This window comes from Miscanthus floridulus, chromosome 9, assembly GCF_019320115.1.
Source record: "Miscanthus floridulus cultivar M001 chromosome 9, ASM1932011v1, whole genome shotgun sequence".
In the NCBI taxonomy this organism is placed as follows: Eukaryota; Viridiplantae; Streptophyta; class Magnoliopsida; order Poales; family Poaceae; genus Miscanthus; species Miscanthus floridulus.
Window position 1 is genome coordinate 107882641 of NC_089588.1, and position 144179 is coordinate 108026819.

At 46.3% G+C, this 144179-nt stretch overlaps 5 protein-coding genes, 1 long non-coding RNA gene and 2 pseudogenes across 9 annotated transcripts; 5 read left to right on the plus strand and 3 right to left on the minus strand.

Moving 5' to 3' along the window:
• Positions 1-24769: 24769 nt before the first annotated feature.
• Positions 24770-62415, minus strand: LOC136484079 (putative disease resistance RPP13-like protein 3). Its single transcript, XM_066481237.1, has 4 exons — positions 62207-62415; positions 40286-40719; positions 27747-27886; positions 24770-27621 (listed from the first exon to the last, which is right to left on the minus strand). Exons 2-4 carry the CDS (start codon positions 40628-40630, stop codon positions 24954-24956), a joined length of 3153 nt encoding a protein of 1050 aa, XP_066337334.1. The 5' UTR covers positions 40631-40719; positions 62207-62415; the 3' UTR covers positions 24770-24953.
• Positions 62416-67023: 4608 nt separating this feature from the next.
• On the plus strand, positions 67024-78869 carry LOC136480525 (receptor kinase-like protein Xa21; annotated as a pseudogene).
• On the plus strand, positions 67587-77199 carry LOC136484084 (uncharacterized). Of its 3 annotated transcripts, none has more exons than XM_066481248.1 (9): positions 67587-67725; positions 70591-70724; positions 74860-75260; positions 75352-75553; positions 75645-75842; positions 75927-76100; positions 76175-76537; positions 76625-76783; positions 77009-77199. In XM_066481248.1, exons 5-9 carry the CDS (start codon positions 75726-75728, stop codon positions 77132-77134), a joined length of 939 nt encoding a protein of 312 aa, XP_066337345.1. In that variant the 5' UTR covers positions 67587-67725; positions 70591-70724; positions 74860-75260; positions 75352-75553; positions 75645-75725; the 3' UTR covers positions 77135-77199. The 3 variants fall into 3 exon arrangements, with proteins under 3 accessions (XP_066337345.1, XP_066337342.1, XP_066337343.1); XM_066481245.1 differs by lacking the exon at positions 67587-67725 and adding an exon at positions 70159-70371; XM_066481246.1 differs by lacking the exons at positions 67587-67725; positions 70591-70724 and adding an exon at positions 74502-74759.
• Positions 78870-79945: 1076 nt separating the features above from the next.
• Positions 79946-101482, plus strand: LOC136484082 (probable LRR receptor-like serine/threonine-protein kinase At3g47570; annotated as a pseudogene).
• Positions 82866-90170, plus strand: LOC136484085 (uncharacterized). 2 transcript variants are annotated; one of them, XM_066481250.1, is made up of 9 exons: positions 82866-83327; positions 83547-83680; positions 87815-88215; positions 88307-88508; positions 88600-88797; positions 88882-89055; positions 89130-89492; positions 89580-89738; positions 89964-90170. In XM_066481250.1, exons 5-9 carry the CDS (start codon positions 88681-88683, stop codon positions 90087-90089), a joined length of 939 nt encoding a protein of 312 aa, XP_066337347.1. In that variant the 5' UTR covers positions 82866-83327; positions 83547-83680; positions 87815-88215; positions 88307-88508; positions 88600-88680; the 3' UTR covers positions 90090-90170. The 2 variants fall into 2 exon arrangements, with proteins under 2 accessions (XP_066337347.1, XP_066337346.1); XM_066481249.1 differs by lacking the exons at positions 82866-83327; positions 83547-83680 and adding an exon at positions 87006-87714.
• Positions 101483-102170: 688 nt separating the features above from the next.
• Positions 102171-103018, minus strand: LOC136480526 (uncharacterized mitochondrial protein AtMg00810-like). The gene is made up of 2 exons (XM_066478042.1): positions 102782-103018; positions 102171-102554 (listed from the first exon to the last, which is right to left on the minus strand). The coding sequence occupies exons 1-2, from the start codon at positions 103016-103018 to the stop codon at positions 102171-102173; spliced, it is 621 nt and encodes a 206-aa protein (XP_066334139.1).
• Positions 103019-107592: 4574 nt separating this feature from the next.
• Positions 107593-119535, plus strand: LOC136484091 (uncharacterized). The gene is made up of 3 exons (XR_010765762.1): positions 107593-107714; positions 119017-119145; positions 119399-119535. It is a non-coding gene; the product is annotated as an uncharacterized lncRNA (long non-coding RNA).
• An 11436-nt stretch (positions 119536-130971) lies between these two features.
• LOC136484087 (uncharacterized) lies at positions 130972-132736 on the minus strand. Its single transcript, XM_066481251.1, has 3 exons — positions 132580-132736; positions 131933-132369; positions 130972-131420 (listed from the first exon to the last, which is right to left on the minus strand). Exons 2-3 carry the CDS (start codon positions 132338-132340, stop codon positions 131193-131195), a joined length of 636 nt encoding a protein of 211 aa, XP_066337348.1. The 5' UTR covers positions 132341-132369; positions 132580-132736; the 3' UTR covers positions 130972-131192.
• Between the last annotated feature and the right edge of the window lie 11443 nt (positions 132737-144179).

The following is a 144179-nucleotide window of genomic DNA, read 5'->3' on the forward strand; positions in this document are numbered from 1 at the left end:
AGCCTGCTAAGAGCGCAACAACGCATAGCAGAAGGTTGGCTCCCTCCAGGCCGAGCTCGAAAGGGAGATGACCCAAAAGCTGGAGGTCGAGAGCATTTCTGCCTACCTCGCTGTGGATCTCGCCGAGGTGAGGAGAAATCTTTAGGTGGAGAGTGACAAGCTTGGTATTCTAAGCGATGCCCTTGGAGTGGTCTACGATGACCTTGTGGTGGTGTGGTTGGAGGGGACCAGCTCGCTCGCGGCTCATGTCATCAAGATCACAGCTCGGGTGCGCCAGCTCGAGAGGAATGCCCTTCGCGCCGGGGTCAATCAATCCTTCGTGATTGCTTGTTCTCATTATGGGGACAACATCGATCTAGAGGCGATGAGCCATGGCTACGCACCCGATTATGAAGTCCACGAGCTAGAATAGATGGAAATGGAGGTGGTTCCCCTTTTGTAGGACCTGGCGGACAGGATAGAAAGCATAGTTCTCCCCCAGAGGGGCTAGTTAGTTAAATAGGCTAGGCGGTCATTTTTGTAATAAGTGGACAAGTTCTAACCCTTGTGTTTCGTTTAAACAAGCTTGTTATTTTGTTTGAACAAATTTGTTCTTTCTCCCTTTTTATGTGTAAAAAGGGGTCAATGCGTTCCGACCCTTCCTGTTGTTAAGACCATAGAGCTCGAGGTGTGGGCAGAAAACTCTGGTCACGCTGGTAAGCAAGAGTGTTGTAGCCGCTGGGGCGTAGGTTTCTTGCAGTTCGAACAGTTTTTCTTGGCATTCGTTTCTGCAAAACCTTGCCTCTAGTTTTTTAACATGAGAAAGGGTCGGGCATGGTGACTATTTTAGAAAGGGTATATTTATACCCTTATCAGCCCCCGAGTGAGACCCGACCCCTTGCCATTGCCGGGGTCGGGTTTCACTAAAGATCAAGGAGACGATAACGAAACTAGTAGGAGAAAGTGTCTCTTGTTTTAGAGACATTATTCTTAGTTTTTGTACATATCCCCTCCCTAGGATCTGAGCCATCGTTCTATGACCACGCGTTTGGTCTCTTGCGAGTACAACTTTCCTCGAGCCCCCGCACATAGCGGGGGTCCGGTCGAGGGTCGGCTCATATTTGTGATCGTCACCCCATCCGCAGTTTTCTTAACCGGAGGGGTTGAGCTAATGTCACTTGTCTCAATGGCTCGAGTGACGTGCTCGATGAGCTCGCTAACGGGCATGTCTGAGTGGAATCTAGGTCCATCGTTCGTAACAGGGTCGGCATAGCCCTCATGTGGCATTCCACTACTCCTTAACCCGCTCCCGGCAGATGCCTGAGTCATTCTAGAGACCGATTTAGGCGGCCCGCTGGCTCGTTGGAGATTCTATGGGCATGGCTCGAGGTTAGGATCAAAACAAGAAGGTCGAGATGACCCTATCCACTTTTGAGCGGGTCGAGCGAAGGCCACCGGGGTTCATCTGCGTTTTCTCCTCTGGCTCTGTTCAACGCGAGGTGGACTCGAGCCCTTCACGGGCCGGCCTTTGAACCCCGGCCAGTCAGATTCCTGAGTCGGGGTCAGGAGGCTCGAGCCCCCGAGCCCCGTTGGGCTCGATAGGGGTTGGTCGAGTTTTATGCATCACCCCATCCTTGGTTTCCACAACTGGAGGGGTTGAGCTAATGACACTTGCCACAATGGCTCGAGTGTCACGCTCGGTGAGCTCGCTAACGGGCATATCCGAGTGGAATCCGGGTCCATCGTTCATGACGGGGTCGGCATAGCCCTCATGTGGCATTCCACTGCTCCTTAACCCGCCTCTCGGTAGATGCCCAAGTCGTTCCAAAGACTGACTCAGGTGGCCCATTGGCCTCCCCTCGATGGAGATTCTATGGGCATGGCTTAAGGTTAGGATCGAATGAGATGGTTGAGATGACCCTATTCGCTTCTGAGCGAGTCGGGCGAAGGCCGTTGGGGCTCAGCTGCATTTTCTCCCCTAGCTCTGCTTGACACGAGGTGGCCTCAAGCCCACTATGGGCTGGCCTTCGAACCTCGGTCGGTTGCCGCTCATATCGAATGAGACGACTACCGCTTTGTGATGCCATGCGAAGCATTGTGATGCAACAATTGCATATGCGATGCTTGGATGTATGAGAATGGATGAATGAATCCTCATGCACTGGGAAAGTAAAGTGGGGGTTGGTAAAGTTACCTCGATGGCTCGAGTGAGGGTTTGGGGAGCTCTTACCGGATATGTTCAAGTGGAATCTAGGTCCATTGTTCGTGATGGAGTCGGCCTAACCCGTATGGGGCATCCTGCTGCTCCTTACCCATCTCTCGGCAGCGGCCCGAGCCATTCGATCGACTTGGGTGACCTGCTGGCCTCTCCTCAATGGACATTCTGCCAGTAGGCTCCTCCAAACCCTTCCTGGGAAGGCGAAGGCCAAAGCTCAGGGTGCAAGCAACAAACTTTGAACACGCTGGTGAGCAAATACTCCATAGCCACTGGGGCATAGGTTTCTTGCGGTCCGACCTATTTTACTCAGCGTTTATTTCCGCAAACCTTGCCTTTATGTTTTTTTACCGTGATAAAGGGTCAGGCATAGAGAATGTCTAAAGAATAGACACACTATTACCAGCCCCCGAGTGAGACCTGACCCCTTGCGGTTGCTGGGGTCAGACGTCACTTAAAGATCGTGGAGTCAATAGCGAAACTAATAAGAGAAAAACATGCGTAAATTAAGGGTGATCCATTTCTCGGCAGCGACCCAAGCCATTCGATCAGCTTGGGTGACCTGCTGGCATAGGACGTACCTTGATGGCTCGAGTGATAGGTTCGGGAAGCTCTTACCAGATATGTCCGAGTGGAATCCGGGTCCGTTGTTCATGACAGAGTCGTCATAACCCACATGGGGCATCGTATTGCTCCTTACTCGTCTCTTGGCAGCGGCCCGAGCCCAATCGACTTGGGTGACCTACTAGCATAGCACTTTCCTGTGGAGATAGAGGATGAGATCATCCCCCCAAGAATTTAGTAAGGCAGATAAGCCAGGCGACGAACTCGTAACAAGTGAACAAGCTCTTAAATTTTATTATGGCCAAACATATTTTTAGCCCTTCTCCCCCTTTTGTATAAAAAGGTTAATGCATTTTGACCCTTTTCTGTTGTTAAGGCTATAAAGCTCGGGGTACGGGTGAACAAACTTTGATCACGCTGGTGAGCAAAAATGCCATAGCTGCTGGGGCGTAGGTTTCTTGCAATCTGACCAGGTTTACTCAGCGTTAGTTTCTGCAACTCTTGCTTCTAGGTCTTAACATGAGGGGGTCGGGCACGGAGAAAGTTTGTCAGGTGGATATACTCTTAAATGCATTCTGACTCTTTCTGTAGTTAAAGCTTAAGAAGCTCAGGGTGCAGGAAAAAACTTTGATCATGCTGGTGAGCAACAATGTCGTAACCACTAGGGCGTAGGTTTCCTGCAGTCCGACCAGTTTTACTCAGCATTTTTTCCCGTGACCCTCGCTCCTAGGTATTAACGTAAGAAGGGGTCGGGCATAGAGAATGTCCACCGGATAGATATGCTCTTATCAGTCCCGAGTGAGGCCCGACCCCTGCCGCTACTGGGGTCGGGTGTCACTAAAGATCGAGGAGTTGATAGCGAAACTAATAAGGGAAAGTGTGCGTAAATTAAGGGTAAAAGCGACATAGCTGTTCGATGTTCCAAGCGTTGACGAAGACTTCACCGTCGATGGTCCTGAGCTTGTAGGTGCCTGGTCAGAACACCTCCGTGATGATGTATGGTCCCTCTCATGGCAGAGAGAGCTTGTGGCGGTTCTTGTTGCTCTGGATAAGGTGGAGCACTAGGTCCCCGACGTTAAATGCCCGACCCCACACTCGACGGCTGTGCTACCGATGTAACATTTGCTGGTACTTGGCCGAGCAGAGGAGGGCAACGTCGTGCGCTTCATCTAGCTAGTCCATGGCATCCTTGAGGGATGCCTTGGCTCCTTGTTCATCGTATGCCCTGACCCTTGGCGCTCCATAGTTGAGGTCGGTCGGGAGGATAGCATCGAAACCATAGACCATGAAGAATGGCGTGTAGCCGGTGGCCCGGCTAGGGGTTGTCCTCAGACTCCAAAGCACCGCGGGAAGCTCCGCGACCCATCGTCCACCAAACTTGTCCAACCGGTTGAAAATCCTAGGCTTAAGGCCCGTTCACGTGCTCGACTTGCCCATTCTTGCCGGGGTGCACCACGGTGGCCCAATCGACGTGGATGTGGTATTCATCGCAGAATTGGAGGAACTTCTTTCCATTGAACTGAGCACCGTTGTCCGTGATAATGGAGTTTGAGACTCCAAAGCGATGGACGATGATAAGGAAGAACTACATGGCTTGCTCAGACTTGATCACGGAGATCGGTCTAGCCTCTATCCACTTTGTAAACTTGTCTACAGTGACAAGCAAGTGCGTAGAGCCCCTGGGTGCCCTCTTGAGAGGTCCAACCAGATCAAGCCCCTAGACCATGAATGGCCATGTGATGGGGATCGTTTGAAGTGCTTGGGCCGGTAGGTGGGTCTACCAAGCGTAGTATTGAAACCCTTCGTAGGTGCGCACAATCTGTTCAGCATCGGCTACTACGGTCGGCCAGTAGAAGCCTTGTCGGAACGCGTTTCTGACCAGGGTTCTAGGCATGGTATGGTGACCGTAGACCCCACCATGGATATCACTTAGCAATCACTTCTCTTGTTTGATGGGGATGCAGTGCTGTAGGATCCTGGTGTGGCTTCACCTGTAGAGCTCGCCCTTAATAAGGACAAAGGACTTGGCGTGACACGCAAGCCACTGAGCCTCCGTTTTGTCCATCGGTAGCGCCTCACGGAGGAGGTAGTCGAGGTAAGGCGTCCTCTAGTCAGCTAGAGGGTCGGGCTCTATCGCTGGATCCTCCTCAAGCTCCATGACTTTGGGGTTGATGGAGCCGACGGCTGGTTAGCTCCCGAGCCCAAGACAGGCGACCCATCACTAGCTTGTTCTGGCTCCTCGTAGCTGACAAAGGGCCTGTACAAATCGCTGGTGAAGAAGCCTATCGGCACCGGTTCTCGGCCGAATGCCGTTTTTGCCAGCGCATCGGTCACCTCGTTGAGATGCCTTAGAATGTTATTGAGCTCGAGACCGTCGAACTTGTCCACCAGCTGGCGGACTTCTCGGCAATACGCAGCCATCTTGGCATTGTGGTAGCTTGATTCCTTCATGACTTGGTTGATGACCAGCTGGGAGTCGCCCTGGACATTGAGCCATCGGATACCCAACTCGATGGCGATGCGTAGGTCATTGATGAGTGCCTCATACTCGGCCACATTGTCGGAGGAGGGGAAATGGATGCGAACCATGTACCTCATGCGTACCTCGAAGGGCGAAACAAAGACCAGCCCCACACTAGTGCCTTTCTTCATCAGCGATCCATCGAAGTACATCATCTAGTACTCTTCGTTGACGAGTGCCGATGGCATTTGGACCTCGGTCCACTTTGTAACGAAATCAGCCAGCACTTGGGACTTGATGGCCGTCCGAGGGGCATATGAAATGCCTTGACCCATCAGCTCGAGTGCCCACTTCATGATTCTTCCTATGGCATCCCGGTTTTGGATGACCTCGCCGAGAGGGAAGGACATCACGCCCCTCACTGAATGTGACTCGAAGGAGTGACGCAACTTCCTCTTAGCGATAAGGATGGCGTACAGGAGTTTCTAGATTTGGGGGTAGCGGGTCTTAGAATCGGACAAGACCTCGCTAATGAAGTACATGGGACACTATACTTTGAGGGCATGTCCCTCTTCTTCTCGCTCTACCACTAGGGCGGCGCTGACCACTTGTGTGGTGGCTGCGATGTAGAGCAGAAGTGGTTCCCCGTCGATCGGAGGGACTAGGATTGGTGCCTTCATTAGAAGCTGCTTGACCATGTCGAGTGCCTCCTAGGCCTCGGGCATCCATTCAAAATGGTCGGCCTTCTTTAGGAGCCGATAGAGGGGGAGACCTTGTTCATCGAGGCACAGGATAAAGCGGCTGAGCGCGGTGAGGCACCCTGAAACTAGCTGTACCCCCTCTATGTTCTGAATCGGGCCCATCCTCGTGGTGGCCGAGATCTTCTCTGGGTTGGCTTCGATGCCATGCTCAGAGACAATAAAACCCAGTAGCATACCCCTTGGGACTCCGAAAATGCACTTCTTGGGGTTGAGCTTGATGCCATTCGCTCCGAGTTTTGTGAAGGTTTGCTCTAGGTCGGCTATGACCTGGTCAGCCCATTTGGACTTGACCATGATGTCATCCATGTAGGCCTCAACGGTCCTTCCGATGAGATCCTCGAAACACTTGAGCATGCAACGTTGGTACGTCGCCCCATGTTCTTTGGACCAAATGGCATTATGACGTAGTAGTATGATTCGAATGGGGTGATGAAAGATGTCGTGGGCTGGTCGGACTCTTTCATCGTGATTTGATGGTACCCAGAGTACGCATCAAGGAAGCAAAGGGTTTCACACCCTGAGGTCGAGTCGACTACTTGGTCTATGTGTGGCAAAGGAAACGGATCCTTTGGACACGCTTTGTTGAGACCCATGTAGTCAACACACATTCTCTATTTCCCACTCTTCTTTCGTACAAGAACGGGATTGGCTAACCACTCAGGGTGCTATACTTTCTTGATGAACCCAACCACCAAAAGCTTTGCAATCTTTCGCTGATCGCCCTGCGTTTCTCCTCGTTGAAGCGACACAGGCGCTGCTTCACTGGCTTGGAGCCTGGCCTGATCTTCAAGGCATGCTCGGTGACTTCTCTTGGAATGCCTGGCATGTCCTAGGGTCTCCACGCAAGGAAGTCGACGAGCGCGCTTTCCTATTTGGAGGAAAGCGTGGTGCCAATGCGCACCACTTTGCCCTCAGGGTCGCTGGGGTCTATGAGGACCTCCTTGGCGCCCTCCATAGGCTCGAAAGACATGGCCGACCGCTTGTGGTCGGGTGCTCCTTCGACGATCTCCTCCCTGATGGCCACAAGCTCTTTGGAGGCGACAATTGCTGTGGTGTGTTCGCAGCACTCGACCTCAAAGGCGCGCTGGAAGGAGGTGCCGATGGTGATGACCCTGCATGGACTCATCATCTTCAACTTCAGATAGGTGTAGTTGGGGACGGCCATGAACTTCACGTACCATGGACGTCCCAGGATGGCATGGTAGGTTCTGTGGAACCCGGCCACCTCGAAGGTAAGGGTCTCCATCCTGTAATTGGTCGGATCCCTGAAGGTGATGGGCAAGTTGATCTGCCCATGTGGCATGGCCTACTTTCCTGGCATGATGCCGTGGAAAGGTGCCCCGATCGGCTAGATGCGCGCTTGATCGATGCCCATGGCGTCGAGCGTTTCAACATACATGATGTTGAGGCCGCTGCCCCATCCATCAGTACCTTAGTGAGCCGCTTTGTGCCGATGATCGGGTCGACTATGACCGGATATCTTCCCAGCTGTGGGACGCTTTTCCGAATGGTCAGTCCGATCAAAGGTTATGGCGGACTCTGACCATCAGAGGAAGGTAGGTGTGGCCGACTCGGCCATATAGACCTCACAGCGTGCAAGCTTCTGGCGGCGCTTGGAGTCGTAGGCCACCTACCCTTCGAAGATCATGAGGCAGCCATCTAGTGTCGAAAAGTTGCCGTCCTTCCCCTCGGTGTCGTCTGCGGTCGGCTTCGGGTCCCTCCTATGCTCCCCCTTGTTGGAGCCTCTAAACAAAAATCGCTTCATGAGGACATAGTCCTTGTATAGGTGCTTGATAGGGAAAGCATGGTTCGGACATAGTCCTTCGAGCAGCTTCTTGAAGTGGTCTGGGGTGCCCTCGGTGGGCTTTTGACCCCCCCTTACGGTCGGCGGCGACCACAAGCGAGCCCTTGCGTCGCTGCTTGTTTTTCTTCTTGTTGGGACGGTTGGAGGCGCCTTCGCTGGCGTCCTCGTCCCACTTTGCCTTGCCTTTGGGCGGTCAAAAATTGCCCCGATCGCCTCCTTGGCTGAGCCATGGCTGGTGGCGACGTCGAGGAGCTCATTGGTGGTTCACGGGCCCTTACGTCCCAGCTTGTGAACCAGGGGCTCGTAGGTGGCCCCTGACAGCAAAGCCCCTATGACGACGATGTTGGCGACGTTGGGCAGCTCGTTGCACTGCCGGGAGAAGCGCCAGATGTACCCATGAAGGGTTTCCCTAGACTTTTGTCGGCATTTTTTGAGATCCCATGGGTTCCCAGGACGCTCATATGTGCCCTGGAAGTTTTCCACGAAGATCTCTTTCAGGTCCGCCCAACTATGGATTCTGTTGGGTGGAAGGTGTTCCAACCACATTCGCGCCGAATCACCTGGGAACAATGGAAGGTTGTGGATAATGAAATCATCATTATCCGCTCCACCAGCTTGGTAAGCAAGCCGATAATGCTCGAGCCATAGTCCAGGGTTCGTTTCCCCAGAGTATTATGGGTTGTTGGTCGGCGGTCGGTACCGTGGTGGGAAGGCGGCATTGAGGATGTGTTGGCCAAAAACCTAAGGTCCCAGCAAGTCGGGGCTCAGGCTTCGGTCCTCACCGCTGTCGTAGCGTCCGCCATGATAAGGGTGGTAGCCGCGGCTATCCTCCTCCCTCACATCGCCGTGGGTATGCCTACGGGCGTCGAGGGTGTCGCGCGCATCATGGTGGAGGCCGAGAGGCTCATGCACCGGGACTACGTGCGCGGCCTGCTGCCTTGTTGTGCTTGGTGGATCGACATGTCCCTATTGGGTCACTCTGAGGGGGTGCACTGGCTGGCGTTGAGCTTACGTCATCAGGACAGCGAGCTCTCGGCCTGCTGCGCCGCCGCACGCTCGAGTAGCGTGCGAATCTCACGATGGGCCTGACAATCCTCAGGTGTCGTGGGCCCTAGAAGCCCTCGGAACAAGGCCACCACAGCAGCGATGTTCTGTCTTGCCCAGGTGAAGTGTGGGAGGGCTTCGTCATCCTCGATGATCCTCTAGTTCACGTCGTAGGCCACGACACGCGCATGCCACCATCTCCATGGCGCATGATCTCTCACTCGAGCTTCGCGTGTTTCCTGCTCGAGCTGGAGTCATGCTTCCTCGAGCTCTTGGTGCCAGGCCTTCAACTAATCTAACCCGCAGGCGAGGCGGGCCCCCTACATCCCCCTTGACCTCATCGTCGAAATCGTTCGTTGGGTAACCTCTCCCTTGTGGATGCTTTTGATATGTCCCTCGGGGGTACCTGCCATGAAACATTCATGAGAGGGGTGATGGCTCCCCCTGCTGGAGTCAGAGTTGGAGGGCGACTCTGATTCTCCTGCAAGGATCATCGACACATTCGGTGATCCCCACGAACTTGTCTTTCACAAGGGATAGGGCGTGTGTTGCACCACATGGTGGCCAACGGTCTCTGCAGCGTTGTGTAGATCGAATGGTAGCGCTGTCAAAGCGCTCCGGATGAGGTATTCCAGGGAGAGCAGCTCTCCTCCGACAAGCTGTGTCATGACATTGGTGAACGAGAAGGTGAGGCGGCCTAGGTCCTCCCGGGACGGTCGGGGTCCTAGGACAGCGCCGAGCTGGCGCTCTAGCCTCCCAAAATCAAAGCCAAGTAGCTAGTCGCTCTCGGGGGCGCGGGCCTCCGGTGCGTGCAGCTGTAGCTCCTCAAGCGCCTCAGTGATCGCGTCGAGGCCAGCAGAGTGGAGAGGTTGGACAGCGGCGGGAGCCTACGCCAACTCTCCCTCTGTCGTGACGATGAAGTCCAGGTTTCCAAAGCGCACGTGCGCGTTCGAGACCCAGCTTACGCCATGACTAGCCAACTGAGACCTGGTGTGGACGTCGAGACGCGCAAAAGGCCCCTACCTAGTGCGCCAATTGTCGATGTTTTTGGACCACCGACGAGTAAATTTGTATTTGCGTGTCTGGCTCACATGGTGTGCTCGGAGGACACAAGAGTTTATATTGGTTCGGGCAGAATGTCTCTACATCTAGTTTGCTGCTGCTCGTGTTACCGGCACTTGGTTTGCAGTAGAGGTTACAAACGGGTGAGAGAGGGAAAGGATTCCAAGTCTCTAATAGAAGGAGTGAGTGGGTGCTGAGAGCTCGATCGCTGCTCAGCTGTGTGTTCGTGTCGTGCTCTTGTATGGATCTAGATCGGATTTTGATGGGTCGATCCCCTTCATGGGGTGCCTCGCTTTGCCTTTTATAGGCCAAGGGAAAGCGCATGTTACAACGAAGGAAAAGGATAAGAACGAGAGAGACAAGAAGACTTCCAGGATCGCTGGGTCCTTCTCCTTTTTATGGGTCCCACACGATCCTGTAGACATCAACAGGGACGGCTCCATGTCACAGCCTTGTTCGTCACTGACGCCATGCACAGGAGTCGTCTGCAGGTCATGGCGTTCCATTCCGTCCCAGCGGACGTCGTGATGAACTGACACGCCTGTCAGCTTTCGTACGATGCTTAGGCAGAACAGCACCAGCATGCCCAACGTTGTTCTTGATGTGAACCCTCAGGTCTGGCCCATCATGGCCACGAGTTACATCAAGGCGTGCCAGTCCCTTCCCCGGTGTCAGAGTTTTTAACCAGACCCATACGCTTCGTTCTTTAGTGGTTGGCGGTGGTATGGGTCCTAGTCGGACAAGACGGAGCTTGCGGCCTTGGGGTCGGGCGAGACGGAGCACGAACCCAAGGGGTTGGGTGAGACGGAGCCCGCGACCTCGATGTCGGGCGAGATGGAGCCCGCGGCCTCGAGGTCGGGCGAGACAGAGCCCGCGTCCTTGGGGTTGGGGGAGACGGAGCCCGCACCCGAGGGGTCGGGCGAGACGGAGCCAACATCCTTGGGGTTGGGTGAGATGGAGCCCGCCCCCAAGGTGTCGGGTGAGGCGGAGGCCGCGGCCTTGTGATTGGGCGAGACGGAGCCCACACCCAAGAGATTGGGCGAGGCGGAGCCCGCCCCGAGAGGTCGGGTGAGGCGAAGCCCGCGCATCTGGGGGTCGGTTGGAGCTGTAGTCGCGCTCTAGACTGCTCGGATGAATCAATGTTGATGACTATTAGCTCATCCTCTTCGGGAACCCCAGTATTGGTCCCCGACACATACATTTTTGCATGCATGCCCATACCATCCCCATGCATATGTTAGCTTGTGGGTACCCATGCATGGGCATAAAGATGGCACCAGGTCAGATTTGGACAAAATCAGGGGCGGATCCAAAGGGGGGGCTAGGGGGCTCCAGCCCCCCTAATGGCTTGATTTCACCACTAATCACTGTAGTAAAAGCTTGATTTTACCATTAAATCTTCATGCAAATCAACATCTCCATTGTTTTAGCCTCCCTTATCCCGTATTGTGCATCAGCCACTGGACAAAATCAAAACTCGTTCCCGTTTGCAGGCCACGCCGACCCATGACTGGGAGTCCATCTGTGGTACTCCCTCCATTTGCATATCAGAGGCGTCTAATAAATTTTCACCAAGACCAAGGAATCTTAATTTACTCCTGTGCAAATCATGGATGGTGCATCCCAACCGTCCGCGACCCTCTGCATGCCAGGATTCCCGCGATGCACTGCGCGCGCTCCACCACTCCAGCGGCTGGAAAGAGAAGTAAATGACTTGCATGCGAGTAAACGGACTGCATGCACGCGTGAGCTAGGGCCCGTTTGGTACAGGTTCGCCTGCTCCGGTTCCACCTGACTACAATACTGTATCACTACTGTAGGAAACTGTTTACCGAATCCATTTTCCTCTCTCCCCCTTTCTCTCTCGCTGACACAAGCGGGGCAGTCAGAGCCAGTTTTCTCTGGCTTCTTGGGCTCCGGCTCTCGCGTGCTAAAGTACAGGTACAGTGCGTCTACAGTAGGCCGGATCCGGCGAGAGCCCGGCCAAATAGCCCCTTAATTCATCCGGAAAATTTGCATGCATGCTCATCCTTAGACGCCTGTGATACCAGAAAACTTTATTTTAAACCAATACGCCTCTGATATACGAACGAAGGGAGTAGTAAACAAAAGGGACAGAGGCGTGGGGGCGTGGGTGTCTTATGGCCTGTTTAGTTCCCAAAATTTTGCAAAATTTTTCAAGATTTTCTGTCACATCGAATCTTTGGACGCATGCATGAAGCATTAAATATAAATAAAAAATAAAATTAATTACACAGTTTAGACGAAATTCACGAGACGAATCTTTTAAGCCTAATTAGACTATGATTGGATACTAATTGCCAAATAACAACGAAAGTGCTACAGTACCATTTCCCAAAAAATTTCGCCAACTAAACACTACCTTACTCGGAAAGATGAAAAAGGATACAGAAGAAAAACGAAACGAGAGTTAGAAAAAGGGACGGCACGACTCACCTCGCCACGGCGGTGGCGCGTGTGCGTGGCACACTCTCATATTCTCTCAACTTCTCAATATTGTCACATATAGTCTACCCATATAAGTTGAGTTGACGTTCAGTCAAAATCTCGTATGGGACTAAAGCTATAATGCAAATAGCATTTAATAATTAATAGGGACTTAGGATTTATTCGATTTAATTGAATAAAATAGGCCAAGCCCATTATTAATTCCAACATAATGAGCCAAGACGAAATTAAAAGTAGTCCAAAATCAACTAGTTTTGATTTGAAAAACAGGTTCAATCGGAGCAATTTGAAATGTGTCGGCGAACCAGCTCAATGAGCTTTTTGTCAGTGCTCCACACTCGTTTTATCTTGCTCCATTTTGCAACCTCACTTGAACCATTAGCGCGTGTTTAGTTGGGCAAATTTTGGAATTTGGGTTACTGTAGCACTTTCGTTTTTATTTGGCAATTAGTGTTCAATCATGGACTAATTAGGCTCAAAACGTTCGTCTCGCAATTTCTAACCAAACTGTGCAATTAGTTTTTTTTCGTCTACATTTAATGCTCCATGCACGTATCGCAAGATTCGATGTGATGGGTGCTATAGCACTTTTTGGGAAAAGTTTTTGAACTAAACACGGGCTTAGCCGCTAGGGGCCACTAGTAGGAGCAACCTAACGAAGCAGAAAGGGCCGGGAGCGCTTGCCACACCCGATGTTTTTTTGAGATAGACCAGTGCATTTTGTGGGCTGGACCTAGTTCGTGTCGGGCTGAAAAACTGTCCGATTGTTTTGGGACGAAAATATCCCGTCCATGACCGTCCCATTAGGAAAGCCGGGCTTGATTTTTAGGCCGGACCTAAGCCTAGGCACCTGTCTGTGCAGTCTACAGTGAAAATAGCTAAAATAAATATTTCCACCCTGGCTCGGATTGAGAATTTTTTTCTAGGTTGCAGGATATGTGCCCAGACCCTGTCCACTGAGACTCATGGGTGCAGCTGTGGATCCAGCGGTGAGCCAGGAGGAGCTCGAGCCCCCCTACCAGTGCCGAGACAAGGGAGCCCCTTAAGCCCCCACTACTGGAATCTCGCATTTTTCTGTGTGTGCGAATATTTTTCTGACGGTGTATCCTCAGAAAAATACCCACAGAAATATAATGACAGAAAAATTCAATTGTTCTGTGTGTTCGTCGTCAGAAACAATTTTTTCTGTGGGTGTTACACGCACAGAAAAATTGCGTTAGCCCAGATTAAATTTAAATGTTGTGTGCGTTGATCCTCACAGAAAAAAAGAAAAGCCCGACAGAAAAATGATTTTTCTGTGGGTGTTACACGCATAGAAAAATTGCGTTAGCCCAGATTAAATTTAAATGTTGTGTCGGTCTCGGTTAACGCACAGAAAAATAACAGACTACCGACAGAAAAAACCCTTAACCATGCAGCAAATTGGATACAATAATTATATACAAACAGAACAGTAGCAACAACATATTAAATATGGACTATCTATACTGTAATTTCATCACAACATAATAGATAGCATACATATAAAGATCCAAATGTTTAGCACATTCATTAATGGCATCTGGGCTACATATAGATGATGTCCAAATGGTCCGGCATCAATACATTCAAAAGCATTACCATCTCATCTCAACAGTTCATGAATTTCACTACTGATAACTACTGCACTACATATGCAAGTGTAAATCCAATTGACTATATGTTGCCTCACTGTCAGCCTTCCTACTGTCCTCACTTGGCAATTGCTCCTGCTTAAAACCAAACATGTCCCAATGAGTGAAGGTATATATAGTAATAGCTGAGCAAATTTTAATGGTAACTATGGTAATAGCTGAGCAAGATCATTAGCCTATACTCTCAAGTTACATGATGTCATTTTTATCACAGGCTGAAAAGCAAAGATTTTCATCATTTTAATTCGGAGATAGATGTATGCATCATAATAAGAGCACTTAGTTGCAGCCCAAATTAGCATATCTAATTTTTCTCAAAGACACAGTAGCCGGGGCTCAGAAGCTAAAGATCTTATATGATATAGTGTAGGACAAGGTTAACTGACAGTAGCCGGGGCTCAAGTTGCATACATACTTATCCCATGGACAAGGTTAACTGACAGACCCAAGTCCCCGATACCCTACTGTATTGCAACAAATTCTAAAAATAAACTGTACAGTAGTATAGAACACCAAGCAAACACTAAAGTTGGTCATGCACACATGTATAGGTGGCGACAGTTAAATTGTCACACAAGAAAGAGGAGCCAAACCTGATCCAATCTGAACAAACATTCAAGTCCTAACTCTTAGCATCAATCGGAGCACAAAAACAAGCTCAGATATAGGTGTCAGCTTAGCTAATATATTGAATTAAAAAAGTCATGTTCTTCTACAAATAGCAATGCAAAAATCACAGAGCTCTATTGAACTGAGCTAATAGAAAAGAAACTATTGGTCATTCCAGATCCATTAGAGAGCAGTATGTCAAAAGCACAAGAACTACATATATTTCACCTGGAGCAAAAGAACAAGAGCAAAAGAACTCGAGAAATGACTCAGATTTATCCATTATCAGCATGACAACTGTAACTTAATTTCACCTGGAACTTAATTTAATTCTCTCTCTAATGGGAATTGAACTGGCCACAGAACTGGTTGCTTGTACTGGTATAAGCCATCCTAGTTAAGCAGCAAACAGAACAAAATATCCCAAGTACCAGCTCATAAGGTGCTAAAGTGCAGAAGTTCTCTAATGGAAACTTGATTCATCACAGCCACTCAAGAGTAGTACAAAACAAAAAAAGTCACAAGGCATAGTTAGGGAAGGGGAGAGCAGCGCGGCACGAGACTGGGGTTTCATATCATCTCAGCTCCGCAAATATCACATATCAAAATGATTGATCAGGTTGATATATGCAAGATATTCAACCTATTCTCTACAAAGTTAGGCAGTCCAATTCCAGCAAAGAATGAAATATGATGCTAATTCATAGCAGTCATTTGCATGAGAGAAAGGAAAAAAGAAAGCAGTGCAAGACCTCACATCATCGCAGATCAGAGTCATCTAAATAAAAAGCTGGACAACTTCTCAACAAGCCGACTGCACCTTTATCAAGTAGTTACTAGAAAATTTTTAGAGCTCTATCATTGCCCAAGACTACTTATAGATAATCCTAGATTAGTTAATTCTGTGTTCCATCTCTAGCAAGTTTAGTCATTTTTCACTTTAGGAGTTCAATAGACAAAAAATATCTGCACATACAGATAGCTAGCAGCTTGGCATACATCTGATTAAAAGTTAATATCAATCTGCATAATCTGGTTTACAAGAGCAAGTGATTGCAACAATTCTAGAACAAAAATATTTTGATTCATGGGTATTGGGCAGTGTATTTCTTACTTCTTACCTGAGCATCTCCAGTTCAAATATATTCTACAAAGCTTAGAGAATGCAAATAGATAGGACACCATCAGCTAAAGCAAGAGCAGCAAACAATATCCACAGTTCTAGTAAAGAAAATCAACAACTAGGAAATTGACAACCGTTCGTTCATTGGAGTCAAGAACAGCTTCCCAGGACAGCAGGAGCCAACATCCTGCGTGGCTCATCAATAACAGCCTGCAACCACGCAATAGAGAAATCAGTCTGATTCGGCTGGGTGAAGAAGGGGGAGGGGAGGGACGCCCGCCGAGGAAGAAGAAGGGGGCAGGGGAGGGGGGCCGGTGGGGGAGAAGAAGGGGGAGGGGAGGGCCGACGCCACCACCACGCCCCACCACTGGCCACCACCACCACCACCGCAGCCACCGGCCAGATCCGGGAGAGGGAGGGCCGGATCCGGCCAGGTGAAGAAGGGGAAGGGGAGGGGCGCCTGCCAGGGAAGAAGAAGGGGGAGGGGAGGGGCACCGGCGGGGGAGAAGAAGGGGGAGGGAAGGGCCGATGCCCCCACCATGCCCCGCCGCTGGCCACCAGCAACACCACAGCCACTGGCCGGATTCGGGAGAGGGAGGGCCGGATCCGGCCGGGTGAAGAAGGGGGAGGGGAGGGGCGCCCGCTGGGGAAGAAGAAGGGGGAGGGTAGGGGCGCCAGCGGGGGAGAAGAAGGGAGAGGGGAGGCCCGCCGCCACCACCACGCCCCGCCGCTGGCCACCACCACAGCCACCGACCGGATCCGGGAGAGGGAGGGACAGATCCGGCCGGGTGAAGATGGGGGAGGGGAGGGGCACCCACCGGGGAAGAAGAACGGAGACGGGAGGGGCGTCGGTGGGGGAGAAGAAGGGGGAGGGGAGGGCCACCGCCACCACCACGCCCTACCGCCGGCCACCACCACCACCACCACCGCAGCCACCAGTCGGATCTAGGAGAGGGAGGGTCGGATCCGGCTGGGTGAAGAAGGGGGAGGGGAGGAGCGGCCGCTCGTCGGGGAAGAAGAAGGGGGAGGGGCGGGGCGCCTACGGGGGAGGAGAGGCGCTGGGACCGGGGCGCTGTGACAGAATCACCCAATTTATACAAGATCAAGTATGGCTGTCCCCGCTAACACGTTGACACGCGCATACTTTCACTTATACAAACCTGGTAGTCCGCCGAGTATCACGAAGGACCTCGGTAAATCAACATCACAACCAAGATCGCGTGATTAAGCAAATACACCTCACATACACAGGGTTGCAGCGGAAATAATATTACAAATGGGTTCATAAATAAAAGTACCAGTTTGAGTTTCAAAACCGCTTAGTGAAAACAACATAGCTTTCAAATGATTACATTAATATAAGTTTCAAATATATTGCTAGCATAAGTGACATCATCCGACAAAAGCATATAGATGAGAAGTAAGTATAGAATCATCGAGCCCACCGGCAGTTAGCCACCATCATCAACAGGTCAAGAACATCACCTGCAACAAGGTGGGATAAACCCTGAGTACTCGAATGTACTCAGTCAGACTTACCCGTCTTAAACCAAAATAAAGCGACACCAAGGATTATGCATGGCTTTCTTTAGTGGGCTAGCTGACTTGTTTACGAAAAGCATAAGCTATCATGAATAAACCATTTTAAGTACTTTGCATCATCTTTATTAGGACCTATCCATCTAGGTAAGCACCTGTACTATAGCAATCACTTGATTAACCAATAACATTCAGTTACCAATTTAGATTTAGCATATCCCATACCATCCAGATAACCATCATTGTTCCATAATAATTACTACGATGTCGTAGCTCGAGTCAAGTGCTCACTATCCAGGAGCGATGGCGATTCGAATCGATTCCTAACCAGCTGGTGATTTATTCCTTACACAAACCTCACTCACCCGCTAAAGTGAGGTATCGGTCACCGAGTCAACTATCTAGGAAAAATCTCGAGTTTGCCAAGAACCACATGTACTCGAGGGCCGACCGACTGCCTTTCGGTCTTATCATCGCGCCCCCATGTCCTACCACACCTGCTCCGGTACTGTACGCTGCGGGCAATCTACTCGGCCCGAATAATCTCCCAGCTTCGCGGTCGAAAGGTACTTTATTCGGCTAGCTAAATGTAAGGCATACATTCAACATGACCCGAGGCCCAACAACGGTCGGTCCTTAATCGACACAGACGGAAACTAACAGCACCCCAGAACCCTGTCTGGTTGCCTCCAACTTTTTCCGTCCGGTCTCCAATTATCCATCACACATGGTTAATTCCAAGATATCATTCTTTCCATAGCTAAATTCTTCCAGTAACCCCCTATAAATGTAGGTGACCGGAAATCACCGATCGCTACCGGTCTAAGCAAGGCTAAGCAGCTATTCGATCCCGACCTAACAGGGTAAAAAGGTAATAAGGTAGGTAAGGATAGTAATAAATGCATCAACGGTTTCAATCAACTCCTACAACTTAATGCAATAATATATAACTCATATATAGAAAGAATTGCTTTTATAAAGTAGGAGACTTAGAATGCTCCGGGGCTTGCCTGGGATCCGACACAAGTCAGTTCAGTTAGCTTGCACCGTCTCCGGGTTCGGCTCCAACATCCCGTCCTTCACGTGGTTCATCTAGCGTACCTAAATGAGATGCAAGATGCATGTGTATGAATGTGATGAATTGTAACACAAGATGCATCACATAAGCATTCAAGACAAACACAAGATTATGCAAGACATAGACACCAATAGCTATTTAACTAACCTCACACCACTAACTATAGAGAGCAAGCACATCAAGCATGGCACAAGTTTAACAAGGTCACAAGTATCATAACTTGACCATCAACAGGGGCATAAGCCACACTTAGCAACACATGGAGTAAACAACCACAACTAGCATATGTCTATTTTTGGACTAGGAACAACAGCTTCATGTTTGGATCATAACTAGAGTTATACAAATCCAATAGCCATGCAACAAGACATTCTGGAAAGCTTATGAAATTTTCTACAATTCATCTTTAATAATCTTAGCATGATTCTCAAGTTAACTAAGTCAAATATACCCATTTACAAAAACTGGTCTAAACAAGACAGAGAGCAATCAATTCTGTAACCCAACTCTAAACAGCTGTAACTCTTAAACTACTTGGCCAAATAACACCAAATTTTAATAGAAGCTAGATATATGAATTATCTACAACTTTTGTATAAACAAGTTTCACAACAAAGCACATTATCATGAAGAACTTTGCTAAGTTCCCAGATCTGTCTATAAACCACATCGGCAAGAAAATAATTATTAACTTATGTTGCAAATACATAATTGGGCAAAACCAACTTTACCAACATTTCACACATGACTAAAGAACACCAGAAAACCTAGTGTCCATGACCAAATAAATTCTTTTAATGCATTTCTTAATTTATTTTAGATAACAAGGTGACTTAATGAACATATACCAAAAGTGCACAATAACTTCTACAAAAATTACAGTGGCTCACATATACTCTCAATAGTCTAATGTACAAATTTTACTCCATTTGAATATGTATAGCAACCTCTATGAAAAGGACAAGTTGATAAAGCAAGAAATCATGTGAGAGCAAGATAAACCAATAACTCACTCATAGCAGCAACCAATGACCATGAAATTTTTACCACACATCAAACATCACATGAGTAGCATGCCACAAAAATTTCACTTCATTTGGAGCCCTAGATCTGCAGTTATGGAAAATAACAAATTCAACTAGCATTACAACCTTACTGCACAAATCTATTTTTACCGCAAAATATTTAAACTAAAACATGCCATATTATAGATCTAATGCATAGACAATTTCACAAGGATTCCAAAAAGTCCTCATTTACTATTTTACGAATTTTCTACGATTTACTATGAATTTCTAAAGTTTCAGCCGATTTCCAGCAAATAGGTCCTTAATGGCACTATTCACCTGAGTCACGGCTTCGCAAAACGACCCCTGCTCTTCTTCGAATTGCTGTAGGAGGTCCTTGACGCGAACATGAACAGAGGAGGCACTGGAGCTTGTCGATGTCGGCCGGAGGAGGCTTGTCGGCGGCGGGGGAGTGATGGGGAAGCACCAGGGGGGTCCGTGCGCACCTAGAGGACAGCTCGGCTCGGCCCGAGGCTGCCCGAGTTCGCGCGGCCACGCGAGCAGCGGCCCGACAGCCGGCGGATTACAACGGCGACGGCTGCCGGTGGCTGCGCGACCGGAAAGGTGGCGTACAGGAGGCAGCGCGCGAGCGGGGAGGTCGAGGGTGAGGTCGGCTGGGATGGAGGAGGCTCAAAGGACGAGCGAGGACGGCGGCCGCGGAGCTTGACTTGCCGGCAATGGCGGCCGGCTCCGCGCTTGCGTGGCGGTCTGAGGTGACCGGCTGGGCTAGGTGCGGCCGGCTGCGGCAGCTTGGAGGCGCGGCGAGGAGCACAGAAGGGGAGCGAGGATGGCCGACGGTGGGAGCTTGCTCTGCTCGCGGCCATGGTGGCGCTCGGCATCCGCGCTCTGGCGCAAAGCGAAAGGGGCGAGAATGAGCAAGCAAGACAGACGAGAGGGTGCTCGGCTTCTCCAAATTGAGCGAGCTGGGCGAGGTGGCGAGTGAGGTGGTGCACATGCAGGCGAGCGTCTTCCACGCGGCGGTGAAGCGCTGCGGCCGGTCGGCCACATCGAGCTCAGGTGATTCAAAACGGTTAAGGAGCTGACAAATACTACCTCAAAAATACGCTTGAAACACTATTTTCGTCCCTTCATAACTCTCAAAACAATTCGTTATTTACTCAAACGATTGCACCGTTGCGTAGAGCTACAAGAGTACTCCAACTTTTATTAAAGGAGTTTGGTCCAAATCAAAACGGTTTGCAAACTAAAATTCACCAAATATAGCTTCATGAAAACTGAGAACCGAAAACTGTAGTTCCAACACTTAGCCGATTTTTGGAGCTTCAAAACAGCACTGAGTTCAATATTTGAGCCTCTGTTTGACTTACTTCCCAGCTGATTTAGCCCTTCGTCCAAAAACAAAGTTTGTTCTACTCTACTCAAACTTCAACTTTGATTTAAGGTGCAACTCCATGCAAGCACTATAAGTGATTGGTCAACGCAGGTCAAAGTAGCATCACGGTAAAGCTTAAATCCGAGTTTTAGACCGATGGAGGTATTTTCTTGTCCTCCGCTCAACACGAACCCTTCATGACTTTTGTTGTAGAGTTCATCTAGAGTCATTTGGGCATGGTTGCAAGATTTGGTTGACGATCGAGAATTCCATTCACTTTATAAAATAATTCAAGCAAGGACATAACTTGTCATTTCATGTGACTTCTGGATTCCAAACTTCACGAAACTTTTCCATGGATCAATATAGAGGGATATTGATGCGAGACACATGAAACAAGTACACCCAGCATTTCCCAAGCATACTTTTTAGAAAAGGGCAGCAGGGTAAGCAATGGTGAATGGTCCAAGTTTAAGTGGTGGCTCATTTTCATATGTTTGACCTAACATCTCCATCACCACTTAACATGCCATGTTTGAGCTTAAACCCATTGCTTAACTGGTGACAAACACCTGGGGTGTTACAGGCGCCAGCGGGGAAGAAGGGAGAGGAGGGGCGCTGGGGAAGAGAAGGGCGGAGTGCTCGGAGCGGCGCAGGGGGTGGCCGCTGCGAGACCTAGGAGCGACGGGAGTGCGGGCGTGGTCTCGGCCGGGTGCGGGCTGCGCGTTTGGGATAGGGATGGGCGGCCGCGTCTGGAGATAGGTTTAGTTTTTTTTTTGCGTGTATATAGTTTTTCTGTGCGTGTATATAGTTTTCTGTGAGTTTTGAAAAAACCGACAGAATAATGTCAATTTTTCTGTGTGTATTGACACGCACAAAAAAAATCACGCAATTTTTCTATGGGTTTTCGAATATTTCTGTCGGGATTTTTGAAACGCACAGAAAAATTACGTGTATAGAGAAAAACGCACAGAAAAATTTATCACCCAGAGAAGTATTCGAGTTTCCAGTAGTGCCCTCATAGAAATTTCTGCCATTGTTGTACAGGAAGGAGGTGCTACAGCTGCATTCAGAGGTAGAAGAAGGGGCTGACTAGGATTCAAAGACGAGACTTTTCGATTAGGGAAAATTGGTTCTATAGCATCGAAAGATCGCGACATCCGTAAAATACCATTGAAAGTTCGTCGTTACGTAAAATGCCATCGAAAGCATCAATCCGTTACGGAATCTAGCATTCTGTTAACTCGTTAACGGCGTCCACCTCACGCTCACTCCACTTCACTCAGAGAGGATGGTCCCACTCGTCATTGGCTATGGCGCATTGCTTTGTCTCGCCGCACTGTACGTCGAGCTCGTCGTGCTGGGGCCATCCATACGTCGAGCTGTGCCAAAAACCCACCAGGCACGGCTCCCGCTCCCTCGCTGCGGAGGGGAGGCGTGCTCACCTACAGCAGAGGGGACGCTACAAGCCATGGGCATGGGTAGCACGCACGCTAGCTTCTGCTCGGCGGCTCGCAACCCAGCCATTGTCGTCCTTGCACGTACTATGACTCTCGCACAGGCTCACTCGCAATTCGCAACATGGCCATGGGCGCCGTGGATAGCAGCTACTTACAGTGACACCGCATCGGCGTCATCCTTCTCCATCATCTGGTGCATGCACGATGGGACAGCCCACCATTGTCGGCCACGACGACGTGCTTGGTGATCCTAAGGCCTTCCACCATGGCCGGATGGGGAGCTGCAGTTGGGAATTCCAGGCAAGACAGCAAGGATGCAAGTGCGGCAACTCATCACCGTGTAGCTCTACCCCTCGTCCGTGAACGTGGTGACGGACAAGACCTGCAGCCACTGGTTCAATATGGTACCTGTGCGTGGTGAACGGAGGCGAGTACAAAACTGGCTGCAAGCTGCTGTCCAAAGCCCCAGGCCGAGTAGCCCTTGGCATCGCCGTTCAGCAGCAGCAGGTCACCGTTCACCAGGCCGAGCAAGTCACTGTTCAGCAGCACCAGGTCACCGTTCACCTCCGGCTTGGGGTTGTCGCTGACGTCACGGGAGGTTGAGCGAGAGGAACATGGCAGCCGCGTTTTTTTCTATCACAGCCTCACAGGTGGGCGGAGCCATGGAGGTCTCAGGTGGGTGGAGGTGGATAGAAGTTCACAGCGTTATCTCAAAACGTGATAGAGTGGTATTTAATTTCAAATAAAGGTTCATTCTTTCGGTGCTATTTCACGCACGGGCAAACTTTTGATGGTATTTTCTGGAAATCGCAATGTTTCGGTGCTATGGACCTAATTTTTCCTTTCGATTATGGGCCAACAGATGAGACAGAGCGGCCCATTAGTAGCCCAACTAGGCACCTGCCAACTCCTTCGATTGTCCGATTCTGAGTGACAAGTGAGTGCGGCGGCGGGCAGTGGGAGGCGGCGAGACACGACGCTGGGAAGTGCGGGCCCACGCCACGCCAAAGTGACTCGCGACCTGCGTGGCGTGGGCTCAGCAGTGACACTGGCGGCGGTTTGGCCTGCGACGGTGAGCCGGTGTGGCCTTGTTCCTGTGCGCGGGCGTTGCTGGGCGCGTCTGCGCTAGTGATGCCGTGTGCGGCTAGGCGAGCTGTGTCTCCGCGACTGATCGAGCAGCTAGGTAGAGGGTGCCTCGTTCTAACGTCCAAGCAAGCTTCAGACAAAGTAATATAGGTATCAAATATATTTTCATCATTTCCTGTAATTTGCTCTTGTGTTGATGGTGTGATGCCGTCTCAGATCAAGTATATAATGGAACTTTCACCTCTATTATTTTATTCTATATATAGTTCAGCCCGTCTTATCATTTTTTTTTTGGATTGCATGGGCTGGCCAAAATCCAGTAGGCTCGGGCCAGACGGGGCTTAATTTGCTCAGGTCTATTTGGAGAGATAGGGGTAGCTAGCCCAGTTTCTCGCTAGCTAGGCAGCAAGTCGATACCACGGTGGTTTGCAGCTTAGGTCTCCTATATACGATACGATTCCTACCTGGGAGGATCCTAGGTCCGACGAAAGGCACTACTACACAAATGCTTTTTACGTGTGTCTATTTTTCTTCATGGCCAGTTGAAACTGCTAACTGCCTCAAACATTGAATCACCTCGTGTGCACAGGCAACCCACTTAAGCCAATCATCTACATAAATGGATTTTTAAGGGTGGTTCACTAAACAAAGTCACCTCTAGAAATTCGGGGAAAAGGGGAAGTGTTTGCCCGGGCTGTTTTCGTAAAAAGAACCACCTGAAAACTAACCACCTTATATACCTTCCTCCTACTCGATCGGGGTTTTCATTCCCATCCCAAAATCCTCCATTTTGGAACTCACTTGGAGCGAAAAAATTGCAACAATAGAGGAGGAAGGATTTTGCCCTTGGAAGCCTTGATTGAGTAGGTTTTAAGAGCTAATTAATTAAGATTATGCCATCCCTAATGTATTTTGAAGTTTATCCATAGATTTGTAGCTTAATTAGGGCTCCTATCTAGAAAGAGGCATGGTGGTTGAAGGGACTGTGATGCTGAGGCAACTTAAAATCTACTTTTAAAACTATGGACTCTAATTTTTACTTAGTCAAAATATATTATCTATCTAGATGTGCAACTAAGGTTTTGCTAGGTGTGTTGCTGTCGAAAGTTTTTGGCTCCGGCAATGAAGATCAGCTTATCACGCACGGGGAATCAGAAGGGTAACACATATGACATGGGTTTATACTGGTTCAGGTACATCGTACCTATAACAGAACCACCCAATTTAACCTAATCCCAAGCGTACTTTATCGGCTATTGTTGACACTAAGTACCTGAGAGACCAAGTCAAATCCAGTAGTATGTTGGGCACGCCCAAAAGGGAGAACTCGAAACAATCCACTTCTGCACAGAGTCCATAAAACGAAGAGAATATTGGTATTACTTTTGAGTATTCTTGTCTAGACACCGAGTGTCAAATTTGGTTGTCAGCACCAGCCCACCACCGCTAAGAAAGGGAATGTAGTATCTCAGATTTACTGTCGAACAAAGAACAGGACACCACCATATACATCACGTGTCGATCAGTTATATTTGCTCATTTAATTTGTTGTGCTTGATGATCGAGAGCAGTGAGAATCAGGCCCTACTGATATTGTATTAGAACACTTAATTTAACTATTTAGATCTAGAACCTATAGAATTCTACCTCATCCTCAGAATCTTCTTCACAATTAACAATCAAATTACTTGTTCCTCCTCCATTGGTTCCTTCCACGCATTGATTGTTTTCTTGTGATTCCTCTTTCCCGCGGCCTACCTCATCTCCTTTTTCCTTCACAGTTACCTCATCATCCACCCATGTACCATCCCATGTGATCGACTCATCGTCGTTTACGTTATTTGACGAATGCATTCTCTGTGACAAGCTTGGTGGCCTTTCCATCACTTGCGGTCCGGCGGAAAGCTCGGACATACTTGAGGGCCTTTTCATCACTTTCGGCCCTGTCGAAACCCGATGCGATCGGTTGTCATATAACTTCATCTTGTCACACCCACAGTGGGTTAAGACGACAAGCTCTGGCACGGATCCAAGGTTTAGGTTTACCACCTCCAGCTTTGCCAAATTGTTGAGCGTCAACTTGGTGAGGCTCAGGAATCCACCTCTGTGGAACACCAGTTCCCTTTCATCGTAGGATCCATCAAGCAGCTCCATCTCGGCGAGGTTTGGCAGATCAGCAAGCATCTGAACAAAATCTTTTCCCAGACTAGCTGTACTTCCGGACAGCGTGAGCTTGCCTAGGTTGGGTAATACAAATGGGCCGCTCGGCGGCGGATCCAGCTTCCCGTGCAGTGCAAGCTCCTCGAGGTGTCGCGAGCTTGGATTGGTGAAGACGCCGGACGGCAGAAGCCGACCGGATAAGCTGAGGCTTACGAGGAACTCCATCTTCTTCAGCGCCAACGACAGCGCACGTACGACACTTGTGGAATCCGGGATGGCGCAAACTGTCAGTGACCGGAGACAGAGCATGCGGTTCAGTGGACAGCAGCCGTCCGGCGACCATGACGGGGCGGTGGGCGCCACGGCCACGGCGGTGAGTGTCTGCAGCTGCTTTAGGTTCCTGCTTGGACATTTGGGCAGTAGCAGGCCATCGGCGAGCACGTGACGGAGCTCAGCAATTTCCCAGAATCCATCGGTGACGCTCCTCACGTGCGTCTTCCTCACGTCCAAAGTCTGGAGGTTTTCGAGCTTGGCAATGGACGCCGGGAGTTCAGACAGTTTGCAGTTCCTGATGCCAAGGTACCTGAGATGGATGATGGCGCCGATCTCATCAGGCACTCTCGTTAGCAGGAGGCCGTAGAGGTCAATGACCCGAAGGAACCGCGAGCCCTTGATGATGCTGAGCTGATGCAGTTTCTTCGTGGCAGCAGCAGCAGCTGGGCCGTGCCCGCCGCCACCGCAAGCTCGCATGAGCCACTCAGCAGGATTGTGCCAGTGCCACGGCCACGGCCACAGCGGCTGCTCGGAGCCGCCGCCGCCGCCGCCGCCGTCTCCGTCGCCATTATTGTCTTGCTCCTCCTCGAGGAAGTCGCAGAAGAGAGACCGCAGCTTGGGGAACGCGTCGGGGATGTCCACGTACGAGTCGACGAAGTTGTGGACCGCAAGGCGGCGCACAGCGTGTGGGTTGAGGACATGGGCGTCGTGGTGGATCTCGAGGAAGCTCGACTCCTGAGCTTCGGCCTGCACGAAAGAATGGAGCAGGCCATGCGCGGTGACCCTCCTGATGCCTCCCCTCCCGTCTTCCTCTGCGAGCTCGAGCAAGCCCCTGCAGAGCAGCTCCCTGAGGTAACTCAGGCCGACCTCCTCCAGGGTTCGTCCCTTCCTCGGCGCCACGAACCCCTCGGCGATCCACAGGCGCACCATGCGAGCTGGGTCCAGGAGGACGTTCTCCGAGGCGGTCGCCAGGTAGAGGAAGCACGACTTGAGGTGGTTCGGGAGCTCCTCCAGGGCAAGCGACCAAAGGCACCTCATCGCCCTGGGCTCGCCCCTCGGCGTCTCCAGCTTGTCGGCAAACACCTCCTTCCACTCGCTCGGGTACGCCTTGGTCCGCAGGATGCCGCCGAGCACGATGACGGCGAGCGGCAGGCCCCTAGTGACGCCGCGGACTCTCTCGGCGGAAAACTCTTGCTTCCAGACGTCGTCCCCGTCACGGGCGGCGGCGGAGGCGGAGGCGTCAGCTCCGAACAACACTCGCTCACGGAGCAGCTCGGCGGTCTGGACGGTATCGAGACTGCCCAGCCTCGTACTGGGGTCGTCAGCGTGCTTGATGTGCTTCTCGCTGAGGTGCGTCGTGACGAGGACTCGGCTGTCCGGGTTCTCTCTTCGTGCAGGCAGCAGGTCAAGCAAGCAGTTCCAGCTGCTCATGTCCACCAGTCCGTCCAGCACTAGCAGGTACTTGCGGCCTTTCAGAAGCACCTTGAGCTTGACGTCAGCTTGTCGCGGCGACGACGATGCCGCAGTGGTGCCAGTGCTGTTGTCGTCGCCATGGCGCTCCTCCTGCTTAACCCGTAGGCGACGGCGGACCGTGTCGAGGATCATGTCAACGATCTGCTCGAACCGGACACGAGGAGGAAGACAAATCCAGGCGAGGACCTCGAACTTTTCCCGGATCTCCTTGCAGTTATACAACTTCCTTGCCAGCCTTGTCTTCCCCGTGCCACTTTCTCCATGGATTACGGAGATGTTAGCCAGACCCGGATGAACCGTCAATTTCTCCATGGCGCCGCTCAGGATTTGCTCCTTGAGTGCCTCGAATTCTCGCTGCCTCAACTCGGTACTGCCGCCATCAACATGCCTGCAGGAGGCACCCAATTATACAACATTATTATTAGCAGTAGTAGTTCTAGATTGCTCTAATTTCTTCAGATATATAGACAAATAAAATGATAAAAAAAGAATAGGATGGTGTTGGATGCATACCAGACGACATCGATGGACGGCAGACTCCAGTGCTTCGAGGGGGTGCTCTGAATATTGTAATATTTCTTTACCTTGTTTATTTCTTCGATCCTTTCGTTTATCTTTGCAATCTCTCTTGAAAGTCCATGCCTTACAAAAAGCTGCACATTTGTGACCCGAGACTTTTTAGGACAAAAGAAGGTGTCAACTACAAAGGTCTTGATCTCATTGAGCACTACAACTTTTGTATAGAGCATGTCTCCACTGGAGATTGTTTGAAAAATACGAAAATTTGGAATTAAAACAATGAAAACATAAAACCAATATTTCTGCCCCCCTAACAATTTCAAATGATTAAATTGTCAGCTACAAGGTTTTATATCTTGACGTTGACAAATAGGTATGAAGTATTTTTTATCCGACTCTATGAAAAAGTTATGAATTTTTTTTTGCGCACAATCAATTTTTAAAGGCCATACAAACCGTTCCTGAAAATTGATCTCTAGAAGTAATTTGTAAGGAGTCCATCTTCAAAAATATATTATCTATTGCCAGATGACAACACCAACCACCATTCGGAGTGCCCTATATGGATCATCTGGAGTGGTCCATAACTTGAGCCCATGTATTAAATTTTTAATGATAATATAGAATCACAACGTGTAGGGCTATCTACACGTGGAGGATGCATTTGAGCCCAGAAAAACAGCCCAGAAGCCCAAAGCTTGTGCACCGTTGATTTGGTGTTTAAATCAATGGTTGAGATTGCTTTTTGGGAAGGATAAAAAGCAAACCCCAGCCTCCATTGCTTCTTGAGTTGTTGTTTCTGCGGTGAGAGCGGGAGGTGAGAGCAGAACACACACACCACAACACAAGAAGAGAGGAAGAAGAAGAAGAAGGGGAAATATATCCAGATTGGTGGCTCTGAACTTGTCATTTTCAAGCCAGTGATTGGAAGCTCAAATGTGGTTGAATTGGCACCAAACTTGGTGAGCTCATTCCTCACTAAGAGTAATTTAATCTATCAAGTTGGTTTGAGGATTGGTTGAGTAGAGCACCAGATTTGAGAGTAGTTTTGTCAGTTCGGGTTACTACAATTTCAGGATAGAGCACTTAGATGATTTATTTAGGTAGTGAATCTATGTTGGATTGAGCTAAAATTTGGTTAGTGGTCAGGAGACTCGTGTATCTACATGCCTACCAAAATTCATGCACAGTAGAGCTTTAGTTTGTGAGATATGAACTGATTATGGAGAGAGACAGAATTTGTGACTTCTTTGTTTGGCTGTTGTCATTCTTTTTGTTAGAAGTTGTGCTTGTAATTGATGCTAAGTTTTTAACTTGATGAGTGTCTTTCTATTGGTGTATTCCTCTATATTCTCTAGAGTAGACTCCTTGTACCCTTTTTTTATTGTAGTGGAAGCTTGGAGTGGATCGGTTGGTCCCGGGGTTTACTCCTCACCTTGAGGAGGTTTTCCACATAAATCGTTGTTATTGTGCATGTTATTGTTAATTCTGCTACTGATTTGATTGTAGATGTTATCCTCATGGTTCATCATAATATGAGGGATTAAATGTGCATTGTTTTTGTCTTTTATCCCAACAGAGTGGTATCAAGACTCAAGAGCTTTTGGTTTAGATTGTGTTCAATTTGTATTCACCTTGATTACTTGCTGATTTGCCTTGTGTTGACGATAGAAACAAATACTATGTAACACCCTGTGTTTTGCATCATGATAAAATTCACTAAACATTTGAACTTTTTAAAACTTTACAACAAATTAAAACTTGAGTAGTTCATATTCTACAAACCCTTTTGAAAAACCTTTTTCAAAAGTCTTGCATCAAAACACATCATGTGCATCTATGTGTGAAATGATTGGAATGCTTGAAATGTTGTTTGAATGTTTGAGTGATATGTTTGCCCTAGAATTTTTATTGGCACCAAATACTCTTCCTTAACTTTCTCTCCAAAACTCCTTGATCATTTCCCTTGAATATCTCCATAAATTCAAACTTGAATCCAATTCAAATGTGCCTTAGTTTAATTCTGGGAAATAGAAAGGAATTTCCTAAAAGGAAAAATGGCTTCCGGGCTCATTCTCTCCTTCACCCTCTCCTGGCCCATGACCACAGCCCACTCCTTCTCCTCCTCCTCTCCTTCCGCGTCGGCCGCCATCTAGCCGAGCCCGCACGTGCGCGCCTGCCCCCTCCTCTCCTTCCCTTCGCTTGGGCCGGCCCAGCCACTCGGCCCAACCACCACGCGAGCCCGCACCGTTTCCCTCCCTCTCTTCACTGCTGACAAACGGGGCCCACTTGTCATCATCGTGATCTACCCGAAGACGACGACGCAAGTACCGCGTTGTCTACCTCCGTCGCCTCGAGCCCACTGCCACTGCCTCATCCCGGTCGAGTGGATAAGGATGAGGAGCATCGCCGCGGACCCCATGAACCTTCGCGACCCTGTCCTCTCCGCCACGCGGCAAAACCTAGCGAGCCGACCGTTGCCGCCGCCATAGCCATGCTCCGGCTCCGGCTCCCCCTCGGCCAGTTCGGATAAGCACGAGCTGCGCAGCCGCCGGCCAGCTCACTGCCAGACGAGCTCGAGCACGTGCTTGGCAGAGGAATCCAAGGCAAAATATCTTGCCGCCGTGGGAAAATATCTCCGCCGGCGCACCGACCTCGCCGGCCTATAAATAGGCCCGGCCGGCGAGCCCCCGCCTCAACGAGTAGCACGGCAAGCTCCACCTAGGTATAGGACACACCATCTCCCTCCTAGTTCCTTCTCTCCCCTCTACTTTCGAGCGCTAGCTCGACTTTCCCCAAATCGGGACGCCCTGTCCGCCATGGGAGCAAGCTCCAAGTTGTCCCTGTCTAGTCCATCATAGGTCAATTAGGTTAGCCAACGAGCTCCCTGGACCCCTCCTCTACCTCCTTTACCGTTTCTAGCCTTCTCTTTCACCTTGTGTTGCCCTGCCGCCGTGTGGCACCCGCCGCCAAGCAGCCATTGGCACTTCCCGCCGTCGGCAAGGCAAGGCCGAGCGGAGCCACACGCTCTCTACACACCACACACATCTCCGTACGCCCCAAACACCCCGCGCGGGGTAAGCACGTCACCGCACTGCCATCACTACTCTGGCAAGCCACCACCGCGGCCTCGAGCATCTACTGTCACCGCCGTCTACCCCAGGTGCTACAGAATGATCTCGGGAGCACCGACCACCGTGTAGTACCGAGGTCCGTCCAAGGACACCGCCGACGTAAGCAGGTCCGGCGAGCTGGTGCCCTTTCCCTGGATCCTGCCGCAGTGCTAATGCCGAGCTTCGTTGCCGTCCCTCACTCCCTCCTTGCCTCGTGGGCCCAAGCCGCAATGGCGTCCACGCCCATTAAGACGGAGATGTCCCACGTGTCAGCCACTCTATCTCTCTCCCCTTGGCCTCTGTGAGCTCGGTCCACATGAACCAGTTGGAGGGCGACTGGGTCCACGGCACAGTGAGGAACGTGGCGCACCGCACAGTGCCAGCAGTGAGCCCCACTGGCCCTGGACCGCACGCCAGTCTCTGGAGCGGAGGGAAAATGCTGGGTACACCGAAGCAGTGTACACAAAGAGGTGGAAAAGCCATTTTTCCAAGCATAGAAAAATTCCTAGAAAATTCCTAAATAAACTAGGTACACCCCAGAACCTACCCAAGCATTTCCACCCCATTTCCATCATCCTAATTTCCAGAAATATTCCCCAAAGTATGTTCCAATTATCTTTTCCCTATTAAACCTTTGAAAATCGATATCTCTTCCATCCTAGATCCAATTCCCTTGATTCTTCCACCAAAAATCTTCTAAAATCAAACCCTATCCATTCCTATCCCTTGCTATATTATTTGGTGCCCATTTAAATTCTAGTTTGTTTGTTTTTTCTTTCTTATATTTATTAACACTAACACGTAGTAGCACCCATCACTGTATATTCGCGTATGTGTGAACAACATGTCACATACATACTCGAATATACCCACACACTATCACATACAATAGTATGAATACATTTATGTACCCCGTGACACCTATACCCTGGGTATACGCCTATGTATGGCTAACCCCTACATCTCACTGTTCCATCTAAATTAATTCTAGGCATATACATTTGCATGTGCGTATATGCCACTAACCTTAACCTAACCCTATGCCTCTGCGTAGCCTACACCCTCCTGTATGTGTATATAAAAGTACCTAACTAACCAAGCCTCTGATGTATACCAATACATATACATGAACCCATCTAAATAACCTCGCTAAACCTCGGTGGACCTGTAGGAGGCAGACAAGTCGTTTATGATGACTTGGTTAGGCTTTCTCTTCAGGTTCACATAATAGTTAAACCTAATATTGTGGTCTGGTTTTCCATCAGGAGACCACACCCTTCCAACCTAACCTACAAAAGCCACATTTTGTTGGATGAGACCTCTTCATCCAACTCTTACTTCAAATTGACATAATAATGATAACTTAGATATAAAAACCTATCAACCAAATAAGGCCAACCCATCTAGGACCGACCCCCTTGAATGATTGTGACTGCTTTTATGTGCTACTTGAAATGCTCTTTGTTTGCCAACGTTAGACAACATAGATAGAGGACGATGGGATCCAGAAGTACAAGACCTAGGAGCAAGAAGTATGGGAATCAAAGTCTTGGAGTAAGGGTATACTCGCCAGCGAGCGGAGGCAAGTCCTAACACCCCCTATCCCATCCCCTCCACATAAATTACCATACCCACACACTTCTCCCTTCCACCTTTCCACCAATATCATATTCCACCACCTCCACCTTAAAACCAACCACCTCCCACTTTCCATTAAATATTTAATAAACACAATTCATGATATTCTTATGAGAATCAATACTGAGAGCATATGTGATATGTGATGAATAATTATGAAATGAGCATATATGATATATGACAATGAGTATTTGTGATATGATATGAACCTTACGATATGATGAGCAAAGAACATGAACCTTGTGGTTAATGGAAACTGGTAAACTAAAACCTATTTTTGACAGGAGCGAGTGAGGGGTAATTCACGTGGTGTGGATTACCTTGGCAGGATCGCCTAGTGAGGGTTCCTATTGGGGGATACTCGCTTCGGTCATATAAGACCGGTTCATTTGCCATCTCGCCTAGCTAGATATCTCGTACAGCCACATGTCTATATGGGTAGACTTGATCCCACACCCCATTAGATAGAAGTATAATTTCTACTAGGAGACCGGTGTTGGCAGTGGAATATCACGAGAAGACCCAGTTGCTGAGTGATCTTCCATGGTTCGGTTGGCATGGTTGCTAAGTGATCTTCCACGTTAAGCCCCTTGATTGGCCATGTTCGAGCCCCCTTTTATTGACCGGATGATGTGGTATCATCCGGGTTATTGAAATGGATGATGTGGTATCATCCAAATTATTGATATGGATGATGTGGTATCATCCGAAGTTTTTCCAACCCCTGAGAAGCCGTGGTAGAATTGTATGGACATCTAAGGTCGCGTACTTTTTTGTACGGGGTCTCGTTAGGCCTGTTGCACCACTGGCCCTGGTGTCGACTATGCCTATCATGTGGGGAATTTGTACAACCTCTGTAGAGTGTATTGAATCTATTCGAATAGCTACGTCCTTAGAATGGGCAATCGCTGGGATGAGGTCACAAATGATTAGATGTTTTATAAAAGTAAATTGTGATAATCTGGTAAGTTGGAACCTATCAACTTGGTAAATACAACAAACCCCGGGAACTGGTGAGAAGGGTTAATACTCTCCTAGGGCCCAAACTTCTAAATTTACTTATAACTCTACTCCTAACATATACCACTCCGCCACCATAAACCACCTCCACCACTATAAACCACCACCACATATAGCCTCTGCCATCCACTCCACCTTACCCCAAAGTTAGGGCTTGCTGAGTACTTTATGTACTCAATCCTCCCCATTCTATGTTTTTAGGAAGTAAGCTACGTGAGTATATATACGAGGATGGAACTATCCAAGCTACTCAAGGAATAGGACAATAGAAGTGCACCTGAAGACAGAGCCGTATGACTATGCCAAAGGAATTATGCTAGGATCAAGATATGGAAATAAGTCTAGGGTTACGTCCGCACTCCAAGTTGCCTGTAGGAATGGAGCCACGATGACTTAGGACCGCTATATATATATATATATATATATATATATATATATATATATATATATATATATATATATATATATATATATATATATATATATATATATATATATATATATAGGCCTATGGACCAGCTATGTAAATATGAACTTTGTAATGTGTTTTCCCCGCTAGCAATAAAAGTATGGTTTTTGATATCAATCTTGTTCGAATTGTGCGTATCAACTACTGATCCAGGGACTGATACATAATGCACAAAGGACCCTAAAATAGGGGCCCAACATACTAGCAGAATGATCTCATTGAATGACAAATTATCAAGCTTGGAAAGATTAGATTGAGGATTTACTTTATGTGAAAGTGTATTGAGAGCCAGTATTTGCTAAAGGAAAGCCAAATGACAAATCTGATGATGAATGATGTGTTCTTCATAGTCAAGCTTGTGGATTCATTTGACAATGGGTTGACGACAATGTTTTGAACCATATCAGTGAGGAAACACATGCACATTCATTATGGAAGAAGTTAGAGGAGTTGTATGCTCAAAAGGAATGTGCAAACTAGATGTTCTTGATCAAACTGTTGATGAATTTGAGGTACTAAGAGGCTGATCCTATGGTTGATCATGTGAATGCATTCCATGGCATTATTAATAAGCTTTTTTCCATGGGAATCCCATAAGACGAGGTTGGAGCCTTGCTTCTACTTGGCTCATTGCCGGACACCTAGGAGACTTTGAAAATCACTTTGTGCAATTCAACTCCTGAAGGTATTGTCACTTGGAACCTTGTCAAAACCATGGTGATAAATGAGGAAACTAGAAGGGTTGCTGAAAAGGATAGTTAATCCTCCTCTAAATTTGAGGTGTTGGTCATGGAGTCACAGGGGAGAAGCAAGAGCTAAGGCCCGAAGAAAAGTATAGCTAAAAGTAGAAGCAAGTCAAGAGGTAGAAATGTTGATATTGAGTGCTACCACTGCCATGATAAGGGACACAAGAAGTGGCAATACCGCAAGTGGAAAAAAAGAAAATGGTAAAAAGAAACAGCAAAGCACAGAAATCAGACAGTGATAGTGATAGTGATGTTAGCCGTATTACTTTAGCAGTTGAGGAGATTAGGATTGTCACTGCAGATAAAAGTGAAGGTAATAATGGTTGAGAATAACTATATTTTTTGATGATGCAACCATCAACCATGTGAATGGTGATGAGATGATTTGGATACTGGACACTAGTGCTACCATACTTGCTACATCTCACAGAGAGTACTTCACAAACTACACAATAGGTGATTTTGGTGTTGTGAAGATGGGCAATAATGATAGGGAAACAATCATTGAAAAGGGAGATGTGCATTTGGAGATTGCAAATGGTACCAAATTGGTCCTCAAGTTTGTGAGGCATGTTGAGGCTCTTTGGCTCAACATAATTTCAGTTGGTTTGCTTGATAAAGATGGGAACTTGAGAATAGATTTTGAGATGGGTAATACAATCTCACCAAGGGCAACATGGTAGTTGCAAAAGGTAACCAAGTTTCACTTTTGCACCATGTTGTTGCTAACCTCTCTAGTGTTTCTGTCAATGCATTAGAGAAAGGAGATTCTTGTGTTCTATGGCACAGAGACTTGGTCACATCAGTGAGAAGGGGATGGCAGTGCTAGTGAAAAAAATCTCCTAAAAGGGGTGAAAGGTGTGCATTTGAAAAGTATACAGATTAACTAGCAGGGAAGCACCATAAAGTTGTTTTCAAGGGTCTACCTCATCACAAGTTGCCAAAGCTACTAGATTTGGTGCATTATGATGTTTGTAAAATGTCAGTAAGATCAATTGTTGGTGCTAAGTACTTTGTCACTTTCATTGATGACATCTCTAGGAAAGTTTGGGCTTTTCTTTAAAGTCTAAAGATCAAGTGCTAAGTGTGTTCAAGCAATTCTAAGCCTCAGTTGAGAGAGAAGCTGAGAAGAATATCAAGTGCATTCACACTGACAAATGGCGAAGAATACATTGGGCTGTTTGATGCATACTGCAAAGAACAAGGAATTAGGCACCAATTCGCACCTCCAAAGGCACCACAGTTGAATGGTGTTGCTTAGAGGATGAACAGGACAATTGTGGAGAGATTGAGATGCTTGCTGTCACATACAAAGATACCTAAGAAATTTTAGGGTGTTTGATGACTGCAATTTTATCTTATTAATCTCTCACCATGTTATTCTTTGTAGGGAGATGTTCCTAATAGGATTTGGTATAACAAGGAAGTCTCTTATGATCACCTAAAAGTGTTTGTGTGCAAGGGCTTTGTTCATATTCTTCAAGATGAAAGGCTAAAGATTGATGCAAAGACACGACATCTTCCTTGGCTATGGATTAGATGAGTTCAGGTATAAGCTCTTTGATCCAATTGCGAAGAAGGTTGTGAAAATCCATGATGTTGTATTTGATGAAGATCAAACAATTGAGGATATTATGAAGACAAAGGTGCAGGTTCCTCAGCAAGAGCCATTAGATGGTTTAGACCCAGTTCCTGTAGCTCTAGCTCCACAATAAGCTAAAGGTGATGTTACAGATGATGCACATGATGATGTGCATGGTATAGGTGATGAGAATGCTCCCAACACATGAGTTTGATATTGAAATTGATGATCCGGATCTACAGCCACCAGTACCAGAAGATCCACCAACAATTCCACTCAGAAGATCTAGTAGGGATTGAGTTCCTTCCACCAGGTATCCCTTAGATCAGTATGTGGTGTTACTACTTGATGGTTTAAAACAAGAGTGTTTTGCAGATGCAATGGAAGATTAGTACAAGGAGTGGATGAAAGCTATGCAAGAAGAGACGGATTCCGTGCATAAGAATCAGACATATGAGTTGGTGAAGTTTCTCAAGGGCTAGAAAGCTTTGAAAAACAAGTGGGTCTATAGAATCAAGCAAGAAGAGTACACTCCACATCCAAGGTTCAAGGCCAGGCTTGTTGTGAAAGGATTTGGCCAGAGAAAAGATGTTGAATTTGATGAGATCTTTTCTTCGGTGGTAAAGATGACATCAATCCGAGTGATCTTTGGCTTGGCAACTAGTCTAAACTTCGAGATTGAACAAATGGATGTGAAGACCTTTGTCCATGGTGATTTGTAGGATGAGATCTACATGGAGCAGTCTCAGGGGTTTCTTGTGAAAAGCAAAGATGACTATTGTGTGTAGTTTGAAAACAAGTCTCTATGGCTTGAAATAAGCACCAAAACAATGGTATTTGAAGTTTGATTCAGTTATGGGGGAGCAAGAGGCTACAAAAGGAGTAGCTTAGACCATTGTGTGTTCATGAAGAGGTTCCTAGGTGATGATTTTATCATCTTGTTACTCTATGTTGACGATATGTTGATTCTTGGCAAGAATGTCTCTATAGTTGCAGAGCTAAAGAAAGAGTTGAGCAAGTCCTTTACTATGAGGGACTTGGGGCCTGTGAAGCAAATTCTTTAGATGAGAATTGAGAGTGGCAGAAGCTCCAACAAGTTGTACTTGTCTCAAGAGAAGTATACTGAGAAAGTACTTTGTAGATTCAGGATGGACAATGCAAACACTGTGAGCTGTCCACTTGTAGCTCATTTCAAGTTAAGCACCAAGCAATTCCCTTCTACTGATGAAATGAAGAAGGAAATGTAGCACGTTCCTATGCCTTAGCAGTTGGAATCCTAATGTATGCTATGGTGTGTACAAGGCCTGACATTGCTTATAAGGATAGTACTCTGATCAAATTTATGTCCAAACCAGGAGACCACATTGGGAAGCCGTGAAGTGGATTTTGAGGTACCTCTGGGGCAGTACTAATTTGAAACTTTGTTTTGGAAAATGTGATCCTATATTGGTTGCATACACAAATGCAGATACGGCTAGGGATGTGGATAGTAGGAAATCTATTTAGGGTATTGATCACCTATGCAGGGGGAGTTGTGTCATGGCAAAGGAAGTTAATGAAATGTGTTGCATTGTCCACAGCTGAAGCTAAATTCATTGCAGCGACAGAGGCAAGCAAAGATCTATTATGGCTGAAAAAGTTTGTTAGTGAACTTGGGTTGATCAAGACAAATATGTGTTGTTTTGTGACAACCAAAGTGCTATTCACTTAAAAATGCAAGTTTTCACTCAAGGTCAATACATATTGATGTTCATTATCATTGGATTTGGGATATGTTGAATTCTATGCAAATGCAGATTGAGAAAGTCCATACCAATGACCACAGTGCAGATACGTTGACTAAGGTGATTACAAGAGAAAAGCTTGAGATATGTTGCAGGCTCACTGGCATGACTGTCGAAAGGCAGTGAGACCCTCCATGATGTTGAGAGGGCGAGTTTGTTGGGCTATCCCTCCACATGGAGGAGGCATTTGAGCTTAGCGAAATAGCCGACAAGCCTAGTGTTCGTGCATCGTTGATTTGGTGTCTAAATCAACGGTTGATATTGCTTATTAAGAAGGATAGAAAGCAAACCCTAGCCTCCAATGCCTCTTGAGCTGCTGCTACTGTTGTGGAAGAGGGAGGTGAGAGCAGAGCACGCACACACAACGTGAGAAGAGAGGAAGAAGAAGGAGAAGGGGAAATCTGTGTAGATTGGCGTGGCTCTGAATTGGTCATCTTCAAGCCGGTGATTGGAGGCTAAACATGGTTTGATTGGCAACAAACTTGATGAGCTCGTTCCTCACTTAGAGTACTTTGATCTGTCAAGTTGGTTTGAGGATTGGTTAATAAGTAGATCACCATATTTGAGAGGGGTTTTGTCAGTTCGGGTTACTGTAATTTCAGGATAGAGCAGTTTTTGTAGATGGTTTACTTGGGTAGTGCAACTGATTGAGCTAAAATTTGCTTAGTAGTTAGGAGACTCTTGGATCTACATGCTTACCAAAATTCGTGCACAGCAGAGCTGTAGTTTGTAAGATATGAACTGATTACCTAGGGAGACATAATCTATAAATTCTCTGTTTGGCTTCTATCATCTTGTTAGAAGGTTGTTGTTGTAGTTGATGCTAAGTTTGTAACTTGATGAATGCGTTGCTGCGTGTGTAATCCTCTAGATGCTTTAGAGAAAACTCCTTAGTAGAAGCTTGGAGTGGACCGATTGGTCCCGTGGATTTTACTGCTAACCTTGAGGGGGTTTTCCATATAAATCACTGTGTCTATTGTGCATGTGACTGTGAATTCCATTGCTGATCTGATGGTATCACAAGATGAGGGATTAATTATGCACTCTTTTCGCCCTTCTATCCCAACACAACTATCTCTGGAAAATCTTGGGGACTACAAGAATCGTTTGTCTAGTACTGCCCTACTACTTAGCGGTCATTGCTAGAATTCTTTTGGAACCTTGGTTTTGAAATTTTAAGTTGTTGTTTGTTTGTTAGGACCATTGAAAAATTATTGCACAAATGAAAATAGTTTTGTCAAGATGAACATGAATGATGCATTCTATATACATGTTTACATTTGAACTCAAAGAAAGAAAAATGAGCTTGTATTTTACAGATACCCTGATGTAAACTTAAGAAATACTCCCTTCGTCCTGTAATATAGGCCCCAGAAAACCTTATATTTTGGTACAAACAAGAATAAGAAAACATAGATTGAACAGATAATGTAGCTGTTGTGTCTTATTAAATGGCACGGAGTAGCGACCTGCTTCCCTCTCTCGCTAGTTCTACGTTAAAAATAAAAAATAGTGTATTACTTGTGTTTCATAAAAAAATATATTAACACAAAATAGTAGTAGTTTAAATTGTATTTGGTGACCGTGCTTATGGCTAAGCCATCACTATACATACATATATGTGATGTGACTTGAGAGAGTACATGTATTCCGAGGCACAGATCTCAAAATACAAAATCCAAAACAATCAAGCACTACTCATGTATTAGTGCCGTAGAGCTCCGTCTAATTCTAATTCGCTATAGGAATTAATTCTCTTAGAGAAATGATTCTGTGACTGAAGATGATTCTCTTTGATTTTTTTAAGTATAAACTCTCAAAATTACGATGGAGAATAACTTTATAGAATCAGAAGAAGCTACTCTTTTTTCAGTTTCTAACCTCGTTCATTTCAGAGAATCACTTCATATAAAATTATTTCGCTTTGAAAAACTGTTTGGTAAAGCCCTGCTAGATTCAGCAGAGAATCAGCTCCTCCAAACAGGGCCAGCCAGGCTTATTCAGATGGACTATCTGTTCCTACCAAAATTAATTACAATTTATTAAATTTTAGCAATTATATTAAGAAGTAATTAAAATCCCCAATAACTAGATGCGCTCAATCGAATAAAAAAAAGAAAAAAAGTAACTAGTAGACAGAATAGTTAGTTTTACTAATTGAGAATGAGAAGAAAACGCTACCTGCATGGCGAGACCATGGAGCAGTTTGACTGCGGAGCCGTACCAGCAGGTGAGGCCTAAGGACTTTGCCCTGACCTGGAACGCCTCCACCTTGAGCTGGAACTCGTCGACGGCGTCCTCTACGTCGAAGGTCACCGCCCTGGCCTCCCGTGCCCACAGCAGCAGCAGCTCAGGAGCGAGGCCATGGCGCCGCTGGTCGGCGCCACGGATCTCCGCTTGCAGGTACACCAGGCCCCGCCGCAGGCCGCGGATCTGGTCGTCGACCTTGAGCAGCGCTGTCACCTCGGCAGACGCCACCTCCTGCAGCTTCGAGAGCACAACACTCACCCCTGCTGCATCCACCATGGCCAGCCGGACGGATGATGCTCTTCTTTTTCACACCGTACCTCTAGCTTCCTTCCTATCTCTGATGGTTATCTAGTACTACTTCTGTTCTGGAAGCAGGTGCAAGCAAGGCTTTGAGTATGTTTATAACCAGCTGGACTGGTATAACTGAATTTATTACGTAGCGCGATTAGGTACACGAAATGACGAAATATATAGAATTTGTGCAGCTTGCACGTCAGGATCCAGCATCATCGCTTGGCACGACACGGAAATTTTGTCGGCCCAGTTGGCCATAGATTATTACCGCGGCAGGTAGAGGCTTTAATTTTTGTAGTATTTTGTACTGTTGGTTGGGAAGAGAAGAATATTCGGAAGACAAACACCATGAAAACATTTAACAAAGTACCATCTCCATTAAAGAAACCTTGACATTATTGTAGTTTTATTTATCCTAATAAGTCAAACTAGAAAGAAACTAGGGAGGGTGGGATTGTTGCGAGTAGCTGATGGATTGTCCAAATAGCTGCGGAAAGAAACTGTCAGTTTCCACTTTTTTATTTTCTATATAATATTTGCGTTGTTGTTGGATTGTCCATATTGCTGCAGAAAGAAACTAGAGCGAGGGCTGGATTAATTGAAGGACTGAGAGTGTGTCCAAAGCTCCAGAGACCGTGTCACAACTCACAACTATTTATAGATGATAGTCTATTGTTTAGTTTTTCCTGCCAATACGCAACAAGCCTTCTGAACATAGTATGATAGTAGGGTAAAGGGTTTCATGGCAACGAAAGATCACAACATGCTGAAAATAATATCGAAAGACATACATCCCGTAAAGTACCATTGTAATAATTGGCTATTTTTTTTAGATAATGGAACACAGTTTCTGTCGGATGATTTAGCTCTGGTTCAGGCCGCGGTAGCACGTAAAACACTAGTACAGTTGGTGCTACTGCTCTTCTGTTCTGGAAGCAGGTGCAAGCAAGGCTTTGAGTATGTTTATAACCAGCTGGACTGGTATAACTGAATTTATTACGTAGCGCGATTAGGTACACGAAATGACGAAATATATAGAATCTGTGCAGCTTGCACGTCAGGATTCAGCATCATCGCTTGGCACGACACGGAAATTTTGTCGGCCCAATTGGCCATAGATTATTACCGCGGCAGGTAGAGGCTTTAATTTTTGTAGTATTTTGTACTGTTGGTTGGGAAGAGAAGAATATTCGGAAGACAAACACCATGAAAACATTTAACAAAGTACCATCTCCATTAAAGAAACCTTGACATTATTGTAGTTTTATTTATCCTAATAAGTCAAACTAGAAAGAAACTAGGGAGGATGGGATTGCTGCGAGCAGCTGATGGATTGTCCAAATAGCTGCGGAAATAAACTGTCAAGCTAAGGCGACCAGTTTCCCCTTTTTTATTTTCTATATAATATTTGCGTTGTTGTTGGATTGTCCATATTGCTGCAGAAAGAAACTAGAGCGAGGGCCGGATTATTGAAGGACTGAAAGTGTGTCCAAAGCTCCAGAGAGGTGTCACAACTCACAACTATTTATAGATGATAGTCTATTGTTTAGTTTTTCCTGCCAATACGAAACAAGCCTTCTGAACATAGTATGATAGTAGGGTAAAGGGTTTCATGGCAACGAAAGATCATGACATTCTGAAAATAATATCGAAAGACATACATCCCGTAACGTACCATTGTAATAATTGACTAATTTTTTAGATAATGGAACACAGTTTCTGTCGGATGATTTAGCTCCGGTAATACCTAACAACGTGATCACGTAAGAGGAATCAGATGGTAGCACACGAGACACATGGATTTATACTGGTTCAGACCGTAAAACCCTAGTACAGTTGGTGCTACTGCTCTTCTGTTCTGGAAGCAGGTGCAAGCAAGGCTTTGAGTATGTTTATAACCAGCTGGACTGGTATAACTGAATTTATTACGTAGCGCAATTAGGTACACGAAATGACGAAATATATAGAATTTGTGCAGCTTGCACGTCAGGATCCAGCATCATCGCTTGGCACGACACGGAAATTTTGTCGGCCCAATTGGCCATAGATTATTACCGCGGCAGGTAGAGGCTTTAATTTTTGTAGTATTTTGTACTGTTGGTTGGGAAGAGAAGAATATTCGGAAGACAAACACCATGAAAACATTTAACAAAGTACCATCTCCATTAAAGAAACCTTGACATTATTGTAGTTTTATTTATCCTAATAAGTCAAACTAGAAAGAAACTAGGGAGGGTGGGATTGTTGCGAGCAGCTGATGGATTGTCCAAATAGCTGCGGAAAGAAACTGTCAAGCTAAGGCGACCAGTTTCCCCTTTTTTATTTTCTATATAATATTTGCGTTGTTGTTGGATTGTCCATATTGCTGCAGAAAGAAACTAGAGCGAGAGCCGGATTGAAGGACTGAAAGTGTGTCCAAAGCTCCAGAGAGGTGTCACAACTCACAACTATTTATAGATGATAGTCTATTGTTTAGTTTTTCCTGCCAATACGCAACAAGCCTTCTGAACATAGTATGATAGTAGGGTAAAGGGTTTCATGGCAACGAAAGATCACGACATTCTGAAAATAATATCGAAAGACATACATCCCGTAAAGTACCATTGTAATAATTGAGTATTTTTTTAGATAATGGAACACAGTTTCTATCGGATGATTTAGCTCCGGCAATACCTAACAACGTGATCACGTAAGAGGAATCAGATGGTAGCACACGAGATACAAGGATTTATACTGGTTCAAGCCGCGGTAGCGCGTAAAACCCTAGTACAGTTGGTGCTACTACTCTGCTTGTATTCGTATGCTTGATTACAGGGGCTGTTGCTCCTAGATACCTAGATGAGGTGGGTTGGATGCTAATGATGATAATGATGGTGTTCTCCTGTCGATCGCGGGATCCCTACCCTCCTTTATATAGGCAGTGGAGTAGGGTTACAACGAGAGCGATTGGCCTATCAGATTGGATTCCTAGTTTGTTACAACAGACCGATTCTATCATTCCCGCGGTTAAGTTGGCGCCGGATATCTTCGATACGTCGTGATCCCCAAGCTGATGGTCTCGTCTAGTCTTCGTGGGCCTCATCCTTGAACGCCCTTTACTTGATCAGGCCAGATATATGGTCGGTGAGGGTACCCCAGGCCCATATATCCGACAGTAGCCCCCTTAGGATTTAATGACTAGCTCGTGGAGCCGTATTATCCTTCGGATACAGCTGATCCCTGTAATCTTCAGATACCGTAGGTCCCAATTAGCACTCCTTGGGTGCCGAGGCCCTTGAATACATCTTGCAGGTTCTCGAGTATCGAGATGAGATCGACCGTTGCGCTCGACGGCAGTTATGCCCTCTCGGGTTCCAAAAGTTACTCGGGTGGAGTCCCTTCAGTTTGAACGCACGAATAGTCACAGCGCGTCATTGAATCCTGTTGAAGATAAGGATCGTGGTGCCTGGGAGCCTGAACCACTCCTTTACTCACAGGACCGACTGCATCCGACTTTAATGTCAACCACCATCCTCCCCACTTCCATCCTCAGGGTGTTTATTTAAGCCAAGGGTAGGGAGGCCGCTGAGTCTCACCCCTCTCCTTTCTAGATCCCTTAGCTTTAGATTGAGTGAGAGAGCGATAGTTTCCTTCATCTGCCATGGTTCATGGCACATCTTGGCGGCTCTGCCGTCACTAGGAGAAGGCTTTCAAGACCGGATTCTGCATCGACTTGCTCATGGCTGTTCTTCTTGGGTGTTAGAGGAAGCTTCGCGAAGATGGGGAGGAACAATACCATCAGTGGCCCAGGACACCGTCGGCGTGGCGTCTGGGCTTGCACATGGTTGGCGCGCACGCGGTCCCTAGGTTAGAATATCTATAGGAAATCCTAGAGGACAAGAGGTGTCCCGCAGCTTCCAACCGCCGATTCATCTCCATGATCTCAACCCGGGATCCCTCGTGCATCGATTCGGCGGCTTCCAACCGCCGATTCGTCTCCGTGCATTCCTCCCCAACATTGAAGAAGGCGGCGCAGGCAGGGCTCCTTGCGGGGCTCCTATTTCTCAGATGTTAGAGGAAGCTTCACAAGGTGGTTCTTCTTGAGACTTCTTCTAGGCGTCGTCCCTACTCGTGGAGAAGATCCAGAGGCGAGGTGAAGGTTTAGATAAGCCTTTCACCAGCTTCTTCACTTCACGAGATGTCCATCCCTGAGTGTGGGGATGAAACCTGCACTCATAGGGTTTTTTGTTATCATAATAGTAGTAGCCATTGATAGATCCTTGTTATCGCGTACCTAGCGAATGCAAAGTGTAATAGGGTTAATCGAAAAGAATGTCTTTTGCTGATTTTGTACACTGTTACCTGCTTCCCAATATGTTCTGGTGATTTTGGAGTTTTTCGTTCAGCCGGACTGTCCTTGCATTTTTTGGGCCCCCACCCGACCTGATGGGTTAGTTTAACCTTGGGTTATGCAAGCACCCGTACTGAAATTATACTGACCAAGCGGTCATTGAGGCTCTTGGAACCAGTGACCCTAATGCCTAGGGATCACTTAGGAAAACAACGAACGCATGAACCTCTAGGGCATTAGCGTATGCTATTCTTCAAGTTAATACCGGGTAGAACTGGTGAGCGTCCGTGTCCTAATGAATAGGAGAGACACGACTAAGCCTGACCATCATGGGCACGTTATAAAACTCTTTTTCCAAATTCTGAAAGCTCGTACTTTGGTTACAACCTTTGGCCAACCAGTTTTCTGGTTTCCCACAAAGGGGCACACATCCACCAAAATAAGGTACTTTGAGCCCGTTCAAACATTCGGGAGATTTGCATAGCACTCGGATGCCAGAGATTTTAGGATCAGCTAGTGACCCTCCCGAATATCCCCCTCACTCTTCAATGGTAGGGTTGGTTTAATGGATCTGGTGTGGGATCCGCCGAGAGCGCCTTACCGGGTTGGTGGGCTACGCTAGGTTTTAGAGAGGTCCAAATGTTGGTCCACCTAGTTTCACCAGCAAGTTTTGTGCCACGGGCCAAGAGTCATCAGGGTTTTTTGGCCAGTTTAGCCGCCTTTATAGGTAGCCGAGGGTGGAGATGCTTCGTCCCTTTGCCACCGCCGACAAAAGCAGTTCTGCTCACTTCTCTGCTTAACTTGACCTAGTAGACGTTGTCACATCTAGATCTCGCCCTCGACAGTCACAGTGATGGCGTCGAGGAAGACCCTATCCAAGAAAACTAAAACCATCAGTTTAGCAAGTGAAGAAAGTATGAGCTTGAAAAGTAGTAAGGGCGAAAAAAATCTCGCCCCCAGTTTTCCGTGGGAGGTGTCGACGACGACGGAGGAGGACATCAAGAGCCTTGTTGTGGGAGGATTCCTGGCCCTGAAAGAGCTCTCGGGGTACTGGTGCACCTTGGGTCAGAACATTCCTGCCCCCGATTTTGGCGAGATCATGGTCTTCGCCGACTTCTTCCGCCGTGGATTCAATGTCACGATACACTAGTTCATTCGGGATCTCCTTTGCTATTATGACGCCCAGGTACATCATTTGACCCTGAACAAGATCGTGCTTCTGGCCATGTTCATCTCTTACTGTGAGGATTTCGCGAGGATCGAACCCCACTGGGCCCTGTTTTGCCGTTGCTTTGATGTTCTTCCCCAATCGGACTGAAAGGTCACTGGTAGCCTCTGGATTAAGGCGGCCGATGAATCTCCCTTTTTCCACATTAACCTCCCCTCCAACGTCCCAAACTGGGTGAAGAAGTGGTTTTATGTCTACGGTTACACTACCCTAGCATTCTCCCACAGACTCCCTCCCCTCTGCCATTAGTAGAGAAAGAGGATCTGTCTGAGCCCGAACTAGATGAGGCATACGGACTTGAGAGTGATCTACAAGACTACCATCGCAAAAGGGGCATCATCGGTCAGGCCTATCTAGCAGCTTTCTTTTAGAGGTGGATCCAACCTCTGAGGCAACATGAGGTTCTGATGTGTGATTCTCCTGATGTCATGAGTCCATCTAGGGACCCCATCGAGGAGATGACCACACTTTAGGTGATCATTGTTACCAACAAAGTGTTGGGCCTAAAATCCCAGCTTATAGGGAAAGATCGTCTAGTGGCACCCTTGAGCGTGAAGCTAGGAAGTAGTGATGACAAGGTGATGCTTTTGCTCTGTCGTTGGACGATGAGTGGTGTGCCCCGGTGATGAGATCACAACATAGGGATATGTCAAGTCCCAGGATAGAAGGTTCCCGATCGAAGGACTCCTTGACTGACACCTTGACTCTGCCCATCGAGAGGTGGACAGGATGACAAGGTATGCAGATGACCTATCGACTATGCTAAGAACCTTGGCTGATGCCATCAAATGCCAAAGGCACCTCGCATGGAGACTGATGAGGACATGACACCCATGCATATGACCATATTTGGCACATGGTATGGAGGGGTAGGAGGCCAGCAAGGGTGTCCAAGTCAAGAAGGAGGCCTGAGGCTAATTCGGTTCGAGTCCCCAAGGTGGAGGCCCAAAGCAACTCAAGTTCGAGTCTGCCTCGGCCTCCAGGACCAGTCTGCCTTAAACAGGTCACCCAGGACGCATCCGGACACCATTTTCGACGATCCACATATGGATGGAAAGCTAATTTGATAAGGAAGCCAATCCAAGTGGTCTCACATTAAAAGATCTTAGGAATCAACGGTAATCGTCGAAATAAGTCAGCATCCAGAATCTGCCAGGGTGCTGCGACACCGTCTTTTGGTCCGTTGGACCGTGTATCGTGTTTGGGCCCATTAGGGGGCGCGTCCAGGGTAGGCGATGACCCTAAGACCTTTATAATCATACGCCACCACCGTCATTAGGTTTTGGGGTTTTGCTTAGATTATTCTGTCAAGAACAGTTTCGGCGTTCATCGGTTTCTGAGACCCCAACTTTGAGAGATTAATCATTCATCTGCAATTTGGTTGTGTTCTTTCTTGTTCTTGCTTGTGTTCTTCATTGCGCAGGTAGGGATTAGCCTTCTTGGCGAGGTTAACCTGGTCCGAGACTCGGTTGATAACCAGAGGAGCTGTGGTGCTAAGATTGCAGGGTTCGATCTTTTGATCTGAAGCTGGACAACGAAGAACACAAGCAAGAACAAGAAAGAACACAACCAAATTGCAGATGAATGATTAATCTCTCAAAGTTGGGGTCTCAGAAACCGATGAACGCCGAAACTGTTCTTGACAGAATAATCTAAGCAAAACCCCAAAACCTAATGACGGCAGTGGCATATGATTATAAAGGTTTTAGGGTCGTCGCCTACCCTGGATGCGCCCCCTAATGGGCCCAAACACGATACACGGTCCAATGGACCAAAAGATGGTGTCGCAGCACCCTGGCAGATTCTGGACGCTGACTTGTTTCGACGATTCCTGTTGATTCCAAAGAGCTTTTGATGTGGGACCACTTGGATTGGCTTCCTTATCAAATTAGCTTTCCATCCATATGTGGATCGTTGAAAACAGAGTCCGGATGCATCAGACTGGTCCTAGAGGCCGAGGCAGACTCGAACTTGAGTTGCTTTGGGCCTCCACCTCGGGGACTCAAACTGAATTAGCCTCAGGCCTCCTTTTTGACTTGGACACCCTTGCTGGCCTCCTACCCCTCCATACCATGTGCCAAACATGGTCATATGCATGGGTGCCATGTCCTCATCAGAGACTCGCTTAGAGCCATCCTAGAGGTAGGACTCATGTCGGGTGTTTCAGCTTCTTGCCCTCGAGTGTCCGACTGGTGGTCGCACCGGGTGGAAGCAATCACAGAAAAATGCCCAGGGCCATATAGTGGACCCAATGGGTCTAGCCCCCAAGTCTTGGGTTGATTTGTTCTAAATGAAGCTAAGACTTATGCTGCCTTTCTCTTGTAGCATATCTAGAAAAGTTCTTCAACAAAATTCGAGTTCATACGGGAGAGGTTCCCTTGGCCGGATGCGGCGGCTAGAGCACAGATAGTCGAACTAGAGAGAGAAGTGGTGACCTTGAAGCGTCATCAGGATGAGACCCAACGTAGAGTTGTTGCTAGGACCTTTTCTCCCATGGTTATTGAGATTTGTTAAACCTCTAAATTATTCAGCTGCTGCTGAGGCGATCGTCGGGTTGTCCCAAGAAAAAGCTTCCCTTCATGCCTCTGGCGTCGCATATTTGGAGGGAGAGGCAGAGATGAGTGTTTGCCTAGGAGGAGATAAAGAAGCTACAGGAGCAGATCCAAGGTATTTCTTCTTTTGCACTTAGTGGATCATGTTACGATTATGCGTGAGTTTTCATCTGATGTGCTGGTTGACAGCGGAATCGGCTAAGGCAAGGCACCTTCAAGATGAGCTCTCTGAGTGCAGATCTGTGTACGCAAGCCTAGAGGCCACAGCTGCTGAAGCTGAATGCATGCATATGGAGGCTCATTTGGCCATGGAGGCGAAGTACATGTCCCAGGTGTCGTCTCTCGAGGACGAGCTTCGGGGTGTAGCCGTGGCGGGATGTGTTGATGGTCCTTAACTCCTATTTTTAACTACCAACTTTCCAATTATATCCACTCAAATGAACGCCAAACTTAGAATTAGGATTTATAACAAACAGATTCCACAAGTTTTGGTGATTCATCATTTATAGAAGGGCATTTGCGGAAACCATGGAAAATACATTCAAAAGACGCAAATGGACAAAGTGTAACATAGACTTATCAAGCACTAAAGGAAAGGCCCACCTACCTAGAGATTCTAGGCCTCAAGTGCAGCCTCGGCCCAGCATGGAACCCACCAGGCGAAGGCGTTGCAGGGAGGCAACGCCAGGGGGTGGCTGCACCCCAAGCTGCTTCAACTGCCTCCGGTCTAGGCATGGGCCCTCGTCTTCACTCCTAAACATTGGTTGTGGGTGATTGGCTGCAAAATAAATGCATAGGAGGGCGGTTTTCTCATTTTATGAGGGGATCAAGGGAATATTCCGAGGATCATCCCCTCCTCTCCATCTATAAAAGAAGGCCACCCCCTTTTCAATGTACAAACACCACAAGGAAGATCTCCACTCCAATTACAAGATGTAGTAGTAGTAGAATAGCTCTAGTTGGGAGTTAGGGAGAGATGCTCAAGTTCTAGAAGAGCCCTCGGAGGTCCGATATAATCTTGTACCGCTCCTTTGTAAGACTCAAGAGCTACTATATTTATCTTCTCTAAATTACTTGAATGTCTTTCATGGTTATCTAGTTCATGCCTTAGGCCCTGTTTGGTTGGGCTTTTGGCTTTGGCTTTTGGCCCCAAAAGCCAAAAGCCCAACCAAAGGGGCTGCTTTTGGAGGGTGCTTTTTCAGAAGCAGCTGCTTTTCCGTAGTTCATTTTTGAAAGCTGGTTTGACCCTGCTTTTGGCTTTTGGCTTTCTGCTTTTCGAAATTGGTGGAATAAAAAGCTTTTCTATAGTTGTTTCAAGAGAGATAAAGATAAAAGGTATATTTTATACTTGTTTAACCAAACAGCTTTCAGCTTTTCTACAGCTCACAGCCCACAGCAGCTTTTCCATAGCTCACAGCCCGCAACAGCTTTTTCCCACAGCCACAGCTCAACCAAACAGAGCCATAGTTGTTTAGCTAAGCTTGGTTAGTATAGTCGTATCACACCTTGGCATGGGATCTCCGCTCGACCGAGTGCTCTAGTTTTTACATGAGATTAGAGTAGTAATTGATAGTATAGACATGCTATCTAGACTATAGGTCACCTGAGTTTGCGCCCAATCCCATGGAATAGTTGTGGTAGCCCAGAGGTGACAGCTCTGTTAGGCCTTTATAATCCACCACATTCGGATTGGTGTTCATAGAGTTTTTGGCAGCCTTCCCCTGACCACATCTTCCCATCCCCCTCGAGGCTCGGAAAGGTACTGCTGCTCCAAAGTGCTATGTTGTGATCGCTATGTTTTACCCATTGCTTAGTTAATCCCTTTGGTTTGCTCTAGAAAAGAACCACAGCAATAGAGAAGTATAAAAGAACCTTGAACTCACCCATTGTCCTCCCAGCTTAGTTTGTCTACTCCTATATCTTACCATGGAGTTCTCCTATGTGTGTCATTTATACAAACTCCTATTTAATCACTTACCCCAACATTAGTCTAGTCGGTATACTAGTTAGTGGTTACATGATGGTTAACTATCAACCTCTTTAACCATTGCTTCCCTGTGGATAAATACGATACCCTGGAATACTCTTGGGTGAAAGCTATAACGATATCCGTGTGCTTGTGGATTTCTCTGTTTGCGTTAATAAATACCAACAGGATGCGTAGCCTGCCAGGCAGCCTTTGTTCAGCCAAAAGGCGATGCCTCTATGTCAGAGGTTTCCTCTCGATTGAGGGGTATTCCAAGGCGCCTGGAGGATATTGCCCAATTTGGTTTGTCCACTAGGGTGCACATGGCGCTGGTGACCGTTGGGACAATCTACACTGACCTAGACATTGGCACTATCAGGGGGAAGCCTGCCGATACTGACCCCCTTGTTATGCAGTAGGCTTCAACAACAGGCTATAGGGCCCTCAGAGGCCATAATCCGTCATGTGGATCCCTCGGTGATAGTGAAGGGCAGTATGCCCGATTTATCAGATAGTTTGGATGACGCTTGACGTCATTTGAAATGAACTTGCGTGTCACCTAACTTGGCGTATTCTATTTTTCACTGTCTTTAGTGTTTGGTGCTGGCTAAGTTTTGGACTTTAGCTACCTGGGGATTAATCGCCAGAACAAAAATGTTCTAATTGAGTCCACACAAGGTCTTGTCGAGTCCCTTATACCATATCATGGTCCATGAGACTTTGATTAAGCAATAGAAAATGTAGGCGAGCAGTGTGCATGGTTATCGTTGTAGCCCCCGAGCATGTTGATAAGTTAGTATAACATGTCAATGTGCTTTACAATGAACAGGAACAAACTTGAACTAAAAAATTTAGCCCCCGAGTGAACTCGGGAGGTTCTCCACAAGATACTCGCAGGACTACAATTGATTCATATAGCAATGAAGTGTTTTTGTAGAATGTAATGATAACCATAATAAAAGGGGGGAAAAACAAGACCGACATAACTGGGAGTTGTCGGTTGCCTCCTCAAGACCCGATGAGGCCTTTAGGTGTAGGAGCCGGCGGTGGAGTGGAGGTCGACGGGACGAGGATGACAAGAGACGGCTGCTTCGAGGCCATCAGCATGATCTTCTTCCCTTACGTCGAGCAAGGGTATCCTGGAGCCCCCGAGTAACTCCTTCTTCTTGGTCCTGCATCCAGGGCGTTGGCCTCCGCATACTCGACGGTGTCCCTCTCACACTGATAGGTGTTCTAGAAGTTCCCAGACACTGTAATCATGCCTCGAGGTCATGGCATCTTCAGCTTGAGGTAGGCCTAGTCTGGGACCACCATGAATTTAGCGTAACATGGCCTCCCGAATATGGTGCTATAGGGTCCCTGGAAATCAACAACTTCAAAGGAGAGTGTCTCCCTTCGGCAGTGTACCGCGTTGCCGAATGTCATAGAGAGATCTATCATGCCCAGGGGTATGAAGCACCGCCTGGGGATGATATCGTGGAAGGGAGACTACGACATGTGCAGCTTCCTTATGTCCACGTTGAGCTTGTCCAAGTCATCCTTGTAAAGGATGTTGATGCCACTACTCCCATCCATGTGGATCTTCGTCATCCTCACGATCTCAATGATGGTGCTAACCCTAGGGGGGATCGCCCGGCCTCGGCCACTCGATCTGGGTGATCGGTGCAATCAAAGGTGATTAGCTGCTCGGACCAACATAGGTATAGCGGGGCAGCCGGTGCGGCCGCGTAGACTTGCCTATGGCTCAGCTTCTAGAGTCTCCGATCTTGATAGGCTTGGGGGCCGCCAAATATGAGCATCGCACATCCTGCAGTTGTATTGCCTCCCTAATCATCATCGAGATCTCCCCAATACCTGTCTTGGTCCGTTCACATCTGGTCTTTCAGAGCGATGTGTTGCCTATAGGCAACACAATCTTTGGCGAGGTGGGTCATGGGAAAGCCATGATTCTGACAGGGGTTGTTCATGATCCGCTCAAACATCTCCTGATAGACTTGTTTCTTACATGCATCGAGGACAACCCTCGAAATGGTGTACTCAAGTTTTATCGGTGACTGAGCATGTTTCCCGAATGAGCGGTCCACTTACCACTGAGATTGTTCGAGCAGTGAGTGGGATTGCTAGTGTCACGTTCCTATTGCTATGCATTGATGACTGAGCGAGTGTCCGGTCCACCCCCCAACCAGCTGTGGATCGGGTTTGAATGGTGGTGGATGCCTGGGCCTCCTATCGCTCATCCCTTGGTCCCTAGGGGACGTTGCCACGGATCGTGTGACACGGGCGCGCGATGTGATTTGGGAGTCTCCCGATCTTGGATCGGCCTTGGAGTCATCAAGAGCCTTTTTTGTCTAACTTTGGTAGCCGACTATAGTAACTTAACCGTCCCATGGGGGTGATCGACCAAGTTTTGACCGCTAGTTGAGTGGGTGGCTGGCACCTGGATCTACTGTGTGTCAGGAGGCTGCTCGAGCTATTGACGAAGATGGTTATTCTCTGCCTCGAGCGTGTCGTTTTGACATAGCAGGCGTAAGCGAGCCTCGCTGCTGGTCTCATAAGATGCATCAGGAACAGTCGCGTCACCCGTCGAGGGAGTTGGACAATCGAGTGCAAGCTTCTTGAGTTCCTCCCAAGGTGGCTCGGGATCTTTCATGCTCACATAGCACTCGAGTTGCTTCAAGGATTCCGCGTCCTTTTCCTTGAGTTTTTCCTCCTCTGAGAGCTCGAGGAGATACTGATCGTAGTCGAGGTTCTCGAGATCAAGGATGGGTTCCTCATTGTTGAGATCATCCCACCCTTCCATTGCCTCCGCCATAACCTCATCGTCATGAACAACCATCCCGACAAACTGGGTGGCGAGGTCATGGAGGCAATAGAAAGAGTCTGAATCATGAGCGTGGCTCTCCTTCATATGAGGTTCGGTGGGTTCCACCAGGGCTTGTTGAAGCTAGCTAGAGTATGTAGCCGCCGCATTCCTTAGCCTGATTAGGAAACCAGGAAGGATGTGGTCAGGTCACGATGGTAGATCCGATCTGGGGATCCAGTTTGGATCTTGCTAGAGTTGGATTATGACATCGAGGTCATGTTCTCGGCCGATCTCGGTGAAGACGTCATGGTCATAGTGGTTCAGGTGTTGGGCGAGAGCGCACGACCCCACACCCATTGCTTCCTCTAGTCAGGCAAAGAATGCGCAGACCGGGGGAGGCTGTTCCTCCTCCTCCATGGGTGGCTCAGGTTCTTATAGATGCAAGTCCCCGAACTGGTCGGCGATGAAGTCCAGGTTGCTAAAGGTGATCCTCCCGCTTGGCTACATCTTCTCCGCTGTGTCGTCGAAATTGAAGATGATTCCCATCTGAAACACAATATCAATCTGTACACGAAAGACCCTACCTAGCACGCCAACTATCTGATGATTTAGCTCCAGCAATGCCTAGCAGTGTGATCACGAAAGAGGAATTAGATGGTAGCACACAAGACACAAGGATTTATACTGGTTCAGGCTATGGTAGCATGTAAAACCCTAGTCCAATTGGTGTTACTGTTCTGCTTGTATTCGTATGCCCGATTATAGGGGTTGTTGCTCCTAGCTACCTAGATGAGGTGGTTTGGATGCTAATGATGGTTCTCTTGTTGGTCGCGAGATCCCTACCCTCCTTTATATAGGCAGGGGAGTAGGGTTACAACGAGGGTGATTGGCCTATTAGATTGGATTCCTAGTTTGTTACAACAAACCGATTCTATCCTTCCCGCGATTATGTTGGCACTAGATATCCTCGATACGTCGTGATCCCCAAGCTGATGGTCTTGTCTAGTCTTCGTGGGCCTCATCCTTGAACGCCCTTTAGTTGACGGGCCAGATATATGGTCGGTGAGGGTACCCCGGGCCCATATATGCGACAAGTTCCAACCTCTACCATCCGAAGATGATAGCTGATAGTCCAGATACAAACTAAAACCATAAGGCTCACACTTGCATGTCCATGAGAGATAAATTAAAAAGCAACAGGGTTGAACCATCCGGAGAGCATGACTAACAAAGGAAACAAACTAAACATCCATACGATTCCTGAAGTTCCAACCAAACTTTGCCATGATCAAAGTCTCACAGATTCTGCAACCATTCTTGAACAGCGGTCGCTCCTCCTACTTATGCAACATGCACCACTGTCATATCCAATAAGTCACCCTGAATATGACATGTATACAAGTATTAGATTTAGCTTTATTAAATACCATATCATTTCTATTCAACCATAATGCCCAACATAGTGCAGCTGCTCCTAGCAAGATTTGGTTTTTGAGCTTAAGATTTAAGCCATTTAACCAAGAACCAAACAAATTCGAAAAGCTAGTAGGTGGTTGAATTCCAAAAGTGATATGCACAGTATTCCAAACAAAGCTCGCAAAGTGACAATCTGATGAGGACATGACACCCATGCATATGGCCATGTTTGGCACATGGTATGGAGGGGTAGGAGGCCAGCAAGGGTGTCCAAGTCAAGAAGGAGGCCCGAGGCTTATTCGGTTCAAGTCCCCGAGGTGGAGGCCCAAAGCAACTCAAGTTCGAGTCTGCCTCGGTCTCCAGGACCAGTCTGCATTAAACTGGTCACCCAGGACGCATCCAGACTCTGTTTTTGATGATCCACATATTGATAGAAAGCTAATTTGATAAGTAAGTCAATCCAAGTGGTCTCACATCAAAAGCTTTTCGTAATCAACGGGAATCGTCAAAACAAGTCAGCGTCTAGAATCTACCAGGGTGCTGCGACACCGTCTTTTGGTCCATTGGACCGTGTATCGTGTTTGGGCCCATTAGGGGCGCGTCTAGGGTAGGCGACGACCCTAAGACCTTTATAATCATACGCCGCCGCCGTCATTAAGTTTTGGGGTTTTGCTTAGATTATTCTGTCAAGAACAGTTTCACCGTTCATCGATTTGTGAGACCCCAACTTTGTGAGATTAATCATTCATCTGTAATTTGGTTGTGTTCTTTCTTGTTCTTGCTTGTGCTCTTCGTTGCGCAGGTAGGGATTAGCCTTCTTGGCGAGGTTAACATGGTCCGAGACTCGGTTGATAACCAGAGGAGCTGTGGTGCTAAGATTGCAGGGTTCGATCTTTCGATCTGAAGCCGGATCAGTGTGTCATTCTCCGCCACAACGATAGTTACCACCACCTGACGGAAGATCGGGATCCCCGTCCCCACTAAGTGGTAATCAGAGCTAAGGTATACTGTCAGGTTCACATTTATTCCCTAGTTTGAGTGTTTCGCATTCGTCCCATAGTCCAGTGTCATACTCATTTTTCCTGTCCTAGAACCTTCCGAGCCATAGCCTTTGCATATTTCAGTTTCAGAGTCCGTCGTGTTGAGTTTGTGTCCTAGTCAAGGTCTTGTTGCTGGTTAGGTCGTGTTAGAGTCCAGTTCGTGTGTTTTTCCTCACCATTTCCATCAAATCTTTGCTGTTGTGACCAGTTTTGCGCACATTATTCCCGTTTTGTCCTCTAATTCAGAGCCAATTCTTAAAACTGGTCTAGTTTTCGCATACGAACTCTGATTTCGACGTTCCATATATCAAAATCGATCAAAATTTTTTTTTGGATCCATCCATTCCCCGCTATTGCGGGGTCGGAAATTTTTAAATTGGTCAAAAAGTGGTCACAAGATCATCTTTTCATGGTCACAAGGTTTGTGTCGATTTTGAGCAAGTTTTCTGAATTTTCCACAGGCCACGTCTTTCACTTGTTTAAGCTCATATTTTTTGTGGTTACTTCTTTTGTGCTCCTAAGTAAAGAAAAAATATAATAAAAAAGTCAAAATTTCCCTAAAAACAATGATAACCCAAAAAAAAAGAAAAAAGAGAGGGGCAAAAGAGGAACAATATCTAGAGGAGCACATAGAGAAGACCAAAGTGAGCTGTGTTAGCGTGTGCTGTCTGGTTCCTTGTTTGTGTTGCTGTTTCCATCCACCATACTTGTTTTTCACACACCTGTCTCCTTGCTATCCACCATACTTACTTGTTTGTTACACACCTGGTACTTGAAGCATTTTAGACCAGCAATAGGAACAAGTACTTTGGACTATAATTTAGCATTACTTTCTGTTACTGACTTGTGTGCCAGATATACATATTACTCTTTGTTTGCCTTCCAAGCTCCACAAATTCTTCAGATCAGTATAGAAAAAGGGCTTTGCAATCTTGGTACCACTGCCTCACATGTATCATGAACCAGCCGCCGGTTGTACCGTCCACTGCTTGCGTTGGTAAGAACTTTGTAAGAGCTTGGTAAGATGCTTCCACTTGCTGTGAAAAGTGACACCACTACAATCACATAGTCATTTGATAGGGATAATATTTTTGTGTTGTCTTTTGCTGTCTTCTAACAATGACAGGTTGTTCCTATCCACCAACTTATGATGGTATAGGTGCTGATGAGTACATGGAGTGGGAAATTGTCATAGATAACATATTTGCTACTCGCTTTATGTGTCCAAGGAGGAAGATAAAAAATACAGCTAGTGTTTTGCGACATTCTGCTTTATCTTGGTGGGAGTCTTTAGATCCTTCTGATAAGCCTCAAACTTGGAATGATATGAAACTTCTTATGCGAGAAACAGTTGTGAATCCACCTCCTGTTTTGACTTCATATGATGAGGTGCACCATTTAGAGGAAGAGTCTGTTGTTATTTCTCTTGCTATGACTAACCTTCTGCAAGATAATGTCCATAAGCGAGAGGATGACATGGAAGAAAATGAGGAGCTCACAACCTCATATGCAAATTCAGAGCCATCACTTCACAATGCACCTATTACTCCTGTTGAGAACATAGGTAATGCTCATGGTGCTACACTCACGGAAGGTGAGAAATGTTTTAATGTACTAAAATTTTCCACAAACCATGCTATCATAGAGCAATTGTTAGTGGAACCCTCTCTTGATTTATCTCTATCCCATGATAATCTGCTTGAAGTTCCTTGTGATAAAGATGAATTGGTTGATGATGCTTCAGTTTTACATGTTTTGGAACTAGTCACTTGTGCTAAAAATAAACATGTTATTCATATTGCTAATAAAACTGATGAGTTCAAACTGTTGCCTTCTTTACATACTTTGGGTTACGTTGAATTTGATGTTTTGTGTAACCTAGATTGTTTGGAGGAGAGCCTTTTAAAATATGCTGATTTGCCTTGGTTTTCTAAACACACATATCATGTTATTGGTAAATATAACAACAAAGGACAATATATGATACATCGAGTATATGTTTGTAGTAATATGAATTCTCCTTTTGTTGCACAAGATTGTGACCGTTTAGAGAGCAGCCATAATAATACAAACATTTTTTCATGTTCCTCAAAGAAACAAGTTCACTTCCAAGAAGGGGAGCATTGTTGGTTGCTACCTATGTCTGCTAGACCATCTATTCCTGTATTGTCTTTGGTTAGTTCTAATCTTTTGTAGGATAGTGTTGATATACATCGTATGCATTCGGATCATGGAGTCTACATGCTTGCTGAAATTTTTATGCGAGATGGCATGCTAGAAACTTGGAAACATGGTCATGTTTCTTCTCACAATTATTTCAGTTCTCTTTGTCTTCGTAACCCTGTTCTCCTTTATGTTGTGGAGGATCAGTTTCAAGCACAATCGACGCCGAGGACGGCTTTTCATCAAGAAGGGGAGAAACATGGTCATGTTCCTTCTCACACTTATTTCAGTTCCCTTTGTCTTCGCAACCCCGTTTTCCTTTATGTTGTGCAAGATCAGTTTCAAGCACAATCGACGCCGAGGACGGCTTTTCATCAAGAAGGGGAGGATGATGAGGACATGACACCTATGCATATGACCATGTTTGGCACATGGTATGGAGGGGTAGGAGGCCAGCAAGGGTGTCCAAGTCAAGAAGGAGGCCCGAGGCTAATTCGGTTCGAGTCCCCGAGGTGGAGGCCCAAAGCAACTCAAGTTCGAGTGTGCCTCGGCCTCCGGAACCAGTCTACCTTAAACTGGTCACCCAGGACGCATCCGAACTCCTTTTTCGATGATCCACATATGGATGGAAAGCTAATTTGATAAGAAAGCCAATCCAAGTGGTCTCACATCAAAAGCTCTTCGGAATCAATAGGAATCATCAAAACAAGTCAGCATCCAAAATCTGCTAGGGTGCTGCGACACCGTCTTTTGGTCCGTTGGACCGTGTATCGTGTTTTGGCCTATTAGGGGGCGCGTCCAGGGTAGGCGACGACCCTAAGACCTTTATAATCATACGCTGTCACCGTCATTAGGTTTTGGGGTTTTGCTTAGATTATTCTGTCAAGAACAGTTTTGCCGTTCATCGGTTTGTGAGACCCCAACTTTGAGAGATTAATCATTCATCTACAATTTGGTTGTGTTCTTTCTTGTTCTTGCTTGTGTTCTTCGTTGTGCAGGCAGGGATTAGCCTTCTTGGCGAGGTTATCGGGTCCAAAACTCGGTTGATAACCAGAGGAGCTGTGGTGCTAAGATTGCAGGGTTCGATCTTTCGATCTGAAGCCGGATCGGTGTGTCATTCTCCGCCACAACGATAGTTACCACCACCTGACGGAAGATCGGGATCCCCGTCCACATTACAATCAAAGAACAAATGTTGGATAGTTTCAATGGAACTACAAAGACAACACTTGCCATCTCCTTGCCAAATTCGTTTTCCTAAGTTATCTTTTGTGAGTGTGACTCCCTTTTGTAGGTACCAAAGGAAAATTTTAATTTTCAGTGGCACTCTTAACTTCTAGAGTGGGCTTTTTGCAGGGAGTATTCCTTGAAAGTTCCATCGGAAAACATCTTTCCCACTTGTGAGGCGGATAGGTACAATCTTGAAACAATAAGTCAATGTAGGAGATTCGGTTGTGATTTACCAACCCTCTCCTAAATGATACATTAAGTGGTCTCCGTAGGAGATTTGAGACCGCATCGTCTTTCCTCCTCACTATATGATATAGGTTAGGATATACCGTACTAAAAGCTTTTCTCCTAACCAAATGTCTTCCCAAAACCTGATTTGCTCCCCACTTTGCACCTTAAAAGAACTGCCTGCTAAACAATAATCTTTTGCCTTCGTAAGGCCGGCCCAAAATTCAGAGTCTCTTGGTCTAGGTTACACTTGTGTTAGGGATTTGTTAGACAAGTATTTCTTTCTTAGAAGATTTTGCGATACCCCGTCCTCATTCATTAACCTAAACAACCACTTGCTCAAGCGACATCTATTTTGAATTTCTAGGTTTTGTATTTCTAGTCCACCAAAGTTTTTCTGCCTACAGAGGACACTCTACTTAGTGAGATGGTATTTTTTTGCGTTCATCACATTGCCAGAAAAACCAAGAACAGTAGTAATCTAATTTTTTAGGACACCTCTAGGGATTTTAAAAAATATAACATATACATGGCTAAGGTAGTTAGCACCGAATTGATCAAGGCTAGTCCCCCACCAACCTAAGTAACTTTCCTTTCCAACTACTGAGATTCCTCTAAAATTTTTCTTCAATGCAAGCCCAATCCGTGTTCGAAAGTTTTTTACGGCTCATAGGTATACCTATAGACACCTAAAGGGCAAACCCCCTACCTTGCACCCAAATAATCTTGCATATTCTTGTTCACAGTCCTTTGCTGCTCCATCACAAAAAGCTCACTTTTATAAAAATTAATTTTCAAGCCCGATAATTGCTCAAATGTACTAAGCACTAGCTTGAGATCTTTGGCCTAGATCGTGTCATGATCCATAAACAAAATAGTGTCATCCGCATATTGAAGTATACAAAGACCATCATCAACAAGATGCATTGCTAGCATATCCGCAACCAAATTAAACAGGACAAGAGACAAGGGATCACCTTATCTTAACCCTTTCTTAGTATGGAACAAATATCCTGCCTCATCATTTACTTTGATACTAACACTACCACCCCTCACAATTTGATCAATCCAATTGCACCAAGTTGGTGAAAAGCCTTTCATTGTCATAGGTTATCTCAAAGTCTAGCTTTAAGATCACCCCATCTGGCCTTTTTCTATGCATCTCATGAATGGTTTCATGTAAAATGGCCACCCCGTCCAAAATATTCCTACTCTTCATGAAATCCAGTTGTGCTGGGTGGATCACCTTTTGAGCCACTAGGGCTATTCGGTTAGTCATCACTTTTGTAAATATTTTGAAGCTGATGTTCAACAAACAAATAGGTCAGAATTGTTGAATCTGTGTACCTTCCTTTTGCTTTGGTAGTGAAGTGATTATACCAAAGTTAAGGCTAAAAAGTGGGAGGTTATCCTTGTGAAATTCAGAAAATAGAGACATGAGGTCTCCTTTTATTACTTCCCAGAAAACTTGGTAAAACTTGGCTGGGAACCCATCAGGACCAGGAGCTTTATTATGCTCCATCTGAAAGATAGCCTCCTTAACTTCCTTTTCTAGGAATGCCACCATTAAGACTTCATTTTCTTGTTGTTAAACTTGTGGAATGTAATTCATAACAGTCCCTATCATCGAGAAATTATTACTAGCCAGTTCTCCAAAGATACCTTTATAGCAATGAGTGATGAATTTCTTAAGATTTTCATCACCCTCTATTATTCCTTCATCCCGCTCTAAACGGAAAGTCCTTGTTTTTCTGTGTTTTCCATTGGCCACTAGGTGGAAATACTTGGTATTACAATCGTCAGATAACAACCTAGTTGTTTTGGCTTGTTGATACCACTTGACTTTCTCTTCCCGTAAAAGAAGAGCCAGCCGCTCTTTAAAGTAGTTTTTGAGATCAATTTTCACACTACTAAGTGGCTGCAATTCTGCATTTTTATCTAGCTCCTCAGCTTTCCTAATTAGCTCAGCTTTATCTTTCTTGTAAGTACCACTAACATTCTTGGCCCAACCCCCCTTAAGAGTTGTCTAAGCCTTTGTATCTTACTTTGCCATCTTTGAAGTGGAGTATTGCCTCTCCGCCCATTTTTCCAAACCTTAGCAACCAACTCATAAAATTCATTCCTTAACAACCAACCACGTTCAAACTTGAATCCCGATTGCTTGTCTCCATGGCTGCCACTACCCGTGTCTGAGAGCAATGGAGTATGTATGGTATGACATCTCCCTTGTCAACGCTTGAACCGTTGCACCCAAATTATACTCTGTGTGTGTGTGGGTGTGGGGGGGGGGGGGGGGGGGGGCATTTCAAAACCAAATTGGTGCTGCTTTTTCTTGTTCTTGCCTTTGCTGTCCCAAATCACTTAACTGAAGTATTGGAGGAGCATCAATGGATCTCCCCCTTCTCCTTCTCCTTCCCCTTCCCCTTCCCAAGAGAAGATTCATCTCTTTTTCTTTTGTAAAAAGAATTGAGATTTTTCAGACGTACCATCACTACCTAATAAATAAATCATGTCTAGTCAATTTGATTCAATCTACCAAAATCATGCCAAATTACCTAAGTAAGAATTAGTGGAAAAAAAGAGATTTGGGATCCAGACTAACCTGTAGCAAACCGGCAACTCAGCAAGGGGCAGCGTTGAGCGGGCGCTCTGACATCCTGGATGGGGGGCCGTCGCCGTCGGGATCTCGATTTTTGCCGTTGTCGCCGACGCGGAGCTCTCAAGCACCGCGGCAGAAGGGCGGCAACCTTGTTGCGAGCACGCCGTGAGCCGTGACGCGGACACGGAGATGCGAGTACGCCATGACGGAGGCACTCCGTGCCTCGGTTCCTCTTTGTGCGTACCGCGTTCCTTTTTTTTTTTGAAATTGACATGGGCCAAGGGTGGCGGCAGTCTAGTTTCGCCTCCACTGGGCTCCGCCAAGGGACGATATTTGTTAGGAGAATATTCTTCATGCACGTTGTATCGTCTCCAAGCATCCGTTCAACCTCCTACGCTGCATCCATCACTTCTTCAGACAAGTCCCGGTGACGATTCAACAAAAAAAATGGTTTCGCCTTCACCTGGGCATTTCTATTCCTCTATTTATTAGGGTGCCTTTTTAGCATTATTGTGGACTGCACGCGTACTGGCCTGGGATGAGGGGTCCGATTTCAGTGGCGCACGCGGTGGATCCCTTCCTACGCCATGGTGGATCCTCAGCGGGCTCTACAACTACAACCCTCGGTTGGTTGGTTCGTATCGTTGTTGGTTCATGAAGAAGTACTGTTAGCTGGTTTGTGTGAGAGAAAAATACTATTCCAGCTGAAAATTTACGATCGTTTACGACAAGCCACAGCCAAACGGACATGCTATCTCGTGAGCCCGAGCTGCGGACTACTAGTACTTCTTTTTCCTCTGCCTAGTGCCATTGAATTCGTGATCCAAACTTATCAAGAAAAGAATTCGTGATCCAAAGACATGTTTTTTTTTTCTTTCCTGTCGAGATCAATGTGAAGTGATATCTCACTAAAGCTGAGGTTCAGTGTGAACTCAACCCCTCCTAGCTAGTCGAATAGTACATCTCCATCGCTGCATCTTCCAAGGACGCGACGCTCTCAAGCACATCTCCTTGTCTACAAATGGCGAGAAATTAATGGTCAATGTCGGGCGTAATTCTAATTTTTGTGTTGAATGAAAGCATAGTCAATAGTACAGTAATGAAATATTTGTGAAGTATATGCTTTAATAAATCGATGTCATGTATATCTTATTTTACCTTAATATTCAAGCACAAACGGTATGGATTTTGGGTCCATTCGCTGCAGCTTTCAACAGCTGTGGCTGCTGCGTCTTCAGTTGAACCTACAGTGATTTGTAGGCATTAAAGACTTGCTGCAGTTTGAGGCCTTGTTTGGATGTAGTCGGATTCGCATCAATCCACGTGTGTTGGGATGGATTGGAGTGGAACTCGAACTAAATTACACCCCAATCTACCCCAACACGTGTGGATTGAGGTGAATACGATAACATCCAAACAAGGCCTGAAGCTGCAGCGAACATCCCCCTTTTTCTTTTTTCTATCGGTTCCAAGGTTTGTTTTTTCTTCTTTTTTATTTTTCTGTTTGGTTTTCGGCTTTGTTTTTTTCTATTCCTTTTAGAGTCACTCAAGGCCTACTGCGACCTCGCCCCCCGCCCCCCCCCCCCTGGGACCCCTCCTCTCTCACTACCGATGACCTTGTAGATGGCCACAGGAGTAGGGACCTGCCCCCTTCACAGATTTAGTTTTTCATTAGTCCTTGTTGAACCTAGGGTTTAGTTTCATGACGGCACTGAGAAGATGGTGACAATGATAGCACATTGGAATAAGATCTCTCTGGCCTCTCTCTACCTCAATGATGCCGATTTGGCGCTGGCGAAGGGCCAATGAGAGCATGGTTTGTAAATTTTGTTGGTTCTCTTTGAATTTTGGCAGTTTGTGTGTTTACTAGGGAAGCAGTCGGTTGGCTTTTAACACGGAGATTAATTTTGACCTTTTCTTTTAGTCCATTCTATGCCTAGGTCTGCTTTCTCCAATGATCTATTCTGATGGCGAAGGACTGTAAGCATGTGTTCCTTCGGCCGGTATTCTTTTAGTAGATACTAGATCTTGTTGCCAGTAGCAAGTAGCTTTAGCAGTTTTTAAAAGTTTGTATGGCGAGGGTGTTTGCAGGGTTCAGTATAATCTCAATCTCTAGCAAGCGGTAGACGAGTGAAGGAATAAGACGACTGGATAGTCTTTATGTACTCTTATTTTTTAGAGGTTGTTTTGTATCAAGTTATCCTTTTTATACTACCCATTGTTTTTCTTGATGAATATCATATATGAGGCACTTTTTAGTGTCTTTATTAAGTTAAAAGAACTTAAAGACAGCAAAAAAACTTTAATAGCTCCTGCTGAATCGAAGACACAAAAGTACTTCATCGTGCTCAACTGAACCAGTATATTATTACTAGCATCGTGTGTTGAAATGCCATAATTATTTGTCCGTGACACCTTTTTCTTTCTTATCTACTACTGAATTATTGATGTTGGCTCTGTTCGGCTGGTATATAAGCCGCTTGTGCTGATTTGTACGACTAATTTGTTACGAGAGAAAAACACTGTACCATGACTTTCACACTTGACTAGAGTGCAAATTCTATCTGTAGCTAACCTCATTTGAATAGTTCAACGTTTGGAAATGTCCCATCCTTTTTGGTAACATGTCACATAGACAGTTCTCCACATTTATTTCCTAGATAGAGATGCCATCTTTACTTTTAATTTCAAAGATAAAATATTTTCTAACCATTTCAAAAGAAAATTTGTTGTATTATAATAATTCTTTAAAATTTGATACCAGGTTCCTGTTGATCATTTGGCCACCAGTGCAGATATTCATGCCTTATTTAACGGCCTCCACCCCACAGGATGGAAGGCACAGTAGGCAACCACATGTTCCTGTTTATATACCTTCCTCCTACTGGGGTTTTCCATTCCCAATCCAAAATCCTCCATTTTGGAACTCACTTGGAGCGAATAAATTGCAATAACGGAGGAGGAAGGATTTTGCTCTTGGAATCCTTGATGGAGTTGGTTTTAAGAGCTAGTTAATTAAGATTATGCCATCACTGTTTAATATCAAATTAACTTTTTTTGTTGTCCAACTTACATCAATGGGGTAGGCTTAGATTCCAATATACGCTGATGCTGGTGCAATTTAAAGGATAGGAGTAATAACACCGGCATAGCCCACTATTTCACACAAAATCACCAGTAGTATCTGTTAGTATTTTTTCAGTGCTAATCTCAAACTAAGGGACAGTATTTGTTCAACCTGCTACGCTGTATCCATCACTTCTTCTCACAAGTCCCGGTGATGATTCAACAAAACAAATGGTTTCGCCTTCACCTGGCCATTCTATTTCTCTATTTATTAGGGTGCCTTTTTTAGGATTATTGTGGACTTCACGCGTACTGGCCTGGGACGATGGGTTGGACGTGGGGTCTGATTTCAGTGGCGCACGCGGTGGATCCCTTCCTGCGCCATGGTGGATCCCCAGCGGGTTCTACAACTAGAGTCGTTGCTCGTGATGCAAAGCCACGGTGAATCCCCAGTTGGTTTACTATCGATTCGGAGATTTTTGACCTCTTCTTTTAGTTTGTTTTATGACAAGGTAGAAGATACTAAAAGAAGAGGTCGTGGTGGATTTAACGAGATGTCACTTCACATTGATTTCGATAACAAAGAAAAAAAACCCATGTCTTGCATCATGAATTAAATGGCACAGAAAAAAAAGTACTCCATCCGTTCCAAATTATAAGTCGCTTTGACTTTTTTAGTACATTCATTTTGCTATACATCTAGATATATCTATTTTTCTATGCATCTAGCAAAATGGATGTACCAAAAAAGTCAAAGCGACTTATAATTTGGAACGGAGGGAGTAGTACTAGTTGTAGATTCGGAGATTTTTGACCTCTTCTTTTAGTACGTTCTATGGCAAGGTCTGCTTTTTTCCAACAATATATTTTGGTGGTGAATGATTGTAAGCCTACGTTCCTTAGGGGAGTTGATCCTTCAGCCGATATTCTTTTAGTGGGTACAAGATCTTAGTAGCAAGTAGTTTTTGCGTTCAAGGTTTGTATGGTGAGGGTGTTTGCTGATGTCTCTTTCCATTGCTATGTGTTTAGTGTGATCTCAATCTCTAGTAGACGATAGATGAGTGAAGGAATAAGATGACTAGATTGGTCTTTACATAGTCTTGTTTTTTTAGAAGTCATTTTGTGTCAAATTATCCTTTTTATATTATCCATTGTTTTTCATGATGAATATCATATATGAGGCACTTTTTTAGTGTCTTTATTAAAAGAACTGGAAGAAAGAAAAAGAACACCTTTAATAGCTCCTGCTGAATCGAAGACACAAAGTACTTCAAGCATGCTGACCTGATGAACCAGTATATTGTTATTAGCATCGTGTGTTGGAATGCCATAATGATTTGTACGCGCCACTTTTTTCTTTCTTCTCTACTAGTACTGGATTATTGCTGCTGTTAAGCTTTCATACTTGACTACAGTGCGATTTCTATCTGTAGCTTACCTCACTTGAATAATTCAACGTTTGACGGTCCTCCCACATTTATTTCCCAGATAGAGATGCCATCTTTACTTTTCAAAGATAAAATATTTTTTCAATCATTTCAGAAGACAAAAATGTTGTATTAATCCTTTAAAATTTGATACCAGGCCGGTTCTTGTTGATGATTTGGCCACCAGTCACCAGTGCAGATATCCATGCCTTACTTAACAGCTTCCACCCCACAGGGTGGAAGGCGCAGCAGGCAAGCACGGCAAAGTGCAGACCACCACAATAAAACCATCACCTTGCTGAAGTGCAGCTGCCGACCACCACAAGAATGAAGATCCATAAGATGATCTCCTGCCCATGTACATGGCAGATGTCCATGCTCACTCTTATCACCAATACCCTCTTGGTTACATCCAGCTCTCTATCTACTACTAGTAGCCACCGTGATTTCTTGGCGCTCTTATCCCTCAAATCCCACATAACGAGTGACCCAACAGGGGCGCTATCGTCGTGGGATGCAGCTAGCAACGACAACAACAATCCAGTTCCTGATTTCTGCAGATGGACTGGCGTGACCTGCGGCGGCCGCCACCATCCTGGCCATGTCACTGCTATTGATCTGCATGACTATGTCCTAGAAGGCACCATCTCTCAAGAGATCGGCAACCTCACATACCTCCATTTCATTTATCTGTCGCCCAATAACCTGACAGGTATTATTCCGTCCAGCCTTGGCAATTGCAGAAAACTTCATACTATAAATTTGGGTGCTAACCACTTCTCTGGTTCTGTCCCTGCTCCTCTGGGTGGCTTATCAAAGCTCAAAACTTTCAATGTCAGCCACAACAGTCTGACTGGTGAAATTGCAACGACACTAATAAATGTCACAACGCTAATGGTCCTTAGTATTGGGAGGAACTCCTTTCAGGGCCAAATCCTTAGCTGGCTGCCTGGCTGAGCAACCTAACATCATTGACTCAGCTGTATCTTGCTAAGAACAACTTCAGTGGCAACATCCCCGCAGATTTATGTAAGTTAAACAACCTTGACATCTTTGATGTAATGAATAGCAAGCTTGACGGCCATGTTCCTCCATCACTCTTCAATATTTCTTCTATCAATGTAATTAAGCTTTGCTTAAACCAGCTTGCTGGATCACTGCCACATGATATTGGCTATAAGCTTCCCAAGCTAATTGTTTTGGTCACATTTGAGACCAGTTACTTTGAGGGCCCAACACCAGCCTCCTTATCAAATGCATCTCAACTCCAATATCTGCTTCTTCGTGGAAACCAATATCATGGTTTGATCCCACGGGATATTGGTATTCATGGTAAACTGAAGATTTTTCTCGGTAGGGCACAATGAACTACAAACCACAGAGCCTAGGGATTGAGATTTTCTCACATCCTTAGCCAACTGTAGCAACTTGCAAGACTAGACCTCGATCAAAACAACTTTGAAGGTGTTATGCCAATTAGGATCGCCAACCTATCTCGAGAGCTCAGTTGGCTTACAATTGGCAGAAATCACATAGCTGGGACCATATCTTTATGGTCGCTAGGGACGTTACAAAAACTTGTAAAGCTTACCCTTGACAACAACCTATTCACAGGCACCTTACCTCTAGATATTGACCAGCTTTCACTACTGGAAAACTGGACTTTGCCGAGTGCTTTTTATCGGGGCACTCGGCAAAGCAATATTTTTCCGAGTGCCGCACTCGGCAAAGGTGCCAGGCACTCGGTAAAGCCTGGCTCTCGGCAAAACTGGGCTTTGCCGAGTGCTGCGGCACTCGGCAAAGATCCCACTCGGCAAAAGGTGGCCGGCCCGTGACGGCGGCCACCTACCGTCAGATTTTGCCGAGTGCCTAACGGCTAGCACTCGGCAATTTTTTTTTTATTTTTAAAAACTTATTTTGCTGAGTGCCAGTCCCAGGCACTCGATAATTTTTTTTAAAACATATTTTGCCTAGTGCCATCCCATGGCCCTCGGCAAATTTTTTTTTATTTTTAAAAAAATATTTTGCAGAGTGCCAAAGATAGACACTCGGCAAATTTTTTTTTATTTTTTAAAACTTGCCGAGAGCCAGACCCAGGCACTCGGCAATTTTTTTTTATTTTTTAAAAACATATTTTGCCGAGTGTAAACCTTGGGCACTCGGCAATTTTTTTTTAATTTTTTAAAACTTATTTTGCCGAGTGCCAGCGCCAGACACTCGGCAATTTTTGTTTATTTTTGAAAATCATATTTTGCCGAGTGCCTCCTGGGCCGGCACTCGGCAAATTTTTTTTGTTTGATTTTGGGCCCAAATTTTTTTCTGGGGCCTTGTGACAGTATTTCAAACTCTATTTTAAAATTTGGGACAATTTTGACTTTTTTGATATATTTCATTAGTTTATTTCGTTTCATCGAATTTTTCGGGATATTTCAAATTTGAACTGCAGGTACGTGGAATAATGGACTTTGGTCATCCAAAAATTGATACTCATGATATTTAGGGTATGTTTAGGCCGTATCCAGGAACTCACATGAAATCTCGAGCATCTTGTTGATGTAACATGTTGAGGTACTTGCCGGAAATGTGCCAAAAACGACGCCTCGATAAGTTTCGTGATTTTTGGACTTCGTTTGTATTTTATATAATTTAAAATCACATTTCCAGCAAGTACCTCGACATGTTACGTCAACGAGATGCTCGAGATTTCATGTGAGTTTCTGGATACGGCCTAAACATACCCTAAATATCATGAGTATCAATTTTTGGATGACCAAAGTCCATTATTCCATGTACCTGCAGTTCAAATTTGAAATATCCCGACAAATTCGACGAAATGAAATAAACTAATGAAATATATCAAAAAAAGTCAAAATTGCCCCAAATTTTAAAATAGAGTTTGAAATACTGTCAAAAGGCCCTAGAAAAAAAATTGGGCCCAAAATAAAAAAAATTGTCGAGTGCCATGGGAGTGCCGGCCCAGGAGGCACTCGGTAAAGTTGAAATAAAAAAAATTGGGCACTAAAATCCCACCGGCCCAACCCCCGCGTGGCCCAACCCTAACTCACGCCCCCAGCCACCCGTCCGCTCCCCCACGCCCACCCCCGCCGCTGCCGCGCCCTCGCCGGCGAATCGCCGCCGGCGGCGAGCCCCGCCCTCGCGCCCGCGTGCGCCCGCGCCCGTGCCTGCGCCCTCGGCCGGCCTCGCCCGCGACCGTGCCCTCCGCCAGCCTCGCCCGCGACCACGCCCGTCGCCGGCCGCGTCGGCCGCGCCCCGCCCCGGTAGCTCTCCGCGGCCCGGCCTCCCTCGCCTCGACTGCCCAGAGGTGGCTGGCTGGTGCCAGCCGGCCATATCCGGTAGCGGCGGCCATGTCTCGGCAGTCCCTTCCCTGGCCACACCGCCCATAGGAGCATGGGAGGTAGGAGGAGCAGGGGAGGAGGGAGAGAAGGGAAGGGGAGAAGAGGAGGAAGAGAAGAGGAGGAAGAAGGGAGAAGGGAGGAGGAAGAAGGAAGAAGGAAGAAGGGAGGGAGGAGAGGAGAAGGGAGGAGGAAGAAGGAGAAGGGAGGTGGAGAGGAGAAGGGAGGAGGAGCCCCGGCCGCTGTCCACGCCTCGTTAGCGGCGGTGCCGTGACCTCGGCGCCCCGCTCCCGACTCCGCCCACCGTCGACGAGCACACTAGGTTCGCCCTTCCCTTTCTATTCAAATCATGCAATGGATGTCGGCCATCGAGCCCTTGTTAGTAGTAATAGTTGTTGTATGTGGTTTTCGGCCATCGAGCCGTTGCTTGTGGATGTTGGCCTTCGTGCTGATCTTTTTTGCAGGTTTTTGAAACCTCCCCGTGCAGGGGAGGTTCTGCAGAAATTTTCAATTGTCACTAATGTATTGCCTTTTTATGCAGGAGGAGGCCCCGGCGGAGGGACCTCGGTGGCCCCGATTGTCTTCGTCATCGTTGTGGGTCTGCCTGCACCGCGTCGCGGCGCCACTGCACCGACTCGCCACAGCCCCGCTAGCCTGACCTCACCGGCACCCTAGGTATAACCCCTCTATCTGTATCATGGTCTTAGGTCGCTGATCCCAGTTAGGCGTCTCCCGTCCGAAAGAGATACGGTTGGAGTTATGCAGGTCTTTGCATATCTACGAGCGTTTCTGTTTTGGATTGTCCATGTTTTTTGGACAGCCCGTGGATGCGTAGATGGGTTAGTTTCCATGGTCCGCTCCGGTCCAAGACGGTGTTTCGACATCACCCCCTGTTGTTCTCCAGATACACACTCTCCCTTGCAGGACGTGTATCGGGAGAACAGCGGGGAGGTGCTGCCGAAATTCCGTCTTGGATAGGAGCGGAGCATGGAAACTAACCTCATCTACGGATCCGTGGGTGGGATTAGGACCTATCCTCACCTATTAGAGAGTAGGGACACCGCGTAGATGCAATTGATGGTGACTCATATGTGCTGATACGTCTGTTAAAGGATGGAGGACCGTGAGTGGATGTACACGCTCCGGAGACACGAGCACGATTACGACTTGCTGTTTATAGTCAAGGTCGAAGAATTCTTACAGCATGCATTTGGCGAGAGTGCTGGAGGCCATTCTCTAGTGGTTTGTTCGTGCAGCGGTTGTGACAACAGAAGAAGGAAAGATAGGTTAACCATGGGTAAACATATTGTGAAGTTTGGATTTACTCCAGGCTACCACCGGTGGATCCACCATGGTGAAGCCGATCATATCAGGGAGGAGGTGGTGAGACCACGGCTTGAGGCTTTTGATGATGATGCCGGGGTAGCAGACATGCTGGATGACATGCACCAAGCTCAGTTCGCTGAAGGATGTGACAAGGAGGAGATGGAGGCTGCCGCAGATGCCTTCTACCTGATGTTGGACTCGGCACAGAGACCCCTTCACGATCATACTAATGTTTCTCAGCTGGATGCCATTGGTCACGTAATGGGGTTGAAGGCTGAGTTAAACCTAAGTCGAGAAGGCTTCGACAAGATGGTGGCCGCGTGGAGCGATATGCTACCGAAGACACACATTATGCCGAAGAACTTGTACGAGTCAGAGAAGCTCCTTCTTGCACTTAAGATGCCGTATGACAAGATACATGTGTGTCCGAAGGGGTGCGTCCTATTTAGGAAAGAACACGCGGATACAAAGTACTGCCCGAAGTGTAAATCCTCCAGGTACGTGGAGGTAGACTCAGGCGATGGCCAGAAGAGGCAGCTTAAGATCCCCATGAGAGTCCTACGACACCTTCCATTCCTGCCGAGGCTCCAACGGCTATTCATGACCGAGGAATCCGTGAAATAGATGACATGGCACAAAAATGGCACACGATACAATCCTGAGAAGATGGTACATCCATCCGATGCTGATGCATGGAAGTACTTCAATTCGTAGCATCCTCTCAAAGCAGAGGAGGCTCGTAATGTACGTGTCGCGCTGGCAACAGATGGGTTCAATCCATATGGCATGATGGTTGCACCATACACATGTTGGCCCATGTTCGTCATCCCCCTGAATCTCCCCCCCCCTCGACGTCTCCTTTCAACGGCATACCATGTTCCTGTCGTTGATAATCCCTGGACACCCGAGGAGTAATATGGGTGTCTTCATGGAGCCTGTGATAGATGAGTTGATCGATGCTTGGGTCAAAGGGTGTGGACATACGACCGAGCTACGAAGACTAGCTTTAAAATGCACGCCTAGTACCACTACTCCCTACACGACTTCCTGGCGTATGGGTTAATGTGCGCCTGGTGTGTTCAGGGGAAGTTCCCATGCCCAATATGCAAGGAAGCTATGAGGTTCATATGGTTGAAGAAGGGTGGCAAGTATTCGTCGTTCGACAAACATCATCAATTCCTCCCTCTTGACCATCCATTCAGAGAAGACGTCAAGAGCTTTATGAAAGGTGTCAAAGTGATGGACCCTAGACCACGCTTGAGGACTAGGGCGGAGGTTCATGCTCAGATAGATGCTCTCGTGCCCAACGAAGATGATGGTTTCATGGGATATGGTGAGCAACATATGTGGACTCATAAGTCCGGCTTGACGAGGCTCCCCTATTTCGATGACCTCCTACTGCCCCATAACATTGATGTCATGCACACTGAAAAGAATATCGCTGAGGTACTTTGGGCAACACTCATGGACACTGACAAGTCTAAGGACAACCCTAAGGCTAGAATGGACCTGACGACGTTGTGCGATAGGCCAAACCTAGAGATGCGGCCTCCTACAACAGGAAAGCAGTGGAGAAGGCCTAGGCCCCCCTATGTCTTGAAAATCGATCAAGGGAAGTACTTCGATGGATCAAGAATTTAATGTACCCTAATGGGTATGCAGCGAATCTGAGCAGGGGAGTGAACTTAGAGACTCTACGAGTCAACGGGATGAAGAGTCATGACTACCACATATGGATTGAGCGGATACTTTCATTGATGGTTCGAGGCTATGTCCCTGAGCATGTCTGGCTAGTGCTGGCAAAGTTGAGCTACTTCTTTGCCAGCTTTGTGCCAAGGAGCTATCTTCGACCATCATTACAGAATTGGAAACTATGGCACCTGAGTTGGTCTATGAGCTTGACAAGATCTTTCCACCTAGCTTCTTCTTGCCGATGCAGCATCTGATTGTGCACCTCCCGACCGAGGCACGGTTGGGGGGGCGTGCAGGCCCATTGGTGCTATCCAATCGAGTGATGTCTAAAGACTCTTCGTAAGAAATGTACAAATAAAGCCAGAATTGAGGCTTCCATTGCAGAGGCAAGCATTCGGGAGGAGGTTGCAAACTTCACAACATCCTACTACAAGCCAAACCTTCCTAGCAAGCATAATCCACCCCCTCGTTACAATGCTGGCAAAGTTGAATCGACCCTCAGCCTTTTCAAATGCCAACTAGGCTGCGCAAGTGGATCGACCCCCAAGAGATTGGATCCAGAAGAGTGGCGCAGAATCACGCTATATGTGTTCACCAACCTTGTCGAGGTTGCGCCATTCATTAAGTAAGTTCTCAACAAACTTGTTTCAATACGACGTCACTATTCTGTATCGAACCCCATTGATTCTCTTTGGTACAGGGAATTTGTTTCGACAAGAGTGGCATCAATCAAGGGATCCTACCCCGCACGAACATGATACCCTTCTTTCAGAGGGTGCGGGAGCTGGGAGGCCTAATTTCATTTCTTAGTTCAAACAAAAGGCCATACGTTCATCGATATTCCTTAGTAGCTCGTGCGTTCCAATAGTATAACGATGTATCATGCTTGAGCTTGCAGGCGCAAACCAATGCATCCATGAGTGACAAGTTGAGACAGGTTGCAAACGACTTCAAGTTAAGGGCGAAGTCATATACCGGATATGACGTGAACGGATATCGCTTCCACACGTCAAGACACGAGCAGACTCGGCCCGATCGGAAAACCACCAACAGCCAAGTTTTTACGCCGGGCACTAATGGCGTCGAATACTACGGAATAATTGAGGAGATCTATGAACTTGAATATGAGGGCCGAGTACCTCTTACTCCTGTCATATTCAAGTGCCACTGGTTTGATCCTGGACGAACGAGACAGACCCCTCATCTTGGGCTAGTCGAGATTAGGCATGATTCCGTCTATAAAGGAAAAGATGTCTATATTGTGGCTCAATAGGCCATGTAGGTGTATCATACGCCATACGCGTGCCAAGACAAAGACCATCTTAAGGGTTGGTCTATTGTGCACCAGGTATCTTCGCACGGTAAACTACCTGTTCCAAACGATGAAGATTACACCTTCGACACAAACACATATGATGGAGAGTTCTATTAAGCAAATGGGCAACAAGGGAGCTTTGAGATAGTCTTACCCGGTGTGATGACCGCCATGGAAGTAGACAATGAAACGGTTGATGACGAGGACCCTGGAGATGTAGTGCTAAATCCGAAGGACATTCAAATACTTGAGCGATTCCATTTAGGCAAAGACAATGAAGAAGACACAGAACCTTCGGATAGTGTTGCCCATTTGGACAATTTTGACAGTGATGATGAGACCTATGACCCCAATCATGAAGATTATTCCTAAACCATGTAATACTATGTTTTTTATTAAATTTTGTTATGTTTATTCATTTTGAACTATTTGACATGTATGTACTAACGCTTGTTGTTAATTCTTTGTACATTACAGGTGACAGAACAAAGATGGTGGGCAACCGTTCACCGAGGCAGGTGCTCTCGGTGTACCAGAGGCTACGCCCTCCTGATGGAGGCGAGGGGACGTCTTCGCCCCCAGCGGCGAGAGCAGGCTCGGGTCGCCCCAGCACGGGGAGGGGAGGGGGAGGGGCCGGGGTTGCCCTAGGAGGGACCCGCCTCCTCCACCGGCTCTCGACCAGCCGAAGGACCTGTCTCCTACCCCGGAGGACCACGTGGCGGCCACGGGCACGACCACAAACACTGCGTCAGGGGATGACGGACTCAGCAGATCGAGGACAGTTCTGCTCAGTCGGCTCCCTACCTACGAGGTCCCACAAGCCTTCCTCCGGTTCCGCTTCCTGACCGACGCCCACTGGTTCGTCCTATGGGAAGAAGGTAAGTAACTATAGATGTTATCACTAGTACTTCATATGATACGTTGAAAATCAAAAGAGAAACTGATAATTTTTCTTAATCACTTATGTAGGGGCTGGCTAGTTCTGTCGGGTGCTCTTGACCCCCCACGCACCCCCGCTACCTTCCTGGGATGTCTATGCAGGAAACACTTCCCCGGCCTTGTGGACTTGAAAGAGGGGAGGTGGGAGCCGGCCTGGTCGTGGGACAAGTACAAGCTCGGCTCGGATGACGAGCATGACAACAAGCAGGAGCGGGTTTTGGCGGACTTTTGGGTAAGTGTCTCACAACATAGCTCAATACATCTCCTCCATTGGTTAAGTCTTTTATTGAAATAATGAACAGATACATCGTGTTTGTATGTAGAGGTACTTCAAGGCCGAAGAAGGTTGAGAGACCCTGGCGGATCAGACGGCACACGGAGCCTGTAAGAAGTACGTCGGCGACATGATTCACGAGGCGCGACTCCAGGCCCACGTCGACTACTACAGGTCCATCAAGAAAGAGCCCCTCAACAAAACCAGCGCAAGAAAGGTGGCACTGACTAAGGAGCAGTACCTTCAGGTAGGTGAATAATATTGATTCGTTTTGAGATTTAGTAGGTCCAGAATTGATCTTCTTATATGTCAAACACTTGATGATGTGTAGGTGCCGGCCTCGTGGTGCATGTCGCATAGATCGGCATGGTCGAGGATCATGGACAGGTACCTTGACCCGGCGTACATCGCAAAGCACGATCAAGGCAAGCGGAAGCGGGCACTGAGGACCAGTGCAACTCACCACCAAGGCAGCCACAACCTCCCCGCATTCAAGCGGGCACTTGTACGAGATGTCATTTATCTATTCTAACGCTCAATTTTGCCTAATTTCTAATCATCTTGCCGTCTTTCTCGTAGGAGGTGGCACACCCGGACGTGCCAGTGTCGGAGTTTGGGGCATGGGCTGTGTCCCACATGGGCCCGGTGAAATCCAGTGTCGTCTTCAACCCGGATGCCACTGCCCAGGCTTACTCTGACCACGTGGAGGCGGTTAGGGCGCTCCATGGCTCAGATCACAATCTGAGCACTGAGCCCCTTGAGACAGAGGTGATCGTGAGGCTAGGGCAAGGCAGGAAGCACGAGCGGTTGTGGATTGCAGACGGCGCCGACTCCTCGAGCTCTGCACCCTCTGTCTCCGACGTGAGGGCACGGAGCACGGCCAGAAGCCTTCCCATACGTGCACGGCCTACTCCAATACTGTCGCGGGTCGACGAACTTCAGGTAATTCTGGTTTCACTCGTCGTACATTGAACGTTACACACATTGATCAGATTTGCAATACTGAAACATGTGATTAAAACACTGTAGCCCAAGCTGGCAGAGACAAGGGAGACGCAAGTGCACCTGACCGCAGAGCTGGAGGCCACGAAGAAGCAGATGGCGGACATGTATCAGATCATGCAAACCATCGGGCAAGCATCGGGTGTCCAAGTGCAGTTGCCAGCTCCAGCTCGACACTTCACTCCTGTGAGTATAAAAGTTTAATGCATTCGTGCCATTGGGATTGTCGGTCTTCGTGCCGTTGTGATTTTCGGCCTTTAGGCCGTTGGGATTGTCGGCCTTCGTACCGTTGTGATTGTCGGCCTTCGTGCCGTTGTTTCTTGCAGGTTGGAAACCTCCCCGTGCAGGGGAGGTGCTGCCGAAATTTTCAATTTTGAGTCTAACACATGCAATCTCTTCTCTTTTGTGCAGCCTCTGTCGGCGGGTTCAAACAATCCCGCTACCGTGTCACCGGCGGCTACTCGCGTCCGGGGGGCCACACCTGCAGTCTCCGTCGCCGCAGTAGGGATGTTGAACTTTGTGATGTTGAACTTGTAATAATAAACTTGTGATGTTGAACTTTGGTGCATTTGTGATGGATTTTCGATGGATTTATTGATGCGTGTGCTTGTGATATATAATGCATGTTGGTGATATAGATGTGATGATTGATGTATATATATATATATATATATATATATATATATATATATATATATATATATATATATATATATATATATATTGTCTATTACAATGGAATGTAAAAAAAAATTTGCAATTCTCGGGGTCTTTGCCGAGTGCCATGGGCAAGGCACTCGGCAAAGATTTTTCAAAAAAAAAATTTAGAAATTCTTTGGAGAGTGTCAAAACAGGGGCATTCGGCAAAGAAATTATTTAAAAAAAAAACTTTGCCGCGTGCCTGGGCAGGGGCACCCGGCAAAGTAATTTTTTAAAAAAAATAAAAAAAACTTTGCCGAGTGCCTGGGCAGGGGCACTCGGCAAAGTACTTTTTAAAAAAAATAAAAAAAACTTTGCCGAGTGCCTGGGCTGGGGCACTCGGCAAAGTACTTTTTAAAAAAAATAAAATTTTTTTTTGCCGAGTGCTGGGTTGGGCACTCGGCAAAATAACCGTTAACGGCCAGCGCCGCAACGGCCGAAAATATTTTGCCGAGTGCCGCCCCAAGCACTCGGCAAATTTTTTTTTAATTTTGCCGAGTGCCCGGATAAAAAACACTCGGCAAAGACCCTTTGCCGAGAAAATTTTTGCCGAGCGGACTTTGCCGAGTGCTACACTTGCCGAGTGTAAAAACACTCGGCAAAGCTGCGGCCTCCAGTAGTGTTTCTAGCCGCCAGCATCTTGATCTGTCTCATATTGGATTTGACCACTCATTAGGCAATCTCACAGTACTGAGTAATCTTTCTCTATCTAATAACTTTCTGAACAACAGCATTCCGGCAAGCCTTGGTAAATTAACAAATATTATATCCATAGATCTTTCTTGTAATTTGTTGAGGGGCCAAATCCCACACGAGATACTTAGTATTCCTTCCCTGACCATACTTCTTAACCTTTCCACAAATGCTCTAACTGGAGCAATTCCAACACAGATTGGGCACTTGAACAGCCTCATCGCAATGGACCTCAGTGAATAAGCTAGATGGTGAAATCCCAGAAGCTATTGCAGGCTGTGTCCAACTGCGCTTCCTATACTTACAAGGAAATCTACTGCAAGGACAAATCCCAGTTGGGCTGAATGCTCTGGGAGCACTTGAAAAAATGGATCTCTCCAGTAACAACCTAACAGGACCCATACCCAAGTTTCTAGAGAGCATCAGATCTCTGAACTATCTAAACCTGTCCTTCAATAACTTATCTGGTCCTGTGCCTGATACAGGTGTCTTTTGTAATGGAACTATATTGTCAGTCGCTGGTAACAGCATGCTATGTGGTGGTCCTCCATTCTTGCAACTCCCTTCATGCCCATCTATACCTTCTCACAAGGCTTCACTACATCGATTGCACATAGTTATCTTTGGAGCTATTGGAATATTCATCTTTTCTGTATGCTCTGCAACTGCTTATTGCTTTATTAAGAGAAGGACCACACCAACTTTTGTTGGTCCAGAGTACCTATTCTTTAATGAGGAACATGAGAGAATATCCTATGCCCAGTTACATGCAGCAACAGGATAATTCTCTCCAGCGAATTTGATTGGTTCTGGAAGCTTTGGCAATGTATACATAGGAAATTTAACAATTGATAATAACTTAGCTACCGTAGGTTCTTGATCTTTCTTTTTTTTGAAGAAACAGGAGGGACTCAGAGAGCCCCTACTGCAAATTTATTGAAAGTAACCAAGAAAGTTACAACCAGGAGTACAACAGGGAAAGCAAAACAAAGACAGACACCGAGGTTCAGGAAACAAAGAAGGACACAAAGAAAATTAAAAAAATTACACAAACTGCTCTAGCCATAGTTCGATAGCAGGGAAATACTTCTTCTTGGTCCTCCATAAGAGTAGGCCAAAGATGCTTCTAAAGATGTCATAACATCTTTGAACAGAAGCAGGAATACCTCTGAAGATGACATCATTTCTAACAGACCAAATGCTCCAGCTCATGATAATCACAATCTCCATGAAAAAACTGACATTAAGTTGTGCTCTGAAGCTTTCAAAAATCTGAAATGGAGAAAGGGAGGCATCAAACACTATCCCTAACTGGCTCCAGCAGGCTTTGGCCATCTCACAATCCAAAAAAATTTGCTGGACAGTTTCTTCAGTGTTCAGAGAGCATAACACACAATTATAAGAGGGAAAGTGCATGCTTTTCCTTCTCAGAATATTTCTAGTGCTGAGCCTGTCATGAGAGAGTAACCAAAAGAAGACCTTATGCTTATGCTGACATGAAGATTTCCAAATCCACTTGTAGATTGGATGAGACCAGCTTCTTCCCAGGAGCTGACCATAAGCTTTCTTACAAGTGAATAAATGGCTACCCCAAATGTAACTCCAAGAATCAGGATCTAAAGTAAACTGAGTGTTCTGCAAGATGCTTTCAAGCTGCTGAAATTGTGCAAAGGCTTCTGTTGACAAGGGCAGATTAAAAAGGCTAGAGATGTTACTAACATAGAGATGTCTTCTTTACTTTTCAAAGATGAAATATGTTTTAATCATTTCAGAAGAAAAAATGTTGTATTAATCCTTTAAAATTTGATACCAGGTTCTTGTTGATGATTTGGCCACCAGTCACCAGTGCAGATATCCATGCTTTATTTAACGGCTTCCACTCCACAGGATGGAAGGCACAGCAGGCAAGCACGGCAAAGTACAGACCACCACAATAAAACCATCACCTTGCTGAAGTGCAGCTGCAGACCACCACATGAATGAAGACCCATAAGATGATCTCCTGCCCATTACATGGCAGATGTCCATGCTCACTCTTATCACCAATACCCTCTTGGTTACATCCAACTCTCTATCTACTACTAGTAGCCACCGTGATTTCTTGGCGCTCTTATCCCTCAAATCCCACATAACGAGTGACCCAACAGGGGCGCTATCGTCGTGGGATGCAGCTAGCAACGACACCAACAATCCAGTTCCTGATTTCTGCAGATGGACTGGCGCTGCGGCGGCCGCCACCATCCTAGCCATGTCACTGCTATTGATCTGCATGACTATGTCCTAGAAGGCACCATCTCTCAAGAGATCGGCAACCTCACATACCTCCATTTCATTTATCTGTCGCCCAATAACCTGACAGGTATTATTCCGTCCAGCCTTGGCAATTGCAGAAAACTTCATACTATAAATTTGGGTGCTAACCACTTCTCTGGTTCTGTCCCTGCTCCTCTGGGTGGCTTATCAAAGCTCAAAACTTTCAATGTCAGCCACAACAGTCTGACTGGTGAAATTGCAACGACACTAATAAATGTCACAACGCTAATGGCCCTTAGTATTGGGAGGAACTCCTTTCAGGGCCAAATCCTTAGCTGGCTGCCTGGCTGAGCAACCTAACATCATTGACTCAGCTGTATCTTGCTAAGAACAACTTCAGTGGCAACATCCCCGCAGATTTATGTAAGTTAACCAACCTTGACATCTTTGATGTAATGAATAGCAAGCTTGACGGCCATGTTCCTCCATCACTCTTCAATATTTCTTCTATCAATGTAATTAAGCTTTGCTTCAACCAGCTTGCAGGATCACTGCCACATGATATTGGCTATAAGCTTCCCAAGCTAATTGTTTTGGGCACATTTGAGGCCAGTTACTTTGAGGGCCCAACACCAGCCTCCTTATCAAATGCATCTCAACTCCAATATCTGCTTCTTCGTGGAAACCAATATCATGGTTTGATCCCACGGGATATTGGTATTCATGGTAAACTGAAGATTTTCTCGGTAGGGCACAATGAACTACAAACCACAGAGCCTAGGGATTGAGATTTTCTCACATCCTTAGCCAACTGTAGCAACTTGCAAGACTAGACCTCGATCAAAACAACTTTGAAGGTGTTATGCCAATTAGGATCGCCAACCTATCTCGAGAGCTCAGTTGGCTTACAATTGGCAGAAATCACATAGCTGGGACCATATCTTTATGGTCGCTAGGGACGTTACAAAAACTTGTAAAGCTTACCCTTGACAACAACCTATTCACAGGCACCTTACCTCTAGATATTGGCCAGCTTTCACTACTGGAAAACTGGACTTTGCTGAGTGCTTTTTATCGGGGCACTCGGCAAAGCAATATTTTTCCGAGTGCCGCACTCGGCAAAGGTGCCAGGCACTCGGTAAAGCCTGGCTCTCGGCAAAACTGGGCTTTGCCGAGTGCTGCGGCACTCGGCAAAGATCCCACTCGGCAAAAGGTGGCCGGCCCGTGACAGCGGCCACCTACCGTCAGATTTTGCCGAGTGCCTAACGGCTAGCACTCGGCAATTTTTTTTTTTATTTTTAAAAACTTATTTTGCTGAGTGCCAGTCTCAGGCACTCGATATTTTTTTTAAAACATATTTTGCCTAGTGCCAGCCCATGGCCCTCGGCAAATTTTTTTTTATTTTAAAAAAAATATTTTGCAGAGTGCCAAAGATAGACACTCGGCAATTTTTTTTTTATTTTTTAAAACTTGCCGAGAGCCAGACCCAGGCACTCGGCAATTTTTTTTTATTTTTTAAAAACATATTTTGCCGAGTGTAAACCTTGGGCACTCGGCAATTTTTTTTTAATTTTTTAAAACTTATTTTGCCGAGTGCCAGCGCCAGACACTCGGCAATTTTTGTTTATTTTTGAAAATCATATTTTGCCGAGTGCCTCCTGGGCCGGCACTCGGCAAATTTTTTTTGTTTGATTTTGGGCCCAAATTTTTTTCTGGGGCCTTGTGACAGTATTTCAAACTCTATTTTAAAATTTGGGACAATTTTGACTTTTTTGATATATTTCATTAGTTTATTTCGTTTCATCGAATTTTTCGGGATATTTCAAATTTGAACTGCAGGTACGTGGAATAATGGACTTTGGTCATCCAAAAATTGATACTCATGATATTTAGGGTATGTTTAGGCCGTATCCAGGAACTCACATGAAATCTCGAGCATCTCGTTGATGTAACATGTCGAGGTACTTGCCGGAAATGTGCCAAAAACGACGCCTCGATAAGTTTCGTGATTTTTGGACTTCGTTTGCATTTTATATAATTTAAAATCACATTTCCAGCAAGTACCTCGACATGTTACGTCAACGAGATGCTCGAGATTTCATGTGAGTTTCTGGATACGGCCTAAACATACCCTAAATATCATGAGTATCAATTTTTGGATGACCAAAGTCCATTATTCCATGTACCTGCAGTTCAAATTTGAAATATCCCGACAAATTCGACGAAACGAAATAAACTAATGAAATATATCAAAAAAAGTCAAAATTGCCCCAAATTTTAAAATAGAGTTTGAAATACTGTCAAAAGGCCCTAGAAAAAAAATTGGGCCCAAAATAAAAAAAAATTGTCGAGTGCCATGGGGGTGCCGGCCCAGGAGGCACTCGGTAAAGTTGAAATAAAAAAAACTGGGCACTAAAATCCCACCGGCCCAACCCCCGCGCGGCCCAACCCTAACTCACGCCCCCAGCCACCCGTCCGCTCCCCCACGCCCACCCCCGCCGCTGCCGCGCCCTCGCCGGCGAATCGCCGGCGGCGGCGAGCCCCGCCCTCGCGCCCGCGTGCGCCCGCGCCCACCGCCGGCCGCGCCCGTGCCTGCGCCCTCGGCCGGCCTCGCCCGCGACCATGCCCTCCGCCAGCCTCGCTCGCGACCACGCCCGTCGCCGGCCGCATCGGCCGCGCCCCGCCCCGGTAGCTCTCCACGGCCCGGCCTCCCTCGCCTCGACCGCCCAGAGGTGGCTGGCTGGTGCCAGCCGGCCATATCCGGTAGCGGCGGCCATGTCTCGGCAGTCCCTTCCCTGGCCACACCGCCCATAGGAGCATGGGAGGTAGGAGGAGCAGGGGAGGAGGGAGAGAAGGGAAGGGGAGAAGAGGAGGAAGAGAAGAGGAGGAAGAAGGGAGAAGGGAGGAGGAAGAAGGAAGAAGGAAGAAGGGAGGGAGGAGAGGAGAAGGGAGGAGGAAGAAGGAGAAGGGAGGTGGAGAGGAGAAGGGAGGAGGAGCCCCGGCCGCTGTCCACGCCTCGTTAGCGGCGGTGCCATGACCTCGGCGCCCCGCTCCCGACTCCGCCCACCGTCGATGAGCACACTAGGTTCGCCCTTCCCTTTCTATTCAAATCGTGCAATGGATGTCGGCCATCGAGCCCTTGTTAGTAGTAATAGTTGTTGTATGTGGTTTTCGGCCATCGAGCCGTTGCTTGTGGATGTTGGCCTTCGTGCTGATCTTTTTTGCAGGTTTTTGAAACCTCCCCGTGCAGGGGAGGTTCTGCAGAAATTTTCAATTGTCACTAATGTATTGCCTTTTTATGCAGGAGGAGGCCCTGGCGGAGGGACCTCGGTGGCCCCGATTGTCTTCGTCATCGTTGTGGGTCTGCCTGCACCGCGTCGCGGCGCCACTGCACCGACTCGCCACAGCCCCACTAGCCTGACCTCACCGGCACCCTAGGTATAACCCCTCTATCTGTATCATGGTCTTAGGTCGCTGATCCCAGTTAGGCGTCTCCCGTCCGAAAGAGATACGGTTGGAGTTATGCAGGTCTTTGCATATCTACGAGCGTTTCTGTTTTGGATTGTCCATGTTTTTTGGACAGCCCGTGGATGCGTAGATGGGTTAGTTTCCATGGTCCGCTCCGGTCCAAGACGGTGTTTCGACATCACCCCTTGTTGTTCTCCAGATACACACTCTCCCTTGCAGGACGTGTATCGGGAGAACAGCGGGGAGGTGCTGCCGAAATTCCGTCTTGGATAGGAGCGGAGCATGGAAACTAACCTCATCTACGGATCCGTGGGTGGGATTAGGACCTATCCTCACCTATTAGAGAGTAGGGACACCGCGTAGATGCAATTGATGGTGACTCATATGTGCTGATACGTCTGTTAAAGGATGGAGGACCGTGAGTGGATGTACACGCTCTGGAGACACGAGCACGATTACGACTTGCTGTTTATAGTCAAGGTCGAAGAATTCTTACAGCATGCATTTGGCGAGAGTGCTGGAGGCCATTCTCTAGTGGTTTGTCCGTGCAGCGGTTGTGACAACAGAAGAAGGAAAGATAGGTTAACCATGGGTAAACATATTGTGAAGTTTGGATTTACTCCAGGCTACCACCGGTGGATCCACCATGGTGAAGCCGATCATATCAGGGAGGAGGTGGTGAGACCACGGCTTGAGGCTTTTGATGATGATGCCGGGGTAGCAGACATGCTGGATGACATGCACCAAGCTCAGTTCGCTGAAGGATGTGACAAGGAGGAGATGGAGGCTGCCGCAGATGCCTTCTACCTGATGTTGGACTCGGCACAGAGACCCCTTCACGATCATACTAATGTTTCTCAGCTGGATGCCATTGGTCACGTAATGGGGTTGAAGGCTGAGTTAAACCTAAGTCGAGAAGGCTTCGACAAGATGGTGGCCGCGTGGAGCGATATGCTACCGAAGACACACATTATGCCGAAGAACTTGTACGAGTCAGAGAAGCTCCTTCTTGCACTTAAGATGCCGTATGACAAGATACATGTGTGTCCGAAGGGGTGCGTCCTATTTAGGAAAGAACACGCGGATACAAAGTACTGCCCGAAGTGTAAATCCTCCAGGTACGTGGAGGTAGACTCAGGCGATGGCCAGAAGAGGCAGCTTAAGATCCCCATGAGAGTCCTACGACACCTTCCATTCCTGCCGAGGCTCCAACGGCTATTCATGACCGAGGAATCCGTGAAACAGATGACATGGCACAAAAATGGCACACGATACAATCCTGAGAAGATGGTACATCCATCCGATGCTGATGCATGGAAGTACTTCAATTCGTAGCATCCTCTCAAAGCAGAGGAGGCTCGTAATGTACGTGTCGCGCTGGCAACAGATGGGTTCAATCCATATGGCATGATGGTTGCACCATACACATGTTGGCCCGTGTTCGTCATCCCCCTGAATCTCCCCCCCCCGACGTCTCCTTTCAACGGCATACCATGTTCCTGTCGTTGATAATCCCTGGACACCCGAGGAGTAATATGGGTGTCTTCATAGAGCCTGTGATAGATGAGTTGATCGATGCTTGGGTCAAAGGGTGTGGACATACGACCGAGCTACGAAGACTAGCTTTAAAATGCACGCCTAGTACCACTACTCCCTGCACGACTTCCTGGCGTATGGGTTAATGTGCGCCTGGTGTGTTCAGGGGAAGTTCCCATGCCCAATATGCAAGGAAGCTATGAGGTTCATATGGTTGAAGAAGGGTGGCAAGTATTCGTCGTTCGACAAACATCATCAATTCCTCCCTCTTGACCATCCATTCAGAGAAGACGTCAAGAGCTTTATGAAAGGTGTCAAAGTGATGGACCCTAGACCACGCTTGAGGACTAGGGCGGAGGTTCGTGCTCAGATAGATGCTCTCGTGCCCAACGAAGATGGTGGTTTCATGGGATATGGTGAGCAACATATGTGGACTCATAAGTCCGGCTTGACGAGGCTCCCCTATTTCGATGACCTCCTACTGCCCCATAACATTGATGTCATGCACACTGAAAAGAATATCGCTGAGGTACTTTGGGCAACACTCATGGACACTGACAAGTCTAAGGACAACCCTAAGGCTAGAATGGACCTGACGACGTTGTGCGATAGGCCAAACCTAGAGATGTGGCCTCCTGCAACAGGAAAGCAGTGGAGAAGGCCTAGGCCCCCCTATGTCTTGAAAATCGATCAAGGGAAGTACTTCGATGGATCAAGAATTTAATGTACCCTAATGGGTATGCAGCGAATCTGAGCAGGGGAGTGAACTTAGAGACTCTACGAGTCAACGGGATGAAGAGTCATGACTACCACATATGGATTGAGCGGATACTTTCGTTGATGGTTCGAGGCTATGTCCCTGAGCATGTCTGGCTAGTGCTGGCAAAGTTGAGCTACTTCTTTGCCAGCTTTGTGCCAAGGAGCTATCTTCGACCATCATTACAGAATTGGAAACTATGGCACCTGAGTTGGTCTATGAGCTTGACAAGATCTTTCCACCTAGCTTCTTCTTGCCGATGCAGCATCTGATTGTGCACCTCCCGACCGAGGCACGGTTGGGGGGGCGTGCAGGCCCATTGGTGCTATCCAATCGAGTGATGTCTAAAGACTCTTCGTAAGAAATGTACAAATAAAGCCAGAATTGAGGCTTCCATTGCAGAGGCAAGCATTCGGGAGGAGGTTGCAAACTTCACGACATCCTACTACAAGCCAAACCTTCCTAGCAAGCATAATCCACCCCCTCGTTACAATGCTGGCAAAGTTGAATCGACCCTCAGCCTTTTCAAATGCCAACTAGGCTGCGCAAGTGGATCGACCCCCAAGAGATTGGATCCAGAAGAGTGGCGCAGAATCACGCTATATGTGTTCACCAACCTTATCGAGGTTGCGCCATTCATTAAGTAAGTTCTCAACAAACTTGTTTCAATACGACGTCACTATTCTGTATCGAACCCCATTGATTCTCTTTGGTACAGGGAATTTGTTTTCGACAAGAGTGGCATCAATCAAGGGATCCTACCCCGCACGAACATGATACCCTTCTTTCAGAGGGTGCGGGAGCTGGGAGGCCTGATTTCATTTCTTAGTTCAAACAAAAGGCCATACGTTCATCGATATTCCTTAGTAGCTCGTACGTTTCAATAGTATAACGATGTATCATGCTTGAGCTTGCAGGCGCAAACCAATGCGTCCATGAGTGACAAGTTGAGACAGGTTGCAAACGGCTTCAAGTTAAGGGCGAAGTCATATACCGGATATGACGTGAACGGATATCGCTTCCACACGTCAAGACACGAGCAGACTCGGCCCGATCGGAAAACCACCAACAGCCAAGTTTTTACGCCGGGCACTAATGGCGTCGAATACTACGGAATAATTGAGGAGATCTATGAACTTGAATATGAGGGCCGAGTACCTCTTACTCCTGTCATATTCAAGTGCCACTGGTTTGATCCTGGACGAACGAGACAGACCCCTCATCTTGGGCTAGTCGAGATTAGGCATGATTCCGTCTATAAAGGAAAAGATGTCTATATTGTGGCTCAATAGGCCATGTAGGTGTATCATACGCCATACGCGTGCCAAGACAAAGACCATCTTAAGGGTTGGTCTATTGTGCACCAGGTATCTTCGCACGGTAAACTACCTGTTCCAAACGATGAAGATTACACCTTCGACACAAACACATATGATGGAGAGTTCTATTAAGCAAATGGGCAACAAGGGAGCTTTGAGATAGTCTTACCCGGTGTGATGACCGCCATGGAAGTAGACAATGAAACGGTTGATGACGAGGACCCTGGAGATGTAGTGCTAAATCCGAAGGACATTCAAATACTTGAGCGATTCCATTTAGGCAAAGACAATGAAGAAGACACAGAACCTTCGGATAGTGTTGCCCATTTGGACAATTTTGACAGTGATGATGAGACCTATGACCCCAATCATGAAGATTATTCCTAAACCATGTAATACTATGTTTTTTATTAAATTTTGTTATGTTTATTCATTTTGAACTATTTGACATGTATGTACTAACGCTTGTTGTTAATTCTTTGTACATTACAGGTGACAGAACAAAGATGGTGGGCAACCGTTCACCGAGGCAGGTGCTCTTGGTGTACCAGAGGCTACGCCCTCCTGATGGAGGCGAGGGGACGTCTTCGCCCCCAGCGGCGAGAGCAGGCCCGGGTCGCCCCAGCACGGGGAGGGGAGGGGGAGGGGCCGGGGTTGCCCTAGGAGGGACCCGCCTCCTCCACCGGCTCTCGACCAGCCGAAGGACCTGTCTCCTACCCCGGAGGACCACGTGGCGGCCACGGGCACGACCACAAACACTGCGTCAGGGGATGACGGACTCAGCAGATCGAGGACAGTTCTGCTCAGTCGGCTCCCTACCTGCGAGGTCCCACAAGCCTTCCTCCGGTTCCGCTTCCTGACCGACGCCCACTGGTTCGTCCTATGGGAAGAAGGTAAGTAACTATAGATGTTATCACTAGTACTTCATATGATACGTTGAAAATCAAAAGAGAAACTGATAATTTTTCTTAATCACTTATGCAGGGGCTGGCTAGTTCTGTCGGGTGCTCTTGACCCCCCACGCACCCCCGCTACCTTCCTGGGATGTCTATGCAGGAAACACTTCCCCGGCCTTGTGGACTTGAAAGAGGGGAGGTGGGAGCCGGCCTGGTCGTGGGACAAGTACAAGCTCGGCTCGGATGATGAGCATGACAACAAGCAGGAGTGGGTTTTGGTGGACTTTTGGGTAAGTGTCTCACAACATAGCTCAATACATCTCCTCCATTGGTTAAGTCTTTTATTGAAATAATGAACAGATACATCGTGTTTGTATGTAGAGGTACTTCAAGGCCGAAGAAGGTTGAGAGACCCTGGCGGATCAGACGGCACACGGAGCCTGTAAGAAGTACGTCGGCGACATGATTCACGAGGCGCGACTCCAGGCCCACGTCGACTACTACAGGTCCATCAAGAAAGAGCCCCTCAACAAAACCAGCGCAAGAAAGGTGGCGCTGACTAAGGAGCAGTACCTTCAGGTAGGTGAATAATATTGATTCGTTTTGAGATTTAGTAGGTCCAGAATTGATCTTCTTATATGTCAAACACTTGATGATGTGTAGGTGCCGGCCTCGTGGTGCATGTCGCATAGATCGGCATGGTCGAGGATCATGGACAGGTACCTTGACCCGGCGTACATCGCAAAGCACGATCAAGGCAAGCGGAAGCGGGCACTGAGGACCAGTGCAACTCACCACCAAGGCAGCCACAACCTCCCCGCATTCAAGCGGGCACTTGTACGAGATGTCATTTATCTATTCTAACGCTCAATTTTGCCTAATTTCTAATCATCTTGCCGTCTTTCTCGTAGGAGGTGGCACACCCGGACGTGCCAGTGTCGGAGTTTGGGGCATGGGCTGTGTCCCACATGGGCCCGGTGAAATCCAGTGTCGTCTTCAACCCGGATGCCACTGCCCAGGCTTACTCTGACCACGTGGAGGCGGTTAGGGCGCTCCATGGCTCAGATCACAATCTGAGCACTGAGCCCCTTGAGACAGAGGTGATCGTGAGGCTAGGGCAAGGCAGGAAGCACGAGCGGTTGTGGATTGCAGACGGCGCCGACTCCTCGAGCTCTGCACCCTCTGTCTCCGACGTGAGGGCACGGAGCACGGCCAGAAGCCTTCCCATACGTGCACGGCCTACTCCAATACTGTCGCGGGTCGACGAACTTCAGGTAATTCTGGTTTCACTCGTCGTACATTGAACGTTACACACATTGATCAGATTTGCAATACTGAAACATGTGATTAAAACACTGTAGCCCAAGCTGGCAGAGACAAGGGAGACGCAAGTGCACCTGACCGCAGAGCTGGAGGCCACGAAGAAGCAGATGGCGGACATGTATCAGATCATGCAAACCATCGGGCAAGCATCGGGTGTCCAAGTGCAGTTGCCAGCTCCAGCTCGACACTTCACTCCTGTGAGTATAAAAGTTTAATGCATTCGTGCCATTGGGATTGTCGGTCTTCGTGCCGTTGTGATTTTCGGCCTTTAGGCCGTTGGGATTGTCGGCCTTCGTACCGTTGTGATTGTCGGCCTTCGTGCCGTTGTTTCTTGCAGGTTGGAAACCTCCCCGTGCAGGGGAGGTGCTGCCGAAATTTTCAATTTTGAGTCTAACACATGCAATCTCTTCTCTTTTGTGCAGCCTCTGTCGGCGGGTTCAAACAATCCCGCTACCGTGTCACCGGCGGCTACTCGCGTCCGGGGGGCCACACCTGCAGTCTCCGTCGCCGCAGTAGGGATGTTGAACTTTGTGATGTTGAACTTGTAATAATAAACTTGTGATGTTGAACTTTGGTGCATTTGTGATGGATTTTCGATGGATTTATTGATGCGTGTGCTTGTGATATATAATGCATGTTGGTGATATAGATGTGATGATTGATGTATATATATATATATATATATATATATATATATATATATATATATATATATATATATATATATATATTGTCTATTACAATGGAATGTAAAAAAAAATTTGCAATTCTCGGGGTCTTTGCCGAGTGCCATGGGCAAGGCACTCGGCAAAGATTTTTCAAAAAAAAAATTTAGAAATTCTTTGGAGAGTGTCAAAACAGGGGCATTCGGCAAAGAAATTATTTAAAAAAAAAACTTTGCCGCGTGCCTGGGCAGGGGCACCCGGCAAAGTAATTTTTAAAAAAAATAAAAAAAACTTTGCCGAGTGCCTGGGCAGGGGCACTCGGCAAAGTACTTTTTAAAAAAAATAAAAAAAACTTTGCCGAGTGCCTGGGCTGGGGCACTCGGCAAAGTACTTTTTAAAAAAAATAAAATTTTTTTTTGCCGAGTGCTGGGTTGGGCACTCGGCAAAATAACCGTTAACGGCCAGCGCCGCAACGGCCGAAAATATTTTGCCGAGTGCCGCCCCAAGCACTCGGCAAATTTTTTTTTAATTTTGCCGAGTGCCCGGATAAAAAACACTCGGCAAAGACCCTTTGCCGAGAAAATTTTTGCCGAGCGGACTTTGCCGAGTGCTACACTTGCCGAGTGTAAAAACACTCGGCAAAGCTGCGGCCTCCAGTAGTGTTTCTAGCCGCCAGCATCTTGATCTGTCTCATATTGGATTTGACCACTCATTAGGCAATCTCACAGTACTGAGTAATCTTTCTCTATCTAATAACTTTCTGAACAACAGCATTCCGGCAAGCCTTGGTAAATTAACAAATATTATATCCATAGATCTTTCTTGTAATTTGTTGAGGGGCCAAATCCCACACGAGATACTTAGTATTCCTTCCCTGACCATACTTCTTAACCTTTCCACAAATGCTCTAACTGGAGCAATTCCAACACAGATTGGGCACTTGAACAGCCTCATCGCAATGGACCTCAGTGAATAAGCTAGATGGTGAAATCCCAGAAGCTATTGCAGGCTGTGTCCAACTGCGCTTCCTATACTTACAAGGAAATCTACTGCAAGGACAAATCCCAGTTGGGCTGAATGCTCTGGGAGCACTTGAAAAAATGGATCTCTCCAGTAACAACCTAACAGGACCCATACCCAAGTTTCTAGAGAGCATCAGATCTCTGAACTATCTAAACCTGTCCTTCAATAACTTATCTGGTCCTGTGCCTGATACAGGTGTCTTTTGTAATGGAACTATATTGTCAGTCGCTGGTAACAGCATGCTATGTGGTGGTCCTCCATTCTTGCAACTCCCTTCATGCCCATCTATACCTTCTCACAAGGCTTCACTACATCGATTGCACATAGTTATCTTTGGAGCTATTGGAATATTCATCTTTTCTGTATGCTCTGCAACTGCTTATTGCTTTATTAAGAGAAGGACCACACCAACTTTTGTTGGTCCAGAGTACCTATTCTTTAATGAGGAACATGAGAGAATATCCTATGCCCAGTTACATGCAGCAACAGGATAATTCTCTCCAGCGAATTTGATTGGTTCTGGAAGCTTTGGCAATGTATACATAGGAAATTTAACAATTGATAATAACTTAGCTACCGTAGGTTCTTGATCTTTCTTTTTTTTGAAGAAACAGGAGGGACTCAGAGAGCCCCTACTGCAAATTTATTGAAAGTAACCAAGAAAGTTACAACCAGGAGTACAACAGGGAAAGCAAAACAAAGACAGACACCGAGGTTCAGGAAACAAAGAAGGACACAAAGAAAATTAAAAAAATTACACAAACTGCTCTAGCCATAGTTCGATAGCAGGGAAATACTTCTTCTTGGTCCTCCATAAGAGTAGGCCAAAGATGCTTCTAAAGATGTCATAACATCTTTGAACAGAAGCAGGAATACCTCTGAAGATGACATCATTTCTAACAGACCAAATGCTCCAGCTCATGATAATCACAATCTCCATGAAAAAACTGACATTAAGTTGTGCTCTGAAGCTTTCAAAAATCTGAAATGGAGAAAGGGAGGCATCAAACACTATCCCTAACTGGCTCCAGCAGGCTTTGGCCATCTCACAATCCAAAAAAATTTGCTGGACAGTTTCTTCAGTGTTCAGAGAGCATAACACACAATTATAAGAGGGAAAGTGCATGCTTTTCCTTCTCAGAATATTTCTAGTGCTGAGCCTGTCATGAGAGAGTAACCAAAAGAAGACCTTATGCTTATGCTGACATGAAGATTTCCAAATCCACTTGTAGATTGGATGAGACCAGCTTCTTCCCAGGAGCTGACCATAAGCTTTCTTACAAGTGAATAAATGGCTACCCCAAATGTAACTCCAAGAATCAGGATCTAAAGTAAACTGAGTGTTCTGCAAGATGCTTTCAAGCTGCTGAAATTGTGCAAAGGCTTCTGTTGACAAGGGCAGATTAAAAAGGCTAGAGATGTTACTAACAGAGGCTGCACATTTGAGGGATAAATGAGGCTTCTTGACAAAGGAAAACAGCTCAGGGAAAGACAATCTTAAGGGCTGACCCAACCAGCAATCCTCCCAAAGGAAACAAGAGGCACCATCAGCAACTGAAATTGTGGCCATCCCTTTAAACTTGTCAAGCAAATTGAGAACATCCTTCCACCAAAAGGATCCTTTCTTAACATGATTTGGAAGTTTGCCATTTCTATAATATTTCTCCCAGATGAGATGAACCCAGGGAATGTCAGCTCTGTTGAAGAACTTGTGAATTTTTTTCAAAAGAAGGGCCACATTTTGAGATTTAAGATCTAGCACTCCAAGTCCCCCTCCTCTTTAGGTCTTGTCAACATGGGCCAAGCAGCCTTGGCATTAATTCTACTGCTTTCATCATCCCCTCTCCAAAGGCAATGTTTTCTAAACTTGTCAATTTGTTCCCTAACAGTATAATGAAGGCGAAAGGTGCTCATAAAGAACATTGGAAGTGAGGTAAAGACTGAGTTGGTGATCTGAAGTTTCCCAGCTTGAGAAAGGAAGAGGGAAGTGTAGACCAGTCTTCTTTCACATCTGGTTACCAGGGGGCAGAAAGTCAACAACTCTGGTTTAGTGAGGCCTAAGGGAAGCCCCAAATAAGTGAAAGGAAGGCTACCAGTGCTGCATCCAAGCCTCCCTTCAGGCAGGTTAATAGGAACCATCATTAACTTTGAGAAGTTAATCCTTAAACTAGTGGAATCGGCAAAGGTGTTCAGCAGGGCTTTTAAAACAAATAGCTGTCTGGCATATCCTTCCAGAATAATTAGTGTATCATCAGCATATTGGAGGATAGGAAAATCATTGGTATACTGAAGAGGGATTGGAAGATTAAGCAATCCTTGATCCTTTGCCTTGTTAATGATTGATTGCAAGAGATCTACAGCTAAAACAAACAAGAGGGGGGATAGAGGGTCCCCCTGTTTAACACCCCTTCTGCAGTGAAAAACCTTGCCAGGAGTGCCATTTAGTAATACTGAAGAAGTACCAGAACTGAAAATCAACTTCATCCAAGCCAGCCACTTTTCTCCAAAACCTTTCTTTCTCATAATTTCTAACATGGCCCCATGCTCAATTCTATCGAAAGACTTTTCAAAATCTAATTTTAAGATGATTAGTTCCTTTCTAGAGGTATGACAGAGGTGCAGGTATTCAAAGGACCAGGCAAGGTAGTCTTGAATAGTCTTTGACCTGATGAAACCATACTGATTAACATGCACCAGCTTTGTGATCAGAGGTTGGAGTCTATTGGCCAACAACTTGGTGATGATTTTAACAGAGGAATTGAGTAAAGAGATGGGCCTGAACTCACTGATTCTGGTTGGCCCAACAACTTTGGGGATGAGGGTAATGAAGGAGCCAGTGATACTTTGAAGGCAGATATCCTCAGAGTGAAAAGCAGAGCAAATATTATAAAAATCTTGCCTGACTAAGAACTAGCATTTCTTCAGAAAGCCATTATTAAATCCATCTGGTCCAGGAGATTTGTCAGAGGGTGAGTGCTTGATAACATCATCAATTTCCTGACTGCTAAAGGGCTCTTGTAAAGAGCTGAGGTCAGGAGGCTGGCCAAAGAGGGACTCAAGGTCAAAAAGCATGCACTGAAAGTTTGAAGAACCCAATCTCTCTTTAAAATCAGACCAGATAATATCAGCCTTTGCATTATGATAAAAAACAGGGTCACCAGAAGGGCCAGAAAGGGAGGTGATCAAATTCCTTCTATGTTTAACAGTTGCAACAGCATGAAAGAACTTGGAGCTTTCATCACCCAGCTTCACCCATTTGACAGTACCTCTCTGTTTCTAGTAAAACATTTGTTGATGAAGGAGAGAAGAGAGTTTCAAGTTGAGAATGTCCCTGAAGTTCCATTCCTGCAGAGTTAGATCCCTCCATTCCTCAATAGCATCCAAAAAGAGAACCAGTTTAATGTTCTCAATGGTGATTTTAAGATTGGATATCTGAGACTGCCAAGTTTTGAGAGCATTTCTGAGGGCTTTAAACTTGGCAGTAAGAAGTTTGGCTGCATCCTGCTGGGGGAAGAAGCCATTCCAACAGCTGGCAACTAGAGGCACGAAACTGTCATAGGACATCCAATAGTTTTCAAATCCGAAGATCCTTCCTTTGGGAATAGAGGTTTTAATCTCAACCACACAAGGCCAATGGTCAGAGGTCTCCATGACTAAAGAGTGAGCAATTGTGTGAGGGTACCTGAGAGTCCAAGATTGGGAAGAGAAGAACCAATCTAGCCTTTCCAAGAGAGGAGGCTGCTGCTTGTTAGTCCAGGTAAATTTCCTCCCATGTAGGGGAATCTCAACAAGCCCTAAAGTACTAATGGCATTGTTAACACAGAAGCATATCATTTACATTCCCTCCTTCCCTGTTTCTGTCTTCAGGCTTTCTGTAGAGGCTGAAGTCCCCAACAATAAGCCAGTCAAAATCATCTGTCATTTGGATATTCTCAAACCAGTTCATAAATGCCTCCTTGCCTTCACTATCACAGGGTCCATAAACAGAGGTTAAAATCCAGGGATCATTGTTGTGAATGGAGGAGAACTCAACTGAGATTGCAAAGTCATTGTGAAAAATCTCACTACTAGAGAACACAGAGCTTTTCCAGACAACAAGGACACCACCAGAAGCACCAATGGAAGGAAGAAAACAAAAAGCATCAAAGGAGCTGGGGCAAAACTTTCTAATATAGGAAATATCAAAAGTATCCCTCTTAGTTTCCTGGATGCTAATGATATCATAGCTACTCTCAGTGATTTTATTTCTAATGGATTCCCACTTATTTTCAGCGTTGATACCCCTGATGTTCCAACAGAGTACCTTCCAAGAACGAACTGGAGGCCTACTGTCCATTAAGACATAAAAAAGTGCAGCCCTAGTACAAGTACATAGTTCGGGCAGGAAATAAAGATAGTCTTTACATGAGCCAACAGACCAACAATGCACCAACAAAAGGGGTAACTGATAGTTCAGGGAGTAGGAATCCTTAACAAATGAAATAAAAAGGAAACAAAAGCATAACAACCAAAAGGACTCAAAGACAGTCCTTTTCTCCCATGCCCCAAGAGGTGGGCAGTCTTCAATTACTTTAGGCATCTTCAACATTCTTCTTGCTTGGGTCATCAGCCTTCTTGGAGGGAGCAGGCTCTACAGGAGCTGCTTTACCCTTCTTTTTTCTTGCCAAGTGTACTGACAGCGCCCTGGGAGGCACCAAGGTCTTCATCCTTCTTGGGGGAGCAGGTCCCACAGGAGTTGCTTTATCCTTCTTCTTCTTGCTGAGTGCTGCATCAGTGACCTGAGAGGCATCAAGATCACAAAGAGTGGAGCTAATTTTTCTGATAGTCTTGGAGGAGAGGGCTGGGGGCTTAGCATTGCAGCCAAGGCAAGCCTTATCCTTGCAGATTGGATCCTTGAAGCCATTCTTATTGATCTTTATCCTGGGACTCCTCCTAACATCACTTTCCACCATAACAGTGCCCCTCTTCTTTTTGGTCTTTTCTGTCAGAATCTCATCATCAACTGGAGGAGCTTCTTTGGGATCCACTAACACATCTTCAGCTATGAACTCTGTCCCATTTTGGCCCGCCATCATATCTTCAGATGTAGCAACAGTGAGGGAAACACAGGAAGGAAAAGCTTTCACAGGGCAAGCAGCAGGCAAAGAGAATCCAATCTTCTGGCCATTGTCAATGCAGGACAGGAGAGCATTAGACTGCATGAACTCCTTGGCTCGGCTGAAGTGAGAAGGTGACAACAAGAGAGCAGTAAAGTAGCTGGCCCAATCACTTGGAATGAGGAACTGTGGGATTTTGGAGCTGGGGCTGGGAGCAAAGTATTTAGCCCAAGGCCCAGGAGGCCCATCATAGAAGCTTGTAGCACTGCTCTATCCAAGGAGGGATGAAAAGACATCATTGGGCTGGTCATTGATCATAACAAAACCCACTTGCAAATTCATCATCATCCATGATATCATGTTCTTGAATTTCCAGAGGTAAGAAATTTTCTGCAGGTGCATTAAAGACAGGAATGTCCGCCTCAACAGGTGGAGGATTGTTCAAGACATTGGCTAGCTCTTCTTGGATGGGATTCAAGGCTTCCTGATCAAGTTGCTCATCTTCCTCCTCTTCATTTACCTGATTAAGTAAGTCATTTAGCTCCAGAAACATCTCCTAAGGATGAGGTTCAGGAACAACAGGGTCAATAATCATTTCCTGCATATCAGGGACGACATTGAGATTGATATCAGGAGGATTCTCAGAACATTGTCAGGCCAACCTACCCAAACAGCATCTGCAGGTTGTTCATCCTGTCCTTCATTAGCTCCCCCAAGTCCAGCATGAAACAGATTGGGCCCTCCCTGTTGATTTGGCTGAGCAACAGGCCTAGGTAACCCCCGCCCCCCCCCCCCCCCCCCCCCAGCAATTGTCCCTGCAACACTTCACACTGCATTGTTCAGGATTCACCCTGGAACCCTTCACCTTCAGTGAGCACAAGAAACTGCAGGATGGACTCTAAATCAACAACACGAGCCCTAACCAAGATTCTTGACAGATGCCTACCATCATCTACCCAGGAAATGACTCTTCCAAAAGAACAGATTGTATTGACCATACTCATCCTCCCAGAAATATGGTGGATAACCCAACAAGAGCATCAAACACACTCTATTGAAATTGGTAGCACGCCAGTTTCTCCCTTTATTATGCTCAACAAAAATAATTGTGACATTGCCAAAGATATAAGCACCATGCTGGATCAACCAATCTCTATCAAATGCATTTCTAAATCTAACATAAGCTTGACCAAGATGCATCGGTTGCATATCCGTGAAGACAACATGCTGATCATTCACTAAGAAATCCGAAACAACATCCCGAATAGCCTAGAATGTTACCTGCTGCTCTGGCATAGGATGAATGGAGACGATGGCCAAATCTTGGTGCTTGGCTCGCGGACGCATCAAAACCACTCTCTCCATAGGTTTGCGCTCTTGAACATCACTGCGATGTAGGCCTTCGGGGATGAAAGGCGCAGGATCGGCGTGAAAGTACGCCATTGTCGATTCCTCTTTGTGGAGTTTGAGAAAATGGGACTTCTGCAGACTGGGGTTTTCAGGATGAGCAACAAAGTCTGCAGTAGACGGCGAAGAGCCCTGAAGGTCCCAATGTATAGTGGGGGAAGGCCAAGGGACACCTGAAAAATCCACGAAGTCCTGAAACCGCGGAGGTGTGGAAGGGCCTGCAATCATATGTGCAGGGTTGAACCAGCCCGAGTGATCAAATGATGGGCCAAAATCCTTTGCAAAATTATCCAGGAAACGCCCGTTCACACGATTCTGCAAACTTTTCCAATTCTCACGGCAAGAGGCTGCCACATGGCCCCACCCAAAACAAGTATTACATTTAATAGGAGTCTTGCATGCATACCTCGGGTGGGAAGAAGAGTGACAGCGCCGGCGTAACACGGGAGCCGAAGAGGGTGAACTAATAGCACCATGAGAGCTATCATTACGAGAACCCAGATTCAAATCCAAATTCAGAGAACCCCGCTCAATACTCTGCCGTTGTTATAGCTGGCCATGCAGCCCGAGGCACGACGGCACGGCACGAAGCCCGCTTTTTTAGCCCGACACGAGCACGTCACGGCCCGGCCCCAGGGAGCAGGCCATGCCTGGGCCGCTGCTCAGGCCCGTGGGCTGGCATGGCACGGCCAGGCCTGCGTCAGCAGGCCAGGCAGCGGCCCGGCCACCCCCCTCCCCCTCCCCTTCCCGCGGCCCAGCGCGGCCGGCCCAGCCCACCGTCCCCGCCTCCCCCCTCCTCAGTCCTCATATATAAGTGGAGCCGCACGTCGCGGGCCGGCTCTCCCCCGCGTAGCCCCACTTTCCCAACCCCGGCCCCGAACCCTCACTCCCTTCCCCTTCCCCTCCCCGTTGCCTCGCGCAGTCCTTCTCTCCCCCACGCCCGCACGGCCGCACCCCTCCTCTCCCCCACGCCGTCACGCGGCCGCACCCACACCCCTCCTCTCTATCACGCGCGGCGCACCACCCGACCACACCCGCACCCTGGAAGCGCCGCCGCCGGCGTGCCCCTACGGCCCTACCTCCTGTTGCCGCGCGCGGCCGTCGGCGTCGGGTGCGGCCAGATCCGCCACGGCCCTCTTCCACGTCTTCACCCCCACGCCTCTGGAAGCCGGCGACCCCATGGGGCAGATCTGCGGGAACAGATCCAGCGGCTCGCCGCCACGCTCCCCACGAACGCCTCCTCGTCCGGGAAGCTCTTCACAACGGCCACCATCGGCGAGGTCCCCGACACCGTCTACGGGCTCACGCTCTACCGCGGCGACGCCGACTCCTCCTCCTGCAGGGCCTGCGTCCCCACCGTCTTCTATGGCTCCTGCCTCGTCTGCTACTCCGACCAGAACTTCCTCTCCATACCCTTCTCTTCTCGCCGGATCCGACGTCGAGCGCCGCCACAGCCTCCCATCTCTCGCAGCCAGCGCCGCCCCTTCGCCACCCTGCGCCCGGCCTGGAGGCGACGACGACGCCTCCGTTCCCCTCTCGTTGGGCTGCTGGGCCGGCACGGCCTGCTAAGACGCTCAGGCTTTTCAGGCCGGCCTGGCCTGAAAAATGGCCCGACAGGCCGTGCCTGGGCTGTTGGCCAGGCCCGGCGCCTGGTTCGGCCTGGCCTGGGAGGCACGGCGTGCCGTGCCGGCACGACCACCTGCGGGCCGTGCTTGGCCCGGGCCCGTACCGGGCCGGGCCGGGCCAGCCCGTTGGCCAGCTATAGCCGTTGTAAAGCAAGAACTTGGGTGGGTCTGAGTAAAATGCTCAGGAGGAGCACGACGCATCACAGGCGGACTGAATCCCAACTCAAACGATCAAAGACTGAAACTCTCGGAAAAGAGAGGCGATCAAAGATTGACTTGCGATGAGCATTGGGAGCGGCAATCTGTCGAGCAGGTGGAGTGCGGATTGTAACTCTTTTCGCACCTGTAAGAAACGCAACAGGCCTCTTGGCAGGAAACTGCTTGGCTTTGGGAAGAATTGCTGCAGGCTTCTTGACAAACTCAGCATAAGAAGTTTTCCCCATTACCTCAACCCAAGGATAAACTGGCAGGTTGCTTGAGGAGGAGCGAGCAGAGGACAAACCGGCTTCATTGAAGAGATGGAAGGAAAGCTCAAGTTCAGCACAGATAAACTTTCTGATCTTGTAAACTTCAAAGCCAATGTCCTTGGAAGAAACTGAGAAGAGGAAGATCCGATCCTCAACCATACAGACATGAAAAAGCTCCGCAGGGCCGCCCAGAACGGCGCTGAGGGTGCGAGCAACAAAACCTTCCTCAAGACGGGAACTGCATCTACCAAAAGCCACAAGCAACGAGAAGATGCCAAGATGATTCTCATCAGGAGCCACAGCCAGCCCAAACTTGTCCAGAATGAACGCAGAAAACTTATCCCCCACAGCGGCGGAGGAAAAAGGAGGCAAACCAGCAGAGGAAGCCATGTCGGCAGGGGAGGGTGGAGGCACGAAGGGTAGGAGCTCACCGGAAGAGGGAAGGGAATGAAGGCAGGAGCTCACCGGAGAGGCAGAGGGAGGGAGGAGGGCCAGGGGCCGCTCAAGCCGCCGCCGGGGTTGCCCCGGCGGAGGTGGGGAGAGCCCTACGGGAACGCCTCATAGTCTTCTGATTAGGTTCTTGATCTTGGCCAACAAGGAGCCAGTAGAAGCTTTTTAGCTGAGTGCAATGCTCTAAGGAGGATCCGCCACCGGAAATTAGTGAAGGTGATCACTGTGTGCTGTGGCCTGGACCGTAATGGTGATGAATTCAAGGCACTTGTCCTAGAATATATTTGCAATGGGAGTTTAGATGAGTGGCTGCATCCAGACAAAATGACAAATAGCATGACCAGAAGAAGTCTAAGTTTGATGAAAAGACTCAACATTGCTCTTGATGTTGCAGAGGCATTGGAACATCTTCACGATCATATCCATCCACAGATAGTTCATTGTGACATTAAACCAAGCAACATACTTCTAGATGATGATTTGGTTGGACATGTTACAGACTTCGGTTTAGCTAAGATAATGTCCTCTGAAGCAGGCCAGAAAAACCATCCTGAAACTGAAGGCAGCTCATTTGCAGTCAAAGGCACAATTGGATATGTCCCCCCCAGGTCAGTAATTAAACTGTTGTTGACACATACGAATATGTTGCTGTTCTGAAGATTATTTATCTGACAAACTGATAATATTAATTTTTATGTGATATATTTATAATATAGCCATAAAAAATAAAAAAGAAATCCCTTTTCTGTATATGGCAGAGTATGGATCAGGATCTGAAGTCTCCGTGGATGGTGATACATATAGCTATGGGAATGCTGCTTTTGGAAATGTTTACTGGAAGAAGGCCAACTAACAGCTTCATCAATGGTGTAGCAAATCTTGTCAACTTTGTGAAGATGGCTTATCCTAATAATCTACTGGAGATACTTGATGTTACTGCAACATACAGTGGAGACGCAGACACCCAAGCTGTACTAGGTATTCTCATTTGTCCAATATTTAGAGTTGCTTTAGCATGTTGCAATGACTCGCCAGGACAAACAATGAAGATGCACAACGTAGTGGAGGAGTTAAATGCTATTAAAAAAGGCATGCGCTGTTGATTTGAGAGGCCCTGCTCATGAATTACGGGCAGACATATGAACTGGGTAGCAATCAGGTGGCTCATTTTTATGTTTTTTTGAATAATATTATTTTAACTAGCAATTGCAGAACTCTTGTATTTATAAAAAATATAACACGTGCATTCTATTGGCTCTTGAGAAGCCGACAGGACACCTATCACCTAACAAATGTTGACAGACCTACATAACAGCCAAAATCGTAAAGCAGGGTCCAATCGGCAAATAATAGCCGACTAGAGCCGATTCAGCCATCAACTACATACATTTCAGCTTCACAAACGCATGTATTTAGCTTTTTAGTTTGTGTAGAAAGGAACAGGGGAACACCTCACCCCATTAGGGAGAGGTGACTTTCATATATATATATATAGTCGCAAGGAGTTCAGTACAATTACGATTAGACCCCTAAATATATATACATCTACCACCCCGTGCAGGGGCGGATCCAACGGTGGGGCGGGGCCCCTGTGGAGCCCCCGTGAATTCTTAGGTAAAGTTATATAGTGTAGGGGGGCTGAGACTTAAGATCGAACAGCAGTGTTGTTTAACCCCCCTTAAATATTTCCTGGATCCGCCGCTGACCCCGCGCAGTCGTAGCGGGAGGTTCACGGACACATAGACTGGACCGAAAATCAGTGAATAACTATACATGCATGCCCTTAGTCATGATATCCGCAAACTGATGCGAGGACGGCACATGTAGGACACGAACTTCACCAAGCGCGACCTTCTCGCGGACGAAGTGGATGTCGATCTCGATGTGCTTGGTCCGTCAGTGATGAACAGGGTTGGCTGTCATGTAGACAACACTGACGTTGTCATAGAAGACAACCGTGGCGGAGGGAAGCGGTAGATGGAGCACCTGGAGAAGCTGGCACAGCCAGCAGCACTCAGCAACGGCATGAGCGACATCACGGTACTCTGCTTCAGCACTGGAACAAGAGACATTGTTCTGTTGCTTGGCGGACCAGGACACCAGGTTGTCACCGAGGAAGATGCAGAAGCCGGAGGTGGAGCGACGTGTGTCGGGGCAGCCTGCCCAGTTAGCGTCAGAGTAGGCGGTGAGCTGGTCGACGGGTTCGGTGCCCAGGTGAAGACCGGCGGAGAGGGAGCCCTTGATGTACCGGAGAATGCGTTTGATCAGCACGAGGTGAGGCTTCATGGGGATCATGCATGAACATGCACACCTACTGAACATCATATGCCAAATCAGGCCGTGTTAAAGTGAGGTGCTGGAGGGCACTAGCGAGACTCCGGTACTCAGAGGGGTCGGCCACTGGGTGCCTGTGGTGGCGGACAGCTTGTTCCGTGTGTCGATGGGTGTGGCAGTGGGATGGCATTCAGACATGCTAGCCCACTGGAGAAGGTCAACGGCGTACTAACGCTGCGACAAGAATAGCCTAAGCTGTAGCGCGTCATGGAGATGCCGAGGAAGTGGTGAAGGTCGCCAAGATCTGTCATGGCGAACTCAGAGTGGAGACGTGCCGTGATGAGCTGTAGCAACTCACGGGACGAGGCCATGAGAATGATGTTGTCGACGTAGAGGAGCAGGTATGCGACGCGATCGCTGTCTTTGTGGACAAACAGAGATGCATCGGACATGGACGCGGTGAATCCCATGCTGCAGACGTACGTGGCAAAGTGTTGGTTCTAGACCCTAGGGGCCTGCTTGAGCCCATACAAGGACTTCTGTAGGAGACAAACATAGTCAGGTTTGGAGGGGTCGATGAAGCCGGACAGCTGCTCATAGTAGACCGTCTCCTCCAGGTGGCTATGGAGGAAGGCGTTCTTCACGTCTAGCTGATGGATGGGCTAGGAATGTGAGGCGGCGATGCTGAGGACGGTGCGAATCGTCGCGGGTTTGACAACCGGGCTGAACATCTCGTCGTAGTTGATGCTAGCATGTTGTGAGAAGCCACGTACCACCCAACGCGCCTTGTGCGAGCGCTGAGCGAAGGAGCCATCGGAGTGGTACTGCCTGAACAGCCATTTGCCAGTGACCATGTTGGCACCGGGCAGATGAGGCACAAGGCGCCATGTACTGTTGGGGATGAGAGCATTGTACTCGTCGGCCATCGTAGCGTGCCAGTTGGGGTCGGCGAGGTGAAAGCCCTAGTTTGGTTTTGGGTACTTGATGAAACCCTAAGTGCTAACCTAGTTTATAAAAGTGATTATGAGATAGGTAGCACTACTCCAAGTGATGAAGCAATGGCGAAGATCATGACAATGATGATAGCTTGGTGATGATCAAATGCTTAAACTTGGAAAAGAAGAAAGAGAAAAACAAAAGGCTCAAGGCAAAGGTATAAAATGTAGGAGTCATTTTGTTTTAGTGATCAAGACACCTAGTGACTGTGATCACATTTAGGATTGATAGCCGTACTATTAAGAGGGGTGAAACTCGTATCGAAATGCGGTTATCAAAGTGCCACTAGATGCTCTAACTCATTGCATATGCATTTAGGATCTAGTGGAGTTCTAACACCCTTGAAAATATTTGTAAAAATATGCTAACATATGTGCACAAGGTGAGACACTTGGTGGTTGGCACATTTGAGCAAGGGTGAAGGAGATAGAAATGAAAGAGAGTCAGTCGCTGCTATTTTTTCAGTGACCAGGACGCTGGCCTCGTGTGGACCGGTGCGTCCGGTCAGGCAAGGCAGTGAAGACCTGGCGTCAGTCATGTGACCGGACACTGAGTCTCTGTCTGACCGGACGCTGGAAGGCAGCGTCCGGTCATGATGACGTAGCTGCACAGTGACTAGGGTAATGCACCGGACGCTGGGCTATGTCCGGTCGAGGTGGACCAGACATGTCCAGTCGTGAAAAACCACCTCGGGGAGCTTACTATAAACGACCAGACGCTGAGGCTCCAGCGTCCGGTCAATTTTGTCAGAGCGTCCGGTCAGTAAGTAGCCGTTGAGATCTGGTGGCTCAGGTTTAACTCAGAATGACACGTGGCTTAAATTGGTTGACCGGACGCTGGGTCCAGAGTCCGGTCAGCATGACCGGAGCGTCCGGTCAGCCCGCGTTATTCCCAGTGAAGGGGTATAACAGCTCTATTCCGTGGGGGCTTCTATTTAAGCCCCATGGCCGGTTCAAGCTCACACTCTTGCACATTTTCATTGACATAGCAACCTTATGAGCTTAACCAAACACCTCCCACTCATCTCCATCATTGATCCATCATCATTGTGAGATTGGGAGAGAATCTAAGTGCATTGCTTGAGTGATTACATCTAGAGGCACTTGGTATTCGTGTTGCACTACGAAATTCGCTTGTTTCTCTTGGTGGTTGCCACCACCTAGACGGTTGGAGCAGCGGTGGAGGATTGGCATGAGTTGGTGATTGTTCGTGGCCATCTCCAGTGATTTGTGAGGAGAGTTGTACCTTCCCCGGTGGAGTGCCAAAAAGTAACTCTAGTAAGTTGCTCGTGTCATTGAGTTACCTCACTTGTGAGTAGGTTCTTGCGGTGTCCAATCATGTGGACAAGGTTTGTGAAACACCTCTTAGCCGCCGAACCACCAAGTGTTGGTCGACACAACGGGGACTAGCATGTTGGCAAGCACGTGAACCTCAGGAGAAAAATCGGTTGTCTCTTGTCATTTGTATTCTCTCGGTGATTGGCTTAATCTTCATCTTATGATTGGTTTGTTCCTCTACACGGCGGTATAATCACCCTACTCACTCGTTTATATCCTTCAAATTAGTTATAGCAAGCTCTTTAGTGTAATTAGTATTGAGAGCTTGTTTTGTTATTCAAGTACATCTAGTGGAGCTCTTTAGAGTAGAAACATTGAGAGCTCTTAGTGAGTAATATCATAGCAAGTTGTGTATTTAGCTATCATTGCAACTAGAATTGTGGAATAGGTGGCTTACAACCCTTGTAGAGCTAGAGCAAGTTTGCATTTAGCCATTTGTCATACTAATCAAATTGCTCTAGTCTTTTTGTAGTATTTTAAATAGGCTATTCACCCCCCTTTAGCCATATTAGGACCTTTCAAGTGGTATCAGAGCCATGGTCACCATTTGAGTAAAGGCTTAACAACCTCGGTGTCAAATTATGGCTCAAGTTGTGTTCAACCATGTGGGGGGCAAACCAGCATTCTTTGATGGCACATCCTATGGTTATTGGAAGAGAAAGATGAGAATGTATCTTGGTTCAATCAATGATCAAGTATGGGAAGTGACCGAGAATGACTATGCTATCATTGATCCCAATGATCCCACCAACCAAGACAAGATCAACAAGCAATGCAACACAATGGCTCTCAACACCATATACAATGCTATTGATTCCAAGGTGTTTGAGCAAATCAAAGATTGTGAAAGAGCAAATGAGGTGTGGAGGAGATTAGAGGAAACATATGAGGGCACGCCGGTGGTGAAGAGTGCCAAGTTGTATATTCTCAAGGACAAATTGACAAGCTTCAAGATGAAGGATGATGAGAGCATTCCGGAGATGTTCCATCGCTTGCAAGTCATTGTCAATGATTTGAAGGTGTTGGGAGAGAAGATCAAGGATGATGATGTCTCTCATTGATTCTTGATGTGCCTACGTCCAATATTTGAGATGTTGAGATTGCTCATCATAAGAGGAGGATTGTAGGACATTACCCCTAACCAAGTACTAGGTGATGTCATGACACAAGAGACATACTGTGTGGAAAGGGAGGGAGATGACAAGGAGGACAAGAAGGAAGAAGAAGACAACAACAAGAAGAGTGTAGCATTCAAGGCTAGCTCATCATCATACAAGAATAAGGGCAAGTCCAAGAAAGAATCGAGTGATGATGAAGATCTTAGTGATATTGATGATGAAGCTATGGCTCTCTTTGTGTGCAAGATGGGCAAATTCATGAAGAAGATGGGCTATGGTGCAAGAAAGAGAAGAGATCACACCAAAAGCAAAGAGTATGTGAGAAGATGCTACAATTGCAAGAGCCCCGATCATGTTGTAGCAAATTGTCCCTACAATAGTGATAATGAGGAAGATGAAAAGAAGAAGCACAAGAAAGACAACAAAGAAAAGAAGGAGAAGAGGATGACCTTCCAAAAGAAGAAGAAAGGTGGAGGCTATGTGGTCACATAGGATAGTGATGGCTCTTCGGATGATGATAGCTCTAGTGATGATGACAAGAAACATCTCAAGAGAGCATTAGCAAGCATCGCCATCAACAAAGAAGCTCTCCATCTTCGACACTCCATCGACATGTCTCATGGCAAAGCCTACCAAGGTAAAATATGATGAGAGTGATGATGATGATGAATGTGAAAGTGATTCTTGTAGGAGTGATGATGATGATGAGGAGTACACTAAGGAGGAGCTCTTGGACATGTGTGAGCAAGTGCATGCTTGCAATGAGATGAAGAGAAAGGAGTGCAAAGAATTGCGCAAGAAATTAAAATCTCTTGAGCAATCCTTTGATGAGCTCAATGCCACTCATGAGAGGCTAATGGAAGCCCATGAGAAGCTTGGCAAAACTCACTCTAAGCTTGAAAAAGCTCACTCCTCTCTCATTGAGCAAGTCAAGAAGGAGGAAGCCAAGAAGGAGCAAGTGATAGTTACATGTGATGTGGGACTAACATGTGATCTTATTGATGAATCTTCTTATAAGCCTATTGCTATTGCTCCCACTAACACTTCTTGTAGCACTACCACTTCCACTCCACCTATAAATGATGCATCACTAAAGGTGGAAAATGAGACCCTCAAGAAGGAGGTGAATGAGCTCACTCATGCCTTAGGCAATGCCTATGGTGGAGATGCCCTCTTGCTAAAGTGCTTGGGTAGCCAAAGGTTTTCTCTCAACAAAGAGGGATTAGGCTATACCCCCAAGAAAGGCAATGTGGCCTTTGTCACTCCCAAAGCTAGCTTTGTGAAGGGCAATGGTCGGTTTTGCAATAGATGCAAGCAAGTTGGGCATGTAGAGCAAAATTGCAAGACTAACAAGAACAAGCTAACTAATGTATCCTCAATTAAATTTGATTCTTGTTACATGCTTTATAAGGGTGCCAATGGTGTGAAGGCTAAGTTCATTGGTACACCAATTGTAGGGCCAAAGAAGAAGGTAATTTGGGTACCAAAGACCTTGGTAACTAACCTACAAGGACCCAAGCAAGTTTGGGTACCTAAAAAGAATTAATCTTCTTTTGTAGGTCAATTATAAAGATGGAGGAAGGCATTGGGTGCTTGATAGTGGATGCACACAACACATGACCGGTGATCCAAGAATGTTCAATTCAATCAATAAAAACAAGAGCAATGGGGTATCACATTTGGTGACAATGTCAAAGGCAAGGTCAAAGGGCTTGGTAAGATTGCAATATCCAATTATTTGAGCATTTCCAATGTGCTACTAGTAGAGAGCTTGAACTTCAATCTATTGTCGGTAGCTCAATTGTGTGATCTTGGTTTCAAGTGCATATTTGGTGTGGATGATGTAGAGATCATAAGTGTAGATGACTCTAACTTGATATTCAAAGGATTTAGATACGAGAATCTATACTTAGTTAATTTCAATGCTAGAGAAGCTCAATTGTCAACATGTTTGATCACTAAGTCTAGTTTAGGTTGGTTATGGCATAGAAGGCTTGGTCATGTTGGAATAAAACAATTAAGCAAGTTGATCAAGCATGACTTAGTTAGAGGCTTGAAACATGTCACATTTGAAAAGGATAAGCTATGTAGTGCATGTCAAGCCAGAAAACAAGTTGGTAACACACATCCTAAGAAGAGCATGATGAGCACAGCTAAGGCATTTGAGTTGATGCACATGGACTTGTTTGGACCAACCACATACACTAGCATTGGTGGAAATAAATATGGATTTGTGATTGTGGATGATCTAACTAGATACACATGGGTCTTCTTTCTTGTTGACAAGAGTGATGTGTTTGCAATATTCAAATCTTTTGTCAAGGGCATTCACAATGAGTTTGAAACAACAATCAAGAAAGTTAGAAGTGACAATGGTAGTGAATTGAAGAACACTAGAATTAATGAGTTATGTGATGAATTTGGAATTAGACATCAATTCTCGGCCAAATATACTCCTCAATCTAATGGGCTAGTTGAAAGAAAGAATAGAACCTTGATTGATATGGCAAGATCAATGTTGAGTGAGTACAATGTGAGTCATTCATTTTGGGCCAAAGCAATCAACACGGCTTGCTACTATAGCAACTGACTCTATTGTCACCCCATGATGGAGAAGACACCCTATGAGCTATTGAATGGAAGAAAGCCAAACATAGCATACTTTAGGGTCTTTGTTTGTAAATGCTATATATTGAAGAAAGGCACTAGATTGACCAAGTTTGAAAACAAATGTAATGAAGGCTTCTTGCTTGGTTACTCCACTACTAGCAAAGCATATAGAGTTTGGAATTTGGCTAGTGGTACTCTTGAGGAGGTTCATGATGTGGAGTTTGATGAAACAAATGGTTCCCAAGAGGAAGATGAGAATCTAGATGATGTGAAAGGCACTCCATTGGCAAATGCAATGAAGAACATGAACATTGGTGAGATAAGGCCTAGAGAGGTGATTGATGTTGAAGATGACAAGAATCAAGTGCTCTCTACCTCAAATGTGCAAGCTAGTGGTTCTCATGATCAAATTCAAGAAAGTACTAGTGATGGCAATGTGCAAGATCAACAAGTGACTAGTTCATCATCTCAACCAAGTGATCAATCAAATGCTAGCAATCAAGTCAAGTGCTTCAACCAACCAATATTGTAAGAGATCATCCATTGGACACAATCATTGGTGATATTACAAGAGGAGTGCAAACTAGATCAAGATTGGCTTCATTTTGTGAGCACTTCTCGTTTGTGTCATCCATTGAACCTAAGAAGATAGATGAAGCTTTGAATGATGCTGATTGGGTCAATGCCATGCGTGAAGAGCTAAACAACTTCACAAGAAACCAAGTATGGGAGTTAGTTGAGAGGCCTAAGGATCATAATGTGATTGGAACTAAGTGGGTCTTTCAGAATAAGCAAGATCAAGATGGGATAGTGATAAGAAACAAAGCAAGATTAGTGGCTCAAGGTTACACTCAAGTTGAAGGTCTTGACTTTGGAGAAACATATGCCCCGGTTGCAAGATTGGAAGTAATTAGGATCTTGCTAGCCTATGCTTGTGCCCACAACATCAAGTTGTACCAAATGATGTGAAGAGTGCATTTCTAAATGGGTACATCAATGAGCTTGTGTATGTTGAGCAACCTCCCAGTTTTGAAGATGATAAGAAACCCAACCATGTTTACAAGTTGAGAAAGGCTTTGTATGGACTAAAACAAGCACCTAGAGCATGGTATGAGAGATTGAGGGATTTCCTACTCTCTAAGGGATTCAAGATGGGAAAGGTTGACACCACTCTTTTCACCAAGAAGCTTGGAAATGATTTATTTGTGATGCAAATCTATGTTGATGATATCATCTTTGGATCAACAAATCAATAATTTTGTGAAGAGTTTGGCAAAATGATGGCTAATGAGTTTGAAATGTCCATGATTGGAGAGCTTAGCTACTTCCTTGGTCTTCAAATCAAGCAAACGAAGAATGGCACATTTGTGAGTCAAGGAAAGTATATCAAGAACATGCTCAAGAAGTTTAGAATGGATGATGCTAAAGCTATTAGTACACCAATGGGGACAAGTGAAAGCTTGGATAGTGATGCAAGTGGCAACATGGTGGATCAAAAGATGTATCGGTCTATGATTGGAAGCCTACTCTATGTGACCGCATCAAGGCTGGATGTGATGTTTAGTGTATGCATGTGTGCTAGATTTCAAGCCTCACCAAGAGAAAGTCATTTGAAGGCAACTAAAAGAATATTGAGGTACTTGAAGCATACAAAACATGTTGGATTATGGTATCCCAAAGGAGCAAGATTTGAGTTGATTGGATATTTGGACTCCGATTATGCGGGATGCAAAGTTAAGAGAAAGAGCACATCGGGCACATGTCAACTATTGGGAAGATCACTTGTGTCTTGGTCATCAAAGAAGCAAAATAGTGTAGCACTTTTAACCGCCGAAGCAGAGTACATTTCGGCCGGTAGTTGTTGTGCTCAATTACTTTGGATGAAGGCTACTTTGAATGACTTTGGAATCAAATTTAAGCAAGTGCCATTGCTATGTGACAATGAAAGTGCCGTCAAGCTCACCAACAACTCGGTTCAACACTCAAGAACAAAGCATATTGATGTCCGCCATCATTTCATAAGAGATCATCAATAAAAAGGGGACATTTGCATAGAGAGTGTGGGCACTGAAGATCAACTTGTCGATATATTCACCAAGCCACTTGATGAGAAGAGATTTTGTAAGCTAAGGAATGAATTGAACATACTTGACTTTTCCAATATGCGTTGATGCACCCCCATGATATGGCATGCCTCTCCTTCGAGCAATTCAAGGTATAAATTGATTGGCATGACATACATCCATGCTAAGGACATGATTAGTGCATCTAGGCATCTTTTGCATTTAAATAGGCTCATACATGAAAATCAAATGATTTTGATGCTTGTATGGTACCACTATTGCTTGTATGTTTGAAATGATCTAGTGGTAGCATATGACATGTTTGTGGGCTTGTAAACCAAGTGTTTGATCTAGAAAATAAGCTATAAGTGTTTAACTCAATATGGTACAAGATAACCCTTATTTGGAGGTGTGAAGAAGCTTGTCCTTGGATCAAACCGAGCTAAATATCTTGTGCAAGTAATCTAGATTAAACAAAATTGGGAAAATGATCCTCATTTCACATGGTTTCACCCCAACCTATCTATAATTTGAACTCACATTTTGTGCTAATTATTGACATTGATAATCCTAACCTATCTATAATTTAAGCCTTTGTGGTCATTGATGACAAAGGGGGAGAAATAGTGTACAAAGATAGTGAAAGGAAAACAAAGGGGGAGAATTTGATATAGGGGGAGAGATATGACAAAGGAAGGGGATCAATTAGATATAACAAAGGAAGGGAATCAATTAAAGTTTTGAGCATACAAGTAGGGGGAGCAAGCTCATAAACTTACATGATGCATTTGAATGTGCATAACATTTGTTTGCTTGCATGGCACAAGTTTTAAAGTTCAATATCCATGCTTGTGTGGTGTATGCTAGTTGTAATTTGAATGATCAAGTGAAAATCTAGCATGCATAGGTTATTTAGTGATTTCATCTCAAAAGTTTCCAAGTATTTACAAGTGGTTTTGAGCTAAAGTAACTAGACTTATGGTCATCTTATGAAATCTAGACCCTTGCTTCTAATGTTGATCTCATGGGGTATTCTAGTTTTTGTGTATGTCTAGTTACTAATGGTGCTAAGGATGGTATAATGGTGCACTCCGATTAGTATCATGCTTCAAAGGTCCATCTCTTATACCTTAGCATCATTTGGTAGAAATTGTCTCCTATATTTCCTATCTAAGCATATGTGCAAGCTACAATCCAAACTCTTAGCACATATGTAGGGGGAGCAATTGCTACCATATGGAGTTCATGAAACTTGTCCATATTCTTTTACACATGGTAAATATGCTTGGGCAAGCAACAAGGATTCAATTGAACTTTAATTCATATCTTTGTATAAGGGTTGTCATCAATTACTAAAAAGGGGGAGATTGAAAGCTCTAGTTTAGTTTTGGGTAATTGATGAAACCCTAAGTGCTAACCTAGTTTATCAAAGTGATTATGAGATAGGTAGCACTACTCCAAGTGATGAAGCAATGGCGAAGATCATGACAATGATGATAGCTTGGCGATGATCAAATGCTTAAACTTGGAAAAGAAGAAAGAGAAAAAGAAAAGGCTTAAGGCAAAGGTATAAAATGTAGGAGCCATTTTATTTTAGTGATCAAGACACTTAGTGAGTGTGATCACATTTAGGATTGATAGCCGTACTATTAAGAGGGATGAAACTCATATCGAAATGCGGTTATCAAAGTGCCACTAGATGCTCTAAATCATTGCATATGCATTTAGGATCTAGTGGAGTGCTAACACCCTTGAAAATATTTGGGAAAATATGCTAACATATGTGCACAAGGTGAGACACTTGGTGGTTGGCACATTTGAGCAAGGGTGAAGGAGATAGAAATGAAAGAGAGTCAGTCACGCTGTTTTTGTAGAGACCGGACGCTGGTCTCGTGTGGACCGGCGCGTCTGGTCAGGCAAGGCAGTGAAGACCTAGCGTCAGTCATGTGACCGGACGCTGAGTCTCTGTCTGACCAGACACTGGAAGGCAGCGTCCGGTCATGATGATGTGGCTGCACAGTGACTAGGGTAATGCACCGGACGCTAGGCTGTGTCCGATCGAGGTGGACCGGACGTGTCCGGTCGTGAAAAACCACCTCGAGGAGCTTACTGTAAACGACCGGATGCTGAGGCTCCAGCGTTCGGTCAATTTTGCCAGAGCGTCCAGTCAATAAATAGCCGTTGAGATCTGGTGGCTCAGGTTTAACTCAGTATGACACGTGGCTTAAATTGGTTGACCGGACGCTGGGTCTAGAGTCCGGTCAGCATGACCGGAGCGTCCGATCAGCCTGCATTATGCCCAGTGAAGGGGTATAATAGCTCTATTCCATGGGGGCTTCTATTTAAGCCCTATGGCCGGTTCAAGCTCACACTCTTGCACATTTTCATTGACATAGCAACCTTGTGAGCTTAACCAAACACCTCCCACTCATCTCCATCATTGATCCATCATCAATGTGAGATTAGGAGAGAATAAAAGTGCATTGCTTGAGTGATTGCATCTAGAGGCACTTGGTATTCGTGTTGCGCTACGGATTTCGCTTGTTTCTCTTGGTGGTTGCCACCACCTAGACGGTTGGAGCAGCGGTGGAGGATTGGCATGAGTTGGTGATTGTTTGTTGCCATCTCTAGTGATTGTGAGGAGGGTTGTACCTTCCCTGGCGGAGTGCCGAAAGGTAACTCTAGTAAATTGCTCGTGTCATTGAGTTACCTCACTTGTGGGTAGGTTCTTGCGGTGTCCAATCATATGGACGAGGTTTGTGAAACACCTCTTAGCCGCCGAACCACCAAGTGTTGGTCAACACAATGGGGACTAGTGTGTTGGCAAGCACGTGAACCTCGGGAGAAAAATCGGTTGTCTCTTGTCATTTGTATTCTCCTAGTGATTGGCTTAATCTTCATCTCGTGATTGGTTCGTTCCTCTACATGGCGGTATAATCACCCTTCTCACTCGTTTATATTCTTGCAAACTAGTTGTAGCAAGCTCTTTAGTGTAATTAGTATTGAGAGCTTGTTTTTTTATTCAAGTACATCTAGTGGAGCTCTTTAGAGTAGAAACATTGAGAGCTCTTAGTGAGTAATATCATAGCAAGTTGTGTGTTTAGCTATCATTGCAACTAGAATTGTGGAATAGGTGGCTTGCAACCCTTGTAGAGCTAGAGCAAGTTTACATTTAGCCATTTGTCATACTAATCAAATTGCTCGTCTTTTTGTAGAATTTTAAATAGGCTATTCACCCCCCTCTAGCCATATTAGGACCTTTCACGAGGGCACTATGATAGTTCGCTGGAACTGGCAAGACAGTCATGGCGGACAGGTTGAGGCGCTCCACTGGATGCAGGCTGCCGGTTTGAGACCACGCCACTGGGCGCAACGATGCTGGTTGCACGTTCTGTGCTGGGGGTAGCACCGTTTGCACCAGGTTGGTGAAGGAGGATGGCACCATTAGCGCTAGAGTCGGCACCGGAATCGTCTAAGTCATGGAGACAGGTCGATGTTGCCGTTGGTAGGTGAGACCAAATCAGCCTGAGCCCACCCGGGCGCGAAGCAGTAGGGGACCCGCCTCGACGGTGGTGCGGCGGCAGGGCCCCTGTCCTCAGGTGCAAGGGCAGTCGGTGGGACATGGCTGGGTAGGTTGAGGGGGTCAGCATAGAGGATCGCTGGGTCGGGCTACTCATCCTCGCTGAGGGAGGGAGTAGGCGTTGGAGTGGCCAAAGAGGAGGGCGGTTGCTCGACACCCAAAGGTGGAGCGACCGACAAAGTAGGAGAAGCATCTAGCAATAGAAAGTCAAGTGAAGATGCACCGGATTGTGTAGCAGCGTACGAAAACACTGACTCGTCGAACACGACATGTCAGGAGATGATTAGTCGTCGTGAAAGGATGTCAAGGCACCGGTAACCCTTGTGGTTAGATGGATACCCGAGAAAAATGCAAGGTGCAGAACGAGGCACAAGTTTGTGGGGAGTCGTGGCACTGAGGTTAGGATAACATGGACAGCCAAACACGCAAAGGTGGGAGTACTTAGGGAAGCTGCCATGAAGCAGTTGGTACGGGATTCTGTTGCCAACAGAAGAAGAGGGGCGTTGATTAAGCACATAAGTGGCTGTAGCAAGTGCCTCAGCCTAGAAGGTTGGCGACATGGAAGCATGGATGAGAAGGGTGTGGATGGTGCGAAGCATACACCCAGCTTTGCCATTTTGATGGAAAGTGTAGGGGCAAGAATGGCTAGGGATGAAAGTGGGAACGGGAAATTCCCATACCGACCGACACTGAATAGGGAAACGGATCCCGTATTTGTTCAGGAAAACTCCGATGGGAAATTCCCGTTTTTAAGGCCTCCCAAGTCAAACGGCCCAACCCACCCAGCCAAGACTCAACTGCCCTACCCAGTTGCCCACCGCCCCTTAGGTCTGCTTTATAGCTCACATGCGTGTGGTAGAACCTCCTAAATTATAGGACCAACATGCATTTGTCACTATCCAACGACCTTTGACAACTATGCATATGTTCCGGGTAACTTAAGAAGTCTGTCGGGTGTCCTCGGGGAACCCCGAATCATCCACAATTTCCGAGCAGGATCACATTATAGAGTCATTGCAGTTTTACAACATTTATTCAAATATCAATACCAGAGTAAAAACAATGGAAGTCTTACGATAACTTAGTTTACAAACTAGTTGTTTCAAACCTTACAAACTAAGTTCGATAATTATTACAAACTGTAGTAGTAGTGGAGTGACATTATAATATAATACAAAACACACAATGAAACTGCCCTGCCCAAGGGCCACACATTTACTTCTCAATGTCATCACAAGGAACAACTGTCATGCAGCACGATCCAAAACAGATCTACTCATGAGGCTCACCTGCAACAAGGGTCAACGAACCCTGAGTAAAAAAGTAGACTTAACTAAAATAGTAACTGATAAACTTAGGAATGCAGGCTCAGGGATTCAAGGTATAGCTTTAACAATAATCAAAGTTCTTTTGCGTAAAAGCTCTTTAACAAAATTCTTTGTATAGAAAACTTCATAAAATCATATACAAAGCTGACATGATCCGTGTTGAGATCATGAAACTTCATATCCAACACCTTCACAAGCCTTATTCGAGTTCCAGTTATTAGTACTACGATGATGAACAGAGAAGTGAGTCTCCATAACCGAGGAGCAACGACGATTCGAACCGATTACAGACCCAGCTGGGAATTCCAGACCACACGACATATGCAGGTCCCCGACTTACGTATATCAACCTACCCTAAGATCCTCTAAACAAGAACAGGTCCGCGCCACCCGAGAATACAGTACTCCACACTCCAGCCCATTGCCACGTGGGTACACGCTATTCCCGCCATCTCTCCACTCCCAGTGCGTGAGTAGCCATTCTCGTAATAGAATAGCCAAGTTAAGGCTTACCGGAGTATGTGGTTAGTACTACTAAAGTCTCACCGCACACAGTTCAACAACGGACGGACCTTAATCGACACAGGCGGAAAGAGCCCGCTCATAAGACCTCCATGTCTTGTGGCTCACACACACCGAGTTCGCCCGGTCTAGATTTATTACTCCACATCCCCATATCACAATGATAACATATGTAACCAAGGTTCCATTTAAAACTTGCAGGTGGCAGGTAATCACCCGACATTCATCGTTCTACGCATAGCTAAACAAAACTAGGCATATACGAATTTAAAACTGGTAATATGGTAAATATGGAATAACAAGGGTGGTAATGCACCAATTAGGTTCTTACTTCACTCCTAATCACTTAATGCAGTAACAGAAAGCAACAGCGAAATTAATTTGTAAAACACAAGGTAGGTTTGTATGCATCTGGGGCTTGCCTTCGTTGACGGAAAAGTCCGGTTCCTGCGACGTTTCATAAGTATTCGATCCGACCTCAATAGACGGACTAACTTCCTCAGCAACTTGGTTAACTATCACGTGTTCACCTTCGTTCACTACACGTAGCAGCAATGCCATGTTTAACATGATGCGGAATACGAAACATGATGCTCGATGATGGATGCAAAAATTAACAATTTGAATACAACTTTCCTTCGCGGTACAGTTGTAAGTCAAACAAACGAAAATCTTGTTCGGAACACATACCTCAATTGCCAAGGATCATTATCAACTAATGACCCAAGGTCATCACTCAATCCAAAATTTCAAACAAAACCTAAATCATTAAAGGTTACTATTTGCTTTTATGAATTAATTATTTAATTCAAAATTATGAAATAAATCAACTTATTCTAATTGAGCTCAAAATTTTAGTAAATGTTCATTACACAATAAATAAGTGGCAAAACAAATTTCATAATTTTTGGACAATTAAATAAGGCTATAAAAATCAAGGAAATCAATTTATTAATAAATTGAGCAATTTTTATCACATTCAAAAAGTGCTAAAAAACAATATTTCAAATTTTTATTAAATAATATGCATCACAGAGAGGTCACACAAAAAATTTCATAATTTTTGGAGCTCTAATTAAATTTATACAAAAATAACAAAAATAGACACTATTCATTCAAATCTGAAAAATAGAAAAATCCATTTTGAAATCACTGAGTCGCTGACGCCTTGACCCCACCTGTCATCACCTTCCTCCCGTGCTGACCATGGCAACGACGGCGCTGACCAGCGATTTCTCGCCGACGGCGAGGCCAATGGTGACAACCAAGGTACCAAAACACTACCCTCGACTAGGCGCATCGATCTAGGGCATAAGCTGGACTAGCTATGGACTGGACCTAGCACTACACCAGCCATGGCGGACGCGGTGGCACGGCAGCGCTACGCCGGCGACGTGAGACTTGTAAAGCTTAAATAGATTGCCTAGGAAGCATCAGCAGCTCACCCCAAACGTGACTGAGTAGAGCACAAGGCCGGAGGAGCAACGGAGAGGTGTGACGACGACCACGGTGATCACGACGGAGCAAAGGTTGTCGGTGATGGAGAACCGACGACTGCAGTGATCAAAACGAGTAAACAACAATGGATTAAGTACTACAACATCAAGACGAAGCCATAGGTACACTGATCACGGGCAACGGCTCACCAGAGAGCCCTGGCCACGACGACACGCCCGCGGCAGGTGAAGTTGCCGGTCGCGAGGAAGAAGGACAGCGGACAGCGGATTCTCGGCGAAATTAGTCGACCACAGTTGGCTGGGTGGATGCGCAAGAGAAAGACTAGAACTGGAACGGCCTTCACCGAGATGGCAACGGCGCTAGGGAGATGATGCGAGCTCGCCGGAGCGATGACAACGACGGCGGCGGTGAAAACAGAGGAAGAAGAAAAACGACGACGACGACGTTTTGGTACTTATAGCGCGGCTCAAAAGCTCAAGGAAGCCACGACGGAGCCATTTCCACGCCAGCGCGACGCCAAGGATGGCCACGACGCGCTTGGAACGCCGAAGAAGGTCGCCGTCCATGTAGCTACGGCTGGTGAACACTGTTCACAGTATTTACAAGTTTGCCATTCGCCAAAATTCACAAATTACTCTCAAATTTTCATAACAACTCAAAAATCTCCAAATATAAAAGTTGTTCAAAATCAAAAGTGTTACAACTTTGCTTTTATAACCATCTCCTAATTCGGTCTAGATTTTGAAATGAACTTTTGAATTTGAATAGGGAAATTTACCGAATTACGCCTTTTTGAATTACTCCAAATTTTTCTAAACAACTTGAAAAACTCTAAAAACAAACTTTGCTTAACTTGTCAATTTCTACATTTTTGCTTTTGGGCTCAACCCCAAAATATGCTTAGATTTTGAAATGAGTTTTCAGGGTAGGATTTAAATATTGAAAATCAGGGTTTTCGGAACTTCAAATCAATGCAAAGATTTCGAACTTGATTCAAACAATACCAAGCAATGCTTATACATAAATGTAAATTTATTTTAGTGAATGCATACAAAGTTTTTAATATGACCAAATGCCTTGCAATGCATATGATGACATGGCAGTTTTAGTATTTAAACACCCGGGGTGTTACAATCCTTCCCCCTAAAAGAAATCTCGCCCCAAGATTCAAAGCCATAGAGTAAGTAATGGAAAAGGAAATGTGTCGGTCCAAAAACATCCAAAACTTGTCCATAAAACAGCTGAGTTTCCTTTACAAAATGCAATTTGTAGCAACTGAGCTCAACTAACATTACTTTATTCTATATTGACGCTAGAAACTCTGGAAACTTTTCTAACAAGTAATCTTTTGATTCCCAAGTAGCTTCCTCTTCTGAATGTTGATTCCATTATATTTTATAGAACTTGATTGTCCGTCTTCGAGTAACACGATCTTTCTGATCCAAAACTTGGATAGGATTTTCGGAATAAGTCAAATCTGGTTCAAGTTCCACTCCTTCAACTTCAACATTCTGTTCAGGCACTCAGAGACACTTCTTCAATTGAGAAACATGGAACACATCATGCACAGCTGCGAGATGTTCAGGTAATTTCAAGCGATATGCCACTTTTCCATACCTTTCCAAAATTTGATATGGTCCAATATATCGAGGTGCCAACTTTCCTTTAACACCAAAACGGGTAACTCCCTTCATTGGTGATACTTTCAGATATACAAAATCTCCTTTGTTAAATACCAATAGTCTCCGTCTTCTATTCGCATAACTCTTTTGTTGGGATTGAGCTATCTTCAAATTACTCTATATTTGCCTAACTTTATCTTCTGTTTCTTTTACAAGGTCAACTCCAAAGAATTTTCTTTCTCCAGGCTCTGACCAACTTAGTGATGTTCTGCACCTACGACCATAGAGTGCTTCAAATGGAGCCATTCTAATGCTTTCCTGATAACTATTGTTGTATGAGAACTCGGCCAAAGGTAAGCATTAATCCCACTTATTGGAATAGTTAAGGACACAACACCTTAACATATCTTCAAGTACTTGATTGACTCTTTCAGTCTGTCCATCAGTCTGCGGATGATAAGATGTACTATACAGAAGTTTGGTACCCAATGAAGAATGCAACTATTTCCAAAAGTTGGAGACAAACTATGTACCCCTATCTGACACAATAGTCTTGGGTATTCCATGGAGACTCACAATTCGCTCTAAATACATCTTGGCATACCATATAGTGGGATATGTATTCTGAACTGGAAGAAAATGTGCTGATTTGGTTAGTCGATCTACAATAACCCATACTGAATCAAATCCCTTTGATGTCTTGGGTAGACCAACAATAAAATCCATACTTATGTCCTCCCATTTCCAAGATGGAATAGGTAATGGTTGTAATTCACCAGCAGACCTCAAATGTATAGCTTTCACCTTTTGACAAGTATCACACTTTGCTATATATCTAGCAATCTCTATTTTCATTTTAGTCCACCAGAATCTTTGCTTCAAGTCATGGTACATCTTGTTACTTCCTGGATGGATAGATAACCTAGTAGCATGTGCCTCTTCTAGAATTGACTGCCACAACTCAGGAACTTTTGGTACCACCAGGCGATCCTTGAACCATAACACATCTTCATTATCTATGCTAAAGCATTCCTCTTTTCCATTCTTGACTCTTTCCTTGATATGGGCTATACCCTTGTTTTCCTTCTGAGCAACAATAACTTGATCTCGAATAGTGGCCTCAACAATTATGTTGGTCAAACTTCCTTATTGAATTACTTCTACATTCAACTTCTCCATTTCTTGACATAAATTCAAACCCATTGTTCTCACTGTTAGACAATTGCAATAACTTTTGTGACTGAGGGCATCTGCAACTACATTTGCTTTACCGGGGTGATAATGTACTTCCAAGTCATAATCTTTAATCAGTTCTAACCATCTTTTTTGTCGCATGTTCAACTCTGACTGAGTAAAGATATACTTTAAGCTTTTGTGGTCTGTATACATATGACACGTATTACCAAGCAGGTAATGCCGCCAAATCTTCAGAGCATGAACCACAGCTGCTAACTCTAGATCATGAGTCAGATAGTGTTCTTCATGTTGCTTAAGTTGCCTGGACGCATAGGCAATGACTCGGCCTTCTTGCATCAACACACATCCAATACCAATACCTGAAGCATCACAATAAACATTAAACGGTTTTTTGATATCAGGTTGGGCTAGCACTGGTGCAGTAGTCAATAGTCTTTTCAAAGTCTGGAAAGCTTCCTCACAATCAGATGACCAGACAAACTTAACTTGGTTCTTCAACAATTTAGTTATGGACTTTGATATTTTAGAGAAATCTGGAATAAATCGACGGTAATACCCTGCCAATCCCAGAAAACTCCGAACTTGATGAACTGTGGTTGGCGGTTTCCAATCAAGTACATCCTTCACTTTGCTGGGATCAACTGCAACTCCTTCGACTGACAAGACATGTCCAAGAAATTGCACTTCCTTAAGCCAAAAATCACACTTGCTGAACTTGGCATATAGTTGATGTTCTCTCAAGCGGGTCAGAACAATTATGAGATGTTCTGCATGTTCTTTCTTATTCTTGGAATATACTAAAATGTTATCAATAAACACCACTACAAACTTGTCTAGCTCAGGCATGAATACTGAGTTCATCAGATACATGAAATGAGCTGGAGCATTTGTCAATCCAAAAGACATTACCAAGTATTCATATAATCCATATCTTGTGGTAAATGCCGTTTTGGGTATATCTTCAGGCTTTATCTTGATTTGGTGATATCCTGACCTCAAATCTATCTTGGAGAAAACTTTAGCTCCGGCCAATTGATCAAAAAGCAAATCTATCCAAGGTAAGGGATACTTATTCTTGATGGTCACTTTATTCAACGGACGATAGTCAACACATAACCTCAGGGTCTCATCTTTCTTTTTCACAAAAATTGCCGGACATCCCCAAGGTGAAGAACTAGGTTGGATAAACCCCTTCTCAATCAATTCTTGTAACTGAGTCTTCAACTCGGCCAATTCCTTAGGTGGCATCCTATAAGCTCTCTGGGAAATCAGAGCTATTCCAGGTTGTAACTTTATATTAAACTGTACATCCCTATCAGGTGGTAGACCGGGTAAATCTTCAGGAAACACATCCGGAAATTCACACACTACCAGAATATCTCTAACCTCTTTGACAGTAGTTGCACAAATCTTGCCCACTGATCTTCTTAGGGTTGGAAGTTGGATGAGAAGTTGAGAACTACTATCAGGCAAACTTACCCTTAAGGTCCTATTCAAAACATCTATAACAGCCTTATGCTGATACATCCAATTCATTCCTAAGATTACATCTATATCCTGATCCTTAAGGATAATCATGGTAGTGGGAAAAATATGCCCACCCAGGTTTATGGGTACCTGGTATACCATCTCCTTAGTACACAGACGTCCCCCGGGCGACTGTATAAAGAAACTTTCCTTTGTTGCCCCAATTGAAATTTCATACTTCACGACAAATGTTCTATTGATGAATGAATGCGATGCGCCAGAATCAAAAAGTATAACTGCAGGGTGATTGGCAACAGGAAACATACCCATCATCACTGGCTCCCCTTCCGGAATTTCTCCAGCTTGAATATAGAACACCCGTCCTGTCTTCCTCTCATCTTTGCCCTTCTGAGCATTCAGATTGGGGTTCTTGTTTGGTGCCTGACCCTGTTGTTGATTTGCAGGGGCCTTCTAATAATTTGGATTAGCCTGCCTAGGATATGGACATTCCCTGGTGAAATGACCAGTCCTTCCACAATTGTAACACGGATAATTGTGACCCTGGGACAGTTGGAGTATTGCCACCAGGAGCATTAGTTGACTGTGAGTTCAGATAGGTTATAGCAGGACGGACATTTGACTATTGCCCGGCTTGAGACTGCGGCGGACGATAAGGAGGACGATTATGATGTACTGGATGATAAATCACCCTCTGCCTCTTCTGATTTCCCCCCAAAAGATCCGAACGGCATACTCTTTTTCTTTTTGAGCTCCTTATGCTGCCTGATACTTTGACTCTGAAGCAATTGCAATATTTACGGCCTCATGATAAGTGACATTGGTGCAAGTTGTCATCATTGTTTGCAGCATGGTATTCAAACCTCTCATAAACCACCTCTTCTTCTTTGCATCAGTATTGACATGTTCTGATACATATTGTGATAGGTAATTAAATCTTCCCATATACTGCATCACGGTTTGATCTCCTTGCTTCAGAGCAAGGAATTCATCTAGTTTCATTGCCATCACTCCTTCAGTTATATAATGGGCTCTAAAGGCAGTACGGAACTCAGCCCAAGTTATTGGAATGCCAGCTGGTTGCATAGCCACTAAGTTCAGCCCACCAAGCACTTGCTGCTCCTCTAAGTTGCTGGGCGGACAAACGCAGGTTTCTGATACTCCGTGCATGGGATAAGATCAAATTTCTGCTCCATGGTTCGAAGCTAGTAATCAGCCTCCAATGGTTCATCTGCCTTGGTGAACACCAGTGGTCTTGTGTCTATAAAATCAACATATGTAGCCTCCTGTCTGTTATGGTGGCGACCACGATTTCCTTGCATCTGATTCTGATTACTTAGAGCGATCTCATGAAGCAAACGAGAATTTTCAGCCATCACATTGACAAGTGCGGTTATAGCATCAGCTAAATTTGTTGGAACTAGTGGCGGATCTAGAATACCATCCTCATCTTGTGAAGTTCCAGGAATATACGAACCCCGCGTACGACGCATCTGCTCATAACAAACCAAACTTTATTCACAAGCCTTTATTGAATTGCACAAAAGCTTACTCCAGACACATTACATAGGGTTTACTAATATAAAACCAGAACCCGTAAGTACCAAAACAAAACTTCATAACTAAACTATAACTAACTATTATACAACTCTACTCCTTTCCGTGATTACTTCAAACTTCAGGCTCGGTATCCATTCCGGAATTATTACCGCCTTCATCATCACTTTCATTGATCATTACTAATTCTTTAGGATCTTCTTCTTCTTCCTCTCCCGATTCATCATCATTGGCAAGGATGACACCGGGGTCCATGGCATCAGCTTGGGGCTCATGATTGGGATTTAACAGATTGCTAAGCCTATGAACTTTCTCATGCAGATAAGTATTATGTTCTTCTAAATCTTCTACATAGAATTCTAACTCATGAGTTCTAGCTCTAGCTACATTTTCCCTGTGCCAAGCTTCATTTCTTCCCTCCACCGTACGAACTAACATACTTTCGCAGTTCCTGTGCGCGGTGGTGAGACGCCTCAATTGATCATGTAATTCTCCTACCTGCATAGCATCCAAAGCCCTATCTCTAGTAGCTTGTGCTAACTCTACAGAAATCCTCTGTATCTCTGCCTGGGGATCAGGCCTAGAGCTGCTACTGCTAGCACCGTCATTCCTAGGGGCAAGTTGGTGATGAGGAACTCCTTTGGGTCCTGTGGACTTACGGGGCGTCATCTTGGCACGAGCCATACTGTAGGAAGCCAATTTAATCCAAGTAAGACCATTTGATCAAAGTCTAAAGAGCAGTTATAATGGATTACATTACTCAAACCAGTCTCACTACTCAACTCCAGACTAAGAGGTGAAGGAAGTAACGAGTGAATTAATCATGATGCATGAATCAGTTCTTATGAACAAAAACATCAAAGTTTATAATGCACATAAACAACATTTATTTTTATATAGGGCATAGTATGATTACTACTCCACCACACAAAACCTTTTTAATCAAATACGAAATGGTGAGAAAGAAATAAGATAAGTCAGAAGCAATTTGGACCAAATTATCAAGTTAAATTTAGTCATCCAAATCATTTTGAAGTTTTTGTAAAACAATATAACAAAAACCTTGTAACGATCGCTCTGATACCATTCTGTGGCAGAATCTCCTAAATTATAGGACCCACATGCATTTGTCACTGTCCAACGACCTTTGACAACTATGCATATGTTCCGGGTAACTTAAGAAGTCTGTCGGGTGTCCTCGGGGAACCCCGAATCATCCACGATTTCCGAGTAGGATCACATTACAGAGTCATTGCAGTATTACAACATTTATTTAAATATCAATACCAGAGTAAAAACAGCGGAAGTCTTACGATAACTTAGTTTACAAACCAGTTGTTTCAAACCTTACAAACTAAGTTCGATAATTATTACAAACCGTAGTAGTAGTGGAGTGACATTATAATATAATACAAAACACACAATGAAACTGCCCTGCCTAAGGGCCACACATTTACTTCTCAACGTCATCACAAGGAACAACTATCATGCAGCATGATCCAAAACAGAAATGCTCATGAGGCTCACCTGCAACAAGGGTCAACAAACCCTGAGTACAAAAGTACTCAACAAGACTTAACCGAAATAGTAACTGATAAACTTAGGAATGCAGGCTCAGGGATTCAAGGTATAGCTTTAACAATAATCAAAGTTCTTTTGCATAAAAGCTCTTTAACAAAATTCTTTGTATAGAAAACTTTATAAAATCATATACAAAGCTGACACGATCCGTGTTGAGATCATGAAACTTCATATCCAACACCTTCACAAGCCTTATTCGAGTTCTAGTTATTAGTACTACGATGATGAACAGAGAAGTGAGTCTCCATAACCAAGGAGCAACGACGATTCGAACCGATTACAGACCCAGCTAGGAATTCTAGACCACACGACATATGTAGGTCCCCGACTTACATATATCAACCTACCCTCAGATCCTCTAAACAAGAATGGGTCCGCGCCACCCGAGAATACAGTACTCCACACTCCAGCCCATTGCCACGTGGGTACACGCTATTCCCGCCATCTCTCCACTCCCAGTGCGCGAGTAGCCATTCTCGTAATAGAATAGCCAAGTTAAGGCTTACCAGGAGTATGTGGTTAGTACTACAAAGTCTCACCGCACACAGTTCAATAACTGGACGGACCTTAATCGACACAGGCGGAAAGAGCCCGCTCACAAGACCTCCATGTCTTGTGGCTCACACACACCGAGTCCGCCCGGTCTAGATTTATTACTCCACATCCCCATATCACATGATAACATATGTAACCAAGGTTCCATTTAAAACTTGCAGGTGGCAGGTAATCACCTGACTTTCATCATTCTATGCATAGCTAAACAAAACTAGGCATATACGAATTTAAAACTAGGTAATACGGTAAATATGGAATAACAAGGGTGGTAATGCACCAATTAGGTTCTTACTTAACTCCTAATCACTTAATGCAGTAACAGAAAGCAACAAGCGAAATTAATTTGTAAAACACAAGGTAGGTTTGTATGCATCCGGGGCTTGCCTTCGTTGACGGAAAAGTCCGGTTCCTGCGACGTTTCACAAGTATTCGATCCGACCTCAACAGATGGACTAACTTCCTCAGCAACTTGGTTAACTATCACGTGTTCACCTTCGTTCACTACACGTAGTAGCAATGCCATGTTTAACATGATGCGGAATACGAAACATGAAGCTCGATGATGGATGCAAAAATTAATAATTTGAATACAACTTTCCTTCGCGGTACAGTTGCATGTCAAACAAACGAAAATCTTGTTCGTAACACATACCTCAATTGCCAAGGATCATTATCAACTAATGACCCTAAGGTCATCACTCAATCCAAAATTTCAAACAAAACCTAAATCATTAAAGGTTACTATTTGCTTTTATGAATTAATTATTTAATTCAAAATTATGAAATAAATCAACTTATTCTAATTAAGCTCAAAATTTTAGTAAATGTTCATTACATGATAAATAAGTGGCAAAACAAATTTCATAATTTTTGGACAATTAAATAAGGCTATAAAAATCATGGAAATCCATTTATTAATAAATTGAGCAATTTTATCACATTCGAAAATTGCTGAGAAACAATATTTCAATTTTTATTAAATAATATGCATCACAGAGAGGTCACACAAAAATTTTCATAATTTTTGGAGCTCTAATTAAATTTATACAAAAATAACGAATATAGACACTATTCATTCAAATCTGAAAAATAGAAAATCCATTTTGAAATCACTGAGTCGCTGACGCCTTGACCCCACCTGTCATCACCTTCCTCCCGCGCTGACGATGGCAACGACGGCGCTGACCGGCAATTTCTCGCCGACGGCGAGGCCAATGGTGACAACCAAGGTACCAAAACACTACCCTCGACTAGGCGCATCGATCTAGGGCATAAGCTGGACTAGCTATGGACTGGACCGAGCACTACGCTGGCCATGGCAGATGTGGTGGCACGGCAGCACTACGCCGGCGACGTGAGACTTGTAAAGCTTAAATAGATTGCCTAGGAAGCATCAGCAGCTCACCCCTAAATGCGACTGAGTAGAGCACAAGGCCGGAGGAGCAACGGAGAGGTGTGACGACGACCACGGTGATCACGGCGGAGCAAAGGTCGTCGGTGATGGAGAACTGGCGACTACAGTGATCAAAACGAGTAAACAACAATGGATTAAGTACTACAGCATCAAGACGAAGCCGTAGGTACACTGATCACGGGCAACGGCTCACCGGAGAGCCCTGGCCACTGACGACACGCCCGCGGCGGTGAAGTTGCCAGTCGCGAGGAAGAAGGACGCGGACAGCAGATTCTCGGCGAAATCAGTCGACCACAGTTGGCTGGGTGGATGCGCAAGAGAAAGACGGAACTGGAACGGCCTTCACCGAGATGGCAACGGTGCTAGGGAGATGATGCGAGCTCGCCGGAGCGATGACAACGACGGCGGCGGTGAAAACAGAGGAAGAAGAAAAACGACGACGACGGCGTTTTGGTACTTATAGCGCGGCTCAGAAGCTCAAGGAAGCCACGACGGAGCCGTTTCCTGCGCCAGCACGACGCCAAGGACGGCCACGATGCGCCTGGAACGTCGAAGAAGGTCGCCGGCCATGTAGCTACGGCGGTGAACACTGTTCACAGTATTTACAAGTTTGCCATTCGCCAAAATTCACAAATTACTCTCAAATTTTCATAACAACTAAAAAATCTCCAAAAATAAAAGTTGTTCAAAATCAAAAGTTCTACAACTTTGCTTTTATAACCATCTCCTAATTTGGTTTAGATTTTGAAATGAACTTTTGAATTTGAATAGGGAAATTTACCGAATTACGCCTTTTTGAATTACTCCAAATTTTTCTAAACAACTTGAAAAACTCCAAAAACAAACTTTGCTTAACTTGTCAAGTTCTACATTTTTTCTTTTGGGCTCAACCCCAAAATATGCTTAGATTTTGAAATAAGTTTTCAGGGTAGGATTTAAATATTGAAAATCAGGGTTTTCGGAACTTCAAATCAATGCAAAGGTTTCGAACTTGATTCAAATAATACCAAGCAATGCTTATACATAAATGTAAATTTATTTTAGTGAATGCATACAAAGTTTTTAATATGACCAAATGCCTTGCAATGCATATGATGACATGGCAGTTTTTGTATTTAAACACCCGGGGTGTTACAATGCGCACCCACCGGTGATTCGCTTGGCGGGGTGGGACTAAATGCACCAGCTGGCGGCTGGCCTCTGTGCATCAGAAAAGAGGAGGCAAGGAGCTGACGAGTCATGCATGCAGCCCATCATTCCATGCTTGGCCCAGGAATTCATGCATGGAGCAGCAAGGTTTGGCCCTTTGTTCATTTTTCTTTTCCATTTTATTTTTTTGGTAGTTCTATAGTTTTCTTTGCATAAATATTCTGACAAGCTCATTGTTTGCTATTGTTTGCATATGGATTATGCATGGTTGCTATTGTTGCATCGAGCTCATTGTTTCAAGTTGTTCCCGTTTTGTGTTACCGCTTCCCGATCGTAATCGACACGTTCCCGTTCGAAATATTCCGTTCCCGATATCCCGTAATACCGGATTCGTTTTCCCGTCCGGCCTTCCCGTTCCCAGCCAAAAAATACAGGAGCGGGAATGGTTAAGACATTTTCCCGACCGTTTTCATCCCTAAGAATGGCGAAGCAGAATGTCGCGACTAAAACACTTGGGAACAAAGTTAAACTGAATCTGAACATGGGCAACAAAATCAACAAATTGACCATAGACTTCAGATTTTTAGCTGCGGAGAGGTCCAGCAGAAATGAGTGAAATCATCAAGGATGACCAAATAATATTTATAACCCGTGTTGCTAAGGACCGGAGAAGTCCAGACATCACAGTGAAGGAGAGCAAAGGGTTCTGAAGTTGTGGATGCTGAAGGAGCAAAGGGTAGACGCATGTGTTTGCCAAGCTGACATGCATGACACAGGGAGTTATCTAGCTTATTGCATGAGATGGCTGACATATTCTGTAGGGTGCAGACAGCATGAGGAGCAGGATGGCCATGACGGCGATGCCACAAAGCTGTCGACAAAGCAAGGTTGGCATGGGTAGCGGCAGTGTCAGGGATAGTTGGGAATGTGTAGAGGTCACCGTCACTGTTGCAGCGAAGGGCCACTTGCCTAGAGTGGAGATTTTTAATGGAGAAACCCATAGCGTCAAATTTGACAGAACATTGGTTGTCGCGAGTAAATTGACGAACCGAAAGAAGGTTACTGAATTAAGGAAGGTACGACAAGGACATTATTCAAGACGAAATTCGAGTGTGGTGTGGGTAGAGTAGAAGTGCCTCGTGACGAAACAGGGAGATTGTTGCCATTGCCCACAGTGATGTGAAGGGGAGAGAAAGGGAGGCGAGACAGAAGTATGCCCTCGGTTGTCGACATATGGGAGGTCGCGCCTGTGTCGAGGACCCAAGGGTTTGCCTTCTGCGGGGGACACGGGGGAATAAAGGCCGCAAGGGTTTGCGGAGCCAGCCCAAGAATACCGGGGCCACGTCAGGCCGGGCGCTGCAGCTGCTGGCGAGGCAGAGGACTAGAGGTAGAGTAAGTGGTCGACATGGCACGCGTCGAGCAGAGTTGGGATCGTGCAGGACCAGGTAAGAGTGTACGCGGCAGGAAGAAGGAAGGATGCGCGCAAGGTGCTGGCGTGGGCAGAGCGATCGCGTGCGGGAGAAGGCCGCAGGAGGGGGGTCGCGAGCAGAGAGGGAGAGAGCGCGTCGCTCGGCTGGCTGAGGGAGAGAGAGCGCGTGCGGACGCTTGCACGGACGTGACCAAGTCACGTAGGCATGCAGGTAAAGGGAATATTTCGTGGAGGAGAGGCGATCCGGTTTGCTATGTTTAGAATATAGTATATACGTGGCTGTGATGGGGATTGGAAAGCCAACGCGGGAGGAGCGGATCGCACTACGGACTGGGCTCGGCAAGCACTCGTGTGCGGGACCGGGCTCAGGAAACTGCGGCGCGGAGCGGACCGCGACGAAAGAGGAGCGCCTCCAGGGCTCCAGGCGGGCGTCACGCGCGAGCGAGCGAGGGAGAGGTCGAGCGAGCAGGTAGACGAGGGCGAGAGGCACGCACTTGGCTGGGAAGCGGTCAAGACTCAAATGAGGCGAACGGTTGCATTGCATGGTGCATGCAGTCTCGTGCAAGCGCGAGGAGGGGACGGGGCCTGCGCGAGGATGGGGCACGTTCGGTCTGCGCGAGGCGAGCGGAGAGGACCGGGCCTGCGCGAGCGGAGGGGAGACTTCCGAGCGGACGCGATCGGGAAGGGAAGCCGCGTCGAGCGCGGACCGGCGGCGCAGAGGGGCGTCGCCGGATGGGAAGAGGCAAGAGGAAGCAGAGGTGCCAGAGAAGGTGGACGCGCGGCCGTAGCTCGGCGGCGTGGGGAGGAGAGCAGCCGGAAATTGGCTGCGCGGTGGAGGTGGTGGGGGAAGGCAGAGGCAGGAAGAGAACCTAGGCTCCGATATCATGTAGAAAGGAATAGGGGAGCACCTCACTTCATTAGGGATGAGTGACTTTCATATATAGTCGCAAGGAGCTCAGTATAATTACAATTAGACCGCTAAATATATATACATCTAACAGTTTGCCTATCATATTATTGCAATATTTTTAACATATCCTTTCAATTTTTAGTTTGCCCCATCATAGTGTTGCAATGCGTACCTATTACCTCTTTTCGAACAAAAGAGTTTCAGTTCATTCAGATTCATGGCAAACTCCCATTCTTTTTTCACCTCTTCAGTCCCCACGGATACATCAGATTACTCCATAAGACCATCAGGAGTTTAGTTGAGTTGAGGACTGGACAGCGTGCATGATTATTCCAGGGAAAACATACTTATCAAATGGCATGTTGGTCTGAAGCTTAAAGGCACGCATTACGGATCACAAAATCAATTCAGATAGTAGTTCACAGAAAGAGCATACATATCATTTGCTTCAGGAATATGTGACTAATTGCATGGGAAATAAAAGCATTTGAACCATAAGATGATTGCATCCAACACATGCCTTAAAAGCATCTGAACCATACATGCCTAATTAACATCCAACACGTTTCAGATCAGACTAATACCCTTGTAGTAAGTTGTAATCATTACCCTCAAGCAAAAGGCTGACATATTGAGCATGAAAATATAAACACCAGACTTACTGAGATCACAGTCTCGGTGATAAGCACCGATCAAAGCATTTAACAGCCGGCAATCTCAGTGACAGAATAGTTCAGACCAGAGGGAAGAGCCACGTTGCAGGTACAGAGCCATGCTCCCAATGCACACTTGGTACAAAGGGCGAGACAGTGCCGTCTTTCATGTCATAGACCTTGCAAGAATCACAGGCAGAGCCCCCCTCTTCGTACCAGTCATGATCCTCATCATCTTTGCCCAGGAAGATAATGCGGTCCCCTGGCATCTCCTCCGGAGAGACGCGAACGAACCTGGAGCACCGCCTCTGCAGGAAAAGCACCTGATCAATACCAATGGTCGTCACCTTGGTCCACTTTGACTGCCGGAAGTCCGCCCTGAACACCTCGAACTCGATCCCCCCGGATGGGATAAATGTGCCTGCCACTAACCATCTGGGTCCTATCCTCCCCTTGCCATATGTCTTCCTGTGCACAATCAGCAACGTGCCATGTGATTAGAATTCGACCAGGTAGAGCATTTGGCATATGCCCGCAATTGCAGGATGAGGAATCAAGACGCTGCTGACAACCTGTCGACCTTGACAAAGTCATGGATCTCCCGTTCGGTGGTCCACACTGATGTCGATTTCAAAAAGGCCATGGTTCAAGTCACTGAGGACATAGAGCTTTCCTTGGTGGAATGTCATATCATCATACAGCAAAACTGGTGATCCACATGTACCGACCACCAGGAGGCCGCCCCTGGCTGGCACAGCGCTACCCTGGCACTGTTCTAAAACCGGACGAATGTGGCGATGAGTTGACGGGAGAAAAATACCAGTTTGTATATAGTCAGCTTCTCGGGGGCGTCCTCCATTTCAACCCATGAGACCCGTGTCTCACTCACACCGTGGCGACGTGGGGCTCGGACGCGGAACAGCTGAGGAAGTGTCACAGTGGCGTTGGAGAACGGATCCCCCAAGAAGCAGCCGTCCTCGGTTGAGAAGGCCAGCCAGTTGCCACAGGCATCAGCATAGGCTGTGCAGCCGGGGAAGCGGAGCGGCTCGCTCCCAGGGAGGGAGTACACGGTGCTGTCTGGGAGCGCGAGCAGCGGCAGCGGCGAGGGCAAGGGGACCTCCCGCGTGGCGAAGCGGATGCGGTCCACGTGCGCGGGCAGGTGGCAGAGGACCAGGCCGGCCAGCTCTAGCGGGATGTCTGACCACGACGTTCCCGTGGTATCCGCCATCAGTCGATCCGACCTTGCAAACACGATCACTAGAAACAGCAGCCGTCAGCGAGGAAACACATTGCGTCAATAAGCCGGTGGCAAAACGCCAGCACCGTGGGCGCCGCGCGCTCGCATCGCCGGCAAACAGGCAATGCATCGAACACCTTGCGCGCGCGACCCGCGGCGAAAGCATGAGGACCGGAGGGAGTAGGGACAAAGGAGCGTCGAGTTCGGGGGAAGGAGTGCTGGCGCATTACCGGAAATCGACGACCGCGGCAAGGTGGATCGTACTCCTCCTCTCGCTGTTCGGGCGGAGGAGGTGGGGGCGGCCCTGCCAGTGGCAGAGCTTGGTGGGCACTGGACAGGTCTAGGAGGGAAGAGGAAGAGTTGCGCCGTGCTGCCGACTGCCGTGAAGGTGAAGCGGTGGACTGCGACTGAACTCAAAGCGGGCCAAAAGCCAAAGCCCAAAAGAACTTTATAAAAAAAAAGCCCAAAAGAATCCTTTTAGAAAATGAGTTGGTTACGTTATACCGTACTCCTTCCACAATTTCCATCGCAACATTTTAAGTCGTTTTGTATGAATTTTGGTGCTCCATTGGTGCTGCACAAGAATTTTTTTATTTGTGATCTCATATATGCGGAACCAAATTTGAACGTGCAATTTTGAATGGATTTCACAACATACACTCATGTAGTATTTATTTAAATTTTAGTGTTATTTTTAACTTGTGGATTTTCTTTACAATGAATTTTCACCATCCTTCAAAGCTAGAACATTCTCACTGAATGCCAACTGGTCGACCACACCTTATGTTCTTGATCTTTTCTTTTTGAATCAAAGGTGTTCCTTTGCTGGCATATATGTTTTTTATTTAATTTCAGACTTGAAATTTTGCACATTATCTCACCTACTATAATATTATCTTTTCATTATAAAAAAATCTTTTAGTTCTTCTAAAATTTTAATTTGCACTATTTTCTATAGATTGTCCATTTTAGCAAGAGTTAGATCTGTTCGACCACTCAAAGTTTTCTTTATGAACAAAAAATACTACTTTTATGGTATATTTCCTATCTTCTATCTCTTATCCCCTATACCTAAATAGGAGAACCTTACTAGCTTATTTTTCTACAATTTGGTGAAGCCACGTCATCTAAATTTATTAGCCCTCTCTCCCTGCTGAGTCAGACTCCATGAAATCCAAATCAGAGGAGACATCGACGCCGATTCCTCCGACCAATTGATGCATAGGAAACGGAACAGGACACTGCCGTCGATTTGTGAGTAATTATATTCCTTGATGCATCAGGAAATGAAACAAGAAGAGAGCGTTCGATTGATGAGTATTTATATATGATAATGATACGATTAAGACGTTCGGACGGACGGTCACCTCCCATCGCTCACTCCCACACGCGCTCGTGCCCCTCCCCATTATTATGCCTTCCGCGCTCGCGCCCCTGCCCCACACTAATGACGCGGCCATGGCTGCTTCCTTGGCCGGTGGTGGCACGCTCCCCAACCCCGACGTGCGCGCTCCCCCACCCCGGCGTCCTCCTCCCTCACCCTAGCGGCTCCTTCCCCCACCCTGGTGGCGCCCTCCCCCCAGTGTCCTCACCCACCGGAAGCACCCAACGTCCGCGGATCCGGTGGCCCTCTCCCCACTTTGGTGAGATCCATGGAGCACGAGCAAGATCCATGGAGGTGGCGCGGCGGTATTGCAGGTGAGTGGGCGGCTCTCCCACACCCCGGCACGGTGCCCTCCCCACCCCCGGTGGCGCCCTCTCTCACCCCGACGACCGGAATCGACCGGCCCATCCTTCCCCTTCCGTATGTTGCATATGTATGTTTCAAGTGTTTCATGAGTTTCAGATGTATGTTGTAATTATTTCATATGGATGTTGCAAAAGTAGATCGGGAGATGTTATACTTACACATGTTGCCTATGTTGCAATTGTTTCAGAGGCATGTTGCAAGCGTATGTTTTGAGTATTTCAGATGTTTCAGAGGTACGTTTCATCTGTGTTTTCCGGACACATGTTGCAAGTGTGTTTATCTGAATGTTGCATATGTTTCACACATACGTTGCACGTGTTTTATTTGGATGTTGCGTATGGTTGCAATGGTTTTCAAATGTTTTCAGGTGTTTTTTTCAAGTGTTTCAAATGTTTCAGCTGCCTTCAGACATATGTTGCAACAGTTGTATTTGGATGTTTCAAAAGTAGATCAGGTGTTGCATCTCTCCTCTCCACCTTCTGCTGCATCATCTCTCCCGGCGCTGGCAGGGCATCCATATGATGCCGCAGTCGGGTCCTTCCGAATCGGAGGCACCGCGCGCTCTTTCCCTTTTGTTGCTCGGGCGGCGCGGACCCTGCGTGGAGCGCGAAACGGAGTGCAGCGTGCGGGCGTCCATTGATTCAAATGGCCTGCCAGCGTCTCCATTCTAACCGATGAGACGAGCACGATTGGCCGAGGCTCGGATTCCTAGACCTGACGCAGGCAAGAAGGTCGTCGATGGTGTTGATGGTTACTAAATGCCTATTTTGACCATCAACATTGCACTAAAAATGGGAGAAAACAACAACATAGGTAGTGATTTATGTTTATAATTCACTTATTTCCACTTGTACTTGGAGATTTATTTGTATGCATGAATTTTGGCAAAAATGGCACAAAACATGCACATAGGAGCAAGTGGAAGTGGCATGAGGGTCTAGGCCCACTTGGTGGGGCCGAACGGCCCCACTTAGGCGCCACCCGGTGCCCCTTGGCCCCCTGCCACATCACTGATCCTCCCGAAGCACTAGAAACACACTCCCAAGCTTCGTCCATCGTTGATTTCATGTCGGTTCAAGATGAAGGGTCGAGAAGAAGCATCACGCAGATCACTAACATGGCATGCCAATACAACCAACGTGACAAACATCTACAACCATCCAAACCCACTCATGACATGTGGGCCAAGCTTCTAGAAGAAGGAGGGAGGTCCCTCCTGTCATAGGGGGGCCGGTCGGCACCACCCCTATGCCGCCCGGCGCCTCACTCCCTCTCCACCGCCATTACATGCCTCCATGCAAAGAAGCACATGCTCAAATGCTCTCTACCCTTGATTATATAGCGGTTTGATCCAATGGAGGAGGATGGAGAGCACATGGATTGATGACGTGGCATTGGAGTAGCCCCTACTCCACCTCCCACTATAAATAGGACCCTCACCCCTCAGTTGTAACACACACCTTCACATCCAAGAGATGTAGCTCTCTCTACTCTCTCAAGATGTAGCTCTTCTAGTAGTAGCTAGTCTTGGTGGGAGCTCTGGAGTAGTCTTCGGAGTCTAGTATAGCTCTGTCTTTCTTTTGTAAATAATTTATTTATTTTAGTATGTTACTTTCTATGCAAGTATTATTTTAAGTCTTTTACTTTATGTAGTAGTCTTGTTCTCTAGTTATACTTTAGTTATGCTTATATTCCTATGATAAGTAGGCTCTCAGTAGCATGGGTTGTTCATCACTAGTTGATATTCTAGTCTTAACATGAGGCTAGGGTAGTATCAAATAGTGTAAGCATGGTGCTTATACTATCGGGTACCTTGCAATGTGGCTAGGCCTCTAGATAGATCGGGGTAGTTAACAGGTGGTGACAGCCCTGTCCATCCTATGTATTCCCCCACGATAGGTCTTGTTGTTAAATCATAGGGCTCATGGTGCTTTGTGCCCAATCAACCCTCTAGGTGAGTTTGGGGCAGTTACGCCTCAAGTGCTATTACATCCTACCTTGCACTATCTTGGTTTGTCAGTATAGCCACAGTCACTAGCTAGAGTAGTGCTTGAATAGAAGTAACTTAGGATTCTAGTGTTCTCTTATTATTATTGCCCTGCTATTTAGTTATGTTTCCAATTTACCTTTTCATGATTGGATCTTTGTGTGTCACCTCACTTTAGTGTATATCACTTACCCCCACGTTAGTCTAGTCGGTATATTAGTTAGTAGATACATGATGGTTAACTATCACTATCTTTAACCCTTGCTTCCCTGTGGTAAAATATAAATAATGATACCTGGAATACTTCCGGGTGAAATGCTACAATGATATTCTGTGTGCTTGCGGAATTATCTACTTGAGCATAAGAAATATCAACAAGCATTTCTGGCGCTGTTGCCGGAGAAGCAATTGGCGTAAAATTTTTGATAATTACCTTGATGTCTGCTAATTTAGTTTACCACTAGCTTTTGTGGGATTATCCTTGTCCTGTTGAGTGTGGAATAGACATGGCAACATCAACCATTAGACCTTCTGGCTTATTTCTACAAGAAAATCATCAAGAGCCTAGGGTGCCTGGTCATTCATGAATCATCAACACCTTCACCCTGCCATCTCAAAGGTATGTGCGTCCATACATTCTAACCATGTGCAGATGGAGAAAAGGTCACCGTCAAGAGGAGATAAAATCATCATATGTGACGGAACAAAGATGTTGCATCACTCACAACTCCATCTGAAGTTGTTGGTAACGGCAAAATCAATCAATGTATGTGAGAACCTATCTTTACATTTTATTCTCACCATTCCATGTTTGCTTAAATCATCAAATGTTTAGTACTTTCTTTGGGTAGCTCCTAGTCTCTGAACTGTAGTTGGGTACTGTTCCTAGTCTAGGTAGATGGCAAATTTCCTTTGTTATCTATCTATTTGGGTTCTTAGTCTAGCTTTGTAGTAGACGTAAGTTAAAAGGGACCAACAGATTCATATGTTGGCTAAATATGCCATTCGGTATGATATCGGCTGATGGTTCGCGCTACGGGAAAAAGCTAAAGCCTGGACATTTATGCTTAAGCATTCATTTAGTTAGAATTCTTGTTTCAAAATCATAGCATTCATTTAGTTAGCTTTCCTTTCTATAGCATGCTTGTTTAATTGGTTCACCATTAATATTCTCATCTCTGCTTGAATAAATCTTAAATTGTTTTCATGCTTCCTTTGATTTATGCTAGTATGTTCTAGTTTGGAAGTATTAATCATACATTTATAACATTTAAATTAAGCATGGTGCCTAGTTTAAGGTTTGGATGCACTGATCATATTTCCATAGGCTTTTTAAATTAAGCATGGTTCTTAGGTTAAGTAGCCTTCCTTAATTAAATTAGATATGAAGTCTAGTTTAATTATTGAACTAAAATTACTTGTGTAGATAGTGGTTGCATGTAAAATTGTAAATATGAATGGATAAATTTTTGAGATAAATTCAAAATGGAGAAAAATTCTTGTGATGAAAGTTTTTGCAAGAACTTGGTGAACAATAAACAAGAACTAAAAGAACATGGGAAAAACTATCCATGCTAACTAAACAGGAGTGCCAACTTGTCATCACAATCACCCTTGTTTCTTTGTGAATTCCTTCGGGTATGTGTTGTCCACTGACCTTTGTAGGAAAAGAGAAGATCAAGATGGTGTGGCAGAAACAAGAAATTCAAACTAAATTCAATGAGGAAGTCATCAATTGACTTGACACAACAAGTTCTCGCCGATTGGTAAATCGGTATGTATCCAGTATTTAATTTTCACATATTTTCTTTCATGCATAATAAATTAGAATAGTCTTGTCTTAGGTTAAAATAAAAATTAAAATAAAAAAATTAAGATTTACTTGCTATGACACAGTTCTGGAGGCCCTCACGCTGAGGACACGAGGTGGTATCGTCGATCAGAATGGTTGTGATGCAATAAACAGTAGTCAAATCTCATTTGTATTCTAGGTACAGACGAGGTATGCACGAGAGTGTGATGTCACAGCACATAGCGGCACAGCACAAGTTTCTACTTCCCCAATTTATCATGTTGTGTTCTAAATGGTTACCTTTGCCGGCCTATTCTATTTTTTAATTTAAAATTTTCATTTCTCCTAATTCCTGGTCCTGGGCTCCAGCATTTTTTTAGTTTCAGTTAGTTGTCTGGCAGCGTCTACTTCTAATTGTGTGCTCTGCATCCATCGTCAATCAAATTATTATTAATTATTGCATATAATCCTTTTTATATGTCAAAAGTAAGCACCAGTTTAGTCATGTTTTTCTTTGGCCGTCTTCGCAACCATGCTTTTATTGCCATTGTTAACTGAATATGATTTTGTCCCTTCCATATATCGGTTTGATTTTACATGTACAAAATTCATTATGTTCCATCAAATATTCAATTAGCTATATGATACTACAAATTCCCACAACAACGTGTGGGGTGTCATCTAGTATTTGTAAAGCTAGAGCATGATAGGTTTTCGTTAAATATACACAAATGGCCTAAGAAAGAATAGTGGTATGTCAGGACACTTCTAAAGTAAACCGTTTTTAGAGGTGTTCTGTTTCTTGTTTTAGAAATCGATTGCCTCTCCACAAAATATAAATAGAGACTAATTGATGGACTGTCGTCCCTAGAAATCTATTAACTTTCTTGAATTTTATAATGAATATGTCCGTTTCTAAACAATTTGAAATAAAAAAGGTCTGATAGATCTCATTGATTACAATAACTTTGATTTAGGGCATCTCTCCATCTGAGTTGGTTTGAAAATTTCAAAATCTCAAAATGTAAAATATGATTTTGGGACCCTAGATGATTTTAGATGAAAATGTCAACTACAAAGTGGTAGATCTTTTCAGGGGCCAGAGATTTGTTTGAAGGTCATGCATCAACTTGAGGAGATTCTTCGTTCGATAGCTAGGGTGTGTAGGAGGTGAGGGATGATAAGGGATCTTGGGGATACGATTTTCTCGATAGAATCTTGGTTTACACGAGTTGCGAGATAAACATCGTGCCAGTGGGCTTCACCACCACACGGGAAAGGTAGAGAGAGGAGTCTTCGGGTACACGAGAGTTGTGGTTCTAAGTTGGGAGAGACTCTAGGAGGTCAACTAGGTTGACACCTTGGGAGAGGGAGGTGATAGTTAGTCATTGGAGTCTGTGATGAGGGGGCCTTTGTAAAGTTTAATTTTGGAACGACAATCGGGTCGTGACAATGCTGAGGAGGTGCCTGGCCACGTGGATCTTCTCTGGGATGTCTCCTTGGCAACATGCAACGGCAGCCACATTTTGCGCCACGTGAGGGATGCCGGCACTACTACACAAAAACTTAACCGAGGCGTTTGGAAAAAGGCCTCCGAGGCGGTTGGGCCGGTTGCCTGCCTTGGTTATTTGTGGCAGGGCAGCCGGCCCAACAACCGCCTCGGTTAATGCTTAACCAAGGCGAGGAACATAGCAGAACTGCCTCGTTTAATGCCTATTAACCGAGGCGGTTGTCCTATATTAACCGAGGCAGTTGCCTATAAGGCCTGCCTACAAAAAGGCCGAGGCCCAATAGGCGCAGGCGAGGTCCGGCAGCCTTCTTCGAATATAAATACATCACCTTAGTGTTTCTCTTCTCATTCACCACTTCTCTTTCTAGTGAGACTGAGCCGAGCGGTGTCCCTCCTCGCGAGTCATGACTTCCCTCTCCTAGACCGAGCATGAGCGACGTCAAGCCTCCTTCCTCGTGACCTCCCTCTCATTGCGAGCTCTCTCTCCCTCCTCATGACCTTCCGGCAGCAGGCACCCATAGCTCTGGTGGATCGAGGCGGGCTCCCTCCCTCCCTCTCTCTCGGCGCTCCCTCCCTCCCAGCGCTGGACCATGGTGGCTTAGTGAGGGACGCACGGTGGCGAGTGGCGCGGTGGCCATGGTGGCAAGCGACGCGGTGAGGGGTGCGCGGTGGCAAGCCACGCGGCGCCCCTCAGATGCACGCGCAAGGAGCAAGGGCATGGGCATCAGGCTCGATTTGGTGGCACAGCTGATACACAAATCCCTGCCCCTCTCTCTTCCCTCTCTTCAGCTCCCTTACTCTCCTTTTGCAGATCTGGTGGAGCAGATGTAGATGAAGTGGAGCAGAGGCAGATCCAGTGGCGGGACTCTCGAGAAGGGGTAGATCTACGCGATGCCACGACAGGAGCATGGAGGGCGGCCGGCATTAGCGTGGGCATGGATTTGGTCTTGGGCTAGGATTGGGCTCGTCGGTGGGCTCAGAAATGGGCTCGCCGATGGGCTCTAGTTTTTTTTGTTTTTTTAAATCCATTAACCACGGTGGGCATTTGCAAGACGCTCGCCTCGGTTAATCTATTAAATGAGGTGGTTGGCCAACCGCCTCCGTTAAGGCCCGATTAACCGTGACCTTTTGACGTAGGCGGTTGGCTTGCCTGCCTCGGTTAATCGATTTTGCCCGCCTCGGTTAAGTTTTCTGTAGTAGTGCGGGGGTGCCAGGAGCCCCCATGTCGTCATGTCATCTTGGATGATGTGAGCGTGACCATGGGCCTAGTTCACCGGGTGGCGCTCTAATTTCTCATGCCACCGCTCGAGCTCCTGGTGTTTGACCTCGAGATTGGCCTACATCGCCTTAAATCGCTCTTCCTTCTCATGAAGGTAGGCGGCCCTCCAACTAGTTGTCAGGTCTAGCAGTGTGGCCATGGGACTCCCGTTGTCGGTGGACTGGCCCACAATGATGGAGAAGCACTTGCGCTATGAGTGATAGCATTCAGCCTGATTAGAGTCGTTCTCTGAGTCAGCCCCGAGAGCAGCTCAGGGAGAATACGTACCGAGGTGGCGTTGGTTTCGGTGGCACCTGCAAGGATGACATCTTTTGATGGTTCTCCACTCATCAACTGCGTGAGCTCGAACTTGAAGATGATGGCTACATTTTAGATCCCTAGGAGAGATGAAAGATGCAACAAAAGCATGGTAGCTCCTCTCTAGTGGTGAGTTTATGGTGAAAGTTGGCTAGAGTTCAGAACATTCGATGCCGATCCATCGCGGCTAGGTTCGGGCCCAAACCAAGATGGATCTGGTGAGAGAGGACCTTCAAGTTAGCCTATGGAAGGCAAAGCTCACCGCGAGATCAGCAACGTAGTTGCTCCCAAAGTTGAGAGCTTTGCCAGGAAGGAAGGTGGTGCCATTAGAGAAGTCCTCGTGAGAGAGTGAAAGACACCCTCACGAGCGGGGCCTCCAACTCAAGAACTGGTAGCAATGTGAGCCACCTAAGATCGGTGAACACACATGACACTTCCTACTTGTTGGTATTTATTAACGCACACAGATAAATCCGCAAGCGCATGGATACCGATGTAGCTTTCACCTGGAAGTATTCCAAGTATCGTATCCACAGGGAAACGTGTGAGACTAACTAAGGTTTAACTTAACTAAGGGTAGCAGCAAGGTTAGGATAAATAGGAGCGTAGAGAGGATAACTAAGGTTCTCTAATTCTAACTTCAGTAAGCTATGTCTTCTACTATTCAACTGGAGACATTACTAGGGAAAGGCACCAACAGAGGATGCTTTCTTTCGTAACCGGATCCTACTTGGCCTACAAGCGGGAGGTGGACTACAAAGGATTTAACGAGGCTATAAGAGTCACCCTCGTGAGCTATCACCGATCTAGAATGCAGGGTGCATCCATGATTAACCTAAGTCTAAGCACCATGCTTACACTTATGATTAATACTTTACTCCCCCTAGGAAGAGAATAAAGCACTCAAAAGAGTCACAAACCTAATGAACAATATAAACAAGATGCTTACTTGAATCAGAAGTTGATTACTAGAGAAATCTCAGAGACAATCTCAGATAGAACTTGGATCCGCCAAGGTACAAGCCATAGTTTTAGGGTTATAACCCCGGGGTATCTCAATGCATCGATTAGATGGCGGGCCGCATAGCTCACAATGCAACAACAGACAAAAGCCCAAATGACCGAAGCCTAGCAAAAGCCAAACAGGTCAGGCCAGGCGCTGAGGTTGAGGTTATTCATGACCCCTTCCACCTGCCTTGGTCTCATGACACCGCAAGGTGTATGACCTCTAGAAGAGATAGAAAGAGGTCATGCCTTGCCAAGCAAGCCTACCCTGACAGGGGCAAGCACGCTGCACTAACCCTGTAAGGACCAAGGCGACAGTAGTCACTTCAGCCCGGTTAGACGCCAACCCTATGCCATGCTGCATGAACAAGACAACACTGCCTCGAGGCGGTAACGACGAGTATGATGACCACCGACCGGACACAGGCCAACCAGGTAGGTATACGGTCCTACCCACTGCAGAATGGGAGCCACGACAAGGGTCTCAGCACAGAGAAACCCCGACCCTAACGATCGGGGTCGTGGCCCTCAGCCCTGAGAAATGACTAGATGAACGATGACCTAGGGTAGCTACCTACTATGGGTACGACACCTCGGGCAACCTGGAAGCGACGATGAAGACCATGACGGACACCGTGTTGCATAGGACGGCTGATGAACCACTGATGTGCCTACCGTGCCTGCCATGATCAGCACAGTTGGGGGAACCTTCTCTAGGCTCATGACCCTTCGGTTGGGGGAACCTCCTCTTTGTATCAAGCCCTGGCTCCTAACTCTATATAAGGGCAGCCAGGGCACCCACCTATGGACATCTTCACATTCTTCATCCTCTATCATTCCATCCATAGCAGTAGGGCTCCTTGAGCTTCTCTTTGGGCTGCCCCTCGTCTAGCTTAGGTTCTACCACCTCTTTTACCATTCTTGCACCCCCATTGTAAGAACTTTAGAGCATTCAAGCGAGGAACACGCTCTCGATCATCTATGATACTGGACGTAGGGCTCTGGCCTGAACCAGTATAAATCCTCATGTCTATTGGATCCTACCATCATCTTTCTAGAGCAGCGCGACAATCATATAAATTTTCTAGTTCAGTTTATGAAACACCAACAGTTGGCACGCCAGGTAGGGGACAGTCGCGCACTCTAGATTATTGAGAAGCAAGAGATGGCTCGCTGCACTCACATCAGGCTCGCTCTTGGCATGGCCCTCGGTGGCCGCATCCGATTCGGATGCCTTGAGTTTGCCAATATCGACGAGCCAACTCCCGTTGATGGTGTTATCCCCAGTCAAGCTCTGCGCTTTGGGGACCTAGACTTCATAGCCGACCACCTAGGTCAGCTATGGCTAAGCGAAGAGAATGCGACTCCACCACACATCTAGATGCCTGATCATGGGCTAGCTCAAGTCGGAGGCACGATCATCGATTCTGGTGCTCTAGCATGCAGGATCAACGCATACCTTGGGGTGACCCCCGAGCCAGAGCTGAGTTGACACGTGTTTTACGTGTTGGCAAACGCTTTCGCCCAACTCTCCGAAGGCGAGCCCTTGCTGCTAGAGGCGGAATTCTAGAACCCCAGCACTCCACTGCCCATCGAGATGAGGAACGCAATCGCTCTCTTTGAGCGAGAGCTGGCCAGACGCAATGGCCGCACAACGACGCCGGATTCCCCTGGTTCAAGGGTATGATGGGGAGGGACTCGGAGTCCCTCTACGACCTGTTGCTGGCAACCCCGAAGAACATAGACCCCGAGTCCGATTTCGAGGGAAGCCACCCTCCGCTAAGGGAATGCAACATGTTCCACCTCTCAGAGGATGGGGCAGCGCTGGTGGAGGACATAGAGGACGATGCCTACCCGATTCCTCACACCCCCGGGGAACAAGCTGAGTATGACTAGGAGCGTCTGTAGCGAGCCAGCGCGTGAGAAGCTAATCAGCCAACACACATCATGACCATAGGTGCCCTAGCCCTCAACACCTCGATGCTAAGGGGGCATAGGCATGAGCGCACCGTGCTTATGACCAGATCCAATAGGGTAGAAGGGAGACACCGGTCTTCCCTCGCGCCAGCTAGAATGTCATAGCTGCCACCATGATCATGCGAAAGGCCATTGAACCATCAACCAATGAGGGAAATCACGTCCATCAGGAGATGTGGGTCCTGCTAAAAACTGCGGTGGTGCAGTAGGCCCAAAGCTCCACAGAGAGGTGG

Coding starts and splice junctions, on each gene's coding strand:
- LOC136484079 (XM_066481237.1), bottom strand. CDS start 40,630: ATGGTGGATGCAGCAGGGGTGAGTGTTGTGCTCTCGAAGCTGCAGGAG. Junction 27,887..40,285: donor TCCATGGTCTCGCCATGCAG/GTAGCGTTTTCT, acceptor ACAAATGTGCAG/CTTTTTGTAAGGCATGGACT. Junction 27,622..27,746: donor CCGTCCATCGATGTCGTCTG/GTATGCATCCAA, acceptor TGCCTCCTGCAG/GCATGTTGATGGCGGCAGTA.
- LOC136484084 (XM_066481248.1), top strand. CDS start 75,726: ATGATTCACGAGGCGCGACTCCAGGCCCACGTCGACTACTACAGGTCC. Junction 75,843..75,926: donor CTAAGGAGCAGTACCTTCAG/GTAGGTGAATAA, acceptor GATGATGTGTAG/GTGCCGGCCTCGTGGTGCAT. Junction 76,784..77,008: donor CAGCTCGACACTTCACTCCT/GTGAGTATAAAA, acceptor TCTTTTGTGCAG/CCTCTGTCGGCGGGTTCAAA.
- LOC136484085 (XM_066481250.1), top strand. CDS start 88,681: ATGATTCACGAGGCGCGACTCCAGGCCCACGTCGACTACTACAGGTCC. Junction 89,493..89,579: donor CGCGGGTCGACGAACTTCAG/GTAATTCTGGTT, acceptor AAAACACTGTAG/CCCAAGCTGGCAGAGACAAG. Junction 89,739..89,963: donor CAGCTCGACACTTCACTCCT/GTGAGTATAAAA, acceptor TCTTTTGTGCAG/CCTCTGTCGGCGGGTTCAAA.
- LOC136480526 (XM_066478042.1), bottom strand. CDS start 103,018: ATGGGATTCACCGCGTCCATGTCCGATGCATCTCTGTTTGTCCACAAA. Junction 102,555..102,781: donor TAGGCTATTCTTGTCGCAGC/GTTAGTACGCCG, acceptor ATCCCCATGAAG/CCTCACCTCGTGCTGATCAA.
- LOC136484087 (XM_066481251.1), bottom strand. CDS start 132,340: ATGGCGGATACCACGGGAACGTCGTGGTCAGACATCCCGCTAGAGCTG. Junction 131,421..131,932: donor AGCTGACTATATACAAACTG/GTATTTTTCTCC, acceptor CTTTTCCTGCAG/AGGCGGTGCTCCAGGTTCGT.